Below are 144179 nucleotides of genomic sequence, written 5' to 3'. Positions count from 1 at the left end.
TTTGATAAAAATTCATTCCACTACTATTTTGTGGAGATCAAACTTTTGATCTGATCTTGCTTCACTACTCTTTTTGTTAAGGCTAAATTTACATTGCTTCATTACTCTTTTGTGAAGGCTTGATTTGCATTGCTCCACTACTCTTTTATGAAGGCCTGATTTGCATTGTTCCACTACTCTTTTGTGAAGGCTTGATTAAATTGAGAAGAATATGTTTCACTGCACTTTCTTGAAGATCAGATTCGAAGTTGATTTGATTCCACTACTTCTCCGTGGAGATCGGATTGATTTGGACATAAATCGTTCCCACTACTCTTCCGTGGGTGCTATACTCATGCAATCTTTAGATATCCCTCTTTTAGGGATTTTGAGTTGACTATTCCAATCTCAAGATTTGGACTTTCGGCTTTTTTTGGAAAACCTGAAAATGTGACATGGTTTGCTATCATGCATTTATGAATGTCGTGACCTTATTTATGACTAAAATGTGTGCAATAACAAAATTTTGGGGTATCTTTTTTTTCTTCAAACAATGACCCCTTTTTGATATCCATTCTTGACTTAGTATCGTCATAGATTTTATCTCGACCAATCATCTTGATCTTTTCCTTTAAACCTGAACTTGCTTTTATTCTTCTTGATTTCCACCAGTACAAATGACAACCATTCAATTGATAACAAATATTTCAAACCATTTTCAAGTATTTGAAACCTCCTATATACTTCATTGTTTCATATATCATGTCATCATATGTTAAAACATTGTTAGCCTTAGAATATCAGTAATTTTTCAAAGACTTTTTATACAATAATACACCATGATTTTATGTAAATCAAATTAAACTACATGTTTTTAAACTTTCAAATCAAGATGCTTTGCGACAAAGAAAAATATTTTTATTTATTCAAAGAATTTACATGGTAAACTTTTATTTGTAAAAGACAAAGTAGGTGTCCTCAAACACCAATAGCATAAATTCTTTTGAATTTGCACACCGCAAAGTGTCTTGAGTGTAGCTTCTCTCAAAAGGATCTTGAAATTATGATGAAGGTATAGAGCTCCTCAAATCCTTTTTCTCTTAATGCAAAATATCTTTTAACTACATCTGGATTTACTGGGTAAGGTAATTCAGGTCCATCCATTTCAGTAAAGAATAAAGCTCCTCCAGAAAAAACCTTTTTTACAACATAAGGTCATTCCCAATTTGGCATCCACTTTTCTCGGTGATCCTTTTGAAACGTTAAAATCCTTCTGAGCACAAGATCTCCTTTATAAAATTCTCGTAGGTGAACTTTCTTATCATGTGCTCGTATCATCCTCTTTTGGTACATCTGACCATGACAAATTGCTTTTATTATTTTTTTCTTCAATCAAATTTAATTGGTCATATCTGGTTTGTACCCAGTCTACCTCATCCGGCTTTACTTCTGATAGAACCCGTAATGAAAGAATTTCTACCTCAATTGGTAAGACTGCTTCCAACCTAGAGGTTAATGAAAATTGAGTTGCTCCAGTCGATGTTTGTGCTGAAGTTCGATAGGCTAACAAAGCAAATGGTAGTTTCTCATGCCAATCCTTATAATTTTCAGTCATCTTCTCCATAAGCTTCTTGATATTCTTATTAGCTGCCTCAACCACTCCATTCATCTTTGGGTGATAGGTGGGGGAATTATGATGCTTTATATGAAATTGTTCACAGACTGATTTCATCATTTTGTTGTTCAGATTCAAAGCATTATCTGTAATAATTCTCTCTAGCAAACCATATCGACAAATGATCTATTTTTTCAAGAATTTACATACTGTGGCCTGGGTAATGTTTGCATAAGAAGCTGCTTCTACCCATTTGGTAAAATAGTCTATTGCTACCAATAGAAATGATGGCCATTTGGAGCTTTAGGAAAAATTTGTCCAATAACATCTATGCCCCACATAGAGAATGGCCAAGGAGTTGTCATTACATGCAATGGATAAGGAGGAGTATGCTTTTTGTCTCCATAAATTTGACACTTGTGACACTTTCGGGCATAATTAACACAGTCTGTTTCCATAGTTGACCAGTAGTATCCAAATCTCATAATTTGTCCAACCATTGTATGCCCATTAGCATGAGTACCACATATTCCTTCATGTACTTCTTCAAGAATTGATTTAGCTTCTTTGGTATCCACACATCTCAACGGGACTTGATCTAGGCTCTTTTTGTACAAGACTTCCCCATCAAGTACGTACCCGGATGACATTCTTTGGACAATACTCTTATCATTTTCAGTTGCTTGTTCAGGATAACTTTGATATATGATATATTGAAAAATTTCATAATACCAAGGTTTCTTTCTTCTTCTTTAATGTTAAGATAATGAGTTGAATATTCATAAGCATGCATTTCAATAGACATCATATTTGTATGTCCATTTACCTTAAATGCGGCTGCCAAAGTTGCCAAGGCATCTGCCATTTGATTTTCTTCTCTGGGGATGTAATCAAAAGTCACTTCTTCAAATTATTTGATAAGTTTCAGAACCAGTTTATAATATTTTACAAGCTTGAAATATTTTGTTTCCCATTCTCCTCTGATTTGGTAAATTACTAGAGCTGAATCCCCATAAACCCTAAGCATTTTTACTTTACATTCAATGCTAGCTTTAAGACCCAAAATACACGCCTCATACTCGACCATATTGTTTGTACAGTCAAAATTAAGTCAACTAGTAAACAGAAAATGCTCTCTATCTGGCGAAACTAATATTACCCCAATTCCATGTCCCAAAGCATTTGAAGAACCGTCAAAAGTCAACTTCCAATGTTCATTATTAGACACACTTGATTTTCCTATTGAAATTTTCATCAAATCTTCATCAGGAAAATCAAAATCTATTGGTTCATATTCTTGAGAAGTTCTACTCGTAATAAATTCAGCTATTACACTTCCTTTAAATACTTTTTGATTGACATATTGGATGTCGAATTCTGACGACAAGATTTGCCAATGAGCTAATCTTCTAGATAATGCAAGAACATTCATTAGATATTTCAAATGATCAAATTTAGATATAAGCCATGTGGTGTGATACAACATATACTGCCTAAGCCTTCGAGTGGTTCATACCAAAGCACAACACAATTTCTCAATTAAAGAATATCTAGTCTCACATCCAGTGAACGTTTTACTGAGATAATAAATAGCTCTTTCTTTCTTTTCAGTTTGATCATGTTGTCCTAATACACATCCCATTGAATTATCACAGACCGATAAATAAAGAATTAAAGTTTTGTCTGGAATAGGTGGTACCAATAATGGAACACTCGATAGATATTTCTTAACTGTCTTAAAGGCTTCTTGATACTCTTCATTCTATGTCCCAGAATCATTCTTTCTAAGGAGGTGAAAAATAGGATCACATTTCTCAGTTAGCTGCGAAATGAATCGAGCTATGTAATTGAGCCTTCCTAAAAATCCTCGAACTTCTTTTTGTGTTTGTGAGGGTGGAAAATCTTGAATAGCTTTGACTTTATCTGGGTCTATTTCAATTCCGTTTTGGCTTACCATAAATCCCAAGAGTTTACCAGAGGTTACCCTAAATGTATACTTATTTGGGTTAAGCTTTAACTAAGATTCCCTTAATCTCTGAAAAAGCTTCTTCAAATTCTCAACATGATCTTCTTCAGACTTGGCTTTGACAATCATATCATTGACATAAACTTCTATTTCTTTATGCAACATGTCGTGAAATAAGGTTACCATAGCCCTTTGATAAGTTGCTCCTGCATTCTTAAGTCCAAATGGCATTACTTTATAACAAAATGTTCCCCATAAGGTGATAAACATTGTCTTTTCCATATCCTCAGGGTACATTATGATTAGATTATAGCCAGAGAAACCATCCATAAATGAGAATAAAGAATTCTTAGCAATATTGTCCACTAATATATCTATGTGTGGCAAAGGAAAATTATCCTTTGGATTGGCTCTATTAAGATCTTGGTAATCAACACACATGCGGACTTTGTCATCTTTTTTTGTTACTGGGACAATATTTGCTACCCATTCAGGGTATTTGGCTACCTTAAAAAATCCAGCATCAAATTACTTTTTTACTTCTTCCTTGATCTTAAGCAGAATTTCAGGTTTCATTATTCTCAGCTTTTGTTGTATATGTTTACATTCTGATCTTATTGGTAACTTATGTACTACCAATTCTCTATCCAACCCTAGCATGTCTTCGTATGACCAAGCAAATACATCCATGTACTCTTGTAGTAATTCAATCAAATTCTGTCATCCTTTATTAGATAGAGTGGTACCAATTTTTACCTCCTTCTTATCTGTATTGGATCCTAAATTTAAGATCTCAATAGGTTCCTTATGAGGTAGAATTTTCTTATCCTCTTTTTCCATCATTTTAACAGTTCAGAGGGTAAATCACATTATTCACCATAACCTTCAACCTCCTCAGGATAGATAGGCTACTCAAAATCAATTTCTAGGCCAGCATCATTAGTATCTATGTCATGGATATTTGAGTTCCCTGAAAAATATTTGAAAACTACAGGTAATTCTTTCTTAGTCCAATTATTTAACTCAAAATTTGATGATGTGGGGTAAATGCCCATAGCTTCTTTTGCTACAGATTCATCATCTGATATGATATTGATACTCATTTCTTTCAAAGCATCTTCAACAACCAACCATTTGATTTACTGATCTTCTTTAAAAGTATGTCCTCTAAACAAAAAAGTATCATTTAATGGTGGAAAGGTCGTTGATTCCCATGTGAGATCTTCTCTAGCTAAATTTGCCTTTCTCAATTCCTGATTCTTTCTAATGCCCCTCTGTCTCTCTTTTAGTGTTAGCTAATATCCCAAACCAAATCGATCTTTCTTGGAAATAGGAAAGACTGAATTCACTGGTCCTTGCAAATAGCTTCCTAATCATTTTCCAAATTTTTCCCTTTTCCCTAGGGTCAACCTGAGTCCCATTTTCATGCAATTAGAAATTTTAGGTTAGGCATCCTTTTCCCCTCAGCTAAAAATATTGCGTTAACAAACTCTAATGATCTGAAAGAGAATTCAATAGCTTCTTCATCCAATTTGACATATGGAGCAGTGGTAGAGACTGAAGTGATAATGTCTTCTTCAGCATTAAGACATATCAGCCTACCATCTATTACAAATTTTATCTTTTGGTGTAATGTTGATGGAACTGCCCCTTCCTGATGAATCCAGGGTCTACTCAACAAAAAATTATAAGTGGGTATAATATCCATTACAAGGAACTCTATCTCATATGAAGTTGGACCAATAGTTAAGGGAATATCGATTTTTCCTAATACCTTTTTCTTGGTTCCATCAAAAGCTCGGACAATACTCTGACTACTTCACATGAGTGTGCTATCAATTGGTAATTTCTTCAGAGTCACTAATGGCATCACATTCAATGTTGAGCCATTATCCACTAACACTCGAGATAAAATATGTCATTTGCACTTAACTGTAATATGCAGAGCTTTACGGCTTCCATTCATTTCAGAAGGAATTTCATCTTCAGAAAAATAAAGGAAATTATCAGACTGTATATTTGCAATCAGTCTATCTAATTTGTTAACACGTAATTCCTTTGATACAAAAGTTTGATTTAACACTTTTAGCAAAGCATTACGATGTGCTTCATAGCTTAATAAAAGTGCTAAAAACTGATATACGAGCTGGAAATTTGTGCAACTTTTCAACAATGTTGTATTCACTGTGTTTGAGAAACTTCAAAAATTCTACAACTTCGCTTTCAGTTATAGGTTCATTGATGGCTGTTTCATCCTCTTTTAACTGTAGCTCTACCTTTTTCCCTTTATCAACTGGACCGTGTTTCTCATATTCCTTAGAATTACATATCCCACTACGGGTAAAATGTCCAACTTCATATACCTCTTCATTTCCTCCCATTGTTTCCTTCATTTGGCATTCGTAATTCTATGGAACTTGCTTGTTATCTTTATAAGGAAACGGAGATGGTGAAGTGATAACCACCTTTAGAGTTTTCTTATCTGGTTTCTGAGTCCTTGGTGTGATAATTAGATGATGACTAGAGTTATAAAACTCTTTAGATGATCCCTCAGATGTTCAAATATCCATTTCTTCTTCTGATATTTCATTGAAAAAATTCATCTCCTTTTCATCCATCAGTTTTTGTACCAAGGCCCGAAAATTTGAACATTGATGTATAACATGTCCTTCATATCCATGATAATAATATTGTTTCCACAATTTAATTGTTCTTCTGACAGATCAGATTTTAATAAACCAACTTTAATCATTTGAGTCCATACCCATAACATAGGTGATTTCACTTCACTGACTTTCCTTATCACCTGCTTTCCTTTTTCCTCTATAACTGCATTGATCCCTGCTCCTGTGTGATTTGGAAATGGATTTTGAGCCACATTTGGTTGTTCTTTATCACCAAAATTTATGATATTCTTTGTTCTCAGTCTTTGAACAATTCTTTTGAATGCGATGCAGTTTCTGATGGAATGCCCATGAGCTCCAGCATGATATTCGAACTGCAAGTTATCATTGAACCACTTAGGGTATGGAGGTTGTATGGGTGATACATGATAAACTGATATTATATGTTTTTCATATAAAATCTGGTATAACTCTTTGTAGGTCATCAGAATTGGGTCAAACTGAAATTTCTCCCTTTCCACCCTTGGTTCCCTTATTTCTTGTTTGGCGAAGTTTGGTGTAGAAGATCCAATATCCTGAGGTCAATACATTGTGATATTATTGGACTCATATTTCCTTGCATCATTTACCTTACTTTCTTTGGTTTTCATAAATGGCTTCTTATTAGATTCATCACTTTCAAGTTTCCCGCTCTTAATCGCCATTTCAATCATTTCACCTGCTGTAACTATGTCAGAAAAGCTTTTGAAAGAATTCCCTATGAGTTGAGTAAAGAAAATAGCTTTCAAAGTGTTAACAAAGAGCACATTTGTTTCTTCTTCTTCCATGGGTGGATGTACTTGTATAGTTATGTCCCTCCATCTCTGGGCATATTACCTGAAACTTTCATTGAATTTCTTTTCCATGTTCTGCAGTACCATTCGATTAGGCCTTATATCATTCACATGCTTATATTGTTCCAAAAAGGAATTAGCCAAATCTTTCCAAGATTTAATATGAGCTCTACTAATTGGTTATACCATTGGATGGTCGAACCTGTTAAGCTTTCTTGGAAATAATGGATTAGGAGCTGATCATTCCCTATATAACCCATCATTTTTCTCCAAAACATTGTGATATGGGTATAAGGACATTTTATACCATCAAATTTTTCAAAATCTGGGATTTTGAACTTAGGTGGTAATACCAAATCAGGTACCAAACTCAATTCCTTGGCTTCAATTGCATATAAATTAGAGCCTTCTTTTATTTCCCTAACTTCTTCCATTAGTTGTTCCAGTTGTTTGTTTGACACTTTCTTTTCTTCCTGATCAAAATCTGGAACATTTTTAACTTGTTGTTGGTTTAAGGAAGCACTAGGTAAATTTATGTTTATCCTCTCTGTGTAAGTAAATGCCTCAGACTAGGCTTTATCGTGAGAGGTTGCATGATCGGGGGGTATAAAGGCTCCTCAGTTACTTTAGTTTTTAGACGATCTTCTCTTGGTATAAAGCCTAGAGGATATAAAGGATCTTCAGTGAAAGTACCAACAGCTGGGGCATTTGTTTGATCCATGTTTCTTCTTTGAAACATACTTGCAAATTTTTCCATCATCTCATTCTGGGATTTCATTAATTGTTCATGCATTTCTTCCTGAATTTTCTTGAAATTTTCTTGTATCTCAAACTGATTCCTTTCAATTTGAGTGACCTTATCGTCCATTACCCTTTTTCTAGTTTATATGGATGCTTAGGGGGTCCAGTAATATTCGAAAAAGAAAAAAAAACCTTTTTAATGAATATGGATGAAAAATATAATGTCAAAATGTTCATGCTCAATATGTAAATGCAAGGTGTTTGTATCAAGATGACTTCTTTAGAACAACTTTTATATTAAAACAAAGTCTTATTACAAAGCTTTTAGAACATAGTACAAACTACATATACATCTTAACAGCTTCTCCTAACTGTTGTATATGTTCAAGTAACTCAAAGACCTTATGAGCTTCCTCGGTTTCTGGTTCCAATTCCTCACTCAAAGTGTTAGCTTTGTATGCCAAGTCTACTAAATATTGTGCCACTCCCTGAGCTTGCTCTAGATACTTTGCAATGAGGACATATCTTCGTTTAACTTTCCATTGACCTCGTTCCCAAGGGTAGCGTCATTGTAAAATTCCTTCGTACGGGACAATAGGGAGTTGATTTTCCCTTCTCTGAAGATCTTGGACTTTGATTTCCAGCTTATTCACTTGCTTCCATAGATTCTTAGTTTTTGAGTTACTTTCTTGACTTCGCAGTACAGTTTCCAACCTTTCAATCTTGCTTTTTAGTCTCTGGTTTTGAGCTTGATTTTCCAATAGTCTTTGCTCCAATGCCTCCTTTTCTCTAGCAAGCATCTTGGTCTGGTGTTTGCTTTGTTTGAGCTCATCTTTACCTTCTTCAGCTTTTCTTTTTAGGCCTGTCAACTCTTGTTTGCTTGATCCTTCAGTAATCTGAGTCTTAACCACCCGTTGATAGGTTGGCTGGAGATTGTTAAAGTCTATCCTAAGTTGTTTTTCAATCTTGCAAACTTGATTTGCTTTCCTTTTATGGATATATATCTCAATTTCTTTGTGATAGACTTTTTCTTCCAGCTTTTGCAGAGTCTTTCTCCACTGCTTTCTTTCAATCTCCAAATCTTGTTTTGTCAGCTCTAATGGAGATGGTATAATTCTTAAATGTTCTTTGATGGGTTGAACATTTTCGAAATTAAACACTGGAATGTTGTCGTTGATGCGGTTGATTCTCTATTGCTTATATTCGGGTGAGAGCTTTTGACTGAAAGTAAATAAAATTACTCGATGAATCCACTTCCAAGCCTCAGCAACCTTTCTGATCTTTTCCTTGTGCTGATCGCTTCTGAATGCAAATTCTGATTCTGATAAACCAGATGTCGCGAGAATAAAGTGGCTTGATCCATATTGTCTGGAGACCATCAAAGGTGTATATCCTAAGGAACCCCATATTCTAGGTAAGGGAACCCAATCGTGCTCACCACACTTATACGTTATGTTTGAAGAAGTATTCTATTAAGCTTGCCATAATACGTCATTGTCTTCGAGATTTCGAAAGACGTTCATCCATTTTTCTTCATCATAACTTCCAGGCCATTTGCGAGAAAGGAAATCTTGTAGAGGTGAGAAGCCTTCTATAAATACTCGTCTATGAGCTCTTTATTCATGTTTAAAATGGTTTAAAATCTATACCAATAATAGGGGTGCACAACCTATAAAACGTTCTTCTCCTTCGCGTCTGCAGGAATTCAAAGAACGTAATGTTTAAACTAATATAGTAGGAACTGGATTTGCATTCTTGTTCAATCTCTCAAACAGGTCTACAGTTGATATATCCACATACCCCAGAATCTTCGAGAAAATGATTAATCCATAAATTCCTAAAGCCAGTATATCAATCTGATTCCTTTTGTCTAGATGGTGGTAGATTACTTCTTTCAAGGCAGTCCAAGTAATGCATTCACTATCACCCTTTTTCTTGATATTCCTTGTAGCCCATTCTTCACTCATCCCGATTAATAAAAGCACTTTCTTCTTGAAAGGAGCAGTGTTAGGTGACTTGATATATACCCTGTCTTCGTAGATTCTTGGACAGTGGATAAGAGCTCGATATTCTTCTATAGTAGGTGTCAAATCTACCTTGTCAAAGGTGAAACAACTGTAGGTAGGGTTCCAAAACTGTGGTAGAGATCTGAACAGATGTCGGTCAATAGGAATGTCCAAAACATAAGCAATATCGCCATATAACTGATGAAATAGCTGCTTGTCTGATGTTTCCCATCTTTCCCAGATTTCTTTCAACTCACCCAGGTTATTTTGGTGAACGTTGATATGTATATATTTGACCAGATCTGACACTTATCCAGGTGATAAACTATTTTCTTTGACAAGTTGAGATTGCTCAGACCATCTTAAAACAATTGCATTGTCTTCTACTTCATATTGGACTCTTTGTTCCATATTTCCAGCTCTCTATATGAAATCAGTTGTGAATCAACACCATGATATGAAAATACAGAATGAGAAATGAAAATAAAGCATAAAATTAATCAAAATAATTAAACCCTAATTTCATGCAATCTAGTTTCATGTTTTATTTAAAACAAAAAACCTAACCGCATGATTTTTAGTTCACATGTATTTATTCAGAAAAGAAATAAAAGACTCAATATGCTTTTCCTTATGTGCTAACTTTACAAGACTTATTTGGGATAGGTTTCGCCTGAACTTAAGTTTTAAGTTTTACTATATGCTTGGTTTTGGCTCTAGGGTAAATGGATCAACGAATTGTCCTTTGTTGGTGTCCCCTTGGAATGTTAAGCCCTCAATCCTGGTCCATTACAAACTTTTGGATTAAGTTCAATTCGAAGGAACACGCTTCCTTAAGTCCATACGGAGGTGAAAACCACACGAGGAACATAAGGTGTGAGCTCAAAAAATGGTCCCCTATCCCATACGGAGGTGAAAACCACATGGGGGAGTAGTTTCTCATTCACTTAAATAGGATAAGAGCGGGGTTTTAGCTCGTGTCATGAATGCAGGGGTGAGGAAAAGCATAACAAAAACTAAAATAATATACAACCTATTATTTTATTCTAACGACCCAAAATTAAATCTGTTTACACGTAGAAAGACAAAAGTTAGTAAAATAATAAAAATAATTAAAACAAAAACAAATTATTATTTACTGCAAAGACGAATAATTAATAAATTGGTGGCTGGACTCTCATTTTTTAAAAAATTTCCCATCGGAGTCGCCAAGTTTTCGAGACGTTTCTCTGCCCTGGCGACGGAGAGTGCAAATAGTACACCCCAGACGGTGTAACTAATCTCAAAAAAGTAAGTGTTTATCATCCATGAATCAGATTAAACACCAAATTGTAAAGTCGCCACTAATCTTTTATATGGTGAGATTGGTCACCAAAATGTCATATTATTTTAATAAAAATTCCTAAGAATAATATTAAAATAATACAACTCGGGTCTGCTTATCAGAAAAAATGAGTTCGGGAGTCAGTTACGTATGGGAAAGAATTAGCATTCCCACAACGCCCAAAATTGGTACCGGTATTTATTAACTAAATGTCTTTGCAGTAAATAATAGATTTGTATTTAATTTAATTTACAAATGACCTAAATAAATTATTAATTAATAATATTAATTCTCAATAAAATACGAAATATTAAAATTACATAGGTTAGGTGTAAAATATGTAAATTAATAATCATGATATAAAATATAAATACTAATAATATGATTAATATTATAATAATTAATGGTTTAAAATGTAAAATATTAATTTTATTTACTATAATTTGAAATAATATTAAGTTAATATACTAATAATATAATTTACCCAAAATTATTAGAAAGGTCAAAGTATAAGCTATAAAATATATTAAGGACTAAATATGATATTGATTATAATATATATATATATATATATATATATACGGTAGTGATCAAAATATAAATAAATAAAATTAAAGAACGGAATTAAAATGCAAAAAACATGTTTTTAATGACTAAATTGTAAAGTTACAAAATTATAGGGTCCCTAGGAATCATTTACCCATACTCGTATTTACGCTCAGGTCCCTTCCCAAAACGACACTGATTGGCGAGGTATATAAATAGGCCTTTATTAGGCCTAATGAGATCTTAAACCTCATTTTCCTCTCCTCTCTTCTCTTTCTAACCCGAGAGAACCTCTCAGTTCTCTCTAGCTTCCTCGCCCGAGGAAGACCAGATGCCAGCCGATCGGTCGTGCACTGCCGATCGCCGTCATCGTCGGCCACCACCAATGGTGGCCAAAAAACATCAAAATACCTCAAAACAAAGCCCTATTTCTCCTGAATCTAAATCCGACCTTGTTTTTAACCAAAAACAATCCTATCAAAGTAGATCTACAAAGTTTACCTTCGAAAAATATATTCTCCGGTGACGTTTGTAGCTTATGTCGAGGGTCGAGACTTCAAGGGTAAGGCTCTTCTTCTCCTCTATTTCTCTCTATTTTCTCTGTTGGTTGGTTGTTGTGTCTCTATTGCTTACTTGTTCTCTTTGTTGTTGTAGGATCAAACCTATTTATAGGGTTCTTCGAACCACCCTTCGAACCGATTAAAAGATTATACCCCGGTGAGTCACCGGAGCTACGGTGGTGACTCACCCTAGGGGCACTGAGTTGTGCGGTTGGTAGACTGGGTGCATTAAATGCACCTAGATCTCTTGGATCCGGTGGTGATGTGATAACTACGTGGCTACTGTTGACTGGAGCGTTTGGAGACGATGGTGGCAGATTCATTATCATCCTATGACGGAGGCCGGAATAGCCCTAAGGTTATAATGAAACCTTAGGGCTTCTGCTAGACTGATCTAGGGGCCGTTAGATCTTTTTCTGGATCAGACGGTCAAGGGCTGCTAGCTGGTGGAGTTGTATGTAGGAAACCCTAAATAGATCTTGGACCTACTTTTGGGCCTGTTGGGCTATTTGGGTCAAATCCGGGTCTGCACTGGATTCAAGTCTTCTAGAATTTAATTGTAATCGGGGTTCAGGTTGTAACTTTGTGTTCGGGCCTTCGGGTTGTAACTTGGGCTTCACATTTGGGCCTGTAAATTTATAATAATTAATTATAATAATAATAATAATAATATAATAATAATAATATAACGAATCGGGTCTCGGACGAAAACGACTGTCGACACTCACTTAATTTTCAGAATTGGAGCTTATCGACATAAAATTCAAGCTTCTAATATTTTTTTTTCACAAACACGAGCGATCCATAATACGAACATGACTCTCAAACAATTTCTCTCGACATAAAATGTAACTCATTAAAATATATTTAACAATTGAGGGACCCAATTGAAAAAATTGAAGACTCAAGGGCGAAGGTAATATTTGACTACTAAAATTAAAGGCTAAATCAAAAGAATTAAGTCTACTGGGTCATAATTAAAAGCTTTATTGCAAAGGTTTGGATCAAAATGAATTCCAAAATAAAATAGAAGGCACGAAAAGTTAAATTACACCATTTACAAGCAAAACAATCGGGGTCTCCCAATACGGCCCCGTTTCAATCCTGAATCTTCCCCTCCAAGGCTATACCGTTTTGGAGGGGCTATCTAAACCCATTTCTAGCCATTTTTCATATTCATTAGCTCATTTCTCATCTTCTTCATAAATCCCCTTACTGGAATCCTTAACAAAACTAGGAGGCTGCTTCATCGGTCGTTAACCGATCGTAGGTCATCGCCAGCGGTCGCCACTGTTGTTGGTGGTCGTCGAGAACCAACTACACCGATAGAACCACTTGGACCTCCCAATGGTGAATCCAAGGTTCGATTTCCCTGGATCACAACCATTCACCGTAGATACGTAGATATCTCCTCAACTTACTCGACTTTAAAACCCTTCGATCTCTTTCGTCTGCTGTTGGATAGAGCTACATTCGAGATATGACGATTGCCTTACTGCAGGGAATATCTCAACTGTTGGGATTTCCCAACGGTAGCCTAGATCGTTGGAACCAAGCAAGCCGAGGTTCACCGGGGTTCTCTATTCTCTCCATTCTCTCCCTCTCGTTGCTTCTCCGTTGGTTTCTTTTTATATATTGGTTCTTTTTTCGTTTACTTGCAGGTCGCTCGCGTTGTTAACCAAGTCACCAATCGCTGACTTTGCTTCGTCGGCCACTACTTTGGTTGAAGATAACTATTATCGAGGCTTTCATGGGTAATGTGAGGCATGGCTATTTGTTAAGGGTTTTAGCACTAGAATTGGGCCTTGATAGGTCCGTTGGCTGGGCAGTTTATTTAGGCCGGTTAAGGGGGCTGTTGGTAACGCGCCACTGGGGGCCGAAGGGTGCACTATTGGGGTTGGGGACAAGCCCGGTGGTGATTTATTGCCACTGTTGGAGCTGAACCAAGGGTGGCTGAGGGCTGCTGTTGTTTTTGGGTTCCAACCCTCAAGGGTTCCAACATAATAACACTGCCACAATATTTAATACAAGGAAACCCCTAAATTAATAAGATATTAATTCTAGAATCATCTAAACATATTCGATTGCAGACAACTGAGAGTCTTACCAGGCTCAGATTACACAGCTTTTCTTTCGATGGAACTCAGAGTGACATTTTATCATAATTTATTGAAAATTAGTTGTAGACACTCATTTTCGTCCGAAATAATAAGGATTTAATTTTTTTATTTTATTATTATTATTAATATATAGTATATAATATATACATATAATAATTTCAAACGTTCTTTTGAAAGTATATGTATATGCTTTGAGGTCGTATTTTCGAAAACATATAATATATAGTTTTCTTAAAAAATTTTAAAATATATAATATATAGTTTTTAAAAAGTAGTTTTGAAAATGTATTCTATATAGTTTATAAAATGGTTATGAAAATATATAATATATAGTTTTTAAAATGGTTATGAAAACATATAATATATAGTTTTTAAGATAATTTTGAAAACGTATAATATATAATTTTAAAATGGTTTTGAAAACATATATAATATATTTTTCGAAATGGTTTTGAAGCGTATAATATATGGTTTTTAAAGGATTTTGAAAACGTATCGAAAACATATAATATAATATAGTTATTATTATTACATATTATTATTTATTTATCCTGTTTTTAATTAATTAATTAATTTATTATTATTATTATTATTATTATTTATTTCCCATCAAGGTCCAGGTCCAATAGTCCAACCGGGTCCAACAGTCCAAGAGGCCTAGCAAGGAACCTAACCGGGGTGGGCGAACCTAACTGGGTGGGCAAGCCTGACCCAACAAGATGAGCCGGTGAGCCTAACAGAGCTAAGGTTTTGTAATAAGCTAAGGCGCCACACGTTTCTAGTCGTGAGATCAAGCTAGGATCAGCGGCCCAAATCGAGGTTAGTTAGGGTCACAAAGCCCTAAAATAGACATATACCAAGGCGCACCCGCACGAGGGCCGTTAGATCTGGCATTCTGATCTATCGGTCCATATTACGCCAAGAGGGCGGAGGTTACCATTCAATGGCGCGTAAAGGTCACACTCCTGCAAAATCATCCACCGACCGAGATTCTCAGCACCCGAAGCTGGAAATATCACAAAATCAAGCTAAAAAGTTCCATTAACCTCGAACAAAAATTGAAGAACACATGTTTCACAAACCGAAAGTCGTGCCACGAACGTCGAACAGGACTAACCCATCTTGGGATATTCAACAACGACTACCGTTAGAGAAGGTATAAATACCCCTACCAAGATGCCGAAGGGAGGACACCGAAAATCGACCGAGCAAGAGACAGAAAAACCAAGCCATATCGGGCAGCAAGAGCAAAGCAAACAATAACATCAACAAGAAAATAATTCCAAAGCAAAAAAAAAAAGTTCAAAAACCAAGGGTAAAAGTCAAAGCCAAAGGCTTTGTTTCGTCGAAGATCACCGAAAAGTGAGAAGTTATCGTCGAAAAAGGTAAAAATCAAAACTTTAATCTTAGATCTACGTCGTTTGGGGGCTTTCTAGGGAGTACGAGGATCTGTTTTGGTGTGGGATCGTTGAGAAGAACACTTTGGGTAGGCTTTTAGGTTCTTTCCAGCCGAACTAGCGACAGGTGACTACCGAAGCGGTGTCCGGTATTTGGCCGGATGGTTTTTGGGTTGAGAGCATTTAAGAAAGGAAAGGGAGTGTTTTTGTTGAAATGGTTAAAATGAGATTTTTATGTGAATTTAGGGGTATTTATAGGGAGACCACCTTGTAATTACAAGATAGTTAAATAATTTTCGCAGTCCCTGATATTTTGATGTGTAATTCATTTTGGTCACATGTTATAAATTTGCCTTTGAATTTTGATTTTATTCAATTTAATCCCTGTTTAAATTTTTTATATTTTACAAATTAACCCCTCCTAACTTTTTATTTTTCTTGCAGCTTTCAAATAATATAAGTTTGGTCACTAATTTCAAATTTTTTGTAGTTAAATCCTTTTAATTTAAAGTCTTCCTATTTTATATTTCTTAATTTAATTTTTGTTTTGTTTTGATGGTGAACAGTGATTTGATTCCTTACATTTTGGGGTCAATTTTAAACTATGCTATGGTAAGTAATCTGGATCGAACTTTTAAATTTCAATCTAACTTTTAATTTTTGCAATTAGGATAACCAGAAAATTAAATTAGTACCGAAAGGGCAGTAAAAGGGTGATAATCATTCCTTGACTATAACCGACTCCCGAACCTAACATATTTATGGTAAAATGTAGATCAGGTAAGATGATAAATTGAGGTGTCCGGTCAACCTAATTTTAAAAAATAAATGATCGGTGGCGGCTCTAGCATATTTTATTTAAGTCAAAGCCCAATTTTGGGCCTACCCGAAGAATGGTTACGACAGCTTGGCAACTCTGCTGGGGACAGGTAAGTGAGTCAGGCTAAAATTAATTTCCAGTTGTCTTCTTAAGCGAAAATTGTAAGGTTAAATTTTAATTTATATCTTCGATCATTATTATTTACATTTGATTATTATTTTTCAAATAAATAGTCGTACTGATGTTTTCTAATGACTTCAGCTTTTAAAAAATTCATCTCAGGCTCTATACCTGAGCTCCAAACCCTTTCGTAAGTGAAGGTGAAAGCGACGCCTTCGTGAGAATTTATTCTCCGTATAGGCCTAACAAGTAACCTTCAGGATTCATATACCTTATGTCTTCATGTGAATTTATTCTCCGTACAGACATAAGGGAATGTGTCCTCTCGAGTTTAACTCGATTTATACAAGCTTGTAATGGGCTTAGGACTGAGGGTCTAGCATGCCCAATGGGGCACCAGCAAGAAGAACTCGGGTACCTTTTTAGAACCTAAACCAGGAGACTACAAGGTATTAGAGCCTACCCCGAAACCCCATTTCAAAACCTAGGGTTTAAGTTGTTTCCTATTCTATTTTATGTTCAAAGAATGCGAATTAGAAAAATACGCGCTTAGGACTTGTTTAAAAAAATTAACATGCGGGATAGAAATCATGTCCTGGTAAGAATAATGTGGGGTACATATCATGTGGGGTAGGAATTTTTGCTTTCATTATTATTTTGATTCTTATTTTTATCTTACTAACTTGTTTCCCTTTAATTTTTTTTGTTTTCCATTATTTTATCATTTGCATCATTTAAAAGAGTTGATTGATCCACAAAAAATGTTCGTTAAACACAAATAATTTGCATTAATAGACAAAGGGGTTATAATGCAAGAGGTGAAAAACGCATAGGTCTAGCTATGGTCAGAGAAGATTCAGAAGTATTTGTCAGATCTGGTTGGTTATTCTGTTAACCTTAAGCATAACAATGTTCAAGAAATGCAGAGCATTTGGGACAATTGGAAAAACAACCAGAAACGGAAATTCTGTCAGCGATATGGTGATATCGCACTTCTACTCTATGTCAAGATAGATGAGCCCCTAGTTCGAGCCTTAGTGCAATTATGGAATCCGGGGTACAACTGTTTTACATTTAATCAAGAAGACATGGTGCCCACAATCGAAGGGTATACTACTTTACTACATTATGAAGGAATCATAATGGACCGGGAGAGCCCATTGATTAACCCATAGTGACATCCTTTATAGATGTGAAGACTCAGAAATCATAACGTTACTTGGATTATGGGGAGGAGTAGGATATTTTCCACTTTTGGCACTTCGGTAGTATGGGGCTTGCCAGTTTGTCCCAACTACACATGGAATATATGGATCAAAATTTGCATACCATGAGGACAACTACAAGAAGAAGGTTAAAGATGTAACCGAGTCATGGAATAAGATATTTCGTATGGATGTCATGGCTGTTAAAGACATGCTTACTCCAGATTATTTGGAATGGTGGAAGTTAAGAAAGAATGACACCATTCCCATGCCAGATCTTGAAGATACTCGGACCCTGGAAGAGCATCTTAAACCAATTCCCTCCAAATTGGATATAACAAGGAAATAATTCGAAGCTGAAAAGGAAGAGCTGAAATAAAGGCTAAGAGAACTCGAGGATGAAAGATTCCAATGAAAGTTAGATACAGATACTCAGAAGGATCGGGTAGACATGATAGAGAAAGAACAGAAGAAAGTTTGTTTTGAGTTAGAAGATTTGAGAAAGGGGTATCAAGAGTAAGTTCAGAATAACTTTAGTCTGAAAATATCTTCCAAATACTAGACAGATGAAGCCAACAACCTGAAAAGGAAGTTTGGAGGACAAGATGAAAGAGAGACACCGAAAGAATAGTTAAATACTTCCCAAAGATGTTTGTTAGAAAGCCAGCACTAGAACAAACGATTGAAGACTAATGTAGCTGATCTGGAGCGGTCTCTTCATAGACAAAAAGAACAAGATGATAAAACCATAGCTGAGTTGGAGGCCATTGTAGACGAGTTTACAAAACAAGCAAGTGAGCTTCAGATAGTTCCCTTTAATAGAGGATTTCAATGGCGTTTTTGTTGGGAGAAAGCTCATCAAAGGATGAAAGCCATAGATATGGTCATTTGAGACTTCTTATAGCAAGTACAGAAAGCGGCACGTCACTTGCATGGTTTGGCGAGAGAAGATGGAGTAGTCCAACAAAGTATTCAGTCGGTGATAGATGAAGGAAGAATACTTGTAAACCTATTAGAAGTCGTTCAAGGTTTAGAGGACTTAGTCAGAATATACCTTCGAGATGTTTTTGTCTCTTAAGAAATAACACTTTTGTCCCAATAAAAATTATTTTATATTAACAGACGCATTTTTGGATCAATGCCTCGAAAATTTTCATGCATCATTCATTCTTACATACTTTGCATTTATTTTTTCCTATTCATTTCTTTGCACTCACATTAACTAACAGAAAATGCCTCATAAAAAAGGAACAAACACTGGGCATACCACACCAAGCATTAGACAAACCACATCCTTATAATACCCGTTCAAAGAATAAGAAGATGGAAGCTAAGATTGTTCAACTCAAAGATAACATGCTGAGGTTACAAAGGGAGCTTGAAGAAAAAATAAGTCAGAGTAACCAAAGCACTCTAGAATCGATCACTAAAAGCCAAGAATATTTGGTTGATCATATTGTCGCAAAGCTATCTGGCTTGAATCAAGCAAGTACTCTCGAGGGAGGGGCATTTGAAGGAGTAACTGTGCCACCTACCACGCAGGTGATTATCTCATCAGGAATCCTATCGGAACTTCAAGGGGACTCATCCACTGTAAAATCAGAAGCCCCGTCTGCAGTAAAAGTACAAACTGTTGTATCAAATCCTCAAAATAATTCAGATGACTACCATATACCGGATTTTGATGAAGACAACAAGGCAACGAAAATGGAAGAAAAAATCAAGTAGTTGGGCAATCAGATGGAAACAGTTAAAGGGGACATCGACTATTATGGAGTTGATGCCTTGGAGTTGAGCCTAGTCCCAAATTTGATTAATCCTCTGAAATTTAAAGTCCCAGATTTTGAAATGTTCGATGGAACATTTGCCCTTCAACTCACATTACCATGTTCTATTGAAAGATTACAGGATATGTAGGAAATAATCACTCCTGATTCATTGTTTCCAGGAGAGTTTAGCAGGTTTAGCTACCAGGTGACATAATCAGCTAAACCGCTCGCACATCCGGACATGGAAAGATCTCACCAAGTCATTCTTGGAACAATACAAACATATAAATGATATGAGACCAGATCGGTTTATACTGTAAAGTATGGAGAAGAAGCATAACGAAAGTTTTAGACAATATCACAGAGATTGAGGGATTTAGCTGTGCAAGTTCATCCATCTTTGGATGAGAAGGAAACCAGGAAGCTCTTTGTGAAAACACTGAAGGCTCCTTACTTTTGGCACCTGATTGCAATAACATCTAGAAATTTTTCTGACTTGGTTATGGTCGGGGAGATGATAGAAATGGCCATGAAACAAGACAAGATTGAAGGAGGGGAATCCAGCAATAAACCTCCCTTGAAGAAGAAGGATGGAGATATCAACAACACCAACATCTACAACGCCAACAAAGGTATTACAATCTCTAACCCAAAATCAACTGCAGATATACCATCAGGCACTTATAGATAAGATTCAAGGGAACCATATCGAGAATACATTGTTGTGGAACAACTTAAAAGTTTGTCAGTGTACATTTCGATGTTGGCACTACTACTGAATTTGGAAGCACATAGAGAGTTACTACTAAAGGTCTTGAATCAAACTTTTGTACTACAAGACATACCAGTCAACAAGCTAGATAGACTGGTCAACAACATCCAGACCAACAATCTTATCTCATTTTCTAATTATGAAATTCCATCCAGAGGAAGAGGCTGGGCTAAAGCATTGCACATTACAACTCATTGCAAGGAACATGCCTTGCGGAGTGTGTTAATCGACAATGGGTTTACTTTGAATGTGATACCTCTAGTCACATTGAAAAGACTACCAATGGATACCTCCCAAATGTGTGCATGCTAGAGTGTGGTCCGAGCATTTGACAGGAAAAAGAGGGAGGTAATTGACAAGATCAAAGTACCCCTAACCATTGAACCTGCCACTTACAAAATCGAATTTCTGGTGATGGACATTATACCTTCCTACAGCTGCCTTTTAGGGAGGCCATGGATACACCAAGCTAGGGCAGTGCCATCAACACTTTACAACAAAGTGAATATTGTCATTGATGGAACCCTTATCATCATCAATGCTAAGGAAGATATAGTGGCAAGTGTGATCACTGATGCCCCATACATTGAGGTGGATAAAGACTCTTTAGAATGTTCATTCCATTAATTGGAGTTTGTAAATGCCACATTTATGGCTGAAGATGGAAAGATTTCCAGACCTATATTTTCAGAATGCACCAAGATGGAGCTAAAATAAACCCCGGGAAAAGGTATTGAGATAGGAAAAGGATTTGGAAGTCTTTAGCCGGGAAGAATTGATCTCATTTTTTCTATCATAAAGCTAGATCAATTTGGGCTAGGGTTTCAGCTCAATCACCAGTAAAAATGGAAGGAAATTCGGAAGTGCCAAGAAAGAAGCTTGATAGATTGGATTTGTAGTTATGGCCACTGCATTGCTATTGTCATACCACACCAAAAGAGTTTTTAACTGCTTAATCCCTATATCCAAGAGAAGAGCACTTACCCAAGTTGTTTCTATAGTAACATCAACAACACTTCTGCATTCTACCTCCATGGTTGATCTTGAGACATACATCTTCTTTTTAGAACTCCACATAACCAAATTTATACCAACAAAGACATAATTACCCGGGATAGATCTTCGATCATATGTATTTCCACCCCAATTAGCATCAACAAAGGCAACAACATGCAGACCTGACACATCTGAGACTATAACCAGACCATGATTAGGTGTGCCAACCAAGTATAGTAAAATCCTTTTAACTGCAACAAGATGACCTTGTCTGGGTGTATGCATGTATTATGCTACCTTGTTAACACTGAACGTAATATTTGGATGCCTATGACAGACATAGAGAAGCGCCACAACAATACTTCGATATTCATAAGCATAAGGAAGCAGATTTCCCGCATCCTGTGTAAGCTTTAACGTTGCCAGCATGGGTATAGATGCAAACCGAGCAATTTTCATCTTGGTATTTATTAACAACTCTAAAATAAAATTTTGTTGACTAAGAATTAATGCCTCACCATATCTCTTAACCTCGATGCCATGGATGAAACTAAACTCTCCAAGATCTTTTAAATCAAACTCATCGCCCAATAGTTTTACAACCTTTTCAAAATTTGAGTCTCTTGTTACCACAATAACATCCACATACACCAACATGTATAAATACTTCCCTCTAACATAGCGGACAAATAAAGAAGTATATGCCTTGGACTCCTTAAACCCTATTTAAATCAAGCACTACTTTAGTTTGACATGTCAACTCCTAGGAAATTGTCTCAAGCCATACAAAGCCTTTTTAAGTTTATATACTAGCTGAGTACCGTCAGGAGCTCTTTGTTCAAACCCAAGTGGTTGCTGCTTGAACACATCTTCATGCAAATATCCATGTAAAAATGCATTGCTCACATCGATCTAACGTAACTGGCAACCCTTTGTTACACCTAAGGACAAAACCACACTAAGCATAGAAAAATTCACCACGAGACTAAACATTTCATTGAAGTCATGACCTAGGAATTGTGAGTATCCTTTTGCCACAAATCGGGCCTTGTATCTATTGATAGAACCATCATGATTCTTTTCAACTTATACATCCATTTACTCCCAACCACAATTTGTCTTTCAGGTAGTTGAACAAGTGACCACGTATCATTTTTCTGTAAGGCTTCAAGTTCATCATATACAACATTCTTCCAATGAGAAAATTGAAGAGTTTCATGCGCATTGATTGATTATATAGTATCATAAGAAACCAAATAGATTTTATGATTGAAGACACCACATTTACTTCTTATAAGCATCGGATGTCGATTCGTTATAGTCTGCTCATCAACTCATGCACCAGAAACTCCATCACCATATATATTCAACACCTCAATATAGGGCTACACATCATTATCATCATCAACAACATCATTAGTAGTAGTCTCCAAAGAAGAGCTTTAAGACTCACACTCAGGTACTTCAAACACACGTCCATATACCAACTCATCACTGACATTATTATTAACCTGCTCAAGAGACACATCAATATTGCCCGAATGACTACTGCCAGCTTGCAACTTACTAACATCAACAACAATCTCAATGGAGCCCGATTTTGAAACACAACCCATAGAGGTTATACGAGAGGTAGTACCACCTGTAAACGGGAAGGTGCTTTCATCAAATACCACATGCCTAGATATATAAACTTTCTCATTTGTAACTAAACACATATAACCTTTATGTTATGGATTATATCCAAAGAAAGTACATGGATGAGACTGAAATTCCAGCTTGTGTTTTTTAAACACCCGCAAATGTGGAAAACACTTTCATCAACTCATACTCAGGTTTCTTTCCCAACAACTTCTCTAGAGGAGACATCCCATCCAAGACCTTTTTTGGTTGACGGTTAATGAAATACATAGCAGTAACAGTAGCATAATACCAAAGTCGTAGAGGCATTGCAACCTGAGCTGACAGTACCAAAGCAAGCTCAACGGGAAGGTGCTTTCATCAAATACCACATGCCTAGATATATAAACTTTCTCATCTGTAACTAAACACATATAACCTTTATGTTATGGATTATATCCAAAGAAAGTACATGGATGAGACTGAAATTCTAGCTTGTGTTTTTTAAACACCCGCTAATGTGGAAAACACTTGCACCCAAAAATCCTTACCAACTCATACTCAGGTTTCTTTCCCAACAACTTCTCTAGAGGAGACATCCCATCCAAGACCTTTTTTGGTTGACGATTAATGAAATACACAGCAGTAACAGTAGCATAATACCAAAGCCGTAGAGGCATTGCAGCCTGAGCTGACAGTACCAAAGCAAGCTCAATAATGTGTATGCTTTATCTCAACTACACTATTTTACTCAGACGTATGTTGACAAGCTACTCGGTGAGATATACCTTTCTTGGCTAAAACAGAAGAGAGGCTTCGATATTCGCCACCCAGTCACTCTGCATAGCTTTGATGGCTACACTAAATTGAGTCAATACCATATGCTGAAATAATTTAAACACAATCACTGCTTGAGACATAAATGTCAAGAAATACACCCACGAATACTAAGAATACGCATCAATAAAAGATAAATAATAACGATAGCCGTTGGACATAACATGAGTTGGACTCCAAATATCAGTAAAAATAAGATGAAAATGTGCAATATAAATAGTATGTGAATCAGAAAAGGACAATTCCTTACTTTTTCCAATGTAACAAGCTTCACGCACATTATTTATATCCTTAGTAGTCTTTACATCAATCATTTTACAAATAGCAGCCACAGTGTTATACGTGGCATGACCTAATCTTCGATGCCAAACATCAAACCAACTACAACAAAAACTAAATTAGCAAAACATTTCTATATAAATCTGGCATACTTTCTCTTGAGAATGCCTACAAACCTCTTTCAACACATCCACGCAATAACACTCCTTTGTATTAACATCATGAACACAACACCCTTGAGCATGAAATTAAAATTACAAATCATTGTCCATGGCAAGCTTGGACACCGAGAGAATATTTTGTGTTATTCTAGGCACATGAAGCAAATCATATCACCAATCATATCGATATGATCAAAACCCCGAGAATACACCAGTGGAAAAAAAGATCACCAGGACTTTTGGTGATTGATACCATGGTAAGAAATAAGAGTTTCTGAAAAAAATAGAAGAGAATATTATTGCTTGATTTCCAAAGCATGCATACACTGTTATATAGCTCACAACTAAAGCCTTACTACTAACAACTCAAGCCTTACTACTAACAAACTCAAGCCTAACTGCTACTAACAACTCTGGTAACAGTTACAACAATCTAAAAGCCGGACATAACGACCTGCACACATCAACTTGCATAACATTATCCCCACTTTTTCCTTTTCACCTGAGAAATGACTGGACATTGAGTTTTGAACGAAAAACTTCAAACTAACCTATAGAAAACGGCTTGGTCAATCCATCAGCTACTTGATGACTAACAGGAACATAGTTAACTAACACCTGCTGAGCTACAATTTTTTTCCCGAATAAAATGAAAATCATGCTCCACATGTTTTATCTTAGCATGATAGACTACATTTGCAGTTGTGGCCACCACACTGCAATTTTCACACTACACCACATGAGTCTTTGACTGCTTAATCCCAATATCCAATAAAAGAGCACTCACCCAAGTTGTTTATACAATAACATGATAAAACTTCTGTATTCTACCTCCATGGTAGATCTTGAGAAAGACTTATACTTTTTAGAACTCCACATAACCAAATTATTACCATCAAAGACACAATTACCCGAGATAGATCTTCGATAATCTATATTTCTACCCAAATTAGCATCAACAAAGGCAATAACATGCAGACCTGCCATAGCTGGGATTATAACCAGACCATGATTAAGTGTGCCAACCAAGTATCGTAAAATCATTTTAACTGCAACAAGATGACCTTGCCTGGGTGCATGTATGTACTGTGCTACCTTTTAACGCTGAACATAATATATGGACTCGTATGAAGACATAGAGAAGCTCAACAACAATACTTCGATATTCATAAGCATCAAGAAGTAGATTTCTTGCATCTTGTGTAAGCTTTGACATTTCCAGCATGGGTATAGATGTAAACATGACATTTTCCATCTTGGTCTTAATTAACAACTCCGAGATAAACTTTTGTTAACTAAGAATTAATGTCTCACCACATCTCTTAACCTCGATGCCAAGGAAGAAACTAAGCTCTCCGAGATCTTTTAAAGCAAATTAATCACCAAACAGCTTTACGACCTCTTCAATTTGCACATTTGAGTCTCATGTTACCACAATATTATTCACATACGCCAACATGTACACATATTACCCTCTAACACAATGAACAAATAAGGAAGCGTATGCCTTGCACTTCTTAAACAATATTCAAACCAAACACAATTTTAGCTTGACATGCCAACTCCTAGATGCCTATATCAAGCCATACAAAGCCTTTCTAAGTTTACATACCAGCTGAGTACCGTCAGGAGCTCTTTGTTCAAACCCAAGTGGTTGCTTCATGAACACATCTTCATGCAAATCTCCATGTAAAAATGCATTGTTCACATTGATCTGACGTAATTGCCAGCCCTTTGTTACAGCTAAGGACAAAACCAAATTAAGCATAGCAAACTTCACCACGAGACTAAACGTTTAATTGAAGTCATGACCTGGGACTTGTATCATTTTGCCACAATTCAGGCCTTGTATCTAATGATAAAACCATCAGGATTCTTTTTCAACTAAAACATCTACTTACTCCCAACCACAGTTAATCCTTCAAGCAGTGGAACAAGTGACCATGTATCATTTTTCTGTAAGGCTTTAAGTTCAGCATATACATCATTCTTCTAATGAAAAGATTAAAGAGCTTCATACACATTGATTGGTTTCATAGTATCATAAGAAAATGAATATATTTTAGGCTTGAAGACACCACACTTACTTCTTGTAAGCATCAGATGTTGATTCGTTATAGTCTCCTCGTCAACTCCTGCAACAAAAAACTCCATCACCGTACATATCAACATCTCAGTACAGGGCTCCACATCATTACCAACATCAACATCATCATTAGAAGTAGCCTCCAAAGTCGAGCTTAAAGACTCAAACTCATATACTTCTGACCCACTTCCATATACCAGCTCATTACTGATATTATTATTAACCTGTTCAACAGACACATCAACATTGCCCAAACGACTACTGCCAGCTTGCAACTTGCTAACATAAGCAATAATCTCATTGGGTCCCAATTTTAGAACGTAACCCTTAAACTATGTACGAGAGGTAGTACCACCTATAAACAGGAAGATTGTATCGTCAAATACCACATGCCTAGATATATATAAACTTTCCCATTAGTAACTAAACACATATAACCTTTATGTTGTGGACTATATCCTAAGAAAGTACATGGCTGAGACCGAAATTCCAGCTTGTGTTTTTGAAACACCCGCAAATGTGGAAAGCACTTAAACCTAAAAACCGTCATCAACTCATGCTCAGGTTTATTTCCCCACAGCTTCTCTAGAGGAGACCCATCCAATACCTTTGTTGGCAGACGATTGATGAGATACATAGAAGTAACGGTAACATAATACCAAAATCATAGAGGCATTACAGCCTGAGCTAACCGCACCAAAGCAAGCTCAGTAATGTGTCTGTGCTTTATCTCAACCACACCATTTTGCTGATATGTATGTGGACAAGATACTCGGTGAGATATACCTTCCTTAGTTAAAACATAAGACAGACTTCGATATTCACCACCCCAGTCACTATGTACAGCTTTGATGGCTACACCAAATTATGTTAACACCATCTGATGAACTAATTTAAACACGGTCACTGCTTAAGACCTATCTGTCAAAAAATACAGCCACGAATACCGATAACACACATAAAAAATACAAATAATAATGATAGTCGTTGAACATAACATGAGTTGGTCCCCAAATATCAGTAGAAATAAGATAAAATGGTGAAATATAAAATGTATGTGAATAAGAAAAGGGTAATTCATGACTTTTGCCAATGCAACAAGCTTCACACATATTATTCATATCCTTACAAATCTTTACATCAATCGCTTTTCAAATAGCAGTGACAATGTTATATGTGGCATGACTTAATCTTCGATGCTAAATATCAAACACATCTACAGCAATAACTGAATTAGCAAAACATTTCTACAAACATCTGGCAGACGTTCTCCTGAGAAGACATACAAGCCTATTTCAACATGTCCACGTAACATAACTTCCATTGTAGTAACATCAGCAACATAACACCCTTGAGCATGAAATTCAAAGTACACACTATTTTCCCTAGCAAGCTTGGACAACGAGAGAATATTTTATGTTATTCTAGGCACATGAAGTAGATCATTTAGTAACAAAGACCTAGTTGGTGTCACTAAGGTAACATCACCAATCATATCGACATGATCAAAACATCGAGAATACACCAGTGGAAGAAAGATCACCAGGACTTTTGGTGATTGTTACCATGTTGAGAAATAATAGTTTTTGAAAACATGTTCATAAATAAGAGTTTTTAAGAAAAATAGAAGAGAATATTATTGCTTGATTTCCAAAGAATGTATACATAATTATATAGCTCACAACTAAAGCCTTAGTGCTAAGAAACTCAATCCTAACTGCTACTAACAAATCTGGTAACAATTACAACAAACTAACAGTAGGCCATAACAACCTGCACACATCAACTTACTTAACATCCTTAATTATTTACTCAATTGTGCTCTTTGAATTACACTATTATTTGATTTTCTTTCCTTTTCACTTGTTTCCTCACACATTATATCCTCAAAGTCGGTTATTAGGAGATTACATGTTAATAGTTGGATGGATAGGGAAATAAATTGGTTTTTTTTACAACTGGCATATCTTCATTATCTCTCTTCAATGACATACCTTGGAAACTTTGCCTCATGATTCCTCTTCAGTTCCCTTGGAAACTTGAACAGTCCCTGCACATATTACCACAAAATAGAAACCTCTCCCCCAATGTCATACAAATAATAAAGCAATAAAGCATTGTGAGAAAACTTCGATTATACTTGAACAAAATATGAATATACAAGTAAATATTCTTAAATCCAAACAATAATTAAAGGGTTATATACGTTTGGGGGAATAAAGGGTTATATACATTTTGATATTGAGGATAACATATATGTCTAAGTTTGGGGGAAGTGTTGCCTGTTTATTTTGTTATCCTCTCATTGTTAAAATCATTATTATTTATTAGAGGAATATTGACTGTGGAGTGTGTGGAGTGTGGAGTGTGGAGTGTTGCGTATGTTTAGTTGTTAGTGGTTAGCATGTTGTTGCTGAGCTACTGTCAAGTTGTTGTTGCTGAGTTGTTAGGGTTAACTGCTTGTATGCATGCACTATAAAAGAATACTCACTTTGTATTGTTGAGCTAAGAGATTCAATAATAAAAAATCTCTCCTTTTTAGTATTTCATCATCGTATCTATCGCTGGTGATCTTGGGGTCTCTTCTTAAGCTTTCATTACTTAAAGCCCTTCATTTATGGAGTTTCCCGCTAGTAGTGCCAAAACCTTATCTCATAAGAAAATTAATGTCGTGTTTGATGAGATAAACTTCCTTCTTTGAAAGCAGCAGGTGTTACTTACTATCTACAGCCATTGGTTAGAAATCCTTATCACCGATGCGGTTGAGACGTCGCCTGCAACTGTGGTTGATGATTATGATGGTGTTTTTCGGATTAATAAATCCTATTAAGAGTTTGTTGTGCAAGATAGTGCCCTTTCTTCGTGGCCTCTTTCCACAATTAGTGCTCATCTTTTTCCTTAGTCCGTTGGTGCTAAGATTGCTTCCATCATATGGAGTAATGTTTTACAATTCTTTTCTACTCGATCCACGACTGCTGTGATGAGCCTTCACTATAAATTAAAATCATTGAATAAAGTTGATGACAACATGAGGGTTTACCGCACTCGTGTTAAAGAAGTGTGTTATGCCTTAGCATCATGTAGCAGTCATGTTCCTCATGTTGAGTGCATTGCCAGTATTTTAAAAGGTCTTCTTTGTGAGTATCATTCGTTCATTGTTGTTATCACTACCATTAAGGAGACTGTGTTGCTTGATGACATCTATACAATGTTGCTGGATGCTGAGACTTAGCTTGCTGGTTTTGATGAGCAAAGTAAGGTGCTGCTGATGAGTGCTCATATGGTTCAAGGTGAGGTTCGTGGTACCTCTTCTTCCAACAATCGTTCTACTCTGTGATATACATTGTTTTCCTACTCATGGATCTTGCAATTGTGGTAGAGGTCGTGACAGGTCACGTTTTCAGTGTCAGTTGTGTGGCAAACTAGGACACCATGTTGATCGATGCTGACACAGATATGATGAGGACTTTTCTTATGTTACTTTTGGAAATCGCTCTTAGTATAGAAATGAGTCTTCTGGATCTGGCTATAAGTGATGTGGTAACTAGAGTTTAGGCTCATCTAGACAATATCAGGCAAATGATGCAACTACTTCTGACAGTGCTGATTATTGGGTGGTAGACTCCGGTGCCACTCATCATATTACTTCTAAAGCATCAAATGTTCTAAATAAGTCAGAGTTTCGAGGTCCAGGTAAATTGATATGGTTGCAATGGTATGCCTCTTGATGATAATATGGTTGGTTGATCTTTTGTTTCTTCTTCTTCTCGTGTGCTTTTATTGAATGATTTGTTGCATGTACCACAAATAACCAAGACCTTGCTTTCAGTTTCTAAGCTTGCTATGGACAATGATGTGTTCCTTGAACATAACAGTGTTGGTGAACGAAAACACCATCATATTGTGGAATTAGCTCTTGTGTTGTTAGCTCAAGCAACCATGCTCATTAAGTATTGGTCCTATGTTGTTGTATCTACTGTATAGTTAATCAACCGACTTCCCACCAAGGTTCTTCAAGAGCTATCTCCTTTTGAGAAGCTTATGAGGAAAAAACCAGACTATACTATGATGCGAGTCTTTGGGTGCCAATGTTTTTCCACACTTGAGACCTTTTCAAAGTAACAAGTTAGAGTTTCGGTCTCGACCTTGTATGTATCTTGATGTTAGTCCACATCACAAGGGTTTCAGTGCTTGGGTCCAGATGGTCATGTTTACATCTCATGACATGTTATTTTTAATGAACGCATGTTTCCTTTTTCAGGCGCAACAGATATTGATACTTGTAATTCTAGGAAGGTTGAATCCTCGATGTCACAGTCCTTACCTCTTGTTGCCAATCCAAAACAGTCCTTTTTCCAGTCACCTTCTATTTCACCTAATGGAACAGTTTAGTGTTACAAAGTACGGTTGGTTGCCAAGGGCTTTTTTTCAAGTCCCTGGTTTTTACTTTAAAGATACATACAACCCTGTTATACGTTTTTCAACCTTTAATGCTATCCTTGTGATCGATGTCTTCAATGGATGGGTCCTCAGGCATGTTGACATTAACAATGCCTTTCTCCATGGAGACTTGACCGAGGATGTCTATATGCAGCAACCCCTGGGGTTTGAACAATAAGATGAACATGATATGCTACTCTTTTGTAAACTTCAGAAGGCACTCGATGGTATTCGCCAAGCACCACGAAATTGACAAAATAAATTGAAGGAAAATTTATTACAGTTAGGTTTTCTAGTCTCGCGTGCTAATACATCTCTGTTTCACAAATGTTCTGTACAAGGTTCCATCTAAATTCTGGTTTATGTTGATGATATAGTGATAACAGGTCACTCATCTACTGTCATTGATGAAGTTGTGTTCATGCTGAAAGATAGGTTTTCTTTGAAAGACCTCGGTGAGTTGAGTTATTCTTTAGGCATCGAGGTCAAACATTCTTATGGTGTTGTTACTTTGAGTCAAAAGAAATTTATCCTTGAACTCCTAGAAAAGACAGGTATGAATAATGCTACTAGTAGTGCTACTCCAATGGTTATGTCTTCCAAACTCTCTCACGAGGAGGGTGCTCTTCTCCAAAATGCAACTGAGTATCGCAAGATTGTTAGATTTCTTCTTTATATTTTTCACACGAGACCTGATGTGGTTTATAGTTTTGGTCAAGTTGCTCAATTTATGAATCCCTCTCGAGTTTCTCACTTTGTAGAAGTCAAAAGAATTCTTTGATACTTAGCCTCTACCCTTGATTTTGGTATTATATTTTCTTCTACTGCTACCAGCTTGAATGTTATTGTCTTTGGTAATGCTGACTGGGGATCTAACATCGATGATCGCCGATCTGTTTTTGGGTATGGCGTCTTTTTAGGAAACTATCTTGTTGTTTGGTCTTCGAAAAAGCAGCGTATAGTTTCTAGATCCACAATGGAAGATGAATACAAAAGTGTAGTTGATGCAACAACTGATGTATCGTAGGTCACTTCTTGGTTGAAGGATCTTAGCATTCACCAAGGTCAAAGGCTTGTTGTCCGGTGCGATAATACAAGTACAGTGGCCATGAGTGCTAATCATGTATATCATACTCAATCCAAGCATGTGGAGCTTGATATACACTTTGTTCAGGAAAAGGTTGATACTGGACAACTCTGTGTCAACTATGTGCCTACCATGCATCAGGTAGCTGATGGTTTTACCAAGCCTCTCTCAAAAGAAGCTTTTGAAGACTTTCATGCCAAAGTTTGTGTGCAACAAGTCTAATTACAGAGGAGGAAAAAAATGGGAAAAATATTGGAGGAATATCGGTTGTGGAGTGTGAAGTGTTGTGTACGTTTAGTTGTTAGTCGGTTAGCATGTTGTTGCTGAGTTATTGTCAAGTTGTTGTTGAGCTGTTAGGGTTAACTGCACAAGCTGTTAGTGTTAACTACTTGTATGGATGCAATGTAAAAGAATACTCACTTTGTATTATTGAGCTAAGAGATTCAATAATAAAAAGTCTATCTCTTTTTTAGTATTTCATCTTTATTAATATAAGTATTAATTTCCAAAATTTATCGTTGCATTTTTTAATAACTTTAATAGTGCCATCTTTAATGATATTTGATGATGATAAGTTATTTTGGATTTTAATGAGTTGTGAAGACATGATGAGTGAACTTGACCAAGAGAAGAAGGAATTAAGTTTGATGAGTAAAATCTTGGTTAACAAATACACAATCACTGCATCCAGATACTAGAGAGGATGCAGTTGATTATGACGATTTCACAGGAAATGCCATGCAATAATCAACAAAATGATAGGAAAATGATGAGGCATTCCAATGCTTAGGGAGCCAAGTACGCATGGGGTATGTATTATTTGATGGTGCCATCTTTAATGATATTTGATGATGATGAGTGATTTTGGATTTTAATGAGTTTTGAAGACAAGATGAGTGAACTTGACCTAAAGAAGAATAAGGAAAGAAGTTTGATGAGTAAAATCTTGGTTAACAAATACACGATGATTGCATCCAGATGCCAGAGATGGTGTTGTTGATTCTGAGGATTTCAAAGGAAATGCCACATCAATAAACCAACAAAATGAGAGAAAATGAGGAGGTATTCCAATGCCTGGGGAGCCAAGTACGTATAGGGCATGTATTAATTGATGTCTCAAGTAGGAACGACATGACCAAGTAAGAATGTTTAAAGAAAAGAGGGTTAGCTAAAGGAGGCTAGAGGTGCCCATTTGACTCTATAAGATGGGAAAAAAAAGAAACATGCTGGTAAGGAAAATGGTATCATTTCTTGGAAATTCAAGGAAGAAGGCGAAGAGTCAATGGTAAATGGATGTGGATCATCTTACACACATTCATATCAAGAACTGCTTTGAAAATAGTGTTTTCTTCAACTTCTTGAGGATGAGCAAGCTCAGAATGTTGGAGCAATTTGTTAAGATCTGAAGAGCTATTTAGCATAAGAAGAAAGGACCACTAACTCTATTGACATAGGAAACTACGGAATTGGAAGTACTTAGTGATGTGAAGGATGATTTTGTTTTGAGGACAAACATTCAAGTTTGGGGGTGTGATAACTCCTAGTTATATAATGCAGTGAAAGTACTTTATTATGATATTTGTTTGTTTTGTACAGGGTTTTTACAGTTTTTACATGTTCGTTGATACTTTCTTCCATAATGGAGGAGTTGGAATAAAACCTAATAAAGTGCTTTAAGTAATGCAGAATTGACAGATGTCAGCAGTGTAAGGAAAACAACACTAGAGCATTCGCGTATCATGAGATGCTATATGAGGTTGAAGTAAGAATATTTGAGAAGCATATTGTTATAAAAGGAAGATAACGTGGCAGGAACTGTTATATTAACTGGGAGAAATTGTTAAAATGAGTGGGAAAATCCATTGTTCGTTGAGCTGTGATAGTTGAGTTACCAAGCTATAAATAGACAATTGCAATTGTTATGAAGTTGAGTTGAAGTAGCGTAACAAACTTCAAAAAAACTCCAAAACTCTGCTATTCTTTCTCCATAATCTCCGTTGCTCGCCACCAAACCGTCCTAGCTGCTGTACAGATAGAGGTCCACTCGGGAGAGGGAAGACCTGCCAGTGTCTTATCTCTGATCATCTTCAAGCGTTGGCTTAGTCTGATTTCTTGCTTTTTATCTAGTTTTGATTATTTCCTTGCTTTTGTTGAAATTAACTAGATAGTAGTTAGTGAATATCTTGAATTTCAATTCAATAAAGTTACAACATTTTAACTTCAATCAAGTGCTTCTTCCAAATGAAATAGACATATGTGTAACTAGATTGCACCTTCGAGCCCGATCTATGAATTCGATTGTTGTGTGTTGCTTGAGCCCTCGACAGAGAGGCTGTAGCATTTATCCCTGTTGCGAGGCTACCCATTTACCCATCACAATGTAAAGCCTGATCTTCATCATCCTAAGGCCTTATACATACGATACCTTAGGATAGCGTCCTTATTCATAAAGGGGTAGTGAGACGTTAGTGCTTAATTGAGTTAGAATTATCGTATCTTTATTGATTGAGAAACTGGTTTGGATTCATTACTCACAAATGTTGCATTTGATTGGAATAATTTCTTGTTATTGCTTGTATCATGAGTTGTTTATATTTCCATTCATTTACCTTCTTTTGTATCATATTAGTTGTGGTGAGAGTCATAACATTAGTTAGTTTACTTTTACTTCACCAAACTATTAATTGAAACCATTCATATTAATACATGTGACCATTTGATGCTACTTGAATCTATGGGATCAACTTGTGCATTTTGCACTATTATTACTTGTAGAGACACGTGCACTTGCGTTTAGCTGTTGCATTTTTATCACGTTAAAAGTCATTTTGTGTATGAACATGAGCTACAAGATATTCAACTTATTCCAATGGACATACAATAATAATTGAATGCTTGGGATGTAAATTTACCAGCATATCAAGACGAATTGTATTTATAGGAAAATCAGAAAAATGTGCTCGTAATTTAATCAACTGAGAAAGTAAACTTGCAAACGCCAGGTTACAAGTTGATAACAATGATACATGTTGCCATCTAGTCGATGCATCAATTAAAATCATAAAATATCTAAGTGGTCCAAAAGGAGTGTGCATGGGTCTAAATATATCACGTTGTATATGTTCTAAAAGAATAATAGATTCATAATCTATCTTAATTGATTATGGTCGAATAACTATTTTTTTCTTAAGAGCAAGCATCACATGAAAAAAAAATACTTTTTGAAGAATATGTTTGTTATTTAATGAATGACCACATGAAATATCAATAATTTTTTGCACCACAATTGAATCGGGATGACCTAATTGATCATGCCAAATAATAAAATTATTAGTAAATTTATGATTTATAATAACATGTGTTTCAATTCTAATGTAGTACAATATGAAAGAGAGTACAAACAATTTTTTCAAGATCATTTTATTGCCTTGAGTTATACTTGTAATATAGATGTATTCAACATCCCTTTCATTTATAGTCTCAATATAATATCCAATTGGACTTATATTTTTAAAACTTAATAAATTTCTTTGAGACTTCAGAAAGTGTAACACATTGTGAATTTGAAATTTAGTTCCACTTGAAAATAATATATTTCCTCTTCCAGAGTATGAGTAGTTGCACTATTTGCTAAGCATAAATCTTCTCCATTTATCGTAGATTGTATTTGAGAAGTAAACATATTCTTCAAAGAAAACAAATAAATAAATATAATGAAAATATTCAAAACATATAAATATTTGAGAAAATTTTAAAATATAACAACCATGATGTTAATAAATTCAATTGACATAAAATTTATTCTAATAAAATTATAAATTGAAAGAAAAATCATTCTCTTTGAGGGCGGTAAAGAAATCAACTATATTCAATTGTATTTGACCAACAATGTCATAATCACCAATATTCAATTGTGTTTGACCAGCAATGTCGTATTCATTTTTTCATTTCTCCAAACAAAATGTGTTTCTATTTTCTTTCCTTTATCTTTTAATGATTGTTGATAAAGGTCTGCCATATGTTTTGGCGTATGAAGAGTTTGAGACCAATGATTTGTACCACCGCATCAATATCACAAAGATTATACTATCTCAATATGATATTTATCACTCTTATTATCCTTATAATCTCACTTACGGTGGTTATAATGGTTCTTAAAATGATCACTTCGCCCATTTCATCGACCATGATAATGACCTCAACCGTGTCCATAACCATGACCATAGTAGTTGGTGATGTCTTTGTTTTTCCACTATAATATGTTTCATTCACTTCAGGGAATGGAGTCGCACCATTAGGACTAGACACATGATTTTTCATTAACGATTCATTGTTTTGCTCGGTCATAAGAAGACAAGATATTAACTCAAAATATTTCTTAAAATCTTTTTCACAATATTGTGCGACTGTAAGATAACATTATTTGCGTGAAAATTGGACTATGTTTTTTCTAACATATCTTAATAGGTGATACCCTGACCACATAATTTTAATTGTGAAGTAATCTGAAACATAGATGAGTTATATTCGCTAATCGATTTAAAATCTTATAATTTCAAATGCAACCAATCATATTGAGCTTTAGGAAGTATAATGGTTTTCTAGTATTCATACCTTTGCTTAGACTATCCTAAAGAACAAGGGGATATTGACCATTCAAATATTTAGATTTTAGACCCTCATGGAGGTGACGACGAAGAAATAGCATGATGTTAACCTTATTTTGAGTAGATTATTTATTTCCTTCCTTAATAGTGTCAACTAGTCCATTTTATCTAGGTGTATTTTGACATATAAAGTTCATGTCAAATAGTTTTTTTTTTTTGGAAATGTCTGGAGCCACAAATTATAGTTTTGCAAGATTTGTCTTTGATATAATCATTTGAATGCTATTAAAAATGTAGTGTATTTGAATTGATTTGAGAACTTTCGTCATGATTTAGGCCAACAAAAAAAGATACAAGATTGTTCCACTAATTAGAACGCTTGTACTTATGACATGTTATAAAATTATACTTAAGTATAGAACACAATGTGAGTGGATAATAATCTTTTATTTCTCATATGTTATAAGCTTATACATGTTGTAACACCCTAATCCCAAGGATTCAAATGTCACACAAAATCATCGAAATTACTAACCAATTTCAATTTTTTTAAACCATTCCCTCGACATTTGAAAATATAATAATTTATAAAAGCGGAGCTCCTTTATTTGAAAATAAATAATTTAAAACAAACTCGAATAAAAATCGCAACCTCTGCATGCACACTCAAGTTCTCAACGTTGTACTCAGTACTCCCACTAATACTTCTCCAATGACATCGCTATCGCACCGCGGTCAACAAAACCCATAACCTAAAGTTGTAATAATTTAAATGGGTGAGATATTAAGCTTAGTGAGTACACATCTACTTTACTATATTTTACAAGGTCCAAAAACATAAGCATGCATATCAAATAAGCATAAAGGCATCAAGTGTAACATAAATATTCTCTAATTAGCCATCGAGGCTCAAAGAATTTCTTCTAGCCTAATAAGTATCATATGACTTAAACTTAAAACCATTTTACTAATAATTAATCATCTGATACCACCTAACATCAGATAATAATCGTCTATAGTACATAACTCATTTAACCTCAAGTACTAAAATCAATAATAAAATAATGGATCACACGATCGGAAGTGACATAAATAATGCATATATTCGATATCACACAACGCCAAGTATATATTATATAACGTACATCATACTTTGGAATGGAATAACTCATGAATTGACCTCAGTTCTAGTCTTGTTAATATTATTATCATGATAAATTTAGTGAGAACAAAATTTTAGTCAAACATTTACAAATTATTTCCCAGACTGAAGGAAATATTAAAGACAATAACATATATGTAAAATCACATATCAGATCAGAAATGTGGTCAGCGATAAATATCAGAATTAGTACTTATATATATATATATCATAGATGAGTTGCATATGTATGAAATATTGAGTATACGGATAGTCCTACGCCATTTAAGGTTGTTTGGTCATAAAATTTGATGTTTGTATTGTTTTCTCAATCATTACTAAGGTCGTTCAATATAATAGTGGCCATAAAGTCGCGTATAGTAATATTTATATTACAATCACATTCATCATTTCAGAGTGTACAGAAAGAGCATACAATCAATATTGATGCTATCAACCACTTGGCTAAATTATAAAATTTAGAAGCAAACAAATGTTAAGTTAGATCTAATAAAATATTTGAGGACTAACATAATTAATATATTGTCACATGTCACATAACGAATAATCTATTGTCACCTAGATCACACAACATATGATTGTCCCCTATGTCAACCCTATGTCAACCATGGAGATACAAACTATTTACCCTATTTAGTAATCCATACTTCCTTTTCATTTTATTCACTTAATCATATAGGGGCATTTTTGTAATTTTCTAAACTGATGAGTTATAACCATTTTAACTGCTACGAATATTTAAACCAGTTTTTTTATAAAATAGAATTTAATTATTTCATTATTTGAGGATTTACCAAATCTATAATCCATAAGAGTATTCCACTCATTTTACTTACTTGAAAGTATTTCAGGCTTTCACTAAATTTTAGCTTGCAAACAATAACATTTCACAACATTCCACAAAGTCTTATGCTTTTAGATATATTTTCAGATCACTAAAATGCACTACTCACAACTAGGGGTAATTTATTAATTTTACTCACACTTTACTCGAATAACACGTCATGCATACATATAGAACATGAAAAGTATCACAATTGTGAAAATTATAAAACACTGCGGAGTTCGAGGGGTACTCACCTTAATTTTTAGAATTCGAGCTTATCGACATAAAATTAAAGCTTCTAGTATTTTTTTCACAAACACGAGCGATCCATAATACGAACATGACTCTCGAACAATTTCTCTCGACATAAAATGTAACTCATTAAAATATGTTTAACAATTGAGGGACAAAATTGAAGACTCAAGGGCGAAGCTAATATTTGACTACTAAAATTAAAGGCTAAATCAGAAGAATTAAGTCTATTGGGTCATAATTAAAAGCTTTATTGCAAAAGTTTGGATCAAAATGAATTCTAAAATAAAATAGGAGGTACGAAAAGTTAAATTACACCATTTACAAGCGAAACTATCGGGGTCTCCCAATATGGCCCCGTTTCAATCCTGAATCTTCCCCTCCAAGACTACACCGTTTTGGACTATCTAAACCCATTTCTAGCCATTTCTTAACCTTATGGTTGTGGGATCGAGTCTCACGGTGGGCAATTCATAATTCTGACTGTCGGAGGTCTTCCACGAAAGTTGTTCTCAACTTGGCGTTAGGGACATTCTACTATCCTACCTCCCTCTCACTCCATTACATATGGGAATAAGGTCAACTAATTTATATTAGCTCATTTCACATCTTCTTCATAAATCCCCTTACTGGAATTCTTTACACAACTAGGAGGCTGCTTCATCGGTCGATAACCGATCGTAGGTCATCGCCACCGGTCGCCACTGTTGTTGGTGGTCGTCGAGAACCAACTACACCGATAGAATCGCTTGGACCTCCCAATGACGAATCCAAGGTTCGATTTCCCTGGATCACAACCATTCACCGTAGATATGTAGATATCTCCTCAACTTACTCGACTTTAAAACCCTTGGATCTCTTTCGTCTGCTGTTGGATAGAGCTACATTCGAGATATTGGTTCCTTTTTCGCTTACTTGCAGGTCGCTCGCGTGGTCCTAACCAAGTCACCAATCGCTGACTTTGCTTCGTCGGCCACTACTTAGGTTGAAGATAACTATTATCGAGGCTTTCATGGGCAATGTGAGGCATGGCTATTTGTTAAGGGTTTTAGCACTAGAATTGGGCCTTGATAGGTCCGTTGGTTGGGACAGTTTATTTTGACCGGTTAGGGGCTGTTGGTCACGCCCCACTTGGGGCCGAAGGGTGCACTATTGGGGTTGGGGACAAGCCAGGTGGTGATTTACTATTGCCACTGTTGGAGCTGAACCAAGGGGAGCTGAACCAAGAGTGGCTGAGGGCTGGTGTTGTTTTTTGGGTTCCAACCCTCAAGGGTTCCAACATAATAACACTCCCACAATATTTAATACAAGGAAACCCCTAAATTAATAAGATATTAATTCTAGAATTATCTAAACATATTCGATTGCATTCAAATATAAAATATTTTAAATTCATAAAATTGAACACATGAGAATATGTGTAATCACTTCATATAAAACATTTTATAAACACATTCGATACCATATATGAAAATCAACCCTCGTAGAAATTCAACTGAATCCTCTCAATTATCGAAAACCATTTAATATTATTAAAAATAAAAATTTAGTCGGAAAAAATCTCATTCGATGGGTCGGATTTGAGTATTAAAATTTTGGACATTACAATTCTTCCCCTCTTTAAAAATCGTCATCTAATTTTTTATCGAATTTGAATAAACACGAATTTTACTAATCTTCCACAATGATACAAGTACAACACAACTGAAGGTCTTACCCGGCCCACATTACACAACTTTTTTTCGATGGAACTCACTTATCATAATTTATTGGAAACCAATCTTAGACACCCAATTTCGTCTGGAACATTAACGATTTTACTTTTTTATTTTATTTTTATTAGTATTATTATATAGTATATAATATATACATATAATAATTTCAAACATTTTTTTGAAAGTATATGGTATATGCTTTGAGGCCGTATTTTCGAAAACATATAATATATAGTTTTCTTATTTTTTTTTTGAAAATATATAATATATAGTTTTTTAAAAATAGTTTTGAAAAAAATATAATATATAGTTTTTAAAATAATTTTGAAAACATATAGTATATAGTTTTAAAGATAATTTTGAAAACTTATAATATATAATTTTAAAAATGGTTTTGAAAACATATATAATATATTTTTCGAAATGGTTTTGAAGCGTATGATATATGGATTTTAAAGGATTTTGAAAACGTATCGAAAACATATAATATAATATAGTTATTATTATTACATATTATTATTTATTTATCCCATTTTTAATTTATTATTATTATTATTTTATTTATTTTTGATCAAGGTCCAGGTCCAATAATCCAACCGGGTCCAACAGTCCAAGAGGCCCAGCAAGGAACCCAACCGGGTGGGCAAGCCTGACCCAGCAAGCCGACTCGGTGAGCCTAACAGAGCTAGGTTTTGTAATAAGCTAAGGCGCCGCACGTTTCTAGCCGCGAGATCAAGCTAGGATCAACAATCCAGATTGAGGTTGGTTAGGGTCACAAAACCCTAAAATAGACATATAAAAAAGGTACAACTGCAAGAGGGCTGTTAGATCTGGCCTTGTGATTTAACAGTCCAAATTACTCCAAGAGGGCGGTGGTCATGTGCTGCAAAATCATTCATTGGCCGAGATTTTCGACACCCGAAGCTGGAAATATCGCAAAATCGAGCTAAAACGTTACATAAACCCCGAAGGAAAAATCAGAGAACATATATTTCACAAACCGAAAGTTGTGCCACGAACGCCAAACGGGACTGGCCCATCACGGGATATTCAACAACGATTACCGACAGAGAGGGTATAAATACCCCCGCCAAGATACTGAAGGGAGGACACCGAAAATCGACCGAGCAAGAGACAGAAAAATCAAGCCATATCGGGTAGCAAGAGCAAAGAAAAAAACAACATCAACAAGACAATAATTCCAAAGCAAAAAAAAGTTCAAAAATCGAGGGTAAAAATCAAAGGCAGAGGCTTTGTTTCGTCGAAGATCACCGGAAAGGGAGAAGTCATCGTCGAAAAAGGTAAAAACTGAAACTTTAATCTTACATCTATGCCGTTTGGGGGCTTTTTAGGGAGTACGGGGTTCAGTTTTGGTGTGGGATCATTGAGAAGAACATTTTGGGTAGGCTTTTCCAGTCGGAGCGGCAGCGGGTGACCACCGAAGTGGTGGTCGGTATTTGACCAAATAATTTTTTGGGTTGAGAGCATTTAAGAAAGGGAAGGGAGTATTTTTGTTGAAATGGTTAAAATGAGATTTGTTTTGTGAATTTAGGGGTATTTATAGGGGGTTACCTTGTAATTACAAGATAGTTAAATTATTTCCACAGTCCTTGATATTTTGATGTGTAATTCATTTTGGTCACCTGTTATAAATTTGCCTTTGAATTTTGATTTTATTCTTAATCCATGTTTAAATTTTTTATATTTTACAAATGAACCCCTCATAACTTTTTTATTTTTCTTGCAGCTTTCAAATAATATCAGTTTGGTTAATAGTTTCAATTTTTTTGTAGTTAAATCCTTTTAATTTAAAGTCTTTCTATTTTATATTTCTTAATTTAATTTTTGTTTTGTTTTGATGGTGAACACTGATTTGATTCCTTACTTTTTAGGGTTAATTTTAAACTCTGCTATGGTAAGTAATCCGGATCGAACTTTTAAATTTCAATCTAACTTTTAATTTTTGCAATTCAGATAACCAGAAAATTAAATTAGTACCGAAAGGGCAGTAAAAGGGTGCTAATCCTTCCTTGGCTGTAACGGACTCCCGAACCCAACATATTTATGGTAAAATGCAGATCAAGTAAGATGATAAATTGAGGTGTTCGATCAACTTAAGTTTAAAAAATAAATGATCGTTGGCGGCTTTAGCATATTTTATTTAAGTCGAAGCCCAGTTCCGGGCCCACCCGAAGGATGATTAGGATAGCTTGGCGACTCTGCTGGGGATAGGTAAGTGAGACAGGCTAAAATTAATTTCTGGTTGTCTTCTTAAAAAAAAATTGTAAGGTTAAATTTTAATTTAAATATTCGATCCTTATTATTTACATTTGATTATTATTTTTCAAATAAATAGTCGTACTAATGTTTTCTAATGATTTCAGCTTTTCAAAAATTCATCTCAGGCTCTATACCCGAGCTCCAAACCCTTTCGTAAGTGGAGGTGAAAGTGACGCCTTTGTGGGAATTGATTCTCCGTATTGGCCTAACAAGTAACCTTCGGGATTCATATATTTTATGCCTTCGTTTGAATTTATTCTCCGTACAGACATAAGGGAATGTGTCCTCTCGAGTTTTACTCGGTTTATACAAGCTTGTAATGGTCTTAGGACTGAGGGTCTGGCAAGCCCAAGGGGGCACCTGCAAGAAGAACTCGGGTACGTTTTAAGAACCTAAACTAGGAGACTACAAGGTATTATAACCCACCCTGAAACCCTATTTCAAAACCTAGGGTTTAAGTTATTTTATGTTCTATTTTATGTTCAAAGCATGCGAACTAGAAAAAATATGCGGTTAGGACTTGTTCAAAAAAAAAAATTAACATACGGGATAGAAATCATGTACTGGTAAGAATAAAAGCATGTGGGGTAGGAATTTTTTATTGTTATTTTTATCTTACTAACTTGTTTCCCTTTCATTTTTTGTTTTCCATTATTTTATCATTTGCATCATTTAAAAGAGGTGATTGATCCACAAAAAATGTTCGTTAAACACAAATAATTTGCATTAATGGACAAAGGTGTTGTAATGCAATAGTTAAAAAACGCAGAGGTCTAGCTATGGTTAGAGAAGACTTAAAATGAAAAGGGAGACAGTATGCAAGACAAACTACATGTGAGATCTAGTTGGTTATGCTTCTGTTAGCCTTAAGAAGAATGATGTTCAAGAATTGCAGAGCATTTGGGAGAGCTGGAAAAACGACCAGAAACAGAAATTCTGTCAGCGATATGGTGATATCGCAATTGTACTCTATGCCAAGATAGATGAGCCCCTAGTTCAAGCCTTAGTGCAATTCTGGAATCCGGGGTACAACTGTTTTACATTTAATCAAGAAGACATTATGCCCCAATCGAAGGGTATACTACTTTACTACATTGTGAAGGAATCATAATGGACCGGGAGAGCCCCTTGGTTAACCGATAGTGATATCCTTTATAGATACGGAGACTCAAAAATCATGCCGTTACTTGGATTAAGAGGATGAGTCGAATATTCTCCACTTTTGGCACTTAACAGTATTGGGCTTGTCAGTTTGTCCCAACTACACATGGAATATTTGGATCGAAATTTGCATACCATGAGGACAACAACTAGAAGAAGGTCAAAGATGTAACCGAGTCATGGAAGAAGATATTCCTTGTGGATGTCATGGCTTCTAAAGACATGCTTACCCCAGATTATTTGGAATGGCGAAAGTTAAGAAAGAATGACACCATTCCCATGCCAGATCAAGAAGATACTCGGACCCTAGAAGAGCATCTTAAACAAGTTCCCTCCTAATTGGATATAACAAATAAAGAATTCGAAGCTGAAAAGGAAGAACTGAAACAAAGGCTAAGAGAACTCGAGGCTGAAAGATTCCAATGGAAGTTAGATTTCGATACTTAGAAGGATCGGACATACATGTTATAAAAAAACATAAGAAAGTTTTCTTTGAGTTGGAAGATTTGAAAAAGGGGTATCAGGAGCAAGTTCAGAACAATTTCAGTCTGAAAAGATCTTCCGAATACTGGAAAGGTGAAGCCAACAGCCTAAAAAGAAAGTTCGGAGGACAAGATGAAAGAGACACTGATAGAATAGTCAAAGACTTCCCAAAGATGTTTGTTAGAGGTATCTTCAAAGACAGCAAAAACAAGATGGTAAAACCATAGTTGAGTTGGAGGCCATTGTAGACAAGTTTAAGAAACAAGCAAGTGAGCTTCAGATAGTTCCATTTGATGGAGAATTTCAATGGCGTTTTCGTTGGGAGAAATCTCAGCAAAGGATGAAAGCCATAGATATGGTCATTCGAGACTTCTTAGAGCAAGTACAGAAAGTGGCACATCAATTGCACGGTTTGGCGAGAGAAGCTGGAGTAGTCCGACAAGGTATTCAACTAGTGATAGATGAAGGAATAAGACTTGTCAACTTGTTAGAAGTCATTCAGAGTCTACAGGACTTAGTTAGAATATACCTTTGAGATGTTTTTATCTCTTAAGAAATAACACTTTTGTCTCAATAAAAATTATTTTATAATAACAGATGCATTTTTGGACCAGTGCCTCAAAAATTTCATGCATCATGCATTTTTACATACTTTGCATTTTTTCCTCTTCATTTCTTTGCATTCACATTAACTAATAGAAAATGTCTCATAAAAAATGAACAAACACTGTACATACCATACCAAACATTGGATAAACCTCATCCTCATAATACACGTTCAAAGAAGAAGAAGATGAAAGATAAAATTGCTCAACTTGAAGAGAACATGCTGAGGTTACAAAGGGAGCTTGAAAAAAACTAAGTCAGAATAACCAAAACACTCAAGAATCGATCACTAAAAGCCAAGAATATTTGGTTGATCAAATTGTCGCTAAGTTATTTGACTGAAATCAGGCAAGTACTCTCGAGGAAGGGGCATTTGAAGGAGTAGCCATGCCACCTACCCCGTAGGTGATTATCTCATCGGGAATCCTATTAGGACTTCAAGGGGACTCATCCGTTATAAAAGCACAAGCCTCTTCTGCTGTAAAAGTACAAACTGTTGTATTCAATCCTCAAAATAATTCGGATGACTACCATATACAGGATTTTGATGAAGATGAAGGAAAAGAAAATGGAAGAAAAAATAAGCAGTTGGAAGATCATATGAAAACAGTTAAAAGGGACATTGACTATTATAGAGTTCATGCCTTGGAGTTGATCCTAGTCCCAGATTTGATTATTCCTCTGCAATTTAAAGTCTCAGACTTTGAAAAGTTCGATAGGAACAGTTCCCTTCAACTCATATTACCATGTTTTATCGAAATATGACAGGATATGTAGGAAATGATCAACTCCTGATTAACTACTTCAAGGAGAGTTTAGCAGGTTCAGCTATCAAGTGACACAATCAGCTAAACCGCTCGCACATCCTGACATGGAAAGATCTCACTAAGTTATTATTGGAACAATACAAACATGTAAACGATATCAGACCAGATCAGATTATGCTGCAAAGTATGGAGAAGAAGCATAACGAATGTTTCAGACAATATGCATAGAGATGGAGGGATTTAGCTGTGCAAGTTCATCCACCTTTGGATGAGAAGGAAACTGAGAAGCTCTTTGTGCAAACACTAAAGGCTCCTTACTTCGAGCACCTGGCTGCACTCACATCTGGAAATTTTTCTGACTTGGTTATAGTCGGGGAGATGATAGAAATGGCCATAAAACATGGCAATATTGAAGGAGAGGAGTCCAACAAGAAACCTCTCATGAAAAAGAGGGATGGAGAGATCAAAAACATCAACACCTACAACGCCAACAAAGGTGTTACAATCTCTAACCCAAAATCAACTGCAATTGTACCATCATGTACTTCTAGACAAGATTCAAGGGAAACCAGGAAAGAAAGATAAAAGGAATATTTCGATCCTATTTCCATGACTTACAAAGAACTTTATCAGTAACTCTTTGACACTCATGTAGTGTCACTATATCTGGTGGAACCTGTGAAGCCCCCATACCCAGGTGGTATGATGAGAATGCACATTGCAAATATCATGGCGGTGTTCCAGGGAACACTATTGAGAACTGCCTCACATTCAAATAGATCGTGCAGAGAATACACAACAAGAATTGGATCCACTTCAACAACTCAGGTGTACCAAATGTTGCACAAAATCCTTTCCCTTATCATCAAGCGGTTGGGATTAATCCAATCACTGAAGAGAAATGTAGGAAAGTTAAAACCAGTGTTTCTGAAGTAAAGTCTCCTTTGGCTTGGGTGTGGAGAAAAATAATGAAGGAAGGATTTCACGCACCATATCCTGGAGAAATAAAGGATACATGTAGCAGTTATTGCTGCTATCACAACGAAGAGGAACATGATGTACAGAGATGTCCAGAATTTAAAGCCTTGATCCAGTTAAGGATGGACAAAAAAGAGCTGGAATGTTATGAAGAGAACAAACACACTCCAGAAGTAGACATCTGTACAACCAGAGAAGTATCCGATCAAGGATATGGCGCGAGGAACCCTTTGATAATCACCCCTAAGGTGAAGCCAATAGAAAAGGCACTAGAAAAGGTATTTATTGAAGCACCCAGGCCTTTTCCCTATAATGACAATCGAAAAGTGTCTTGGAAATATGATTGCCATGTAAACACTGTGAATGAAGGTGCTCATGAAATGGGGCACGCTGCTGGAAGGGGGAAGTGTTATTCCCAGGAAGTTCATATATCCTAAAGACCACTGGAGCCATTTAATGGAGACGAACCAGTGGTAAATAAGCCTATTAAAAAAAAGGAAGTAGTGGAGTTTCTGAAATTCCTAAAACATAGTGAATACAGTGTTGTGGAACAACTGCATAATTTGTCAGTACATATTTTGATGTTGGCACTACTATTGAATTTGGAAGCACAAAGAGAGTCACTGTTGAAGGTATTGAATCAAAGTTTTGTACAAAAAGAAATAACAGTCAACAAGCTGGATAGACTGGTCAACAACATCCAGTCCGACAATCTTATCTAATTTTCTAATTATGAAATTCCATCCGGAGGAAGAGGCCGGACTAAAGCATTGCACTTTACAACTCACTGCAAGGAGCATGCATTGCCGAGTGTGTTAATCGACAACATGTATTCTTTGAATGTGATGCCTCTAGTCACTTTGAAAAGACTACCAATGGATACCTCCCATAGGCGTGCATGCTAGTGTGTGGTCTGAGCATTTGACGGGACAAAAAGGGAGGAAATTGACAAGATCGAAGTACCCAAAACCATTGAACCTGCAACTTACAACATCGAATTCCTAGTGATGGACATTATGCCTTTCTACAATTGCCTTTTACAGAGGCAATAGATACACCAAGTTAGGGCAATGCCATCAACACTTCACCAGAAAGTGAAATTTGTCATTGATGTAACCCTTATCATCATCAACGCTGAGGAAAATATAGTGGCAAGTGTTACCACTGGTGCCCCATACATTGAGGTGGATGAAGACTCTTTAGAATGTTTATTCTGTTATTTGGAGTTCATAAATTCCACATTCATGGCTGAAGGTGGAAAGATTTCCAGACCTAGGTTTTCAGAATGCACCAAGATGGAGCTAAAACAAACCCTGGGAAAAGGTACTGATATAGGAAAATAATTTGGATGCTTTTTTCCGAGAAGAATTGATATCATTTTTCCTGTCACAAAGCTAGATCAATTTGGGTTAGGGTTTCAGCCCAATCACCAGTAGAAAAGGAAGGAAATTCAGAAGTGTCGAGAAAGAAGGTTGTTAAGATTGACTGGGGATGAAATTCAGTGGGAACCGATGATATTCCCTTCTCTTCAAGATATATTTAGATATGTTGGCTATATGTTTGAAACCACCCTACCAGACTTGGAGGTTGCTTTGAAAGACTTGAACATCAATGCCATAATAACAAACAACACTAAGAACACTGATAGATCTAGAATCCGTTCGCTACCACCAGGGTTTGTGCTTAACAATTGGACGACTCAAGAACTACCTGTGGTTTTCAAATTCCTTTCAGAGTAATACTCAAACTTTCCCTATTTGCCTATACCTAGGCAAATAGGTGATCTTTTGTAAGGGTTAATAAATTGTTTTTATTTACATTCAATAAAAGATGCAGTTTCTTTTCCGACAAACATTTTTCCTTCTTCAGTTCCTTTTCTTTCGTATTTAATTTTTCTTCATTCTGTGTGGGATACCTTCCTCTCACATATACACATTTCTCTTTTCCTTTCCCTTTCCCTTTCAGGTCCTCAGATATTAATGATACATACAATGATGATTCTGACCTGGAGGTGGATTTTGAGCAACTAATTTGTCTTGGGGAAATTGATGAATGTGATAGTGAAGAAGAGTGCAACTTACCTTCTAAATTATTAAGGATGGTATAAAGATAAGACAAGTAAATATTGCCACATGAAGAGAAAATCAATGTTTTGAATTTGGGCACATAAGAGGAAAAGAAGGAAGTTAAGATTGGCATAACACTTTCTTCTGAAACAAGGCAAAGCCTGATAGACTTACTTAAGGAGTACAAGGACGTGTTTGCGTGGTCTTATCAAGACATGCCTGGGCTAGATACGTATATGGTAGTCCACAAACTACCCATCAAGCCAGAATGCAAACCCATCCAACAAAAACTAAGGTGGATGAGACCTGAAATGCTCTTTAAAATAAAAGAAGAAGTCAAGAAGTAGTTCGATGTTGGCTTTCTTCAAGTGGCCAAGTATCCGGAATGGGTAGCTAACATAGTGCCAGTGCCAAAGAAAGATGGAAATGTGCATATGTGCGCCGATTACTGAAACCTCAATAAGTCAAGTCCTAAAGACAACTTCCCCTTGCCGCACATAGATACTCTAGTGGTCAAGACAATAAGAAATGCTTTCTTTCATTCATGGACGGATTCTTAGGATACAACCAAATTAAAATGCATCCAGATGGCATGGAAAAAAACATATTTGTTATAATGTGGGGAACTTTCTGCTATATGGTGATGCCCTTCGAATTAAATAATGTTAGGGCAATATACCAAAGAGTTATGGTGACCTTGTTTCATGACATGATGCACAAGTAAATTGAAGTTTATGTTGAAGACATGATTTTCAAGGAACAAACTGAAAATGAACATGTCGAGAATCTGAGAAAGCTCTTACAAATATTAATAAAGTTTCAGTTGAGACTGAATCCCAACAAGTGTACCTTCAGAGTAACATATGGAAAATTGTTAGGCTTCGTTGTTAGCTGGAAATGCATTGAAATTGATCCAGATAAAGTCAAAACCATCCAAAATTTACCTCCCCATGAACACAAAAATAAGTTCAAGGTTTTCTGGGTATAATGAATTATATTGCGTGGTTCATATCTCAACTGACCGACAAGTGCGACTCAATTTTTCACCTTCTTCGAAAGAACAACTCTGGAACATAGGATGAGGACTCTTAGACTACATTTGAGAAAATAAAAGTGTATTTATCTCGCACTTCTGTCTTAATGTCTCCCATCCCAGGCAAACATTTATTCCTATCTTTGTCCATCTTTGAGAATTAAATGGGATGTGTCCTGGACCAATATGATGAGTCCGGAAGGAAATAGAGAGTCATCTACTTCCTGAGAAAGAAATTCACTGATTGCGAAGTTAGATATTCACCCATTGAGAAAGTTTATTGTGCTTTAGTCTGGGCTACACGAAGACTCAGACAATACATGTTGTACTACACCACTTGGTTGATTTCCAAGTTAGATTTGATAAAATACATGACGGGTGTGCCCTCTCTCTCTGGAAGGTTGGCTCGATGGCAGATGCTATTATTAGAATTTGACATTGAATATGTGAGCTAAAAGCCTATAAAGGGAAGTGACATATCTGACTTCTTGGAAAGTAGAACTTTTGAAAATTACGAGCCACTAGACTTTAGCTTCACAGACGAAGATTTGATGGCCATATCTCTAGAAGAAGCAAGCACTTCTACATGTGATTCCTGAATAATGTATTTTGATGGTTCATCAAATGTATTAGGACACGACATTGGGCCTATATTGGTTTCAACCGAAGGAAATCTTTACCCATTCACTAGCAGATCGAACTTTGATTGCACTAACAATATGACAGAGTATGAACTTGCGTTTTAGGGATTTGAGCTGCTATTGGATAGAATACAAAGACCTTACGGGTATATAGAGATTTTACCTTAGCAATCTATCAGGTCTGAGGAGAGTGGGAGATAAAAGATGAAAAACTGATAGAATAACAAAAACTCATATTAGATCTACTCAAAGAGTTTGATGAAGTCACTTTCCGTTATGTACCTAGAGAAGAAAATCAAATGGCCGATGCCTTAACTACCTTGGTAGTAGCATTCAAGGTTAGTAGGGAGTCTGACATGATGCCAATTGAGATGTAGTCGTATGAGTACTCGGCTCATTGTTACCAAATCGAAGAGATAAAAAATACTGAACCTTGGTACCACGACATCCCGTAATACATTAAGAATCTAATTTATCCGGAGGAAGCCACTGAAACTGATAAAAGAACAATCAAAAGGATGGTAGCCATATATGTTATTGATAGAGAAATCTTATATAAGAAAAGTCATGATTAAGTCTTGTTAAGATGTGTAGATACAGAAGAAGCAAAGATAATATAGGAGGAGGTATATGACAGGGTTTGTGGAACTCATACAAACAGACAAATGATGGCAAGACAAGTTATGAGATGTGGATACTTCTGGTCCACATTGGAGAGTGATTGCATCAACTATGCTAGAAGATGCCATAAGTGCCAAATATATGGGGATAAAATAAATGTTCTACCTTACCCACTTCACGTGATAACAACACAATGGCCCTTTTCTATGTGGGGGTATGGATGTCATTGGACAAATTCATCCAAAAGCTTCAAATGGTCATCAGTTCATTCTTGTAGCAATTGACTATTTTACCAAATGTGTGGAAGCTGCGTCATATGGCAGTGTCACTCAGTCCACTATTTGTAAGTTCTTGAAAAAGGAGATCATATGTCGGTATAGTTTACCCAAAAGAATCATTATCGATAATGCAACAAACTTGAACAACAAGATGATGAATGCTGCTTGTGAACAATTTAACATAAAGCATCACAACTCTACTATGTATAGACCGAAGATGAATGGAGTGGTAGAAGCAACAAACAAAAATATCAAGAAAATAGTGGAGAAAACGACTGAGACATACAAGGATTGGCATGAGAAACTACCTTTTAATTTGTTTGCATACCGAACTTTGCTATAAACTTTAACTGGGGAAACCCCATTTTCATTAGCATATGGGATGAAGCTAGTATTGCCCATTGAGGTGGAGATCCCATAAATTCGGGTTTTGTTAGAAGTTAAACTAGATGATGCAGAATGGGTACAAACTCGATATGATCAATTGAACTTAATAGAAGAAAAAAGGTTGAAGGCTATTCACCATGGTCAACTCTACCAAAAATGAATGATTAAAGCACATAATAAGAAAGTGCACCCAAGAGTATTATGTGAAGTAGATCTTGTACTAAAAAGGATTTGGCAAATTCAAAAAGACTTCAAAGGAAAATGGATGCCAAATTGGGAAGGGCCTTATGTCGTGAAAAAGGCATTCTCCGGAGGAGAACTGATCCTCCCGTTAATTCAGATGCAATCAAGAAATACTTTGTTTAAGGTGAAAATCCGGAAGGGCACTCTAAATAAAAAAAAACAAAATAAGGTGGATCCAAGATGAAAACCAGCAAAGGGAGTCTTGAAACCAAGGATGAATCGAACTTAAAACTCAAAAGGGCAGCTTGGATAATGATCCAGGATTTACGCATGAGAAGGGTCCCAGATCAAGGTGGTAAAGCATCACGACATCCAAGTATTCTGTAGACTTAACAATTCGGAGGAGCTTTGCACTCTCTCGATCATTGTCACATCTTCGAAGTCCCCTTGACAAAAGTTGTACTCAAAAGCCATCTAACGATGTGTCAGTTCAAAGGCATCAGCATAGTCAAGATCTATGGCATTTACTTTTATTTCTTTTATGTTTTGACTTTTCAGAATATTTTCCATGTATTCTTTATCCTTTTTCCTCATAAATAAATATGGTTATTTCTCTAAAAAAAATCAATTCCTTTTAAGCATCTTAGATTGAATTTAAATAAGAATGATTTATTCACTTTTGAAAAGACAATTGCGTATTACTGTACAAAGGTTTTCCGAAACGTACAGGTGTTTGGAAGCCAATAAATGTTTTTGCACCAATCTCGAGTTAACGGGTCATAGTTCATTGAAGGGCATTGCTTAAATAAAGACTATAAGTAAACCTTCTTTTTACAAGTTCACAGAATGTATATCGGATCAAAGCCTATTGAAGAATCCAAGATTAGGAATCAGAAATTCAAGATTCCATAATCAAGAGTCATCCGAAATGACCACAAGAGATTGATATTTCTTTCTAAACCCTAAAATAACATATTGCATATAAATTTTAGGCATATATAAGAACATTGCATCCATAACATTGCATATATACGTGAGTTTGCAAAGTCAATTTCAAGAATACTGAACTCAAATGAAGCTCAAAATTAAAAACAATGCAGCCTATTCAAGTTAGATTTCAACTTCACAAGGAAGAATATCTGGCCCAAGGCAATTTTTTCAATATAGACTCAACTTTACAATGAAGGAGTCACCCACGATTTCAACTTCACGAAGAAGGATATCATACCCAATAAATCGACTTAATTACAAAAAAATGAGTCATCTACAACAACAAGAAACTATCTCCCAACCTAATTTACATCATAGCTCAAGGCAAGAAGGGTTATCTGTCAACGAAAACTTTTGAGTTCGATTCCATTCAGCTCAAGGGCATAACAATCGCATGGTAGCATTGAGGAACTAATTTCCAATCAAATTTTCAACCCGAAGTCTTTAAGCCAAGAAGAAGACCAAGGGTGACTATGATTGGGCAACAAGAAGCCACTTCCCAGTTCATATTTTGAACTAGATTTCAACTTCACAACGAAAGATATTATTCTCTAAACACCCAAGGTTGACTCAACTTCATGATGAATGAGCCACCCATAATTTAGTTCAAAGCAGAAAGTCATTAGAATTTTCAAATCGAATTTCAACTCCACGACGGAAGATATTCGATAAGAGAGTCGACATACATTGAGTCAGATTTCAATCACAAAGAAAGATATTAGACTCACAGAAAAAATTCACTTTTGGACTCTCTTCTTACCGAACGAAAATTTGTGTCCTTTGGTCTTTGCCCTATTTTTTTCGTTACACAATAAATGGGCAAAGTGGGGCGCTGTAGACACCCATTTTCATCTGGAACATTAAGGGTTTTACTTATTATTATTATTATTTTATAGTATATAATATATACATATAATAATTTCAAACATTTTTTGAAAGTGTATGGTATATGCTTTGAGGTCGTAGTTTCGAAAACATATAATAATATATAGTTTTAAAAAAAGAGTTTTGAAAATGTATAGTATATAGTTTTAAAATAATTTTGAAAAATATAATATATTGTTTTTAAAATATAGTTTTGAAAATGTATAATATAATAGTTTTCAAAACGATTTTTAAAACATATAGTATATAATTTTTAAGATACTTTTGAAAACGTATAATATATAATTTTAAAAATGGTTTTGAAAACATATATAATATATTTTTCTAAATGGTTTTGAAGCTTATAATATATGGTTTTTAAAGGATTTTGAAAACGTATCTAAAACATATAATATAATATAGTTGTTATTATTACATATTACTATTTATTTATCCCGTTTTTATTTATTTATTATTATTATTATTATTATTTATTTTCGATCATGGTCCAGGTCCAATAGTCCAACCGAGTCCAACAGTTTAAGAGGCCCAACAAGGAACCCAACCGGGTGGGCAAGCTTGATCTAGCAAGCCGACCCGGTGAGCCCAACAAAGCTAGGTTTTGTAATAAGCTAAGGCGCCACACGTTTCCAGGTGTGAGATCAAGCGAGGATCAACGGCCTAGATCGGGGTTCGTTAGGGTCACAAAACCCTAAAATAGACATATACCAAGGCACAATCGCACGAGGCCTGTTAGATCTGGCCCTATGATCTAACGGTCCAAATTACGCCAATAGGGCGGTGGTCACCATTCAACGGCGCATGAAGGTCATGCGCCTGTAAAATCATCCACCGACCGATATTCTCGGCACCTGAAGCCAGAAATATCGTAAAATCGAGCTAGAACACATATTGCACAAATCGAAAGTCGTGCCACAAACGCGTAACGGGACTGCCGATCTCGGGATATTCGGCAACGACTATCAACAGAGAGGGTATAAATATCCCCACCAAGATGTCGAAGGGAGGACATCGAAAATTGACCGACCAAGAGACATAAAAACCAAGCCATATTGGGCAGCAAGAGCAATACAATCAACAACATCAACAAGACAATAATTCCAAAGCAAACAAAAAGTTCATAAACCGAGGGTAAAAATTAAAGCTAGAGGCTTTGTTTCGTCGAAGATCAACAAAAAGCGAGGAGTCATCGTCGGAAAAGGTAAAAATCGAAACTTTAATATTAGATCTACGCCGTTTGGGAGCTTTTTAGGGAGTACGAGGTTCGGTTTTGGTGTGGGATCTTTGAGAAGAACATTTTGAGTAAGCTTTTAGGTTCTTGGCCGCTGAAGACGATGGTCGGAATGGCGGCAGGTGGCCACCGGAGAAGTGGTCGGTATTTGGCCGAAAGGTTTTTGGGTTGAGAGCATTTAAGAAAGGGAGGGGAGTGTTTTTGATGAAATGGTTAAAATGAGATTTTTTTGAATTTAGGGGTATTTATAGGGGGCCACCTTGTTATTACAAGATAGTTAAATTATTTCTACATTTCCTGATTTTTTGATGTGTAATTCATTTTGGTCAAATGTTATAAATTTGCCTTTGAATTTCGATTTTATTCAATTTAATCCATGTTTAATTTTTTTTATTTTACAAATTAACCCTCCTAACTTTTTATTTTTCTTGTAGCTTTCAAATAATATCAGTTTGGTCACTAATTTCAAATTTTTTGTAGTTAAATCCTTTTAATTTAAAGTCTTTCTATTTTATATTTCTTAATTTAATTTTTGTTTTGTTTTGATGGTGAACACTGATTTGATTACGTACTTTTTAGAGTCAATTTTAAACTCTGCTATGGTAAGTAATTCAGATCGAACTTTTAAATTTCAATCTAACTTTTAATTTTCGCAATTAAGATAACCGGAAAATTAAATTGGTACCGAAAGGGCAGTACAAGGGTGTTAATCATTCCTTGACTGTAACCAACTCCCAAACCCAACATATTTATGGTAAAACGAAAATCAAGTAAGATGATAAATTGAGATGTCCGATCAACATAATTTTAAAAAATAAATGATCGGTGGTGGCTCTAGCATATTTTATTTAAGTCGAAGCCCAATTTCGGGCCCACCTGAAGGACGGTTACGACACCAACAATTAACTAAGTCATCTAAACATGATGGTTCGTCTGAAAACTTGAGCTGAGAGAAGTTGATGAAACATTTGAAACATTCGTAGAATATAATCTACAACACACGAATTCACAAATCAGAGTTTCAAAATTTTGAATTATCATCAATCAGAGTTTCAAAATGAGTTATCACATGACAGGCTCTTAGGAGAACCTAATACAGAAATTGAAGTCTCATTCGACCATTAATCTCTACCGAAATTTGATTATCATTTTAGAAATTGTGAGAATGAATTCATTGAAATCACAAAAGGTCAACATTCAACTAACTCATTCGAACGTTCAATTCCATAGAAATTCGGATGGAAGTAATCCATCGAAAGGTCAAGAGAACTCATAGGGTACAATCTATAGGACTTAAATTCAGAAATATGAGTTTTCAAAATTTTGAATTAACTAGGTCTGAGACTAACATGTCCCTTTTTAACAAACATTCGACTCTTCATAGAAACGACTCTTATAAATGCCAGACACAAATCCTTCAGGATAAATACCACTTGCCAATATATGATATTCAACTGAGGAACATTATTTTGAAAATCAAGGGCATGCATTTAACAAGACTGAGAAGATATTCGCTTATCAAAGCAATGAAGATATTTATTAGATCAAATACGAACATCATTTAAGAATCATAAGTAGGAATTTGTCAAAATAAGTGAGGCTTTCACTTATAAAATACACATGGATTATCACAATGACTCACCCGAGAACATGACACATTTTAAATTCAAATGATATATTTGGAACATTTAGAGGATACGACTTAACGAACTCAGATTTGCAACATAGGTTTTCATAAATTTCAGGCTATCACAAATATCATATCGAATGATTTCTCTCACAAAATACACACGGGTTATTACAATACAAACCCTTACGAAAATCTGATACAAAATTTGAGGTCTGATTTGACCACTGAATACTATAAAATATCAACTGATAAATAAAATTTCGAATATCATAGGGAGGAGGGAGGAGCTTATTGAAGCTGAGAATACATTCACTTAACGACATGATGGAAAGACCGATTGGATCACATTAGAAAATTTTTATTTAAGAATCACTGTGTAGACACTCGTTTTTGTACGGGTCTTTTTTATTTTATTTATTTTATATTTTATCTATTATTATTATTATTAATATTATTATGTTAACATCTATTACATATTTTTGCAGGCTTAAACCCGAGCCCAATAGATACAAACCCCAAAAGCCTAACCCATTTAAAAGTTCAAGCCCAAACCCGAGAGCCCAATACAAGCAGCCCAACAACCCAAAGCCAGCAGCTGATCTAACCCGGTTTAGGCATTCAACCTGAAGCCCACCTGATTATGACCCGAACTGACACAATAACCCTAAATAGATTAGGGTTTACAAAATATCAGAGCCGGCGTCGCCGATTGGCCTTCCAGCTACCATCCAACGCGTGCACATCACCGCCCTACTCCTCAGCCACGTGAGCCGCCATTATCTACTTTCTGAGTCGCCGTCGAGCATCTCCTAAATCGTTTCCATTATCCACATTAACATGCATCCATCAGGAAACATATTAGTCAGAAGAAATAGAAAGCAAATCCAAACAAAATCCTATATAGTCAATCAACATACATAGGATATTATTATCCTATCTCCTCAGCAGCAGGGATAAGAGGACATGCAATCAAATAAAAGAACCATTTTCAGGGGGCTGAGAAAAATATACAGAAAGGAGGATATGGGGGAGCAATCGAAGGGAGAGGGTTTTTGGAGAGAGTATTCGATACAAAAACCAGAGAGGCCCGAACAAAGAAAAAAAATAAAAATAAAAAGCTTTTGAACTAAAGAAAACATACCTTTGAGGGAGATTTGATCGTCAGTGGCTTCACCGGAACTGTGGAACCCATATCCTTATGTAAAGGTTTTGTTTTTAAATTTTGTTTTGTGAAGGGGGCTCGATTTAAGTTTGGTGTTAGAGAAAGGCAAAGGAGATGAAAGAGGAAAGACTGAGGGTTTATTAGGGGTTCAGTTAGCCATGCCATCGCCGTCGTTGTACGGCGGCTGTGGCTTTCTCTCTACGACAGTGGAACAAAGGAAAGGGGAAGGGAAGTTTGAAGGATTTTATCTCTCTCTCTCTCTTGGGCTGAATCATAACAAAAGAGGGAAATGGAGTTGAATGGCCGGTTGGAGAGAAATTTTAGGTATTTATTTTACCTGCAAGGCGACATCGTTTAATAAGGGGAGGGTATGTGTGTTTTGTAGAAAAGGGTTAATATATGCTTTAGTCCTTTTCCTTTTGTAATATTACCAGTGTTTTTCAATTATTTAGGGATAATAGCACGTTTGATCCCATGCTTTGTATTTTTTATTTCCTTTTGTTGTTAGTTCCCATTTTATTTTAGTTGCAAATTCGTCCCCATTTATTTATTTTTTTATGTGTGTTTATATTCGGATCCAAGCCACTGTATTTTAGTTCATAAATGTTTAAGTAGCATAAGTTATGTTTGTTTCATTTTAGTCATCATCTTCAGTGCTTTAATGTTTTGGGGTAATTGCAGTATAAATCCTTGTTCATGTGTAATTTATTATTTTAGTCAGTAATGAAGTTTTGTGTTGTTTTGTTTCAAGCTTCTATTTTTTCAGTGTTTACATTTAAGTAACCTATTCACATATTATGTTATATTTTCTTTTATTTTAATTTGACCCAAAAGGTTATGTTTTTCTATTTTGATCACTATTTTAATATGAATGTATTGAGATATAATTACTATTTGCCCTTTCATGTCTTTGTTTAATTTATTTTAGTCCTTAATGTTATTATTTTCATTTCCAGTACCTTATTTGTTTAATATATGTGATTATGACTTTGGTTTTGTTGTAATTTTATTTCCATCCTTTAAGTTTCTGTTAATTGTATTTAAGTCCGAATGTACTTATTCTTGTTGATTGTAATTTGATCGGTAATGTTTTCTTGTTTGTGATTTAGTACCTTATTTATGTGCACATTGGTATTATTGGTTCCACCATATTTTTTATATTTCATTTTGTTTTCTTAAATATGTAAATATCAAAATTTCATTGTGAGGGAAATCTATGAAGACATCTCCTAACTACAAGGGAAGGTGTATTTTCAAGGATTTTTCGCATAAATGTTTGTTTTGTATTCGATAATTTTCTTTGTTCCAAGTTTATTTATTTTGATTATTTTCACCTCTTTTCACTTTTTATTTTATTTTATCTTTGCGAAAATTGCGAAATAACGACTTTTGTGAGGGGAATCTATGGGAAAGTTTCCTAACTACACAGGAAGTGCATCCCCGAAGATTGTTCACACAAAAGTGTATTTGTTATCCGAAAATTGATACTTTTTGAATATAGTCAAATGAATAGAAGGATCGTAATTTAAATATATTTTCGAGTTTGCAATTTCCAATATTTAAACACCATATAATCGTTCAGGTACCAAAATTTGGGCATTGTGGGGGTGTTCACCCTTCCCCACACGTAATTGGCTCCCAAACTCTTAAAAAATGAATTTTTTGTAAAATGCATACCATTTTATTCTTTTAAGGTTTCTGACCTACCTAACTTAAAGGTTGGTGGCGACTCCAAAATCAAATTGTTTTCAAAATCATATTTCATCGCTTTCACTGAAACTAATTTTTTTTAGTCTAACTAGTTCCCCAGGGAAACGTTATGATAGCTTGGCGACTCCGTTGGGGACTTCGAGAGTTAGGCCATAAATGATTATACGTTGTTTTTTTGGGAATTACAAATTTAAATTGTATTTAATTTACGATCCTTTTATTTATTTTGAGTTTCAACATACAATGCATTTTTTTAAACTAATGGATTTTTGATTTTATTGGTTTTTCAGAATTGAACAGGTTTTTGAGCTTGTAAAAATTTCTGTCTTCTGTCTTGTTTTTGTAGGTTTGTGATTTTTTGCTCACACACAACACGTGCATTTACAACCATGAGCTCACTTATGAGCTTTGTCCCTTTTAAGTTGAGGTGAAAGCTTAGCCTACGTGAGATAAATTGTTTCTCTGCATGGGTTTTAGCAAGTAACCTTTGGAGTTCATATACCTTATATATACGTGAGATAAACTATTTCTCCTCATGAACATAAGGGAATGTATCCTCTCGAATTGAACTCGATTTGCACGATCTTGTAATGGGCCAGGATTGAGGGTTTGGTAGCCAAAGGATGCATGAACAAGTACAATTCAGGTACCATTTTCCTGTTAGAGCTGAAATCATGCATATTGTGAACTGTAGAACGGTCACCCTAGGTATAGTCATACCGAACCTCTGTCCGTCAGTAGGTACTGAAGTTAAGTGTGCAAAAAGGAGGAGCATTTCTGAACCTTTCCTTTTGCTTTTAATTTTGTTGAACAAAAGCATGCGAACTTGATACCATTTGATTAAGATCATTTCATTGAAAATAATTATTTTGGATAGAAAGAATGTTTGGCTAGGATCACTATCTAATAAAAACATGCTCGGGTAGATATCATGATTGGGTAGGTGTTATATTTATCTATAGATAACATCTTTTAACTCTATTGATTAACTTGCTGATACTATTTCATTTTTATGTTTTGTTTGTGTTACTAACTTTTTTATTTTCTTTTGCTTGTGTTATTTTTCATCCTTGTTTGCATTGCATTTCAGAGGATCATCACTTTTGCATATGCATTTGCATTTTCGCATTCTGCATGATCATCATAAATAAAAGAAAGGTGTTGATTAACCAAGTAATCATCAGAGTAGAAGACCAATAATTAATATGGAAAATAGATATCATAACAAGGAAGAACCCAATCTGGCTATCCGAGCTTGGTCTAAAAACAAAGAGGAGAAAACGAATCTTTTCAATGGCATTGTCTCAAGAAGGTGATACTCGAGCACATAGAGGAAGATAAGAGACTAGACACCTTTTGTCTGACTATACATGGTTTAGTGATATTACCAAAGACTTTGCTCCACGTAGAGGCTGCTGTTGTAGATTTCTTTGACAGATTGTAGAGAGATATAAATCCTACACTGGCTGTCTTGGTAGAGACCTTCCAGTCCTCATATAATTTTCATAGATTGGAACGAAGGCAATTCAGAGATTGCAATCAACTACTCACCATCTAAATTCAGAGTCATTTTTTGGAAAGAAGAGAAAGTTGTTGGGATTATAAATGAAATCATGGAGCTAAATAAAAGGGTCGAATCACATTTGTAGATTGATCTCTCTTGTAAAGATGAAAATTCTTTTGGATGAATGGAACTCTTTCTAAGAATGATTACTTTTGGAAATCGATACCTTTTGCATTTGTATTCTGCTTGGCATTCATTTAAGCATTTTCACATGCATCATTCATAAAAACATGAAATTAATCTGTGGAGGATTCGATGAAGTGGTCCTAATCACGTGACATCACATCGAGAATAGAAGCAAGATACGAACAAATTAAAGGAATAATTTAAAATTAGTACATTGGGAGCTATTTTGCTGGTTGTAAGATTGAGCCTTCCAGGATGATATGAGAAACGAGTCCTCATATCCTGATGGCTACGATGTTGATCTCATGTACAATTACCACATAGGAACCTCCAAACATTCCACTGAAAACTGTAAGGCACTGAAGAGTAAAATCCAGAACCTGATGGATTCAGGGGCATGGATAATCGAAGAATGATGGGGGCATTGCATCTACCATTTGCATCCATAGATATTGTTTTATTTGAACTCGTTTTTTTATATCTTTAATATGTGCTTAAATATTTTTAATCTTAATGATTGAACTTATGTTGCCTTCTAAGGTGAATAACTAAACGAGTTTTAATCTTGAGTTCTTTGAATATCAAATGAATTACGAATTCTCTTAATTCTTTAAGAATGATAGATTTTTGACATATGACAAGATTAGACCTTTCTTATCCCATCTAAAATCCAAAATAAAATATCTCAATTTTTTTACCTGAAATAATTCGTGGTCACTACCAAAGAACCAAATTTTGAGACTCACTCTCTTCGAGGCCTTGAAATATTATTTTCAACTTTGAAACATTGCATTCATCTTTTCGATACACAAAAGTCATACACATACCTTTCTTTGAGCCAATAAAGTCACACTATCGTATTCTTAGACGCAAAACCATTTTTTTACCAATAAAACCTGAAGGTATTGAGTACAAGATGTTCACTGAAACATAAACATTTTTGCAAGAAGACACAATGTGGGGGAATCTTTCATTAATTTTTCTAAAGTTGTGCTTGCACGATTGAGACATGCTGGGAGCAAGAAGAAGAAAAAAAGGAGAATTAATTCACAATAATTCTATCATGCATTAATTACATTGTTTTCATGTGAATAATATTAATCCTGAAAATCTATCCCAAGGACTTCTGTTTATGAAATGATGAACGACATTCTTTCATTATCCCTTCACAACAGGAGACAATAAATATCCCTTGTGTCCTCATTTGATCCTGAACGATATTTTATTCCGATTCAACCCTAACCAAGGATCATCCTCTACACTGGGGGCAAGGTAGAGGAAATATGTTCGCATGAGTGAAGACCATCAATCTAGATGAGATATTGAAAGGTGAACCAAATGTCAAGTGCGAAGATCAAATCAAAGCAAAGAGAAAAATAAAGAGAAAATAATCAAAGAAAAAAAAATTGCAAAGAGAAAAAAATCAAAGAGAAAAAAAGAAAAGGAAAGAAAAAGGAAAAAGAAAAAAACAAAGAAAAAGAAGACAAGAAACACATCAAAGAGTCCATTGACTCAAATGACGTAACGAGCTTCCAACCATAAGATTGATCAAGCACAATCATTTCACTCGAAGATCATAGAACATGAAGAGAAATACACATGCGAACATATTCAAGTCGAGCAAAACAATATTACAGGCATCAAAATAAATTGATCATTAGTTCAATTACCCTTAAAACACTTGTTTGGGCCTTTTATCCCTTTCTTTCATAACTCTGAGGCAATTCCTACATTATGTACCTAAAAATTCCCTTCTAATCATACATGGATTTCTAAATAGAAAAGACTATCTTCAGATTTCATCTTGCCTGTCAGAATTAATTTTTGATTTACAAAAAGGTTTTCTAAAATCTTTAATGCATGATAGAGAAAAATAACAAAGGGGGTTCAAAACATAAATTCTGAATGACGTCTTGAAACCAAAGGAGGATTCGAGTTGAAAACCTGAAAAGATGGCTCGAATATGAAGATGGTGCAACTATTGCATTAGAGGCGATCGCACAAATCCCTTGATGAGGCATCGTACAACCCGAATAAGATCATGAGAGCCGGGAGTCGGAGAACACTTCCAATAAATAAGTACAGAAGCGACTCCATCATATCAGTGAATAGCAAATAAATGAGAATACCAAACCATTAACCAAAAATAACTTGAGACATTTTTATCCCCTCCTTACTTCACTATTTCTCAAAGATAACATTGATCTTGACACTTGTCAAATAGCTATAATTTATTGCAGGATTAACAGATATCCAATGAACTATTGTTTTATGATTTTTTAATTGTAAAACCTCAAAAGGGGTAATATTTTCAAATCTTTAATTAAACATTTTTTCAAAACTCTTTCAATTGATATTTTCATATTTTTGAAAATACAAGAAGAAGAAAAACATTTTTCAAACAAGACAATCTCTCTAGAGTGTAACTTGGTAGTTGACATATGGCTCTCAGACACAAAGCTCATGCTTAGAATCAGTGCTGAAGCAATCAACATCGAATGATTGAGGTATCTTTGGGGATTCAACATCCTGATGTGAACGATCAGATCTTATAAAGGTATTTTCTCCACCAGTACGAACAAGCAAACGATCAATATCGTTTGATGTTGTTTCTCTCGAAATAAAGTGTCGTCTCGCTAGAGACAATTTTCGCTAAAAATAAATTTCGTCTCGTTTGAGACAATTTCTCACAAAACAAATTTTTTCTCACTTGAGACATTTGTTCCTTAAACCAAATTTTGAAATTGTTTCTCTTGAAACAAAAATCATTATTGAAAACATTTTGATGTTTCAATATAACAAATTAAATATAAATGAATTTTAAGATTTTACAAATGATTTTCTAAGTATATTCGATTTAATTAGTCGAATATCAAATTATTACTCCAAGTCTTCAAGATCAATTTCAAACCTTACTAAATGTGTAAAATTGTGTTTTATACTTAAAATATTTTTGAAACAATTTTCACAAAGTATTTTGAACCAAAATTAAGCCTAAAATCATTTTTTCAAAGTAATGCACCGATGCACCAATCTATGCATCGATGCACCATGGAATAAATTGAAAATCGAATGCATTTCATGCATTGATGCACATACTATGCATCAATGCACTCAGAGTTTTATGAAAACATCGAATGTATTTGATGCATCGATGCACCAGCCATGCATCGATGCACTCAGGCTATTTTGAAACATCGAATGCATTTTATGCATCGATGCACTCTTAGTGCACCGAGGCACTAAGGGTCCAAATGGTCAAAATATTTGTATTATACACTTGATACACCGATGCACCTTGGGTATGCATTGATGCACTGACTCTCCCAACTAATTTAATTAATTATTTTCACACTTAAACGACTCTATTGACTCCACTAATCATCCCCAACGTTCAGAATCATTTGAAGGAGTATTTAAGATTATAACCCATTGATCAATAACAAGAAAATACAAGAAACAAGAATCAAGAGAGAATCAAAGAGAAAACATCAAACCTCAAGTTTGAACATTTCAGGCCTATTTTTCATTCAATATTCATTTTGCTTTCAAGAACACTACTTGCACTCAATTGTATTCATTTTTTAGTGTTCTTTTCTTTTTTCTAGAATTGTGCAAACAATCTACTTTGTGAGGATTTCCTTGTAAGTTTGCAAATTTGTAATCTTCTCTTTGAGAAAGAGTGTTATCAAGAATTGGGGTATATTCTTGAGGGAGTTGTAAGATTATATTTTTGGCCTCAAAAGAAAGAACAAATTAGTGAATTTGTTGGAAAATCCTTAGTGTGGATAGCTAAGGTAGTGGACGTACACTTTGGTTGAGAAAGTCGAACCACTCTAAATCACTGTACAAATCTTTTCAATTTTCTACAAAAGCTTCCACCAACTTTTTAATTGCCCAATTCACCCCCCTCTTGGTCAATTCTATCGATCGATTAACTCAACAATTGGTATCAGAGCCTCACTTATTTAAAGGTTTAATCGCCTATTGAGTCGATTCGAGAAGAGTTACATCGATTATCAAGTCATCAATGGCCTCTACTTCAAATGTCGAATCCGGTCTCGATTCGATGCCCGTCAACAAGCCTCCTTTCTTTAATGGAGCTAACTATGCCTATTGGAAGAATAGGATGATGTATTTCATTCAAACAAGTGACATGGGAGCATGGAATGTTGTAGAAGACGGATATATCAAGCCTCTCACTCATCAAAGATTGTGGAGTGAAGGAGAGACAAGAATGTTCCAGCTCAACTCCAAAGCCATCCATATCATATTTTGTGCTCTTGGACCAGATGAATATGGAAGAGTCTCATCTTGTACAACCACCAAAGAAATATGGGATAAACTACAAGTCACTCATGAAGGCACCGACGAGGTAAAAGAATCTAAAATTAGTCTTCTAACACATAACTATAAAAATTTCAGGATGAAACCAAATAAAGATATCAAAGCTATGATGGATAGATTCTCAACGATTGTCAATGGTCTCAAATCATATGGAGAGATCATTCCAAATGAAAAGCTTGTGAGGAAGTTAGTTTACTCACTTCCAAAATCATGATAATCCAAGAAGACGGTAATCATCGAGGCTAATAACCTAAAGTCCTTAACTCTTGAAGATGAGGTGGACCTCGATAAGATTGACGAGACACCAAAAGAGAAGGAGAAAAAGAAAAACATTAGAGTTGTTCTTAAATCGATAAAAGATTAGTGATTCAGATGAAGATGACGAGGAAATGGCATTATTTGCCAAATGGTTCAGAAAAATGATGAGACCTTACCAATGAAGAAAATTCAAACGAAATGAAGGCCTCAAAAATGAACCAAAAGAGAATGACCCACAATTGAAGAGAAAAGGTCAATCAAAGAATAAGCACAAGGCTCATGTGGCTACATGGAGCGATGAAGAAGGTTCCGATGAAGAGGAATAAGAAGTAGCAAACTTGTGCTTGATGGCATTCGGGGAAGATTCTAAGGTAACCTCTAACTCATTTGAATTAGATGATTTATCTTATGATGAGTTATTAGATGAATATAATGGGTTGGCTTCATATTATGAGAAATTGTTTTTAAAATATAAAAATGATGTTTCAAAATTGAAAAATAAAAATAAGCTCATATCCAAAACCAACAATGTTTTTGAAAATAAAATCAAAGATTTGCAAATCAAACTAGAAGAGTTTGAAAAGAAAAATTTGGATTTGCAAATTTACTTTTAAAGGTCAATGATGATCATCAAAAGAAAATTGATGATCTTAAAGATTCTTTGATAAAGTTGGAACAAAACATTTTGAAAATGGAAAAAATTCAAAATCCAACTTTTTTAGAAAAAGTTTTAAAAACTACAATCATAGTGGTCCCCGAAGAACCTCTAATGGAAAAATCGTTAGAAGTATATGGGTTCCTAAAGGACTCATTACTACTAAAGATAAGGATATCCTATACAAATGGATACCTAAGGGGACTAAGATTTTGGAAACTAATGAATATGGACCCAAAAGAATTTGGGTACCAAAAATTATAAATTAATCTATGTTTGTAGGAAAAGGAGCATTGCTACAATGCACGGGAAACAAATTCAAACTCATGGTACCTTGATAGTGGATGCTCAAGACACATGACCGGGGACAAAAGCCGGTTCATAGAGCTTAACGCCAAAAATGGAGGAGAATTGACTTTTGGTGATAATTCAAAAGGTCACATTGAAGGTATAGGTACAATAGGCAATACCTCTTCCATACAAATTAAGAATGTTTTATATGTTAATGGATTAAAGCATAATCTCTTGAGTATTACTCAATTATGTGATAAGGGATTCAATGTCATGTTTGAAACTAATGGTTGTAAAGTTATTGACATTGCATCTAATCGGATTATGCTTGTTGGTCATAGAATAGGAAACATTTACATGGTGCATTTAAATTCTATTGATATGACTAATTTATGCCTTGTTGCTAAGGATGAGCATGATAGTTGGTTATGGCATAGGAGACTAGGACATGCTAGTATAAGCGTTTTGAAACGGCTAATTCAAGGTGATTTAGTTCGAGGGTTGCCTAAACTAAAATTTGATAATGATAAAATCTGTGATGCTTGTCCTAAAGGAAAACAGAAGCGAGTTTATTTTAAATCCATTAACGTTGTATCAACTAGTAGAGTATTACAATTGATCCACTTAGATCTTTTTGGGCCATCTATAACTACTAGCTTGGGTGGAAAACAATATGCATTTGTCTTGGTAGATGACTATTCATCACATTTTCAAAAGTAATCCAAAACGAAAAAGGTTACTCTATAACTAGTGTTAGGAGTGATCATGGAACTGAATTTGAAAATCTTGATTTACTGAATTTTTTAATTCAAATGGTATTAGCCATAATTTTTCAGCACCTAGAACCCCTCAACAAAATGGAATTGTTGAGAGGAAAAATCGAACTTTAGAAGAAATGGCTAGAACCATGCTTTGTGAAAACAATTTGCCACAATATTTTTGGGTGAAAGCCACAAATACTGCTTGTTATGTTATTAATTGAGTAATGATTAGGCCTATTTTAAAGAAATTTCCATATGAACTTTTTAAAAATAAAAAGCCTAACATTAGCTATTTTCATCATTTTGGATGTAAATGTTTTGTTTTAAACAACGGTAAAGACAATCTTGGCAAATTTGATGCTAAAAGTGATGAAGGAATTTTTCTGGGTTATTACTTAAATTCTAAAGCTTATCGAGTATTTAATAAAAGAACTTTGGTTGTAGTAGAGTGTATACTTGTTGTTTACGATGATAATCTCTTTCCGATGAAGGATTCTTGTGTGAATGATGATGTAGGTGTTAAAAATACAAATGACGTTAGACATAACGTTGGAGAACCATCATCAAAGGAAGAAACGAAAGATGAGAAAACTCATGATCCTCTCAAGAATCCAACCATTGAACAAAGGGAAGTATCTTACCCAAGAGAGTACAACTATGTCAAGGATGGTGAAATTATAGGTGATCCATCCAAAGGGGTAACAACTCGATCTTCTCTTAGAAATATTTGTAATTATATTGCATTTATCTCATGCATAGAGCCTAAGAATATTAAAAAAGCATTAAAAGATGAACATTGGATTATGGCTATGCAAGAAGAGTTAAATCAATTTGAGAGAAGTAAAGTTTGGACATTAGTTGAAAGGCCTAGTAATAAATCTACCGTAGGTACTAGATGGGTATTAGAAATAAGCTTGATGAGAGTGGTAATATAGTGAGAAACAATGCTAGACTTGTTGCTCAAGGGTATACTCAAGAAGAAGGCATAGACTATGATGAAACATACGCTCCCGTAGCTAGGATGGAAGCAATTAGAATGTTATTAGCATTTGCATGCTTTCATGAATTTAAATTATATCAAATGGATGTTAAAAGTGCATTTTTAATGGTTTTATAAAAGAAGAAATGTATGTGGAACAACCTCCAGGTTTTGAAGATTCAAAATTTACAGATCATGTTCTTAAATTAACAAAAACGCTTTACGGTTTAAAACAAGCTCGTAGAGCTTGGTATGAAAGATTGTCAAACTTTTTAATTGAAAAAGGTTTTTCAAAAGGGAAGGTTGACACTACATTGTTTTTAAAACATAAAGGTAAAGATTTATTAGTAGTTCAAATTTATGTTGATAATATAATATTTGGTTCTACTAATGATGTTCTTTGCCAAGAATTTTCTAAGCTAATGCAAAGTGAATTCAAGATGAGCATGATAGGGGAGCTCTCATGTTTCTTGGGACTCCAAATCAAGAAAAGAAAAGATGGCATCTTCATCAATCAAGCTAAGTACGTCAAAGAAATGTTCAAGAAATTTGGACTTAAAAATGGGAAACCGCATGACACTCCAATGAGCTCATCAACAAAGCTTGACATAGATGAAGGAGGTAAATGTGTGGATGTTAAATTATATAGGTCAATGATTGGTTCTTTGCTTTATCTAACTGCAAGTAGATCAGACATTATGTTTAGTGTTTGCTTATGTGCTAGATTTCAATCATGCCCTAAGAAATCACATTTACTAGTTGTTAAGAGAATCTTTAGATACCTTAAGGACACTCCTAATTTAGGACTTTGGTATCCTAGAGACTCTAGTTTTAGCTTGCATCCTTTCTCTGATGCGGATTATGGAGGATGCAAATTAGATAGGAAAAACACATCTGACACTTGCCAATTCCTTGGAAATATGCTGATTTCTAGGTTTTCAAATAAACAAAATTGTGTTGCATTATCTACCACTGAAGCATAATATATTTCAGCCGGTAGTTGTTGTGCACAAGTTTTATGGATGAAACAACAACTTTTTGATTATGGAATTGAAGTAGGTACCATTCTTATCAAGTGTAACAATACTAGTGCTATTTTTCTCACTAAAAATCCCATCCAACACTCTAAAACTAAGCATATTGAAATAAGACATCATTTCATTAGAGACCATGTCGCTAAGGAAGATGTAGTTCAAGAATTTGTTGATACTTTGCATCAATTAGCGGATATCGTTACAAAACCTTAAGACAAAGAGAGATTTTGTACACTTAGGAGAGAATTAGGTTTAACTGACCTATCTTCACTTTGTGTTTAAAATAATTTTAACTTTTTTAAGAATAAATGAAAAATGCTTATAATAGTATTTTTTTTTTGCACTCATTGCTATTAGTTAGGGGGAGTTTATGTTCTTTGGTGAAAATTAATTTTATGTTCAAATGTTGCTTAAGGATTAATTTGATTGATTGAACATGATTAATTTTCAACATATGAGTTGCCAATACCACTAGAGCTAATTAATTTAGCATTTTTGAGTGTTTAAAATGGATGTTTGTCATTTTTATGCTCCATGCATCGATACTTAACAGTGCATCGATGCATCCCTTTGAATGTGCATCGATACACTATTAAGGTGCACCGATGCACGCCTTGAATGTGCATCGATGCACAAGGCCATGCATCAATGCATCCGTCGGGTTTTGGGTTTAAAAGGCTTATTTTCTTATTTGTTTCTGTCGCAACTGTCTTTCGGTTTGGGCCCCGGAATTGGGCTTCGACTTGATTAATTGATTAGGGAGTCGCCACCGATCATTTATTTAAAAATAAATGGGTTGATCGGATACCTTATTTCTTACCTGATCTGCGTCTTTCCAAAAATATGTCGGGCTCGGGAGTCGGTTACGGTCAAGGAAGGATTAGCACCCTTGAACCGCCCTTTCGGTACTACGTAATTTCCAGTTGTCTTAATTATGAACATTGTAATTTTAAATTAAAAGGTAAAAATAACGATCCAAAACTTACCTACGTTCGATTGAAAATGTACCCTTAAAGAGTTGAGAAACATGTTAGATATAAAAAATAAAGAAAATAAATAAATAAATTTAACCAAAAAAAAAGAAATAAAATAAAATAAAATAATAAATAAATAAATAAATGATAAATAAGAATGATAATAATAATAAAAAATGATATTAAAAATAATAAGTAATAGGAAGTAAATGAAAAAAACGATAATAAGAATGAAATATATATATAATACCATAATAATAATAATAACAGAATATATAATATAACGTAATTAAATAATAAAAAGTAAATAAATAAATAGAATTAAAGTAATTGATTTCAACAGGGGGGTTAATTGAAAATGGAAATAAATCAAGTGGCCAAATTAAAAGGAAATTAGGGGTTTAAATGCTCCTTGAAATCGACGAGGGACCAAAAAGGAAGTTTACCCTATTTTAAAGCAAAACACATGGATTCTGGCGTATGTATGGGTATTATTTAACTCAAAAAATTTTTTTAAAAGCTTTCATTTCCCTTCTCTTCATCAAACGCCCCTCCTTCTTCTCTCCCTTTTCTCTGGTTCGTTCTTGAGATTCAAGAACAGGCCCCTGTGGTTCTTCAAGAACCCAGTATCCGGCCACCGCGTTCCGCCTCGCAGGCCACCGTGAACGGCGCCGGCCGCCTTCATCGGTGGCGAAAATGAGAAAAAAAAACCTTTATTTTTTTTGAAAGATCCTTGAGCCCTTGTTTCGAAAATCATAATAGTTTCCCAAGAAAAATCGGCCTTGGAGGCTAGATCTATGAAAACAGATCTCAAAAGCGCCTTGGTTCATCGGCCAAAAAAACGTTTTCTTTTGTTTTTGAACAAATCATAGAGGAATACTAACATGCAAAGGCGAAAGATCAACAAAAAAGGTAAAAAAAAATGATACCTTTATTTCTTTTTGAACTGGTTACAAAGTAAAACTTCGAATCTGTTGTATCTCCCCTGATCTCTCGTAGTATATCGTGTGTATTTATGTGTGTCTGTGTGTAAAGAAAAAAAATCCCCCTTTCTGTGTTGATTACATGCGTTATTTATAGCCTAGGATTTGCTAAGCATTTGAGTCCTATTCTAACTTGGTTGCCTTCGTGGGTTGTTGGTGTTGTCGGACGTTTCGGGATCATTGCGTGTGACCGTGAAACTCGGACATTGGTTATGGTTATTGACCGAGGGATTCGGTCGTGGGATTCCTGGACGTGGACTGCTGACCATGCGATGCTAGGGTGAGATGGAAAGCTGCTGAGACATCAGGAACCCTAATCGGCCTTAGGGTTTGTTACTGGATTGAACACAAGTGGGCCGTTGTATACTTATTTGGTTCTGTAAAATAAAAAGAAAAGTATAAATATATATATTATTATATAATATATTCATTATATGATATGGTCAAAATCAAACGTCTACAGCTGCCCCTCTTTGTTCATTGTTGTGTAACGAAAATAGAGCAAAGATTAAGAGACGCAAATTTCGGCCGTATCGAATACTCTCTGTCGTAGAGTTAAAATTCAATATTGAAACTGGTTTAAATCACAAAATGACTCCCTCGTCGTGAGGTTTAGTTGAACTGGAAACTTCTGAGCACGATATCCCTCGTCGTGAAGTTGAAATCGAACTCAAAGCTTTTAGCAAGTGGCTCCTGAATCGTCTTCTGGCTCAAGATACTTCGTCATGAAGGTGAAACTTGACCTGAAGACTTTGGTGTTGATGTGTTACAGATGACTCATTCGTCGTGAAGTTGGGTCAATCTGTTTGTGAAATTGGAATCGTACAGGGCCCCTTCGTCTGGAAGTTGAGCCTGAGAATTGGATATCCTTCGCCATGAAATTGAAATCCAAATATTGTTCCGAGTCCAATATCCTCCGCTGTGAAGTTGAAATTGGTTCTGGAACTGGGAAATCGTCGGTTGACAGTCAGCGGCCCCTTCGTCGTGAAGTTGAACTTATACTGTCTTGAGTCCAATATCCTTCGTTGTGAAGTTGAAATTGGCTCTGAAATTGAGAAATGTTTGTTGACAACCAGCGGTCCCTTCGTCGTGAAGTTGAACTTGCGTTGTCTGGAGTCCAATATCCTTCGTTGTGAAGTTGAAATTGGCTCTGAAATTGAGAAACGTTTGTTGACAACCAGCGGTCCCTTCGTCGTGAAGTTGAACTTGCGTCGTCTGGAGTCCAATATCCTTCGTTATGAAGTTGAAATTGGCTCTGAAATTGAGAAATGTTTGTTGACAACCAGCGGTCCCTTCGTCGTGAAGTTGAACTTGCGTTGTCTGGAGTCCAATATCCTTCGTTGTGAAGTTGAAATTGACTCTGGTATTGAGAAATGTTTGTTGACAACCAGCGGTCCCTTCGTCGTGAAGTTGAACTTGCGTTGTCTGGAGTCCAATATCCTTCGTTGTGAAGTTGAAATTGACTCTGGAATTGAGAAATGTTTGTTGACAACCAGCGGTCCCTTCGTCGTGAAGTTGAACTTGCGTTGTCTGGAGTCCAATATCCTTCGTTGTGAAGTTGAAATTGACTCTGGAATTGAGAAATGTTTGTTGACAACCAGCGGTCCCTTCGTCGTGAAGTTGAACTTGCGTTGTCTGGAGTCCAATATCCTTCGTTGTGAAGTTGAAATTGGCTCTGGGTAAAACCTGCAAAGATGTGCATATATGCGATGGTATGGATGTCATGCTCTTAGGTATGCCTAAAAATGTATGGGCAACATATGTTATTCTGGGCTCTAGAGAGAAATCTTGATTTCCGATGGCCTGTCGTTGTTGACTCTTGATTTTGAAAGCTTGAAGTTCCGATCTCTGATCTTGAATTCTTCAAATGTCTTAATCTGATGTGCACATTCTGGGTTTTTTTTTTTTTTTTTTTTGGAGATGCTCCTCAACCATCTCAAGCATGTGCATGAGCCTTGATTGGCTTCTGGGTACCTGTACTTTTCAATGAATCTTTGTATAGTAATATGCGATTATCTTTCATAAAAAATAAATAAACCATTAGGTTTAAATCTAATTCAAGATGCTCGAAAGGAATTGGAGGAAATATGGTCTTTATTCATAAGGGAGGAGAAGAACAAATAATACATGGCAAACATTCTAGAGGACGAATACACAATGATGTGTAAATGAATGTCTTAGATCTCGATAACGTGGGCACTTCTGAGCTGAAAAGCCGTTTGGTGACTTTGAATGCAGCCTTTGCCAAAGGATCTTTGAAAATGCGACAACGTTTGGGAGGGTACAACATTTCTCCGATTTGTTGAGTTCGTAGAAGATTCATGTGCCGGGATGTTTCCACCGTTAATATCCAAATCGCCCTTTCCGGGTTTTCAACTTGGACCCATCCTTGGTTGCAAGACGCCCTTTTGCGGGGTTTCATCTTGAACCCACCTTATTTTCTCTTCTTTTTTCCTCTTTTTCTTTTTTCAATTTAGGGCGCCCTTTCGGGTTTTCACCCTAAACGTTCTTCTCTTTTTGTTTTTTTTGTTTTTTTTGTTTTTTTGTTTTTTTGTTTTTGTTTTTTTGTTTTTTTTTCCAACTTAGGACGCCCTCTCGGGTTTTCATCCTAAGCGAAGTATTTCTTGACTGCGTCCGAGTTAATGGGATGTGGCAGCTCAGGTCCGTCCATTTCAGCCAGGATAAGGGCTCCTCCGGAGAAAGCCTTCTTCACGACATAAGGTCCTTCCCAATTTGGCGTCCATTTTCCTCGGAAATCTTTCTGGACTGGCCAAATTCTTTTTAGCACTAGATCCCCTTCACGGAATATTCTCGGGCGCACCTTTTTGTCATGTGATCGGATCATTCGTTTCTGATAGATTTGACCATGATGAATGTCTTTCAGTCTTTTTTCATCTATCAGATTAAGCTGATCATATCTGGATTGTACCCACTCTGCATCATCCAGTTTGACTTCTGACAAGACCCTGAGAGACGGAATCTCGACTTCAATGGGTAGCACTGCTTCCATTCCATAGGCTAGTGAAAATGGAGTTGCCCCATTCGAAGTTCGTACCGAGGTTCGATAAGCGAACAAAGCAAAAGGCAACTTCTCATGCCAGTCTTTGTAAGTTTCAGTTGTTTTTTCCACTATCTTCTTAATATTTTTGTTTGCTGCTTCTACTGCTCCATTCATCTTTGGTCTGTAAGCAGTGGAATTGTGATGTTTTATGTTGAACTGTTCGCAGGCAGCACTCATCATCTTGTTGTTCAAGTTTGTTGCGTTATCGGTGATAATCCTTTCAGGTAGACCATACCGACATATAATTTCTTTCTTCAGAAACTTGCAAATAGTGGATTGAGTGACACTGGCGTATGACGCAGCCTCTACCCATTTCGTGAAATAGTTAATTGCTACGAGAATGAAACGGTGACCATTCGAAGCCCTCGGATGGATTTGCCCGATAACGTCCATGCCCCACACAGAGAAAGGCCATGGTGACGTCATTACATGAAGCGGATGGGGTGGAACATTTATCTTGTCTCCATAAATCTGACATTTATGACATCTCCTAGCATAGTTGATGCAATCACTTTCCAATGTGGACCAAAAATATCCGCATCTCATTATTTGTCTTGACATCATATGCCCATTTGCATGTGCTCCACAAACCCCATCATGTACTTCTTCCACTATCATTTTTGCCTCTTCAGCATCGACGCACCTTAATAGAACTTGGTTATGGCTTTTCTTGTATAAAACCTCTCTGTCAAGGACATATCCAGCTGCCAACCTTCTAAGGGTTCTCTTCTCGATTTCAGTGGTTTTTTCTGGATAACTCCGATGCTTGATATACTGCAGAATGTCGTAGTACCAAGGTTTAGTGTCTTTCACTTCTTCAATTTGGTAACAATGAGCTAGGTACTCATACGACTGCATGTTAATTGGCATCATTTCAGACTCCCCGTCAACCTTGAATGTGGCTGCCAAGGTAGCTAGAACGTCAGCCATTTGATTTTCTTCTCTAGGCACGTAGTGGAAGGTGACTTCGTCGAACTCTTCGAGCAGATCCAACACTAGTTTTCGGTACTCTAACAGCTTTATATCCTTGGTTTCCCACTCTCCTCGGAGCTGATAGATTACTAAGGCTGAGTCTCCATACACCCGTAAAGTCTTTATATTTTGCCCCAGTGCAGCCCGAATTCCCAAGACACAGGCTTCATATTCTGCCATGTTATTGGTACAATCAAAGTTCAGTCTGCTGGTAAATGGGTAGTGACTCCCTTCTGGGGATACTAGAATTGCCCCGATGCCATGTCCTAGTGCATTTGATGCCCCATCGAAGTGCATTCTCCAGGAACCGTCCGTTGAAATGCTTGCTTCCTCTAAAGATATGGCCATTAAGTCCTCGTCTGGGAAATCAAAGTCCAGCGGCTCATAGCTCTCATCAGTTCTGCTTGCCAAAAAATCGGATATGGCGCTGCCTTTTACCGCTTTTTGGCTCACGTATTCGATGTCAAATTCAGACAAAAGCATCTGCCATCGGGCTAACCTTCCGGATAGAGCAGGTACACCCATCATGTATTTTAGTGGGTCTAACTTGGAAATCAGCCAAGTGGTGTGATACAACATGTATTGTCGAAGTCTTTTTGTAGCCCATACCAGGGCACAATAAACCTTCTCAATAGGAGGATATCGGACCTCGCAATCGGTGAACTTCTTGCTTAAGTAGTAGATGGCTCTTTCCTTCTTCCCAGACTCGTCGTGTTGACCCAGAACACACCCCATGGAGTTCTCGAATATGGAGAGATACAAAAACAGAGGTTTTCCTGGGATAGGGGACATCAGGACAGGAGTGTGAGACAAGTACTCTTTTACCTTCTCAAATGCAATCTGACAGTTTTTATCCCATGCTCCAGGGCTATTCTTTCGGAGGAGACGAAAGATGGGGTCACATTTGTCGGTTAACTGAGAGATGAACCGAGCTATGTAGTTTAGTCTGCCCAGAAAACCTCGGACTTCTTTTTGGGTTCGTGGTGGAGGTAGATTCTGGATAGTCTTAACCTTATCAGGATCGACCTGTATGCCTCTCCTGCTGACTATAAAGCCTAGTAGTTTTCCAGATGTTACCCCGAAGGTACACTTGCTAGGGTTTAGTCTCAGTTGGAACTTTCTCAATCTCTGGAAGAGCTTCCTCAGATTCTTGACATATTCACTCTCGGTCTGTGCCTTGACAATCATGTCGTCGACATAAACCTCGATTTCTTTGTGCATCATGTCGTGGAACAGGGTCACCATAGCTCTCTGATATGTTGCCCCAGCATTCTTTAATCCGAAAGGCATCACTTTGTAACAGAAAGTTCCCCACATTGTGATGAAAGTGGTCTTCTCCATGTCTTCGGGATGCATCTTGATCTGATTGTACCCCGAAAATCCATCCATGAATGAAAAGTAGGCGTTCCCGGCCGTATTGTCCACCAGAGTGTCTATGTGTGGCAGAGGAAAGTTGTCCTTGGGACTGGCCTTATTAAGGTCCCGGTAATCGACACACATGCGTACTTTCCCGTCCTTCTTCGGCACAGGCACTATGTTGGCCACTTGGAGAAAACCGGCATCAAATTGCTTCTTGACTTCTTCCTTGATCTTAAGGAGCATTTCTGGCCACATTCTTCTCAGTTTTTGCTGCACAGGTTTGAATTCTGGTTTGATTGGCAGTTTGTGAACTACCATATCTGTGTCTAGTCCCGGCATGTCTTGATACGACCAAGCAAACACATCTTCGTACTCCTAAAGTAAGGCTATCAGGTTTTTTCTTGCTTCAGTCGAAAGAGTTGTGCCGATTTTAACCTCCTTTCGATCTTCCTCAGTGCCCAAATTTAAGATTTCGATCGCCTCCTCATGTGGCAGTATTTGTTTTTCTTCTTTTTCTATCATTCTCAACAATTCGGTAGGTAAGTTGTACTCTTCTTCATTATCGCATTCTTCAAATTCCCCAAGACAAATGGTTGATTCAAAATCCACCTCCGGATCAGGGTCATTAGTGCCCACATTATCGTTATCTGGGAACCTGAAAGGAGGAAGATGTGTATGTGTGAGAGGATAATATCCCACACGGAATGGTCAAGAACTAACTTTGAGAGTAACTGGAAATGAAGTACTGGAATGAAGGAGATAGATAATGAATAAAAGAAAAATTTGTTTGCCATGGAAAAGAAAAATGCATCCTTTATTAAACTTAAACAAAACATTTATTCACCCTTACAAAAGATCACCTATTGCCCTGGGTATAGGCAAATAGGGATAGTTCGAATATTACTCTGAAAGATTCTTGTAAACCACAGGTAGTTCTTCCACCGACCAACTGCTAGGCACGAACCCATGTGACAGAAGGCATATCCCGGATCTATCTCCGTTGTCAACATCTTCTGTGGTCACGGCATTAACGTTCAGATCTTCCAGAGCCGTTTCTAACTCGGATATGGTGGTCTCAAACACATAACCACCTGACTTGAATGTTCTGAAAAGCGGCGGGAATGTCATGGGCTTCCATTGAAATTCGTTCCCAGTCAATCTGGCCAATCTTCTCTCCCGGTTCTTTTGGATTTCCTTTCTCTTTTCATGATAACCAGGCTGAAAACCGAGCCCAAATTGGTCTAATTTTGGGATAGGACGGACAGGATTGATCATTCCTTGCAAATATTTCCCAAAACCTCTCCCGGTTCTTGCGCCTCGGCCTAGGGTTTGCTTGATCTCCATTCTTGTGCATTTGAAGAGTCGAGGTCTTGGGATTCTCTTTCCTTCTGCCACGAATGTGGCATTCACAAATTCCAAGGAGCGGAACGAACATTCTACCGCTTCCTCGTCTATTTCGATGTATGGAGCCTCCGTGGTCACGCTTGCCACAATATCTTCCTCAGCGTTGACAATTACTAAGGCCCCATCAATGACAAATTTAACTTTCTGGTGTAACGTGGAGGGTACTGCACCTGCTTGATGAATCCACGGCCTTCCCAAAAGACAGCTATAGGACGGCATGATATCCATCACAAGGAACTCGACATCATAGGTGGCTGGTCCAATGGTCAATGGTACCTCGATCTTTCCGATTACCTCTCTTTTGGTCCCATCAAATGCTCGGACCACATTCTGACAAGCTCTCATATGAGAGGTATCTATTGGTAGCCTCTTCAATGTAATCAAAGGCATCACGTTCAAGGCTGAACCATTATCGATTAAGACACTTGGTAAAGCGTGCCCCTTACAGTAGGTAGTAATGTGTAACGCCTTCGTTCGGCCTCTTCCTCCTGATGGAATCTCATCATCTGAAAACGAGATGAGATTATCAGCTTGAATATTGTTCACCAGTCGATCCATTTTGCTGACTGGTATGTCTTGTGGCACGAACGTTTGATTAAGGACATTCAACAACGCTTCTCGGTGTGCTTCCGAGCTTAAAAATAGTGCTAGCATTGAAGTACGTGTAGGTAAGTTATGGAGCTGTTCTATAATGTTGTACTCGCTGTGCTTCAAGATCTTGAGGAACTCTTTAGCTTCTTCTTCCTTTATAGGTTCATTGACAACTAGCACATCTTCTTTGAATGGCTCCAATGGTCTTTGCCCCACCTTACTATTACCTCCTCCGGAAGTACTCACCTGACACTCGTACTTCCACGGCACTTGTCGATTGTCCTTATATTGAAAAGGCCGAGGTGCGGAGATTACCACCTTGGCTGGTGTTGTTACTGTCATGCTTGCCTTAGGGGTAATTATCAAAGGACTACCCCTACCAAATTTTCTATCTGATGATTCTCCGGTGGCACAAACATCTGCTTCCAAAGAATCTAGAATTTATTCGTAAAACTCCAGCTCTTTCTGGTTTATCATGAGTTGGACTAACGATCTGAACTCTGGGCAATCTTGTACTTTATGTCCTTCTTCGTTGTGGTAACAACAATGGTTACAACCTTCATTTTCTGTCGTATCTGGATATGGTGCAAGAAGCCCTGCCTTCACCATTTGGCTCCATACCCATGTCAAAGGAGATTTGATCTCTGAAACACTCGATTTAACTTTCCTTCCCCCTTCGGTAGTAACGGCATTGATTCCTGTCTCCTGATGATTGGGCAAGGGATTCTGGGTGACGTTTGGTGCTCCGGAGTTGAAAGTGATCCAATTTTTGTTTCGCATTCGTTGCACAAGTCTTTTGAATGCGAGACAACTTTCAATCGAATGCCCCTGCACACCGCCATGGTATTCACAGTGAGCACTCTCGTCATACCATTTCGGGTAAGGGGGATTTATTGGATTCATAGGATAAGGCGACACTGCATGAGTGTCGAAGAGCTGTTGGTATAATTCTTTATACGTCATGGGAATGGGGTCGAACTGTTCCCTTTCCCTTTCTCTTCTTGGTTCTCTCTGGTTCTGTCTAGAAGTACCGGATGGTACAGCTGCTGTGGAATTTGAGCTTGAGATCGTAACCCCTTTGCTGACACTGTAGGTGTTTACATTGTTGATCTCTCGCTCTTTGTTCTTCATGGGAGGTTTTTTACTGGAATCTCCTCCCTCAATCTTTCCTTGTTTAATGGCCAACTCGATCATTTCACCGGCCATGACTAAATCTGAGAAACTTCCCGACGTGATTGCTACCAAATGCCCGAAGTAAGGTGCCTTCAAGGTCTGTACAAATAGCTTTCTTGTTTCCTTTTTATCCAAGGGTGGATGAACTTGCACAGATAAATCCCTCCATCTCTGTGCGTACTGTCGGAAACTCTCATTGTGTTTCTTCTCTAGGCTTTGTAACATGACCCGGTCTGGTCTCATATCGTTGATATGCTTATACTGCTCCAAAAAAGACTTGGCTAAATCCTTCCACGTCTTGATATGAGTTCGGCTAAGCTGATTATACCACCGAATAGCTGAACCGGACAGGCTCTCTTGAAAACAATGGATCAGGAGTTGGTCATTCCCGCCATATCCTGTCATCTTTCGACAGAACATAGTAATATGGGCTGAAGGGCAACTGTTCCCGTCAAACTTCTCAAACTCAGGAACTTTAAACTTTGGTGGAAGCACCAAGTTTGGAACTAGGCTCAGCTCCATTGCGTCCACTCCATAATAATCATGGTCTCCCTGGACCATCTTTATTTGATCTTCTAATATTTTTATCTTTTCTTCCATCTTTTTAGCTTTATCTTCCTCGTCAAAGTCTGGGACATGATAATCATCCGGATGATCATCAGGGATGATTGTAGAAGTTTGTATCTTCACAGCAGGTGCAACTTTCGCTTTGGTAACGAATGAGTCCCCGGGTAGTGCTGCTTTCCCTTTAGTTGCCGATGCGTCCCCGGGTAATATTCCGGGTGAGATAACCATTTGCGGGGTTGGTGGTATGGCCACCCCCTCGGAAGAGATGCCCCCTGATGCACTTGCTTGCTATAGACCCGACAACTTGGCTACGATTTGGTCGACCAAGGACTCCTGATTTTTCTTGATGGACTCAAGAGTACTTTCACTGTTCTGAGCCATCTTATCTTCTAGTTCCTTTTGAAGTCTTGCCATGTTCTCTTTGATCTTCTCCATTCTGGCTTCCATTTGTCTCTTTTTTGCTCGAGTATTATGCGGGTGATGTGTATCTGATGCTTGTGGTGGTAAGCTCGGTGTCTGAGACATGTTCTGTTAGTTAATACGAATGTAAAAACATGGAAAAAATATAAAATAAACAGACATGAAATATAAAATGCATGATGTATGCAATTGGAGGCATTGATCCAGAAAAGTGCTCATTATTATAAATAACCCTTGTTCAGACAAAAATGTCTTATCTTTTAAGAGACATAAAAACAAATTAAAGGTACATTCGGACTAAATCCTCTAAACCCCGAACAGCTTCCAGTAGGTTGACAAGTCTTCTGCCTTCATCCGATACTGGTTGAATGCCTTGTCGAACCACACCAGCTTCCCTTGCTAGGCCGTGAAGATGACGGGCTGCCTTTTGCATTTGATCCAGGAAATCTCGGATGGTTGCGTCTCGGGCCCTCACCCTTCGCTGTGCTTGCTCCCAACGGAAACACCATTGTAATCCTCCGTCGAAAGGCACTATCTGAAGCTCGTTTGCTTGCCTCTTGAACCCATCTACAATAGCTTCTAACTCAGCTATTGTCCTGCCATCTTTCTCATGTTGTTTTTCTAAGTCAGCTATCCAAACTCTCAAGCGCTGGTTCTGATATTGACTATCTGCCAAGCGTCTTTGGGCAGTCTTCATCTGTTCCTTCCAAGCTTTCTCATCAGGCCCCTCAAACTTCCTTTTCAGGCTATGAGCTTCGTCTTTCCAGTATTCGGAGGTTACCTTCAATTTGGAGTTATCCTTGACCTTATCTTGATACCCCTTTCTCAAGTCTTCGAGCTCAAAACGGACTCTTTTTTGTTCTTTTTCCAATTTTTCTGCCCGATCTTTCTGAGAGTCAGCATCAAGCTTCCACTGATAACGTTCAGCTTCAAGTTCCTTTATCCTTTGCTTCAGCTCATTATTCACTGCTTCAAACTCGGTCTTGGCTATCTCGAGTTCAGAAGGGACATCCTGAGATGTTCTTCCATGGTCCGGGTGTCATCACAGTCTGGCACAGGGATGTTGTCATTCTTTCTTAATCTTCGCCACTCCACATAATCCGGAGTGAGCATGCCTCTGGCAGCTACAACATCCATCCGGAATACTTTCCTCCACGAATCGGCCGCTTCTTTGATCATCTTTTTATAGCTGTCACCGTGATACTCAAACTCTGACCTAGCCAACCCTCACGTTGCTGGGACAAACTGACGTGCTCCATATTGTCTAAGTGCTAATAGTGGAGCATACCCGACTGCTCCCCAAAGTCCAAGTAAAGTCACAGTGTCGGAGTCACCACATCGAAAAAGAACATCACTGAGGAATAACCAAGGGGCTCTCCAGACAATATCTCGGTCTTGAAGATGCATGAAGACCTTCATCCATTTTTCTTTCGAAGCGCCTTCATGCCATTTTAAGGTAATAAATTCACCTAGAGGTGAATAGGTGGTGCTGAAACGGCGGTAGGCAACCCCGTCAGTCTTCCAGAAGTGGCTGTGAATCCAGACCTGAAGGAGCTGAATGCACCCGGTGAATCTTCCTCCGCCAGTTCTTCAGCAATGGTTGAGCGATCGAAAGGTCTCGGCCAAGATGGTTGGTGCTGGGTTAACTCGTTTAGAAAGTTGCTCAAATAATTCCACCACGACAGCGTCAATGCACCCCAAAGTCTTCGGAAATATGATTAAACCGTACAGACCCAGTGCAAAAAGGTCTATAGTCTTCCACTCATCAGGGTGGTTTTTCATTAGTTGCTTTATATGGATCCACTCGATTCCTTCCCCGCTACCTTTGTGCCGGAGTCGATCAGTCACCCACTTTTCATCAACCCCTGCAATCTTGGCCAGTCCGTTCTTGAAGGGCTGACTCTTGATATGTTTAATATATGCCCTCTCTAGTTTGATGCTTTCGCAGTGCAATAGAGTAGTATACTCTTCGATAGTAGGCACCATGTCTTCCTGGTTAAAGGTGAAACAACTATATCCCGGGTTCCAGAATTGAATTAATGCTCGGAGTAAGGGCTCATCAGTCTTGACATGGAGCAAGAGGGCGATATCACCATATCGTTGGCTGAACTTCTGCTTTCTGTCATTCTTCCAACTGTCCCAAATGTTTCGCAGCTCTTGGACATTATTCTGTTTCAGGCTGACAGCGGCATAACTAACCAGTTCTGACACATAGTTTCCCTGAAGACTGTCTCCCTTCTCCTTCTGAGCCTTCTCGGACCATAGTCGTGCCTCAGCGTTTTCAATCTCTTGTATTACAACACCTTTGTCCATTAATTCGAATTATTTTGTGTATAACAAACGCTTTTTAGGGATCAATAGCCTCTTGTAATGATGCAAATGCTAGAAAACAAACACAAAGGCAAAAACGTTAGTAAAATAAAAATACAAATAAAAATGACGGAAGGAAAAAAAAACGCAAAAAAAACATGGTTAGGGTAAAAATATCCTAAGTTTTGGAACGTGGTTTCGAGGTAGGCTCTAATTCCCTATAATCTCCCGATTTAGGTTCTAAAAAACGGTACCCGAGTTCTCCTTGCCGGTGCCCCCTTGGGCTTGCCAGACCCTTAGTCCTAAACCCATCACAGGCTTGTATGGACTAAGTTAAACTCGAGAGGACACATTCCCTTGTGCCCGCACGGTGAATAAATTCACACGAAGACATAAGGTATATGAATCCCGAAGGCTACTTGCTAGGCCCGCACGGTGAATAAATTCACACGAAGGCGTCGCTTTCACCCCCACTTAAAATAGGGTTTGGAGCTCGGGTATAGAGCCTTAGAGAAAAAAAACTTTAAAGGCTGAAATCATGAGAAAACAATTAGTCCAACTATTTACTCGAAAATATAATCAAAAGTGAGTAAAAAGGATCGAAATATTACCTTAAAATTTAAACTTACCATTTTCGTTAAAAAGACAACTGGAAATTACCTTAGCCTGACTCACTTACCTGTCCCCAGCGGAGTCGCCAAGCTGTCGCAACTGTCTTTCGGTTTGGGCCCCGGAATTGGGCTTCGACTTGATTAATTGTTTAGGGAGTCGCCACCGATCATTTATTTAAAAATAAATGGGTTGATCGGATACCTTATTTCTTACCTGATCTGCGTCTTTCCAAAAATATGTCGAGCTCGGGAGTCGGTTACGGTCAAGGAAGGATTAGCACCCTTGAACCGCCCTTTCGGTACTACATAATTTCCAGTTGTCTTAATTAAGAACATTGTAATTTTAAATTAAAAGGTAAAAATAACGATCCAAAACTTACCTACGTTCGATTGAAAATGTACCCTTAAAGAGTTGAGAAACATGTTAGATATAAAAAATAAAGAAAATAAATAAATAAATTTAACCAAAAAAAAAGAAATAAAATAAAATAAAATAATAAATAAATAAATAAATGATAAATAAGAATGATAATAATAATAAAAAATGATATTAAAAATAATAAGTAATAGGAAGTAAATGAAAAAAACGATAATAAGAATGAAATATATATATAATACCATAATAATAATAATAACAGAATATATAATATAACGTAATTAAATAATAAAAAGTAAATAAATAAATAGAATTAAAGTAATTGATTTCAACAGGGGGGTTAATTGAAAATGGAAATAAATCAAGTGGCCAAATTAAAAGGAAATTAGGGGTTTAAATGCTCCTTGAAATCGACGAGGGACCAAAAAGGAAGTTTACCCTATTTTAAAGCAAAACACATGGATTCTGGCGTATGTATGGGTATTATTTAACTCAAAAAAATTTTTAAAAGCTTTCATTTCCCTTCTCTTCATCAAACGCCCCTCCTTCTTCTCTCCCTTTTCTCTGATTCGTTCTTGAGATTCAAGAACAGGCCCCTGTGGTTCTTCAAGAACCCAGTATCCGGCCACCGCGTTCCGCCTCGCAGGCCACCGTGAACGGTGCCGGCCGCCTTCATCGGTGGCGAAAATGAGAAAAAAAAACCTTTATTTTTTTTGAAAGATCCTTGAGCCCTTGTTTCAAAAATCATAATAGTTTCCCAAGAAAAATCAGCCTTGGAGGCTATATCTATGAAAACAGATCTCAAAAGCGCCTTGGTTCATCGGCCAAAAAAACGTTTTCTTTTGTTTTTGAACAAATCATAGAGGAATACTAACATGCAAAGGCGAAAGATCAACAAAAAAGGTAAAAAAAATGCTACCTTTATTTCTTTTTGAACTGGTTACAAAGTAAAACTTCGAATCTGTTGTATCTCCCCTGATCTCTCGTAGTATATCATGTGTATTTATGTGTGTCTGTGTGTAAAGAAAAAAAAATCCCCCTTTCTGTGTTGATTACATGCGTTATTTATAGTCTAGGATTTGCTAAGCATTTGAGTCCTATTCTAACTTGGTTGCCTTCGTGGGTTGTTGGTGTTGTCGGACGTTTCGGGATCATTGCGTGTGACCGTGAAACTCGGACATTGGTGATGGTTATTGACCGAGGGATTCGGTCGTGGGATTCCTGGACGTGGACTGCTGACCATGCGATGCTAGGGTGAGATGGAAAGCTGCTGAGACATCAGGAACCCTAATCGGCCTTAGGGTTTGTTACTGGATTGAACACAAGTGGGCCGTTGTATACTTATTTGGTTCTGTAAAATAAAAAGAAAAGTATAAATATATATATTATTATATAATATATTCATTATATGATATGGTCGAAATCAAACGTCTATAGTTTCAAACCCTAAAACTAAACCCTCTCTAGCCATACACCTCTCTTTCTCTCTAAATCCTCCATATGCTCAAAATCAACAAAAAATTGTCAGAATCTTCGAGCTTTTCATCTCTATATCCTGCTACTATCATTAAATCGTGCAACACAACATCTCATTCTCTTCAATCCAAAATTTTCAAGGTATTTTTCTAAAAACTTCTAGTTTATCATGTTTTGATCTTAGGATTAGTTCTAGGATGAACATTATATCGGGCATTAATATTTTGATGATTTCAAACTAGATTTTACAACAAATTTCATCAAAACTCACAAATTTTCAAAGAATTTTTGAATTTTTGAAATAAAAAAAATCGAAAATCTAAATTTAATTTCTAAATTTGATGTTTTTGATTTAATTATGAGTTTTCATGAAAAACTATACATATTATAATTGCGGACTCAATTGAGTTTTGGGATTGATTAAATTGCATGCATGTGTTTCAATTTGCAGGTTATATTCCTTTTTCCGATTTCTAAACCATGCCTAATCCCAAACGCCCTAGAACTTCATCGAGTCGTTCTCGTTCAAACCAACCTCCTAATCACGTTCCTCCTCCACCTACATCTCTTATAGGATCCTGTTTCAATATGCCTGAACGTCGTGGAAATGACTTGTACCATAGTTATATAATTTTTTTCCAATCTTATAGAATCCGGGAAGAGCGTATTCTTTCTCTTCAAGCCATGATTGATATTGACTTCAAATACCTTTCGATTCTCAAAACATGGAAGTTTGATAAAATGTTTCACCTCAAACCTATTGTATATCATCAGTTAGTCCGCATTTTCTACTCTAATGCGGTATGCATTCAAAACCAGACTCAGTGTGGAACTATAGCAATCAGATCCTACCTTTTAGGGCAATATATTAATATTGACCCCGAGACTAGAGCTTTACATTTTGGGTTAGATGACGATGGTATTTTTAATGAGAATGAAACTGTGGATTATCCCTATGTTCCAAACGCTAGTGTTAGTACTCTACGTTCTCATCACGATCGTTTTCTTCATTTGATGATCTCTTGGTGGTTTAGACCATCCGGAGGTAGATACTTCACTCTTCGTTCTAGGGATTTATGGTGGACGCACTGTCTCAAGAATAAAAACAAAATAAATCTGCCCTACATTATTTTTAGTCAACTAGTGGATATCATAAACATTGTTCCTTCAAAACATGTCGAAACATTAGTTTATGGATGTCTTCTTAGTAACCTTTTTATCAAAATCGGTCTAAATGTCTCTCTTGACAATCCTATTCCTCTCCAAAACCCAATCAATCTCATCTCGTTGAAGAAAGTCGATTGGAAACAAGACGTGGTAACCGGTCTTTTGGTCTTTCGACATGGTAAGCAAACTCAGGGAGCGAGTTCTTCACGAGCTGCTCCTAGCTCTTCTCGTGCTCCTCCTCATCCTCCGGCACCGGCTGCTAACGATGATCCAGAATTTCAGCAACTCATACAAGATATCGACGATCATGTACCAGACGATGAGCCTGCACTGGAACCAGCACGACAAGAAAATCAAACGCCACCATATTTTGGATATTTCTTAGAGTCATTTGATTTGAGGTTTGCCTCCATGGAGTCTCAGATTACTAAGTTTTAGCGAGAGATGTATGAACGAATGGACACTCGTTTCCTTGTTATGCTTTCTTGGTTTTCTAAAACTTGGATTGATTTTGATGTTTCTGGATTGTTTATTTTGGATCCTTAAATGTTTGAATTTGTTAAGAGTTGGATGATTGGATGTTTGACCTTAATATATATATATATATATATATTTGGTTTGGTTAAATTTTCTTATTTTTGCATCATTACACATATATGACCAATTATGCCATTTCACATTTGATTATGAATATTGTTTTATGAAAACTAATGGCTAATCTCTCTTTTGATCTTTGATCTTAGCAGCTTAAGCTATATATATATATATATTTAATCAATTGGCTATGTTTTTCAAAACCTTGTTTAGAACGTTTTAAAGTCTTTTTGATTTAACAAAAAAGGGGGAGAAGTGTAAAAGTGTTAAAGGGGAGAAGTGTTGTTAAAGGGGAGAAGTGTTAGATTAAGGGGGAGTAATTTTTCAAAATCTTAAAATTACACACATGTTTTGTTATATCAAAAAGGGGGAGATTGTTGAAAACATTTTGATTTTTCAATATAACAAATTAAGTATAAATGAAATTAAAGATTTTACAAATGATTTTCTAAGTATATTCGATTTAATTACTCGAATATCAAATTATTACTCCAAGTCTTCAAGATCAATTTCAAACCTTCCTAAATGTGTAAAATTGTGTTTTATAGTTAACATATTTTTGAAACAATTTTCACAAAGTATTTTGAACCAAAATCAAGCCTAAAATCAATTTTCAAAGTAATGCACCGATGCACCAATCCATGCATCGATGCACCATGGAATAAATTGAACATCGAATGCATTTCATGTATCAATGCATATACTATGCATCGATGCACTCAGGCTATTTTGAAATATCGAATGCATTTTATGCATCGATGCACTCTTAGTGCACCAATGCACTAAGGGTCCAACGGTCAAAATATTTGAATTTTACACTTGATGCACCGATGCACCTTGGGTATGCATCGATGCACTGGCGCTCACAATTGATTTAATTAATTGTTTTCACACTTACATGGATCTATTGACTCCACTAATCATCCCCAACGTTCAGAATCATTTGAAGGAGTATTTAAACAAGATAAGAAGCTATTGATCAATAACAAGAAATTACAAGAAACAAGAATCAAGAAAGAATCAAAGAGAAAGCATCAAACCTCAAGTTTGAGCATTTCAAGCCTATTTTTCATTCAAAATTCATTTTACTTTCAAGAACAGTACTTGTACTCAATTGTATTCATTTTTTAGTGTTCTTTTCTTTGTTCTAGAATTGTGCAAACAATCTACCTTGTAAGGATTTCCTTGTAAGTTTGCAAATTTGTAATCTTCTCTTTGAGAAATAGTGTTATCAAGAATTGGGGTATATTCTTGAGGGAGTTGTAAGGTTATCTCTTTGGCCTCAAAAGAAATAAAAAAATTAGTGAATTTGTTGGAAAATCCTTAGTGTGGATAGTTAAGGTAGTGGACGTAAACTTTGGTTAAGAAAATCGAACCACTCTAAATCCATGTGTAAATCTTTTCAATTTTCTGCAAAAGCTTCCACTAACTTTTTAATTGCCAATTCACCACCCTCTTGGCCAATTCCATCGATCGATTAACTTAACAATCATCTTTGAGTCTGTTTTCTTGGAAACAAAATTTTGTCTCTTTTGAGACATTTTCTTTTGAAAAAAAAATCTTTGAGTATGTTTCACTTGAAACGAAACAAAAAAAATCTTTGAGTATGTTTCACTTGAAACAAAATGAAAAAAAACTTTGAGTCTGTTTCTTTGGTAACAAAATTTTGTCTCTTTTGAGACAGTTTCTTCTGAAAAATCTTTGAGTCTGTTTCTTTTGAAACAAAATTTTGTCTCCCTTGAGACAATATATTTGATTTTGTTTTTCTTGAAACAAAAGTCTTTGAGTATATTTCTATTAAAACAAAATAATCTTTGAGTCGTTTCCTTTGAAACAAAATTTTGTCTCTCTTGAGACAATTTCTCTTAACAAAATCATATTTGAGTATATTTCCCTTGAAAAATTATAACTAAAGATGGTATGTCGTCCTCATCACGTAGGAATCGTGTCATCCCCTACCAGACCTCCTCATCACATAGGAGCTGAACCACCCTTAGATAATCAGTCGTCCTCATCACATAGAAACTGTGTTATCATCCCTATAGATGGTCTTCCATCCTCATCAGGTAGGAATCGTGCCATCCCCCGACCAGACCTCCTCATCAAGTAGGAGCCGCGTCAACCTTAGATAACCTGTCGTCCTCATCACGTAGGAACGGTGTTATCATTCTTAAGGATAGCCTGCCGTCCTCATCACATAGCAACCGTGTCATCCCCGACCAGACCTCCTCATCACGTTGGAGTCGTGTCACCCTTAGATAACCAGCTGTCCTAATAACGTAGGAACCGGGTTATCACCCTTCCTAAAGATGGCCATAACTCTTCATCACGTATGAGCCGTGTCATCCACTGACCTGATCTCCTCATCACGTAGGAGCCGTGTCACCCTTAGACATCCAGACCTCTTCGTCACATATGAGCAATGTCGTCCCCACAAATAAACCTATCCATTTTCTAAATCAAAAAAAAGAGAACCAGACAAAAACGTGTTGTCTTGTCATCTTTTCCCTATTATTGTTAACACAAGATTGAGCAAAGAGGGGCACTTGTAGACACCCATTTTTGTCCGTGTCTTTTTATTTTATTTATTTTATATTTTATCTATAATTATTATTATTATTATTATTATTATTATTATTATTATTATTATTATTATTATTATTATTATTATTATTATTATTATGTTAACATCTATTACATATTTTTGTAGGCTTAAACCCGAGCCCAACAGATACAAACCCAAAAAGCCTAACCCATTTACAAGTTCAAGCCCAAACCCGAGAGCCCAGTACAAATAGCCCAATAACCCAAAGCCAGCAGCTGATCCAACCTAGTTTTGGCATTCAACCCGCAGCCCACCCGATTCTGACCCTAACAGGTATAATACCCCTATATAGATTATGGTTTCCAAATATATTAGAGTCACCTCCGCTTGGCCTTCCAACTACAAGCTGGCGTGTGCACATTACCACCCTACTCTTGAGCTGTGTGAGCCGCCACTGTCTACTTCCTGAGCCACCTCCGAGCATCTTCTGAATCATTTCTATCATCCATACTAACATGCATCCATCAGGAAACATATCAGTCAGAAGAAACATAAAGCAAATCTAAACAAAATCCTATCTAGTTAATCAACAGAGATAGGATATTATTATCCTATCTCCTCGACTGCAGGGATAAGAGGACATGTAATAAAAAAAAGAACCAATTTTAGAGGGATGAGAAAAATATACAGAAAGGGGGATCTAGGGGAGCAATAGAATGAAGAGGGTTTTTGGAGATAGTATTCGGTGAAAAAAACAAGAGAGGTTCGAACAAAGAAAAAATAAATAAAAAGAAAAATCTTTCAAACTAAAAAAACATACATTTGAGGGAGATTTGACCATTAGTGGCTTCACCGGAACTGTGGAACCCATATCCTAAGGTAAGGGTTTCATTTTTAGATTTTGTTTTGTGGAGGGGGCTCTGTTTTTGTTTGGTGTTAGAGAAAGGCAGAGGAGATGAGAGAGCAAATGTTGAGGGTTTATTAGGGGTTCAGTTAGCCATGTCATCACCGTCGCTTCACGGCGACCGTGGCTTTCTCCCTATGGCAGTGGAACGAAGGAAATGGGAGGGAAATTTTGAGAGATTTTATCTCTCTCTCGGGCTGAAACATAACAAAAGAGGGAAATGGAGTTGAATGGTCTATTGGAGTGAAATTTTAGGTATTTATTTTGCCTACAAGGCGATGTCGTTTAAAATCTGCTTTAATCCTTTTCCTTTTGTAATATCACCCGTGTTTTTCAATTATTTAAGAATAATAGCACGTTTGATCCCTATTCTTTGTAATCTTATTGTTTAATCATCAATGATTTTTTTTATTTCATTTTGTTTTTAGTTCCTATTTTATTTTTGTTGCAACTTTGTCCCCATTTATTTATTTATTTGTGTGTGAATATATTTGGATCCAAGCTATTGTATTTTAGTTCATACATGTTTAAGCAACATAAGTTGTGTTTGTTTCATTTTAGTCATCATATTTAGTGTGTTTGGGGTAATTGCAATATAAATCCTTGTTCATGTGATTTATTATTTTAGTTAGTAATGAAGTTTTGTGTTGTTCTGTTTCAAACTTCTATTTTTCAGTGTTTACATTTAAGTAACCTATTCACGTATTATGTTATATTTTCTATTATTTTAATTTGACCCAAAAGGTTATGTTATTTCTATTTTGATCACTATTTTAATATGAATATATTTAGGTATAATTACTATTTGCCCTTTCATGATTTTGTTTAATTTATTTTAGTCCTTAATGTTATTATTTTCATTTCCAGTACCTTATTTGTTTAATATATGCAATTATGACTTTGGTTTGTTTGTAATTTTATTTTGATCCTTTAATTTTCTGTTAATTCTATTTAAGTCCGAATGTACTTATTCTTGTTGATCATTATTTGGTCAGTAATGTTTTCTTGTTTGTGATTTAGTACCTTATTTCTGTGCACATTGGTATTATTGATTCCACCTTATTTTTTATATTTCATTTTGCTTTCTAAAATATGTAAATATGAAAATTTCATTGTGAGGGAAATCTACGAAGACATCTCCTAACTACAAGGCAAGGTGTCTTTTCGAGGATTTTTCGCATAAATGTTTGTTTTGTATTCGATAATTTTCTTTGTTCCAAGTTTATTTATTTTGATTATTTTTCACCTCTTTTCACTTTTATTTTTTTTATTTTATTTTATCTCTGTGAAAATTGCGAAATAACGTCTTTTGTGAGGAGAATATATGGGAAAGTCTCCTAACTACACATGAAGTGCATTCCCGAAGATTGTTCACACAAAAGTGTATTCGTTATCCGAAAATTGACACTTTTTGAATAAAGTCAAATGAATAGAAGGATCGTAATTTAAATATATTTTCAAGTTCGTAATTTCTAATATTTAAACACCGTATAATCGTTTAGGTACCAAAATTTAGGCGTTGTGGTGGTGCTCACCCTTCCCTACATATAATCTACTCCCAAACTCTTAAAAATGAATTTTTGGTAAAGCTTAGACAATTTTTCTTCTTTTAAGGTTTTTGACCTACCTAACTTAAAGGTTGGTGGCGACTCCAAAATCAAATTGTTTTCAAAATCATATTTCATCGCTTTCGCCGAAACTAATTTTTTTTAAGTCTAACGGGACCCCGGAGAAACGTTATGACACACTGGAAGGAAATTATCAAGACTGAACAAACTTTCAGATTTGCATAATTTGAAGAAATGCTGATAAATTATCAGAATGACAAGAAGACATCAAAGTTTCATATTTGCATAATTCGAAGAAATGCTCGTCACAATCACTGACCCTAAAGGTATGATCTATAAATTTTTATTGATAGAATCGAGATAGGGGATTAATTCTTAATAGTAAGGAGGTCTAATCGAACTTACTTTCATGATTCAACGATTTTTGGAAGTGAATGATCACTTTTCTTCTACTAAGGTTCAATTGGATGATCGCGATTCAGATCCAAAATCTTAGAAATCAACTTCTTATTATCAGAGTGATATGAGTATTTCATCTTTGTTGCGCACTCTGATATCCAAAACATGGAATCCTATTCTCAAGAACCACTTGTCGCTTGTCGAAATTGCAAGTTTGTAATTCGACACACATCATATCCTTTGCATACTAATCTCTCATTTTAACATTACTACATCACTCTTAACAAGTTTATCTTAACATTTTATTCGCTAACTCAGAAAAACTTCCTTAGCTTATTCTACGAAAAGAAAATAGGTTCATCACATGAATCATTCATTACACATTTGAAAAATTGATTTATCGCACTCATCAAAGTTGACATGCTCGATTTTTTTACCCCAAAAATTCTCTTACAAGATTAATATTTGTTACACTTATTAATCAAGGCTAACACGTTAACTTACAACGATGGACGAACAAAATCAGAATCTTAGTCTGCAAATATACTTTGCAAATTTTAAGGGCATGAAGGACTTGACCAAGTTAATCTAGAACCGGTTAAACTCTGGCACAAATACCCATAAATTTAACACCCTAATCCCAACGATTTGAATATCAAAGAATCACCGAAGTGACTAACTAATTTTCATTTTTTAAACCACTTGTTTGATATTTGAAAATATAACAAGTTATAAAAGCGGAACTCTTTTATTTGAAATCAAAATATATAAATAAATAATTTACAACTGACTCGAACAAAATTCACAACCTCTACATGGTCACTCAAGTCCTTATCGTTGTACTAGCCACTAAGACTCTTCCATTGACATCGTTATCGTATCGCGACCTACGAAACTTATAACCCGAAGTTGTAATAATTTAGAAGGCTGAGCTATTTAGCTCAGTGAGTACACATCTACTCTACTTTATTTCATAAGGTTCATAAACATAAACATGTAGATCGAATATAAACATAAAGGTATCGAGTGTAACATAAGTCTTCCCTAACTAGTCATTGAGGCTCAAAGTATTTCTTCTAGCCTAAGAAGTATCATATGACTTAAGCTTATAACCATTTTTCTAATAGTAGTCTATAGTACATAAACCCATTTAGCCTCAAGTGCTAAAATCAATAATAACATAATGGATCACACGATCGAAAGTGACGTAAATAATACATATATTCGGTATCACACAACGTCAAATATATAGTATATAATGTACATCTTACTTTGGAGCGGAATAACTCTTGAACTCACGTCACTTCTGGGCTTGTTAATATTATTAACAAGATGAATTTAGTGAGCACAAAATTTTAGTTAGATGTTTACAAATTATTTCGCAGACCGAAGGAAATATTACAAACAATAACATATATGTAAAATCACGTATCATATCAGAAATGTGGTCATAAATAAATATCATATTATATATATATATATATAAAAGATAGGTTGCATATACATCAAATATTGGGTATACGGATAGTCCCACGCCAGTAAGGTCATTTGGTCATAAAATCAAGTGTCCGTATTATTTTTTTCGATCTTCACTAAGGTTATTCAATATAATAGTGTTCATAAAGCTGTGTATAGTAATACATTCTATTACAATCACATACATAATTTCAGAGTTTACAGAAAAAGCATACAATTAATATTGATGTTGTCAACTACTTGACTAAATTATAAAATTTAAAAGCAAACAAATGTTAACTTAGTCCTACAAAATATTTGAGGACTAACATGATTAATATCTTGTCACCTGTCACATAAGGAATAATCTATTGCCACCTAGACCACAGAACATATTATTATCTCCTATGTCAACCATGGAGATCCAAACTATTTACCCTTTTGTGTTATCCATGTTTCCTTTTCATTTTATTCAGTTAACCATATAGGGGCATTTTCTTAATTTTCTCAAATCGAGTTATTATAACCATTTTCACTACTGTAAATATTTTAACTATTTTTCTATACAAGAGAATTCAATTATTTCATTCTTCCAGGATTTACAAAACCTATAGCCTATAAAGGTATTTTAGTCATTTTACCTACTCGAGGGTATTCCAGACTTTCACTAAAGTTTAGCAGGTAATTACTAATGTTTCACAACATTCCTTATAGTCTTATGCCTTCAAAGGTATCTTTCGGATCATTGAAAGGCACTGTTCACAATTTGGTAATTTTACTCGCTCTCTATAGCACATCATGCATACATAAAGAACATGAAAAGTATCGAAAATAATGAAACACTGCAGAGTTCGAGTGGAACACACCTTAATTTATAAAATTGGAGCTTACCGATATTATATATGAGCTTCTAGTCTTTTTCCCACGACATTAGTGATTCATGATAGGAACACGACTCTCGAATAAGTTCTCTCAACATAAAATATAACTCATTAAAATATATTTAACAATTGAGGGACTCAATTGAAAAAATTGAAGACTTAAGGGCCAAGCTAATATTTGACTAATGAAATTAAGGACTACAACAGAATAATTAAGAATATTAGGCCACAATTAAAAGCTCAATTGCAAAATTATTGGTCAAAATGAATTGTGAAATAAATAGGAGGGACAGAAGTGCAAATACCCGTTTACAAGGAAAACAGGCGGGTCTCCCAATATTGCGCAGTTTCAATCCTTAATTTTCCCTTCCAAAACTACACCATTTTGGAGGGTATTTAAACCCATTTCTAAACACTACAGTAAAATAGGTTATAGCGGCATTTATAACGGCGTTTTTAGAATAAATGTCGGTAAAGAGACTTACTATAGCGGCGTTTTAATACAAACGCCGCTATAGAACGAGTCTATAGCGGCGTTTGTATAAAAATGCCAGTAAAGACTGTAATTTAGTGGCCTTTTTGTACAAACACCATTATAGTACTAGTCTTTACCCGCATTTTTATACAAACGCCACTATAGACTCGTTCTATAGCGGCGTTTGTATAAAAACGCCGCTAAATAATTTACTTTAGTGGCATTTTTATACAAGCGCCGCGAAAGACTATAATTTAGTGGCGTTTTTATACAAACACCGCTATAGTACGAGTCTTTAGCGGCGTTTTTTATACAAACGCCGCTAAAGACTCGTACTATACATGGGTTTTTATATAAATGCCGCAAAATAATATATTTTAGTTGTTTTTTAAGCACAAACACCGCCAAATACTCGTACTTTAGTGGCATTTTAAGCACAAACGCCACTAAATACTCGTACTTTTTAATCCGTACAAATGAAACTTTTTAATAAGAATTTTTTAATCATCTCCTCAACAATGCAACATTTGCATACTCCATCCCAAAACCCTAACGCTCCGAGACTAGCAGACCCACTCACTGATTTACTGGCGAAAAGAAATACCCGACGTCTCATCAGATTCTGGCAGAGGTGCTTTAGTTCCGATTTGTACAGATTCCTAGGGTTCGACGGTGTATCCCCTCCGCCATTGCCTCAAGTCTCCAATCTCTAGGATCTTCGTCTCATGGTCACGCGACCACTACCTTCGGGTCTCGGTTTTCACCACTCCTTCCTCCGTTGAAGACGATGTAGGAGGAAAAATAGTGGAAGTGAAGCTCAGCGGCAGAGACGGCGAAGTCAGTGATGCTCATTGGTGGAGGGTCGCCTACGGTTCGGTCTCTCCTTTTTCTCTACTCCAAATCAGAAAAAACGTCGTCTCTAGCTTGTCAAAAATATCAATGAATTCCTCACCTTACGATGTTGACTGGTAATTAGTTTTCAAATTTTCATTTTTATTAAAATATATTTGGAGTTTATTTTCTTTTGTTATGAAAAATATTGAATTTGTTGTGTTCAGGTGGGATTACATAATGGAGTACGGAAAAGACATAAATACCCTTCTTGGTGGTCAGAAATCAGATTCAGTTATGGTTATCGACTACCCAAAGTCAGTTATATTGGTAATTTCCTCTTCTTTTCTTCGTTTATTTTGTACCAGACATTTTGGCTCTGTTTGGTATGAAGAATGGAAAGGAGGGAGAAGGGAGAATGTGTTAATCTAATGGTTAAGCTTGAAGGTTTTAATCTAATGGTAATTTCATTTAATTTCAAGTTTCCCTTTTTTCCCCTCAAAAAGGAGAGGAGCAAACTAGTTTAAAGTCTGCGTGGGAGCTATTGGAAATGTTTTATGCTGAAAAGCCATCTCATTCATGGTTACCTGAACGCCTTATTGATCGGTTAGCTGTAAATCCCTTTCCTTTTTTAACTATATCCATTAAGTGTTACATTGTGTTGGTTTTAAAGATTTTTGTTTACTAATAACCAATTTGTGTCTTGGCAGAACTACAACAACCTTTTCTCAGGAACATACCCAACAGTGCACGCAAAGATTGTTGATTTTCAAAAAGAACTTGTAAACTTGCAGGTCCTGAAATAATTAACCTTCTATTTTCCTTATGAAGTTAACTTCTTTGTATGGTACTAACACAGTTCTAGAGTTTATGCTTGTGAGTTGTTTGACTGATTTGTAATCTTCTGTATTCATCTAAGATGGTGTTATTTAATCAGTTTATTGAATGAAGGTTGTGGAGAATAATTCCAAATACTGGGAAGTTATGTCATTAGCACTTGCTGTGGGTTGGCTAGATATCGTGGTATGTGTCTGATATACTAATGTGGTTTTATAGCTTAATAAAATTATGAAAGCATGTTAGGTTATTTTTTTAGTGGAATTTTATGATTGGATGCAGTTTTATATTTTTCACATGCAGGTTAAAATATTGCGCTTGCATGGATCTTATCAATTAGATCAACTCAGCAATCGCGAGGTTGGTAAGAGATTAATTATTATGCATTGCATCCAAAAGATGTAGCTCTATTTACCTTTAGTTTCATTGAATTATTTTTATAGTTAAGAGGTTCGTGCAAGTCTTTGTTCAGTTATTTGACCAAAATGTGTTTTAACTTGGAAACGATTGATGTTATTATGCTAGTTCTGTTTTTGGTTGTTTCAACTAAGTAGTTCCATATCTTCTTTGCATTGCCATCCGTCAAGCTTTTCACCTATTCACTTTTTTGAAGGTGTTCTAGTTTCGGTGTGCTCACCAGCAGACTCATGAGGGTTTGAGAAGTATGTTAAAAATAATGTTGGGTAATGCTAATAGTCTCTGCTCTGCAACATGCCATTGGATAGAATTGTATATTTCTCACTTGTTATACATCAGACCATTCACAGTGGTATGTATTTTCCTTGTATTACATATCTCGTTTATTTATTTTCTTCTGCTAGGGGTTAGAAAGCATGTACAATTTGGCACAGAAAAACATTCAATTGAACCCAATGGCCTATGCACATAAGTTGATGGGGCTTATAATTGAAATTCTTGGGGAAAATACTGAGGTGACAAATGGGAATAAAATATTAATTTACAATCTCCGTTAAATTCTCTTTTTGCTTCCTTATCTTTAAGTTAGATTGTGCTTTTGTCTGTTCTCAAGTTGTTTTAGCAAAATGCTTGAAAGGATTTTGTCCTTGGTAAGCTGTCATATTTCCATTTTTATATCTTTCTGTTTGTTAGGAATGTAGTTTTGGAGCCTTTTTCTGGGTGCTATTGATTTAAAATATGTTTGGTCCGATAAGCTGTTAGAAGTTATCATGAAATTCAAGCTTGGATGTTTTTACACAATTATTAAGATCTATCTCTATATTTTGCTTATCATCATGATGGTTGCGCATGCCATAGAGTTGTTGACTGCTGGGACTGACCATGCAGAAATGTGTTGTTAACTTTTTTAACGTAAGATATAATGGATTTTAGTTGTTGAAGAAATGTGTTGTTAACTTTTTTAACGTAAGATATAATGGATTTTCATATAAACTGATGATTTATTTGGATATGAAGCTAGAGATCGGGTTTGCATTGCCATGGATGGGGCCTTTTCAAGTGGCATGCCAATTGAGTAAGACCTCATGAAGAAAAATATCTATGCAAGAAATGACAGGACAATACTAGCTCTGCATCATTGTTTTCCCATATAAACTGGATTTATCTCTTTGAATTTAAGCGCCTCATTGTGACGAAGAGTAGTGAAGAATGTGTAAGATTAGAAGCAAAATATCTTAGATATTATTGCTTATTATAGTTAATAATGTTGAACTACATTATATTTTACGTTAATGTAAACTTTGATCTATTATTATGGATTTCAATTTTCTTGTTATGGATTTTAAGTTTGTTGGTATATATGTCAAGTTTATTGGAAAATTCTACAGGTTAAATTTGGGTAATAAAATAGTAGAAAACAACATTTGACAAATTAGTTTTAATTTGCAAAATCAATTTCTCTTAGCTATAAAGAGGTAATTAGCAGCGTTTGTATCTTAAAACGCCGATGTAGATATAACATTTTACGGCGTTTGTTCTAAAAAACACATCTATATACCAGATCTTTTGCGGCGTTTGTGGGAAAAACGCCGTAAAATCTCAAGACATATTTCGGTGTTTGTGTCAAAACGCCGCTAAATCTCAATACCTATTGCGGCGTTTGTGGGAAAACTCCACTAAATCTCAACACCTATTGCGGCGTTTTTGGGAAAAACGCCGCTAAATCTCCACACCTATTACGGCGTTTGTTGGTAAAACGCCGCTAAATATCAACACCTATTGCAGTGTTAGTTGGACAAACGTCGCTATATATCGTTACCTATTGCAGTGTTTTTTGTTGCCAAACGCCGCAAACTTTAGCGGCGCTATTTTCAGCGGCACTTTTTGCGGCGTTCGTCATAGTGCCGCATGTGTTTTTTGCGGCGCTTAAAAACGCCGCTATAGCTAAAAAAACGCCGTAAATGTAAAGTTTTGTTGTAGTGAAACCTTTTTTCCTTCTATTTATTAGCTCATTTCTCCTCTTTTACATAAATCCTTCCCTCTAGAATCCTCTACAAAGCTAGGAGGTTGCTTCATCAACTGATTACCAATCGTCAGTCACCGCCATTGACTGCCACATTCGCTGGTGGTCGTCGAGAACCAACTACATCGATAGAACCGCTTGGACCTCCTGATGATGAATCCAAGGTTCGATTCCCCTAAATCACAACCATTCATAGTAGATCTATAGAAATATCCTCAACTTCCTCGGTTTTAATTTCCTCTGATCTCTACCATTCGACATTAGATAGAGTTGTATCTGACAGTTTTTGGTGGTCGGTTAATGGGTTGCTGGTTGCACCCACTAGGGGCCAAAGGGTGCACTATTGGGGTTGGGGACAAGCACGGTGGTGATTGACTATTGTCACTGTTAGAGCTTAACTAATGGTAGGTGAAAGCTAGTGTTGTTTTTGGGTTCCAACCCTTATGGCATTTGGTTCGCGGAAAAAATTGTTATCCAAAGAAATAGTCTTTTTCGAAATAAAATTTTCATGTTTGATTTAAGAACATTCCTCCAAGGGATAAGGGATAATGAAATATTACCAACAGTAGATTTTTTAGAGTGTTTATCCAAAAATAACATTTCCCTCTATTTCTTAGGTATCTAACAATTCATGTTTACTTGGATGAAAATACACATGAAATAAATTATTTATTGTAAATATATGATGGAATTGGGAAAAAAATCCAAATGGGTGGATTATTTAGCCGAATAGAGCAATAGGAAATTTATTTTGGGATATACGACAAAGGATACAGTTCCCATGGAACTCGTCATGCTGGCGTGATGAGTTCAATGAGATATTTTTTTTATATATCGTGTCACGTGGGATCTATAGCCTGAATTATTTTAATATATTTTATGGGATTCGTCATGCCTGTAACACCCACTTCCCGTATACGTTTCCATACACGAGGCACATATGTCATATCACAACATTTCATACTTTAAAAACCTGTAAATTTTCTTTTCATAAAATATTTTAATTTAATAATAATAAAACATTCATTAAACTTATATAAACAAAAAGAAATGTTCAAACATTTCATCTTTTTACATCATTATAATTTAAATACTTTTTAGAGTGTTATTCCTAGACATATTACATGCCAACTAAATACATCAAAAGTAGACATAGTTGTCGTACAATTGTTGATGAGGTGATCCTTGATTTGTAATGTCAGATGAACTCCTTACTCCACTCGTATTAAAACCTAAGCGTGAAATTAGCACACGTTAAGTAAAAACTTAGTGAGACATAATAATCATAAATAAATTCTAAATAAATTCTAAACAAGAGTATATTATAATATTTTGAATATCCATTGACTATTTCATTTCGTTATAAATTCTATGGATTGCACCCGTAGTGCCAATACAGTGATTCACAAACTCATTATGAATTACGTGGGGTTCAACACTTAGTGACAATACATAAATTCATAAACTCATTATGAATTTCTTAAGTTGCACACACCATGCTAATACGGAAATTTATAAACTCATTATGAATTTCTTATGTTGCACACATAATGCTAATACGGAAATTAATAATGAGAAATTCATAAACTCATTATTAATTTCTTAAGTTGCACACTTAGTTCCAATACGAAAATTCATAAACTCATTATGAATTTCTTAAGTTGCACACATAAACTCATATGTACCTTCTAAGCATCGACATGTGAAAAACATTGTGGATCTTGTCCATATCCGGAGGCAAAACTAATTGATATTCTATTCGTCTAACCCTTTTCAAAATCTCATAAGGTCCAATGAATCTCGGACTCAACTTTCCTTTGCACCCAAATCTCAATACTTTATTCCAAGGCGATACCTTCAGAAATACCTTATCACCCACATGAAATTCAATTCTTTTCTGTTCAAGTCAGCATAAGACTTTTGTCGATAGGAGGCTATTTTTAGATTGTCCTATATAGCTTTCACTTTCTCCTCCATTTCTTTCATCAACTTCGGGACAACTTGATCCTTATCTTTGAGTTCAAACCAATTTAATGGTGTCCGAAACTTCCTCCCATACAAAGCTTCATACTGGGCCATTTTAATACTCAATTGATAACTATTGTTATAAGGAAATTCTGTTAAAGGCAAATACCTTTCCCATGATCCTTTAAACTCAATCACACATGCCCTTAGCATATCCTCTAATATCTGAATAGTTCTCTCTGATTGCCCATCTGTATGAGGATGAAAAGATGTGCTGTAGTTCAATCGAGTACATAATGCCTCATGTAAAGACTTCTAAAATCTTGAAGTAAAAATTGGGTCTCGATCGGACACTATCAATATAGGCACTCCATGCAATCTAACTATCTCTTTTATATACAACTCTGCATACTTATCCATTAAGTAATTTACTTGAACTGGGATAACATGAGCTGTCTAGGTCAATATATCCATAATTACCCATATCGAGTCCTTTTTACTTGGTGACAAAGGTAGCCCTGAAACAAAATCCATTGTAACTCGCTCCCACTTCCACTCAGGAATGCATATCGGTTGTAGCAATCTGGAAGGCACCTGATGTTCAGCTTTAATTTACTGACATGTCAAACATTTTGCAACAAACTCTGATATAACTCTTTTCATACCATGCCACCAATAACGACTCTTTAAATATTGATACATCTTATTCCCGCCTAGATGCATCGTCAAAGGACTATAGTGTGCCTCGTAAAGAATATCTTTCTTCAATTCATCAATATCGAGAATGCAAAGTTTTCCACGATATTATAAACATCCATCATCCCTCATTTCGAAATCTTTGGCCTCTTTTTTTTGACTTGTGCCATTATCACCAAGCATTTCTCATCTCGACCTTGCAGCTCTTTTACCCGATCCAAAAGCATCGGCTTTAACTTAAGTTCAGCAAACAAGGAACCATCTTTTTTTAAAGTCATACGCACATCCAAAGCCCATAGAGCTGCAAAAGTCTTTTGACTGAGTGAATCAGCTACCACATTAGCTTTTCCTGGATGATAATCAATGATCAAATCATAATCTTTTAAAAGCTCAATCCATCTTCTTTGTCTCAAATTCAGCTCTTTTTGAGTCAGCAAGTACTTTAGACTCTTGTGATCCGTATAAACATTGCAACGTTCACCGTATAGATAGCCAAATTTTCAAAGCAAACACAACCGCTACCAATTCTAAGTCATGTGTCGGGTAATTCTTCTCGTGATTGTTTAGTTGTCTTGAGGCATAAGCACAATTTTCCCTTCTTGTATCAATACATATCCTAATCCATTATGGGATGCATCATTAAAAACGACATAATCTTTACCTAACTCAGGTTGTACAAGCATTAAGGCCTCTATTACTATTCTCTTTAGCATTTCAAAACTTTCTTAGAATTTCTCCATCCAAAGAAAAGACACATCCTTCTGTAACAACTTAGTTAGCGGCAAAGCTAACATTGAGAAGTTCTTTACGAACCATCTATAATAACCAGCAAGCCCCAAGAAACTCCAAACTTCAGAAACATTCTTTGGGGATTGCCAATCCACTATAGATTGAATCTTTTTTGGGATCTACTCTTTTGCCTTCTGTAGAGACTATATGACCAAGAAAAACAATCTCAGCTAACCAAAATTAACATTTGGACAATTTAACATATAATTTCTTTTCACGAAGTGTTTGAAGAACCACTCGAAGATGAGCATCATGTTCCTCTCTTGACTTGGAATACACCAAAATATCATCTATAAATACCACTACAAATTGATCCAAATAAGTTTGGAATATTGATTTCATCAAATCCATAAGTTGCAAGAGCATTAGTCAATCCAAATGGCATTAACACGAATTTGTAGTGTCCGTACCGAGTATGAAATGTTGTCTTGGAAGTATCATCCTTTTCGATCTTTAATTGGTGGTACCCGACTTCATGTCTATCTTAGAGAACACCACTGCGCCTTTCAATTGATCAAACAAATCATCAATCCTTGGAAGAGGATACTTGTTCTTTATCGTTACTTTATTTAACTGACGATAGTCAATACATAACCGCATAGAACCGTCCTTCTTTTTCACAAATAGCATAGGTGCTCCCCAAGGAGAAACACTGGGTCTGATAAATCGCTTATCGAGTAGCTTTTGTAATTGGACTTTTAATTCTCTTGACTCCATTGGATCCATTTGACACAGAGCCATAGAAACAAGTTCGGTACCCAGGTAAACCTCAATCCTGAATTCCACATCATAATATGGAGGTAAACTCGATATTTCCTCCAGAAAAACCTCTGGAAACTCCTTAACTATTGGGACATCCTTTAATCTCACTTCCGACACTCGAATGTTTATCTCATTAGCTAGAAAAGCTATGCATCCATTTGACATCATTTTCTTTACAGTTATGGCTGATATCACATTGAATGGTGATTTTGCTTTTTTGCCGACCACTACTATTTCGGAGCCTTCCGCATCCTTTAAGAATAATCGCTTCTTGTTACAATCAACCCATCCATGATCTGGAGACAACCAATCCATGCCTAAAATGATTTCAAACTCATCGAATGGAAACTCCATCAAGTTTGTTGGGAACACAACCCCTTGAATCTTTATGGGACATTTCCTACATACCCGAGTTACTCTCGCATTATGGCCCATGGGTTTTACTGCTATCATCTCACTAAAGATTGGTTCTAAAGGAATTCCTCTAGCTCTAATCAACTTTATACTAATATAAGAGTGTATAGAACCAGGGTCGACTAAAATGAATACAAGCTCATAAAAAAGATAGAATGTACCTATTACTATCTCTAGATCATCCCAATCCTCATTGGTCTTTATGTTATAAATTTGGCCACTTCATGAGCCTCTTGACGCTGGTCGAATCTTCCTCTTCATCTGTTTTTACTATATGCTGCTACTGACCTCTCAGTTTGCACTGATCTATCTCCAGATCTCTTTGGGCAATTCTGAGCATAGTGACCAGATTCACCAAATGAAAACAAGTGCTAGAGAGCAATCAACATATTCCCCAGTGTGACTTATCGTATGTCTGACATAGAGTTCTCTCTCCAAAAGATCTACCCGAGCTAGCAGCAAAAAAATGGGATTGCTTGGTTTTCTACGAAGCTGCAGCATAATCAACTCTATTAGTATATCCGGAACTCGAGCCCATACCTCACTTAGCATGATAAGAAGTTGAAGGCATTCCAATTCTTTTTCCCATTTGCATAATCTGCTCCGCTGCTAGAAGTCTCCTCTTGAGCTCTTTCAATAACCTTAGCTTGATTTATAACTTCTTGCAGGCTAGGCAAGTTTAAAGCCAACATTATCTCTTTCAACTTAGGCCTTAGACCCTTAATGAACCAATCACGTCGGGCTTTATCATTAGGAACTACCTCGGTAGCATAACGACTAAGCTTGTTACACTCAACTTCATACTCATGCACTGCTCGATCACCTTGCTTCAAATTAAGAAACTTCAGCAATATTAACCTCATAAATTACTCCCCGATGTACTTGTTCTTAAACACATCTTGGAATAATTGTCAAGTCACTTGTTCAAGTGATGCATATATTGTAGTGTTTGACCACCACACTCGAGCTGATCCTTTAAGTAACGATATAGCTCCACCTAATTTTTTCAGAATCTGTGCAATGTAGACTTTCCAACATCACCATAACATTGTTTAACCATAAATCAACGTCCATCAGACCTTTACATTCTTCTCCCTTGAACTCAAGAGCTCCCAAACTTCTTAACTCTTTTGGGATTAACATCAGCGGTGCTAGAGGAGCAAGAGGAGGTAGAGGAGGTTGGAACCGTGTCAATATGGTATCGAGAGCTTGCATAAACGCTCCAAACTCTAGCACGGGCATACCATAATGTGCCCGTGTACTAGCGTTCTCAGATGGAATCGGATGCTCACTATTTTCTTCATAGCTTTCACTACCCGATCCATCTATATTCTATCATTCAGACACTCTTCTCGAATTTGTAGAATCTGAGATCTAATATAACATACATAAGGATAATACTTAAGTTAGTAAGGAGATACATCGATCATATTCTAACTATACCCTATTAGAAATCTTGACATCTTAGTGGCATGTAAACCTTTTTTACATTAAAATATACTCGATTTCGGTAGAGAATTGGCTAAACTTGCAGCTCTGATACCAATAAATGTAACACTCATTTCCCGTATACGTTTCCATAAATGAGACACAAATGTCACATCACCTTTAAAACATTTTCTACTTTGAAAACCCATAAATAAAACATTTTAATTTAATAATAATAAAACATTCATTAAACTTACGTATGTAAACAAAAAGAAATGTTCAAACATTTTATCTTTTTACATCATTATAATTCAAATACTTTTCAGAGCGTTATTCCTAGGTCTATTACACGCCAACTAAATACATCAAAAGTAGACATGGTTGTCGTACAGTAACTGATGAGGCGACCATTGATTTGTGATATCAAATGAACTCCTTACTCCGCTCGTATTAAAACCTACTCATGAAATTAACACAAGCTAAGTAATCACTTAGTGAGGCATAATAATCATAAATAAATTCTAAACACGAGTATATTATAACAATTTGAATATCCCTTGACTATTTCAATTCATTATAAATTCTATGGATTGCACCCGTAGTACCAATACAGTAATTCACAAACTCGTTTTGAATTATGTGGGGTTGCACACTTATTGCCAATACGAAAATTCATAAACTCATTATGAATTTCTTAAGCTGCACACACTGTGCCAATATGAAAATTCATAAACTCATTATGAATTTCTTAAGTTGCACACATAGTGCCAATACAAAAATTCACAAACTCATTATGAATTTCTTAAGTTGCATACATAGTGCCAATACAGAAATTCTTAAACTCATTATGAATTTCTTAAGTTGCACACATAGTGCCAATATAAAAATTCTTAAAATCATTATGAATTTCTTAAGTTGCACACACAGTGCCAATACAGTAATTACTATACATATATTAAGCAAAATGCATCTATGACTATCATAACATATAAGTACAAAATATATTCACTCACCTAGTTTGCCTCGCTATTATATCCAAAATGTAAATCTGACTAATCGACAACCTTATCTTTGCCTTTCGGTTTGCTTAACTCGGGAGCTTGATTACGATATAGACAAGCATCCACTAAATACACATACCATACCAAATGTTACTATATTCCCTAACATTTAAACTTTAATAATACTCAAAAGTACTACTATGTAAATTTCTATAAAAATTTCAGCATATCTTATAATTACAGGCTCAATAGTATCGGTGCCCCTACCATAGTATCGATACTTCTATACTATGGTACCAATACTTCCTTTCAGTATCGATACCATTTCTATATTATGAAATATATGGTATCGATACTAATTGCATCAGTACCAATAATGTTTATCTGATTTCCCAATTTTAATCCTATAACATTGGTACTGTTATTCCAATATCGATACCCTTACCCATATTTTTTAATTTTCAGCCCGATTTTCTCTCAAATTTGGTCAATTTCCCTTATTTTTACCCCCAACAATACTATTAAACTATTCTTTACTTATCCCAACTAACTTTCCTTTATTTAATTTCTTATAACATCTAAAATCTCCAAATAACATCTCAAACTAAGAATACGAAAAATTTCTACTATTGTGAAAAATTTAATTTTCTCAAAATTAATTTTGTCACTATTAGTAGCTTTTTGGTGACAAAATAAATAATCGTTTTATTAGATTCAAAAAAATATATACAATTATGAAAAAACCTAAAAGCGTCATAATATTTTCTCACAATCAACAAACATGTGTAAAATATGGTGACAAAATAAATTTTATTACTAATTTTTGTCACAAATATTTCCTTCTATTTTTTTGGCGCCAAATTGAAGACATATAGTGACAACTTTTGTAACTAAAAGTTTTAATAACTATGATAGAAAATTTGTCACAATAAGTAATGAGATTTAGATTTGTTGTGACAAATTTTGTTTGTAATTATATATTTTAATTATAGTGACAAAATGTATAGACACAAATGATTATCTCCAATTTTTGGTAAAAAAAATCATATAGTAACATGTTTTGTAACTATAAGCTATAATTATTGTTACAAATACAAATTGTCACAACAAATAATGAGATTCAAGTTTTAGTAAAAAACAATGTTTGTCGTTATATGTTTTAATTATAATGACAAAATATATTGTCACAAAGAATTCCCTTCATATTTTTTTTGCGGCAAAAAAGTTATATGGAGACAAATTTTGTAACTATAAATGTTAATAATTATTACAAAAAACATTATAAAAAAATAATGATATTCACGTTTTTGTGACAAATTATATTTGTAGTTATAAATTTTAACTATAGTGATAGCAAATATTAATTAGCATAATTATTTTTCTCCACTTTTTTATTTGAAAAATTATATTGAAATTTTTTATAATTATAATTTATAATTATTGTTATAAAAAAATTATCACATCAAATAATAAAATTCAAGTTTTGGTTCCTATATTTTTTTTTCTCTTTTTACCTATCATTTCTAGCTTTAATAAATTGGGGTTCCTCTTATATTTTCAATATTATTACTTTTGCAAGTATTTTTTTTTTAATTTGTAAAGATTTCTAGAAAGAAATAGAGGAAATGGGGAAATGTCGAAGAAGAAATCTTTCAATGGATGCACGATGACTTTAAAAGATTTTCATGGCGGTTCTATCCCATCTGATCTTCCTCTCCCTTCTGCCCCTGGCGTGTAAGTTCCCAAATTTCAAATTCCATTTGAATCAAATTCTCGTTCCTCTTATGTCTTTTTGTTTATGATGTATTCTTTTTTGGGTGTAATCCAAAATTTTGAACCTTCGGATCATAAAGTCAAATAAATCCTCAAATTTATTACTATTCCAAATAATTTTTTATCTTTTATCATTTATTCAAATAAATCCTCAAATTTAAATATTTTCAATAAAGTCACAGACCTGATATTTGGGGTATTATAAAGCATGCGTGACGAGTCCCAATAATTGTTTTTTTGAATTTTTTAAAAGCATTGAAAAAAATATTATTTTATTACTGATGGAACTCGTCACGCCGACGTGACGAGTTCCAACAAGTATAATTTTGAATTTGTTAACCGTTGTTGAATGGGTAATTTAAAAAAAAAATCGATGGAACTCATTACACCTGCGTGACAAGTTCCAACAGCTAAAAATTTAACATACATAACACACTCTTTTCAACTCTTACCCACAAAACACTCATTTCATTTTTAGTCTCTTACACAACAAACTGCTTTCTTCTAACCAAATACATTTCAAACAATGAGCAACAAATTCTTCATAGTTGTCCATTATAATGGTAAAATTCTACAACTGATGTTTGTGTTGTGTTTGAGTCACACAAGCCCATCAATATGATGTTACCTGTAGATGTATCTCATTGCCAAATGAAGCAAAAAATTGAGAGAAAACTTGGGGCTTATGTTTCATGTTTAAGTTATCAACACCTTATCTCCTCAAATCCAATGACATATGGAAAAGTTCGGCTTGATGATAATGATTATGTTGCTATTATGGTTGGACTTCATCAATCATCAAATAATAATATGGTGGAGATGTACGTCGAAACCACGAATATAACTGATAATATGACATCATCAGTACCAGCTCAAAGAACAGAAAAAGTAAGCCCCTCTGAACCACAAGCAAGTGATGGTGATGATAACCTTGTTGGACGGTTCGGTGAAAGTCTTGTTGAATTTAGCGAAGATTATGGAGATATTGTTCCTTTGGTAGACGATGACAACACACCATTAGCTGACGAGCCTGATGTTTTTGAGGCTGCTTTAGACGGACAAGGTCTAGATGTTGAGGCTGATGTATATGAGGCAACTCTTTCAAGATTTTAATGACTACAAAATACTCTAAATGTTTGGGCAAAAATATGCCCTCAACCTGAAATACCTCACCATGATTTTCCTCGGTATCATCGTTCAGTTGCAATGGATGACATTAACTACGACGCTATGCAGAATCCTGAAAAATATGATATGTTAGAGTTATGTGCTTCCTAATGGGGTTCTTCAGACAAGCGGTCATTTGAGTTGGCCATTGGGTCTCAGTTTGAAACAAAAAAAAGAGGCACAACTAGCAATCAAGGAGTACTGCATAAAAGCTTATCTTCAATTCTATGTGGCATAGTCAGATCAAAAGACTTATTTCATACGGTGTATACACCATGTTGTTGGTTGTAAATAGAGGATACGAGTATCATACCTACAACGGAAGATGTTGTGGGAAGTCACAAGATTCAGTGCACAACACGCATGTACAATGACATCATTAAGACAATACAACATTCATTTAGATTCAGATGTCATATGCTCTTATGTGAAGCTATTTATGGAAAAAAATCCAAGAGTGATCGTTTCTGTGTTAGTTCCATCCATTCAGAATACATTTGGTTATATTCCAACTTATTACAAGTCATGGATGACTAAACAAAAAGCAATGAAATTTTTCATCCCTGGAACCATTGTTAGGTACTATACTTATCCTGCAGTCATGCTTGAGGGAGACATTATCCTCGGGAAGAGAATTGTTCGTGGCTTGTTCTGGGCGTTTAAGTCAGCTATCAAAGGGTTTAGATTATTCAAACAAATGATTCAAGTCGATGGCACTTTTATGTATAGGCTCTACAGACACATATTGATGATAGTCGTTGCACAAGATGAAGACAAAAATATTTTCCTCATTCACTTCGCCATTATTAAAAATGAATCAAAGGAAACTTGGAATTTCTTTATCTCCAACTTGCGCTCCTATGTTGTCACTCAAGATGAGGTTTGCATGATCTCAAATCGGTTGCTTGTGCTGTTAAGCACAATTTCTAGACTAAAAAAAGATGGACACCTCCGTACGCATATCCTACCTATTGTATATGTCATATCGCGCTGAATGCAAGGAAGAGGTTTAAGCAGAAAAATATCAGAAAGGAGATTATCAACATGGGTAAATATTATATCATTTATGATCAATTTTTATGCTTTATTTATGTTTTTATTATTTCTCAATAATATTTAATTTATTGTTTTTTAGGGTATGCTTTACTCCAACCTAATTTCCATGCACAACTTGAAAATTTGAAAAGATATTGAGATTATGTGTATAAATTCGCAGCTGAAATCACTATAAGAGAACGTAACAAGCATATAATGTTCCGTTCATATGACTACCAACCTTGTTGAATGTATCAACTCAGTGCTGAAAGTGACTCGACATCTCCCGATAGCAAGTATTGTTAGGGAGACTTACTTTAGGTTGGGTAAAGTATAGGCAGACAAAAGTGCACAAATTGATGCCATGATCAACGATGGGAAAAATTGGGCTCCAGATTTCGAGAAAGCAATGCAAAAGAATCAAACACAAGCGACATCAATGTTTGTCCATAATTTTGCCAGACTTTATTCTGATTTCGTTGTCCAAGCACTAGTTCGACCACATGAGGGAGGTAATTCTACAACATACACTTGTAATCTGAATAGAAGATAGTGTGACTGGTCAATTTCAAGCTTTTAGGTTCCCATGCACTCACTCTGTTGCTGCATGTATGCACATCAATGTTGACCCATACTTTTGGAGGTAGGGAGAAACATTGAAATCAAAATCTTCGGGTTGTATCTCAGAACGATTACGCAATCGTAAATGCTTATTTTTCCATTAATGTATGAATGTAGCATGCTTCCTCTGCCAATATTCGCTATGCTTCCTACACGCATCCATTTTTTGCAAATCGTCAATGTTAAATATCGACATTTCTATCGATTGGTGAAACCCAAATTGTTGCAAAACTCTATCAGCGGCTTGGATCTCAACAATTACAAAATGGAGCAATGGTGTTATGGCACACCATGTCTTCGCTCTTTCAAAGAACATTGACGATAGACACCGTTGGATGTCCGATTCATAATAAGGCATCCAATTTGTAATCACCAATTTCACCCATACTTATATTTCTATTATTATATTACATTATTAATCACCATATACCCTAATCAAGTCAGCACTAGAATAGCCCACCAACTCAACTCCAATCACGTCATCCTTGCTTCAGTCAAACCACAATAACAATCCAAAAGCAAGATTTCAACAACATTTTTTATTTTCAAATATGTAAAAAAATTGGTGATATAAGAACCCATCGAAAGAAATTTGTAACAGAGGGGGATTTTTTTCTTTGGAATAAAAAAACACAACATTCAAGCATCACAAAATAGCATATTCGAAAATCCAACAAAAGTAAAAAATTGTCAAGGTAGTTTTGTTACTTTTGTTCTTCCTTTTCGTTTCCATGCATGAATATGGGAGTGAACTAAAGTACAGGGAGTAAAGAGAGTTAGGTTTTCTTTTACCTTTGGATTTTTCCCTCGTCGAAGTGGGAACAGACGCGTCGGAGTGGAACGTCGGAGGCCATCTCAGCCGTGCATGTGAGGTCAGGATAAGGTTGGTATGGTTTCCTTTTTTCAGACAAGGTTGTTAACGGTTTGTTTCGTTTAGTTTTGGGTTTGTTCGGTTTAGGTTAGCCATCGTTGGTGGCGGCCAGTGAGGTACCTACGGCTACCGTGGGATAGCTTCTTCCTTATGTTTTTCCAGGTTGCGGGAGAGAGAGAAGAGAAAATAAATGTTTTAATTTTAAAGAGAAAAGGCAAAATGCTAAAATGGAAAATGGGGTTTTGTTTTTGTTTTAGCTTGGGCCGTATTTACCTATTATAGGGTCCACGTGCTCTTCATTCATGTTGGGTAAACCGCATGTATGGTCACTTTAATTTGAAATGCATTTCCTTTTAGTCCTATTATAGGATGCATTCATACCATTTTCGGCCACTAATTTTACAATTTGTTCATTTTAACCCATTATGTTAGTTTCTATCCTTATTTTATGCATTAGGAATTAAGCACTAACTTTTATTTTCTTGTACTTTAACTACTTATATTTACTTACTTATGGTTATTATTCGGTACGACCTTAGGGTGACTCGATCCGGGGTTCGACTCAGATTATTATGGTTCAGACTCTGCTAACATTTCTAAGACTAACATCTAATTACTAACATCTAACCACTAACCGCTAATTTTTATTTATTTATTTATGTATTTTATTTTATGTTCGAACCATAGTACGACCTTGCGACGACCCGCCCCAGGGTACGACACATTATTTACGGTCCGTGTTAAATTTTAAATATTAATGCTAACATTTTATTTTTATCGCTCCTTTATTTTTATTATTTAATTTTATGCATTTTTAGATTTCTGCCATTTATTTATTTTATTTACTTAATTTCATTCCTTTGATTTTCTGACTTTTATTTTTCCCTTCATTTTTCAGTACTTTAATTTTAGTCCTTTGATTACTGAACTTTATTTTATTTTAGTCCCATGCAGACATATATATTCATGCTTCATATTTTCGTCACATTGAATGTCTTATTTTGATATCTTGTATTTTGATCTTTAAGATTATTTATGATATTATTTTATTTAAGCACTTATATTTGGGTGATACTAATTTTTGGTACTTTGCTTTTATTATGTTTATATTTTTACCATTCTAGTTTAAAATTTCATCATCTAGCAAGATTAATATAATTTGGATTAATTGACTTATTTTTTTTATTTGGTCTAATCAAATTATTTTAATCTCGAATTATTGAGAGAAATTATTATATTCTTTTATTTCAGTTGAAAAGTGAAGTATTCGCCCTAAAGTATTTTAGGGATTATTTTCTCTTCGATTGGAAATATTGGAATATTTTATATTTCTTCTTAGAATTTTCAGTTAAATAAAAATTGTATGGTTGAATTTGGAATAATAGGATCATAACTTAAATTTATATTTGAATTCTTAGATTTTCACTATTAAAGATAATTTATAATCGACGAGGGACCAATTTTGGGCATTGTGGGGTGCTTATCTTTCCCCATGCGTAATCGACCGTCTAAACCCTTTTTTGTTACTAAAAAGAATGAATTTCTGGGTACACGTAGATCGGTGCATCTTTTAAAATCATGTTTTCTTAAAAACTCTTTTAAAAGGTAATTTTTTGGTATTAGACCTACCAAACTTAAAAGGTCGATGGCGACTCCTCACACTCCAAAACATTTCTTCACAAAATAGAACTTTTTGCAAATAAGTCGAGAGATGTCTGTACAAGGTTTTCCCTGCCTGGGAGAAAAACATTGTCAACAACTTGGCGACTCAGCTGGGGTTTTAATGGTTCAAGCCCTAAATCGATTATATATTATATCTATAGTTGGAAATTGAGATTTCAATTTTATTTAATTCAAGATTCTTTTATTATTTTTTATTGTTTTATTTTATTTTATATCCTTATATACTAATGTTTGTATTTGACTGATTTTCAAATATTAAAAATTTTGGATTCGCTTTAGTTCGATTTTTTTGTGGTTGTTTGTCAAAGGTTTGAGAATTTCTCCTCACACACAACACTTGAATTACATTACATAAGCTCTATACTCGATCTCTTTCTCCTTTAAGTGGGAGTGAAAGCGACGTTTTTGTGAAAATTTATTCTTCGTGTCAAACCTAGCAAGTAGCTTCCGGGGTTCATATGCCCTATTTTTTTTTTTTAGGATTTATTTTCCGTGTTAGGCATAAGAAAATATGCCCTTTTGAATTAAACTTGATCTGCTTAATCTTGTAATGGGTGAGGATTGAGTGTCTGGCTCACCCAAGGGGTCATCGACAAGGACAATTCAAGTATCTTTACTCCTAGAATCGAAACTCTGCATAAAATAAACTGTAGAAACCCACCCAATCTAAGACCATGCCAAAACTCTATCCGTACCCGAATAAGTATACCAAAATAAGAAATGAACTCTAACCTTTGTCTTTTAGTTTATTCAATAGATTATTTTTGAATACTTGCATGTGACTGGAAATTACGCGGTTAGGGTTTTAATTTTCTCTGTATTTTATTCACTGTATTTTCTTATTCATTTTCTAATTGAATTTAATATTTTCATATTTCATTAACATACATTTCCTCTCTTTGATTATTATTTTTGCTAACATCTTTTCCTTGTCCTGTTACTTTATTTTGTGCATAAACCTGGTGTTAATTCCTGGGTAATTGTTAAATTATAAGGCTATTAAAACGACAATGTCATACGAAGGGGTAGATATTTTTGATATATTTTGACATATTGGGACTTTATGAGTTCTTTTGAAGTTGTTCTAAGGTAATTACATTTATATTAACAAATGTTTCATACATATCATGTCATAGAAGATATTGATTCCCGAGTTAATAGTCGCATCAGAAGGCTTTCAATACGACAATGTCACTCGAATAGGTAGAATACTAATGAAAAACACATCAATGGTCGAGAAGGGTTACAGGAAACAACTGGAGAGGTACATCAAGATGGAATACATGAAGCTCAAATGATGCAGTAAAACAAGCTTTTCAAGGGTACTACGACGATGTAGATACAACTAGCCGAAAAGAAATAATATGTTTGAAGTCATCAAGTAACAACGATAACCAACACGTGACAGTGGCTGATGTCAGTTGTATATGGTCACTCAACAAATGCATTTTTGGAAAGGAAGTCGATGCGTTGGAATTTTCCATCAAGCTAGGAAATAGAAGAAGGATGTTTCCTTGCACATTTGATCAAAATATATGAAATTGAGCAATATGACATGATTTGTAGTTTACATCTGCCTCAGTGTATTTAGACATTATATGTTCTTTGAAAGTTACTTTGGGAGTAATTCCTTTGTTGCATTTACATTTTGGATTTTGCATTCCCATTTTTTCATCTTTGCATTTGTATGTGCATCTTTGCATTAGCATCTATACATCATACATTGCATGATATACATTGCATCTCAACGTGTATTAATCACGGATACTCGAAGTGACCTGCAGAATCTTTTGAGGAAAATTGAAGTCACCCCTTTGCACTTAGAAAATAATTGATAGCTAAAAAAATGATGTTAGCGTAGTCTAAAGTTCAAGGCACATCATTGAGATCTGTGGGGCACCGAAGAACAAGGTCAAGAATTTGTTTGACATAGGGGTATAGACCTTTAACGTGTCATGAGACATTCTGGTACCGACCAGGAAAAAGTTCTTCCTTTCACTGTGAAACCATATTGCATTGGCATTGTCCTGTTTCAACGTGTTTTTGTTATTTCTTTGTATACTCAATAAATATTTTGTTGATTGAACTTATTTTGTTTTCCAAGGTTATGAACAATAAATCAAGTTTTAATCTCGTAATTATTTGAATATGGAATGAATTAAAGATTTTTACTACTCCATTAATTATATACTTTTTAAAAGTGGCAAGATTGGACATTCCATACCACATCCAAAGCAAAAAGAATCATTATTTGGTTTCTTACCAGAAATAATAGAGACCGAAACTTGACAGTAATTCCCTCTAAAACAATAAAGTCATGCCCTTATCCACCCCGAGGCACCGAAATATGTACTTTTACCTTCCCAAATAGAGTTGATCCCTCCTTAACACTACATTTTGCAAGATAGATGGCTTCCGTTTCACGTATTTCCCTTCGTAAAAAAACCAACATTCAATTCCCAACCTACGTCAAAACCACAAATACAACTGCTATTCTGACCTCATCAGTACCAGCTCGAAGAATAAAAGAAGCGACCCCTCTGAACAATATACAAGTGATGGTGATGATAACCTTGTTGGACGGTTCAGTGAAAGTCTTGATGAATTTAGCGGAGATGATGTAGATATTGTTCAGTTGGAAGATGATGACGATACACCATTAGTTGATGAGTCTAATGTATTTTAGGTTGCTTCAGAGGGACAAAGTGTAGATGTTGAGGCTGATGTATAGGAGAGAGCCCTTGTAAGATGTCAAGGATTTCATAACTCTACAAATATTTGAGAAATAACATACCCTCAACCTGAAATGCCTCACAATGATTTACCTCAGTATCATCATGTAGTTGCAATGTATGACATTAACTACGATGCTACACAGAATCCTGAAATATATGATATGTCAGAGTTATGTTCTGCCCACTGGGGTTCTTCAGACGAGCGATCATCTGAGTAGGCCATTCGGTCTTAGTTTGAAACAAAAAAAGGCACAAATTGCAATCAATGAGTATTTCATAAAAGCTCATCTTGAATTCTATGTGGTGGAGTCGGATCAAAAGACTTATTTCGTATGGTGTACACACCATGATGTTGGCTGTAAATGGAGGATACGAGTATCATACCTACAATAGAAGATGTTGTAGGAAGTCACAAGGTTAAATGCACAACACGTATGTATAATAACCTCATTGACACAAGACCATAAACATTTAGATTTGGATGTCATATACTCTTATGTGAAGCAGTTGGTGGTAAAAAAAAATCGAAGAGTGCCCGTTTATGTGTTAGTTTCATCCATTCGAAATACATTTTGTTATATTCAGACTTATTACAAGGCATGGATGGCTAAACAGAAAGCAATGTCCTTGTTGTATGGTGATTGGGATCAGTCATATAATAAGCTACCACGTCTGCTGCAAGCAATGGATTTTTCATCCCTAGAATTATTTTTAGGTATTATACTTATCCTGTAGTCACGCTTAAGGGAGACGTTATCCCCAGAAAGAGAATTTTTGGTGGCTTGTCTAGGCGTTTAAGTTAGCTATGAAAGGGTTTATATTTTTCAAAAAAATGATTCAAGTTGATGGCACTTTTTCTGTATGGGCTCTATAGACAAGTCTTGATGATAACCGTTGCACAAGATGGAGACATAAATATTTTCCCTATTGCCTTCGCCATTATTAAAAATGAATCAGAGGAAACTTGTAATTTCTTTCTCTCTAACTTGAGTTCCTATGTTTTCACTCAAGATGGGGTTTGCATGATTTAATATCAGTTACATGGGTTGTTAAGCATAATTTCTAGACCTGAAAATAGATGGACTCCTCCGCACGCATATCCTGCCTATTGAATATGTCATATCGCGTTGAATACAATGAAGAGATTTAAGCAGAAAAAGATCAAAAAGGAGATTATCAACGTTGGTAAGTATTATATCATTTCTTATCAATTATTTATGCTTCATTTATGCTTTTTTATTTCTCAATTATATTTAATTTACTATTTTTAGGGTATGCTTTACTCTAACCAAACTTTTTTGCGCGACTTTAAAATTTGAGAAGATACGAAGATGATGTGTATGAATTCCCAACTGAAATCCCTAGGGAGAGATAGTTACAAGCATGTGATTTTCAGGGTTAACGTTACAACCATATGACTACCAACCTTGTTGAATGTATCAACTCAGTGTTGAAAGTGACTCGACACCTCTCGATATCAAGTATTGTTAGGGAGACTTATTTTACGTTGGGTAAAGTATGGGTAGACAAAATTGTACAAATTGGTGCCATGATCAACGATGGGAGAAATTGGGCTCCAGATTTAGATAAGGCAATGCAAAAGAATCAAACACATGCGACGTCGATGTTTGTCCATAACTTTGCCAGACATGATTTTGATTTTGTTGTCCAAGCACTAGTTTGACCATATGAGGGAGGTAATTGTACAACATACACTGGTAATCTGAATAGAAGATGGTGTGACTGTGGTCGATTTCATGCTTTTAGGTTCCCATGCACTCACGTTGTTGCTGCATGAATGCATATCAATGTTGACCATACTTTTGGAGGTAGGGAGAAACATTAAAATCATAATCTTCGGGTTATACCTCGGAACAATTAGGTAATCGTAAATGTCTATTTTTTCATTAATGTATGAATATAACATGCTTCCTCGACCAATCTTCGTTATAGTTTCCACACACATACAATTTATGCAAATAATCAATGTTAAATAAGAACATTTTTAACGGTTGGTGAACCCTAAAGTGTCATAAAACTCAATCAATGACATGTATCTCAACAATTGCGAAATCGAGCAATGGTGTTACCGCACATCATGTCTCCAATCCTTCAAATAACATTGGTAGTAAACACTGTTGGATATCCGACTCAAAATAAGGCTTCCAATTTGTAATTACCAATTTCACCCATGTATATATTTATATTATTTTATTACGTTATTAATTACAAAAAAATAACAAAAAAGAGGGAAATCCCTTAATACCAGGGGCATTGAATGCTCCGGTTGCTGCTGCACCAAATCCCTCCCTGCCATCAGCTACTCTCCCTTCTACATGAAACAACAACCCTTAGCCATGCCCTGCATCTACCCTGATCAAGTTAGCACCAGAATAGCCCACCAACTCAACGCACGCCATCCTTGCTTCAGTCAGACTACAACAGCAAGCCAAAAAGCAAGATTTAAGCAACATTTTTTTATTTTCAAATATGTAAAAAATGGGTTATATAAGAACACATCGAAATTTGTAACAAAGGTGGAATTTTTCTTTGGAATAAAAAACACAACATTCAAGCATCATAAAATTGTAGATACGAAAATCCAACAAAAATAAAAATATTGTCAAGGTATTTTGGTGAGTTTTGGTTCTTCATTCTCGTTTCCATTCATGAATATGAGAGTGAACTAAACTAGAGGGAGTGAAGAGAGTTAACTTTTTTTTTTTTAACTTTGGCTTTTGCCCTCGTCGGAGATGGGAGCAGACGTGTCGGACTAGAACACCGAAGACCATCTTGGCCGTGCGTGTGAGGTTGGGTTTAAGGTCGGTTTGGTTTCCCTTTTTTAGAAAGGGTTGTTAAGGTTTTGTTTCATTTAGTTTCGAGTTTGTTCGGTTGAGGTTGCCAATTGTTGGTGGCGGCTAGTGAGGTTCTTGTGGTTGCCATGGGATAGTTTCTTCCTTATATTTTTTCCAAGAGAGAGAGAGGAGAAAGTACATGTTTTAAATTTTTAAGAGAAAAGGCAAAATGCATAAAATGAAAAATTGGGTTTTGTTTTTGTTTTAGATTGGGTCGTATTTACCTATTGTAGGGTCTACGTGCTCTTCATGCTTACTGGGAAAACCGTGTGTATGGTCATTTTAATTTGAAATGCGTTTCATTTTGGTCCTATTCTAGGATACATTCATACCATTTTCGGCCTCTATTTTTGCAATTTGTTAATTTTAACCCATTATATTAGTTGATATCCTTATTTTATGCATTAGGAATTAACCACTAACTTTTATTTTCTTGCATTTTAACTACTTATATTTATTTACGTATGGTTATTATTTGATACAACATTACGATGACCCGATTTGGGTATGAACCGTATTATTATAGTACGGACTCTGCTAACATTTCTAACACTACCCGCTAATTACTAACATCTAACCACTAACCGCTAATTTTTATTTATTTATGTATTTTATTTTATGTTCAACCTTGTGACGACCCGTCCCGGGGTATGACTTACATTAGTTATGGTCCAGGTTAAATGTTAAAAATTAATGCTAACATTTTATTTTTATTGCTCTTTTATTTTTATTATTTAATTTATGCATATATAAATTTATGTCCTTTATTTTATTTAATTATTTAATTTCATTACTTTAATTTCCTGACTTTAATTTTTTCCCTTCATTTTTTAGTACTTTAATTTTAGTCCTTCGATTATTGCACTTTATGTTATGTTTATTTTATTTTAGTCCCATGTAGACATATATATGCATGCTTCATATTTTCGTCACATTGAATGTCTTATTTTGCTATTTGTATTTTGATCCTTATGATTATTTATGATATTATTTTATTTAAGCACTTATATTTGTGTGATGCTTATTTTTTGGTCTTTGGGTTTTATTATGTTTATATCTTTGTCATTCTAGTTTAAACTTTCCTAATCTAGAATGATTAATATAATTTTGATTAATTAACTTAATATTTATTTGGTCAAATCAAATTCTTTTAATCTTGAATTCTGGGAAAGAGAATTATTATATTCTTTTATTTCAGTTGGAAAGAGAAGTATTCGTCCTAAAGTATTTTAGGGATTATTTTCTCTTCAATTGGAAATATTGAAATATTTTTTAATTATCCTTTGAATTTTTCGTTAAATAAAAATTGTATGGTTGAATTTGAAATAATAAGATCGTAACTTAAATTTATATTTGAATTCCTAACTTTTAACTGTTAGAGACAATTTTTAATCGATTCGGTACTAATTTTGGGAGTTGTGGGGATGCTTATCCTTCTCCATGCGTAATCGACTGCCAAACCCCTTTTTAATTACTTAAAAATGATGAATTTCTAGTTACACGTAGATCTGTGCATCTTTTAAAATGATGTTTTCTTAAAAACTCTTTTAAAATGTAATTTTTAGGTATTCGATCTACCAAACCTAAAAGGTCGATGGTGACTCCTCACGCTCCAAAATATTTCTTCACAAAATAAAATTTTTCACAAATAATTCGAGACACATTTGTACAAGTTTTTCCCAGCCTGGGAGAAAAATAGTGTCGATTACTTTGCTGGGGATTTAATGGATCAAGCCCTAAATCGATTATATATTATCATTATATTTGGAAATTGAGATTTATTTTTTATTTAATTCACGATTCTTTTGATTTCTTTCAATTCTTTTATTATTTTTATTATTTTATTTTATTTTATATCCTTATATAATAATGTTTGTATTGATTGATTTTCATATATTAAAAATTTTGGATTCACTTTAGTTTGATTTCTGTGTGGTTGTTTGTCAAAGGTTTGAGAATTTCTCCTCACAGAAGACACTTGCATTACATAACATAAGCTTTATACTTGAGCTCTTTCCCCTTTAAGTGGGAGTGAAAGCGACGTCTTTGTGAGAATTTATTCTCCGTGTCAGGCCTAGCAAGTAGCTTTCGAGATTCATATGTCCTATGTCTTCGTGAGCATTTATTCTCCGTTTCATGCATAGGGAAATGAGCCATCTCAAATTGGAATTGATCTTCTTAAGCATATAATGGGTGAGGATTGAGGGTCTAGCTCACCCAACGAGGCACCAACAATGACAGTTCGAGTACCTTTACTCCTAGAATCGAAACTCTGCATAAAATGAACTCTAACCTTCGTCTTTTAATTTATTCAATAGATTATTTTTGAATAAATACACGTGAACTAGAAACAATGTGATTAGGGTTTAATTTCCTCTGTGTGTTCTATTCATTGTATTTTATGATTCATTTACTAGTTGAATTTAATCTTTTCATATTTCACTAACATACATTTCCTCTCTTTGTTATTATTTTTGCTAACAACTTTTCCTTGCCATGTTACTTTATTTTGTGCATAAACCTAGTGTTAATTCCCAGTTAATTGTCAAATTAGAAGGATTTTAAAATAATAACACCATACGAAGGGATAGAATTTTTTATCTGCTTTTATATATTGAGACGTTGTGAATTCTTTGAAATTTGTTCTAAGATAATTACCTTGAAATTAACACATGTTTCATACATATTATGCCATGGAAGATATTAATTCCCGAGTTAATAGTCGCATTAAAAGGCTTTCAATACGAGAATGCCACTCGAAGAGGTAGAATATAAATGCAAGAACACATCAATGGTCCAGAAGGGTGCTCTAGGAAACAACTGAAGAGGTACATCAAGCTTTTCAAGCTCAAATGATGCAGTAAAACAAGCTTTTCAAGGGTGCTATGATGATGTTGATACAATTAACCGAAATGAAATAATATGTTTGAAGTTATCAGGAAACAACAATAACCAACACGAGACAGTGGATGATGTCAGTTCCATATGGTCGCTAAACAAATGCATTTCTGGAAAAAAAGTCAAAGCGTTGAAATTTTCCATCAAACCAGGAAATAGAAGAAGGATGTTTCCTTGCACATTCGATCAAAATGTATGAAATCGAGCAATATGACATGATTTGTTGTTTCCATCTGCCTCAGTATATTAAGACATTGTTTGCTATTTGGAAGTTGTTTATGGCAATTGCATTGGGATCCATTCCTTTGATACAATTACATTTTACATTCCCATTTTTTTTATCTTTGCATTTGTATATGCATCTTTGGTTTAGCATATGTGCATCGTACATTGTATGATATACATTGCATCTCAACGTGTATAAATCACGAATCCTCAAAGTGACCTGCTAAATCTTTTGAGGTAAATTTAAGTCACCCATTCGTACTTAGAAAAGAATTGAGAGATAAAGACGCAATGTTAACGCCGTCTGAAGTTTGAGGCACATCATTGAGATCTGTGGGGCACCGAAGAGCAATGTCCATAATTTGTTTGACTTAGGGGTATTGACCTTTAACATGTCATGAGAAATTATGGTGTCGATCAAGAAAAAGTTATTCCATTCACCGTGAAAGCATATTGCACTAGCATTGTCCTGTTTGAACGTGTTTTTGTTCTTTCTTTTTATACTCAATAAATATTTTATTGACTAAACTTATGTCGTTTTCCAAGGTTATGAGCAATAAATCAAGTTTTAATCTCATAATTATTTGAATATCGAATGAATTAAAGATTTTTTTATTACTCCTTTAATTATATACGTTTTACAAGTGGCAAGATTAGACTTTCCATACCACATCCAAAGCCGAAAGAATCATTACATGGTTTCTTACATGAATACAAGATATCGAAACTTGACGTTACTTCCCTCTGAAATAATAAAGTCATTCCCTTATCCTTCCCGAGGCACCGAAATCTGTACTTTTACCTTCCCAAACATAGTTGATCCCTCCTTAACATTATATTTTCCAAGATATATGGCTTCAGATTCACTTATTTCTCTTTTTAAAAGAACCAACATTCATTTCCCAACCTCAGTTAAGCCTGAAGGCATAAAGTATCATATGGTCGTGTGTACGAGAACCATTAATGCAAGAAAGATAAGATAGAATGTTATGAATTAAGTTTTTTCAAGAGAATTCAAATAATTGGGGCATACTAGGAGCAAATTGAAGTATAAAAAAGGTAATAATTGAAATAAGTCTACCATGCATTAAGTATATTATTTTCATGTAAATAAGGTTAATCCTAAATACTCATCCTCCTGAGGATACCTCTTTTACGAGGACTTCCGTGTATGAGATGTTGAATGACATTGTTTCATTTATCATTTCAAAAAAAAAACATCTCTTGTTATCCCTATTTGAGCCTATAGTATTTTTTTATTCAACCCTAACCAGGGATCACCCCCCACACCGGGGGGCAAGGTGAAGGAAATCTGCTTACAGGAGCAAATCATGGTGAAATAAAGTAATAAATAACTAGATACTAAAAGGAGGACCAAATATGAAGCGCTCAAAGATTAAATCGAGTTAAAAACACAGAGAGAAAAAAAGAGATATAACAAAAAGAATAAGAAAAAACATAAAAGAAAATAGATAAAAGAATGAAATAAATAAGATAAAAAAAGAAAAAAAGAGAGAAAAAAGGGAAAAAAACATCAAGACAATTAACTCAATAATCCTCAAACCACAAGGTTGATCGAGTACGACTAGTTTGAAGATCCAGATTCAATAAAAAGATCAAGAATGTGATGGCATAGCGAGATGGAGATGGACTCTAGGGTGAAAACCCAAAAAATGGGTAGTCTAAAGGGACCCAGGAAAATGAAGAAAATGAAACGATTGTAAGAAGATTCAAATTTGGAAGAGCAAGATAGAAGATGTCAGCACAAGTTGATCCTTGGTTTGATAACCCTTAAACACTTTTTTGGGCCTATTTATCCCTTTTTTCCATAACCGTGAGCTCTAGCCTACGTTACGCGCCAGAAAAGTCCCTTCTAATGATACATGGATTTCTAAATGGAGAGTTTACCTTCAAATTTCATTTCGCCCCTCAGGGTTAATTTTTTTTGCAAAAAAAAATAGTTTTCTAAAATCTTTAATGCATGATATGGAAAAATAATAAAAAGACGGTTCAAGACATAAAATTTTAGATTATGTCTTGAAACCAAAGAAGAATTCGAGTTGAAAACCTGAAAAGGCAGCTCGAATACGGAGATTGCCAAACACTGCACATAAGACGATCTTATACATCTTGATAAAGCACTACACAACCCAAAGGCGCTTACCAGGGCTGGGAACTGGTGAACATTTCAAAAAGATAAGAATAACGGCTACTGCATCAAATCAACGAACACTAGAACCAAGGATGCAAGATTTCAACCAAATAAGCAAACCTGAAACATATTACCTCCCCAAATTAATCTGAAATGCTCTACTTTCCCAAGGAATCATAAGTATTATACCATCATTAATCCTCACACTTGTTAAACGTATATAATTTTGAAGGATTAAAAGAGTATATGATTTATTTGATATTAAATGAACTCTTTTTTGCAATTTGTTTTGATTGTGAGCCTGAAGAAAATGACAACATTTCTGAAATTTATTCATCAAATGTTTTTCATATTTCTAAAATTGAAAGAAGAAGAGAAATAAATTGAAATAGGATAATCTCAAGTGAAAAGTTCTTTGAAGCTGGTGATGCTCATTCTGCTTCAATCAGAGAAAAAACAAACGATTTCAGTGTTAGAGTATGCCCAAAGACCAATCATATGATGATTTTAAATATACATTTTATTTACCCATTTTATTGAATAAAGGCATTGTCGCTATTATTTTCAGTTATAAATATGTGTTGAACATAAATTGGAAGACAATAAAGTCCATATAATAACATAATTATATTTATTAAAAGATCCCTAGTCAAGTATTATTATGGCCATGGAAAATATTAATACGCTTAAGACTAACATGTTATTGATTGATGACAATGAGTTGTCATTGACATTGAAATTTCAGAATTTATACATGATTATATTGTTAGAGAACAATGTATTAGATTAACCACCATGAGCCTTAGATTATTATGTGATAGTCATAACATTGCTCATGGTGATGACTATATATATGATCCTCAAACTTGAGATCAATACTACCGCAACATATATTGTTGTATGTTTTGATGCAATTAAACAAGCTCCGTAACTGTTTGCTCTATAAAGACTATTATTGAATATATCTCAATATATGTAGTGGGTGTGTATGATTAATATATGTTTTGTCCTTCCTACATAATAGGAAATATATCACCGGCCACTTGATTGAGTGAGACTAGAAATGCATGGCCATGCTCGAATAAGTTGATATGAGATATCACAAATTATTCATTAATTAAATTTTACTCTAGATATCAAGAAACAATATATGTGCTATACAAGTGTAACTATTCCAAGACTTGTGGCTATTCTATATATAAAGGACAAAAGGATGTAATACATAAAAGAGTTAATCACAAAGATGATATGTCGAATCATATTTTCTTGTAACTTAGGTGACAATGATATATTGCTAAATGTCACTCATTGTATGTAATATTAGAATTGTTCTAATAATTATTTATTACGTTACAAGAACCTACAGGGTCACACCCTAGGATTGAAATGAGAAAAGATGTACAATTTATTGTATGTTACTAAAATATATCTAGAGTTAAAGTATGTTTGATATACATACGATTTAATAATCCAGAATATTTAATTTAAATTAATTAAATAAAGATTTAATTAATTTGGAATAATAAAATCCCTAATATGTTAGGGTAACTTGGATATAAAAGGAGGTGTAAGGTCTAGCGGCCATTTTTTACACATTATCTTTAGTCATTTTTCTTAAAACAGTTTTCGGAAAAGAAAATATTTCTCTCAGTAGGGTGAACTAAGTAGAGTCCGAGACATGGTTTTGTGTACGATTCAAATCGATCGACACCACCATTAGCTGTTGCTATCCTTGTTATTTTTCAAGGAACCCGCTGTAAGTATTCGCATCCTTTCCTCCTTATTTTGGTTTATCGTACTTGGATCGCTGGTGAGACCGTCAAATTTTTGTTTTCGTTGTGCCATGGGGTGAGCCGACGATTCCAACAACCAGAACAATGAAGCATTTCATAATCTTGAAAGCAATTAGTCTGAAACATTAGAAGGATTGGAGGATAAAACTTCTTACATTTCCTTGTGACGTCATCCATAACTCGTCAGGAAACGGATGATCGCCTTAGTAAAAAAGAGGCACATATCTCAGTTCATAGCAAAGATTCAAGACATTTATGTTAGAAGAATTAACTACTTATTAAATGTCCATCTGATTGTGGAACCATCCCTTAAGTTTTTGATAACATTGATGTTTGGTGACACCAGACTAAAATCATTCGAGATTAACATCTTGGCACGAAGAGAGCCACGAGTACCCACATGGGGGCATTTTCAAAACTAGATCTCATTGAGATAACTAGATTTGAATCAATCAAACATGGTGAAAGAGCCTCACCATTTGGAATACCAATGGCAGAATATGAGGACAAGAACTGTTTACCTCGAAACTATTTCTGATAGAATCGTTAAATTATAGCCAGAAAGAGGCATCAAGACCATATGCCTGACCGTAGGAGATCCCTTTTTCTAAGTGATTTATTGTAAATGCATATGCTAAGGCAAAAAAATATGTGCAAGTGTACACAATCGATGCAAGTAATATAGTAGTAAGTGAATATCTTCTCCATAGGGATTGGAGCACTTTTAAAATATTTCTATAGTTAGGAACATATGTCACTAACTAATCCTAAGTATATAAGTCTAACGATATAAACAAGAAAATATCCAATGGAAAATGGTATGAACAGATCGAAAAAGTATAGCCGAGGTAAGAAAAATTGTAAAGTGAAGTGAGCAGAAAAGTTTTGTCGAGGCAAGAAAAATATGCAAAGGTAAACAAATAAAAGTTGTCAAGGCTAAAGTTATCAAAACTCTATAAACAAACTGGAAACCTCACACAATCAAACTTCTAACGGGGCACTTAGGTTGGTTTTGCTATGTCGAGAAGTTATTTTATGCTAAGAATGATTTGGTATGCTATGCTTAGGCTGCCCGACATGATTACTAAGAATTTTAGACGGTTGCTATGGCAATACTACTCGGCGTGAGCTATAACCCTTGGTTTATCAGACTATTATTGTGGCAATACCCCTCAACGTGAACTATAGTCGTTGTTTATCCTACTCAAGCGTTTATCTCTTTTACTCGATTAAAACCCTTTCTTTATCTCTAAGGTAGGCAGGTTAGAACATCACCATCCTGGATCTATTCCATTGCTCACTTTGATCTATCTTAAATCTCTTGAATCTAAGAATCTATTTATAGAAAAAGACAATCTCTCGAAAGCTCTTACAAGGTCTAGAAATACTTCGCCTAGGCACCAGACAATCTCTTGAAGCTCTTACAGTGTCAAGGTAAAAGGTTAAAACAGTGAACAAGACAACACTTAACGAAAAATACTTAATCATTTATTAACGGTAAAAATAAAATATCATCCAAGCATTCCTAACACCAAATAAAATAGTTTATTGTGTGGTTAACATCATCCCAAAAAATATTCATTACGTACAAGCCCTTAGAAAAATAAAATATGAAGAATAAGAGGAAGAAAAACTCCCATAACAGAGCTCTTTCGTGACATCAGACCACCATCATGACTGCTCCAGCGTACCAGCCTCTCTCGAAGGTCTGCACGCCGCCTCGACGAAGCCTTGATTTGGAGGGAACCAAGGACAAACGAGTGGGGACGGTGGAAAAAAGGACGCCATGTCCCCTCTTTTTGGCAGCTGTAACTGGGTATTTATTGAGGGAATTTTCCTAGGGTTTCATATCATTAAATGTTACCTAAATACTCGTGTTTTCTTTTCCAAGCTATAAATGGAAAGGCGGATGGATATTGTCAGAATCTTAGGCTTGCTTGCACATAAGGTCAATCAGACAGCTGGCAGGTCACGTCAGCAGTTCGTCAGATCCACGTCAGACTTACAAGATAAATCTTTCCTTGGCAAGGAAAATATGTTCAAATCTGTCTTCGTCTTCTGTGTTCCACTGGCCCTAGCAATTTAATTTGTTTCAGCAAATAAATTCTTCTTCAGTCATTTCCTGCATCGTCATAATAAACAAACAACCTTTCTCATCAACATCATCAGTTTAATCAAATAAACTTTTCCTCGGAAAAACATAATCACCACATGAAAATATGTCCTAAATGCAACTATATGCAGCTAAAATGTTATGTCAATGGTTTTTAGACAATCAATAACTTAAGTAAAAATACCTCAGCCCTTAGCAAAACGTTTAGCCTCAACATGGTAGACTGTACGAGAAGTCAAGTACCTTTCCTAGGTCAGGATTCTTTGTCGGTGTGTGTACGTGATTGTATAGCAATCTATGCTTTAACGTAGTTAGAAAACTCATAAGTAAGCGCTTCTGTTTTGCCAAGGCATCAAATTATTCATCAAGCATAGTTTCACTCCTATTTTTTTCAACATGTAACTTCAACTCATTTTTTTAAGTATACTTTAAGGGGAGTCATCTCATCACACTACTATCCCACACTCTAAGTGAAAGAGAGCATACCTTCCGCCCCCGAGCTAGTCAGGTAGAGTTTTTTTTAAACATACTTTAAGGGGAGTCATCTCATCACACTACTATCCCACACTCTAAGTGAAAGGGAGCTTACATTCCACCCACGAGCTAGTCAAGTAGAGTCATCCCGTGAATGCTTTCATTCACTCATATGCCGACGCAACCATTTATTTAAGGGATTTTTCTAGGTCATACCATCGCACAGAGGAGTGTTCCACTACAGTTATGTCGAGGCATTATTTGTAATTCAACACAATTCAAAACATTAAGGAGTTTAATTTAGCCTTTCAAACATTTAATGCCACGACGCGCAAAAAGTTCTTTCCTAAAAAATTTAAGCACCTCAAGTAGAGAAAACATACAATCGTGTTCAAAGAGTCACAAAGAATCAAGTCATAAGGTCGGTTCTAGCCTTCAACATTCATGTAAAATAATTCTGGCATAGGCAATAAAATTTTCTTTCATCATTGGGCGTCATCAACTTTTTCCAACAACTATCCTAATGAAACTCATGCCATGACAACAAATCTTTCAACCAATTATTATCAAAAATAAAAAAAAACTAAGTATGGAGTATAACACCTCCCCCAAACTTTAGAGATGTATTGTCCTCAATTCATGAAGACTAAACTAAAGATGAAATGTATTGCAAGGTACCTTGACTATCATCTACTTGAATGGTGGTGGGGTTGTTTTGCGCATATTCCTCAGGTGGAGAGGTTCAAACGTTATTTTTTTTCCTCTTCAGATGATGCTTGATCAGAGGTGTTGCAATTCATCGTGGCATTTGTGCAGATAGGTGGACATCATCAGTAATGTCATCATTTTTGCCAACTCCAATTGAGTATTCTTTCTAAGTGGGTGCAGTATCCATCGGGCTTTTACTCCTTTCCATATGCTTGGGAGCCTATTGTTCTAAAAAATAATATTAAAAGTAAATAAAGAAATAAAGCAAAGAAAAACAAAAACACAAAAAATATTAATTTTGCCATGATAAAAAAAATAAAGAGGGTTGAAGGGATGCAAACTCCAAACATCCTGAACTGATATGGTAGTTTTTTCGCGTTCGATCAGAGCACCAGTATAGAATAATATGCCCCACACTTATAAGAGTTCCACCTTTAAAATATTTTACCCTGCCAGTTAATGTCTTTCACATCTGAATTATAGGACCTTTGCAATAGTCCTCTCTCCTTTAAAGTGCTCTCCGCATGAAGCTAAATTGTTGTGGAATATGATCTCTTCATTAGGCTTCTTCAATCATTGGGGGAAGGGTGAAGGGGGTATGACTTCATCTGCTACAGGTGGGGGTGAAACTTTTGTCGTGGCAATAAATTTTCCACCATCAGTAGGATGTCTTGTTAAACCCTCGTCCTTTTCCTTCTCCATAGGCAATTGTTAACAAGTTCAACTTGACCTTCAGATTCTTCTGGTACAGTTCCGCGGAAAAACATTTCTTGATTCTTCCCCCCAAACTTGTCTTCTTGATTTTGCTGGGTACCACTCCTCATTGTAAGCGCACTGCATTGCTCATTTTTGTGAGGCTTAGTGACCCCAGTATCACTAGGGAGGCTTCTTTGTGGGCGAGCATGTAACACCATGGCAATTTGGCTCACTTGGTTCTCCAATGATCTCAAAGATGAGCTATGAATTCGTAATAAAGTTGTCTAAGTTTGTAACAGTATGCCTTGACTTTTAATTGATGAAGAGTGTTCGTACAGCAAGACCTTAATTAAAGTCATGAAATCTTTTATCGAGGCCATAAAATCTTATAGTGAAGCTTCAAGGGAATTAAAATTTGAGAAAGATGCTGAACCCTTATTAATATTTTGCTAGAGCATCTGTTGATGCTGAAAATTTATAGGTCCATAAATACTTTGTTGTGACATGTTAAGGTTGCATGTATGGTTGTTGTTGGTCCCTTGATTACCCATGAAACATTTGGATGTTGTTGCCATCCAAGATTGTATGTATTAGAGTTCGGGTTGTTGTTGCTTCTATTAAAAATTCCCATCAGATTGATGGGCTCCTGGTTTTCTGGTAATTCACTTTCATGATGGTTTTCGTGGAAAAATTTGCATGCTGAGCTGGTTTCCTTGACTTCTTTCACCTCGCTGGAATGCTACAAAATTTTTAACTTATTTGTTATGGCAGAAAGTTGGGAAGACACTGAATCCTTGACATCAAGTTCAAATACCCCAGACACTTTCCTTCCGGTTCCAAGCCTTGTAAACAAGAATTGATAATCGTTATTGGCTATGCTATCAAGGATATAAAAGGCTTCCTCAGGTGATTTATCAAGCAGAGTACCATTCGTCAAGGCATCCAACATCATGTGAATGGGTGCGTTAACTCCATTATAGAACATCACAACTTGAGTCCATTCATAGAATCCATGATTGGTGCACTTGCGAGGAAAACTTTTGTGTCAGTCCCAACACTCATACATAGACTCTTTATCACCTTGCCAAAAAGATGCTATGGCATTCCTGAGATGGTTGTTCATTTTGGGTGGATTATACAGTTGTAAAAATTGTTTGCACAAGTCTACCCAGGACCTTATCGAGCCGGAAGATAGTCCATTAAGCCATGCCCTGGCTTGAACCTTCAAAGAATATGAAAATAACTTCAATTTCAGCACATCTTCATGCACACCTTATTGTCGAAAGGAGTCAAAGACCTCAAAAAATGCTCGAACATGTTGCCTTGCATCCTCATGAGGAGCACCACCAAACTGTCCAATCAAGTCCAACATATCGAACATAATTGGTTTGAGCTCAAAGTGGTCTGCCTGAATCTTGGTAGCTACAATAGCAGGCTTAAGGTCATCCAAGGTGGGAGCAAAGTGATCTCTAATAGTTTGTGGTCTTGCAGCATTATTTGCATTTTTATTTGCCGTGACATTTAATTCTTCAGGTTTCTCCGCTTTATTTTGAACTTCGTATATAGCCTTTTGAGCTCCTTTAACAAATGTTCTTTTATAGAAATTTTTTCGATCTTAGGTTCAAAATGAGATAATGGTTCATTGGGACTTCTACAAGTTATGCAACCAGACAACACCTGAAATGGGTAAATAAAAATAGCGAATAAATCCAAAAATATAAAATAAAAAATAAAAAAAATAAAGAAACAAGATAATGCCATACCCAGCAATGGCACCAAAAACTTGATCGCTTGTGTAGTGTAAAAGTCTAATGATAGAAACAATCGATGCAAGTAATATAGTAGTGAGTGAGTATCGTCTCCACAGGGATAAGAGGGATTTTAAAAGATTTCTATAGTTAGGAAAATGTGTCACTAACTAATCCTAAGTATATAAGTCTAATGATAGAAACAAGGAAAATATGCAATGGCAGATGGTATGAATAGATCGAAAAAGTATGGCCGAGGCAAGAAAAATTGTAAAGTGAGTAGAAAAGTTTTGTCAAGGCAAGAAAATTATGCAAAGGTAAACAAATAAAAGTTGTCAAGGCTAAAGTTATCAAAACTCTTTAAATAAACTGGAAACCTCACACAATTAGACTTCTAACGGAGCACTTAGGTTGGTTTTGCTATGGCGAGAAGTTATTTTATACTAAGAATGATTTGGTATGCTATGCTTAGGCTGCCCAACAGCATTACTGAGTATTCCTAGACGGTTTCTGTGGCAATACTACTCGGCATGAGCTACAACCCTTGGTTTGTTAGACTGTTGTTGTGGCAATGCCCCTCAGCGTGAACTATAGTCGTTGTCTATCCTACTCAAGCATTTATCGCTTTTAGTCGATTGAAACCCTCTCCTTATCTCTAAGGAAGGCAGATTAGAACATCACCATCCTGGATCTATTCAATTGCTCAGGTAGATCTATCTTAATTCTCTCGAATCTATGAATCTATTTCTAGAAAAGCGACAATCTCTCGAAAGCTCTTACAAGGTCTAGAAATATTTCGCCTAAGCACCAAACAATCTCTCAAAGCTCTTACAGTTTCAAGGAAAAAGGTTAAAACAGTGAACAAAACAACACTTGACAAAACATACTTAATTATTCATTAACGGTAAAATAAAATATTATCCAAGCATTCCCAACACCAAATAAAATAGTTTATGGTGTAGTTTACATCATCCTAAGTTGTAATTGGGTATTTATTGAGGGAATTTTCCTAAAGTTTCACATCATTAAATATTCCCTAAATACCCATGTTTTGTAATCCAAGCTATAAATGGACAGGCGGCTGGATATTGTCAGAATCTTGGGCTTGCTTGCACGTGAGGTCAATCAGACAGCCGGCAGGTGACGTCAGCAGTTCATCAGATCCGTATCAGACTTGCAAGATAAATCTTACCTTGGCAAGGAAAATATGTTCCTCACTATCTTCGTCTTATATGTTCCACTGGCCCTAGCAATTTAATTTGTTTCGGTAAATAAATTCTTTCTCAGTCATTTCCTGGATCATCATAATCAACAAACAACCTTTCTCATCAGCAGCATCAGTTTAATCAAATAAACTTTGCCTCGGCAAAACTTAATCACCACATTAAAATATGTCCTAAATGTAACTATATGTAGCTAAAATACTATGTCAATGGCTTTTAGACAATCAATAACTTAAGTAAAAATACCTAAAATATAGTCTTCTTACGGAGTTTTCACTAAGACTGTAACGAAAAAACCAAAGATAGAAGATAGAAAAGACATGATTGCACAAAATAACCATATTACTCTTCGGAAGATGCAAGCTTTAGCTGACAAGTTTCCATTGAGGCAAACTCCATACAAGAGGGATCAAGTGAAAGAGAACCGAGATCTCTGCCAAAAGAGGATTAATGATAAACATTTTTGCATATAAGAAAGTCATGCATTACATTTAGATACATTTAAGTGCATTAATCTTGTCATACATATATATATAATTCTTATAGATTTTTCAAAAAAAGGAAGAGAAAGAAAAGTTAGAATTCAAGCCTCAAATGGAGGGAATTACATTAAGAGTGGGGCATGTTACCCAGCTAATTTGTTTTTAGAAATTAAGTCTGTTTTTCAGAGGTTTCTTGCCATGATATTTTTAATGAGTTTTCAAAGAAAATATGATTTCAGAAGTTTCTAGATGATTTTCAAACTACCTTTAAAAGAAACTAAGTCTGGTTTTCAGAACTTTCTTGATGATTTTTAAATGAGTTTTCAAATAAACTAAGTCTGATTTTCATAAGTTTCTTAACGATTTTCAAATGATTTTTTTAAAGAAACTAAGTCTGATTTTTTGGAAGTTTCTTGATTATTTTTAAATGAGCTTTTAAAGAAACTAGGTCCGATTTTCGAAAGTTTCTTGATTATTTTTAAATGAGCTTTCAAAAAAACTAAGTCTGATTTTCATAAGTTTCCTGATGATTTTAAATGAGTTTTTAAAGAAACTAAGTCTGATTTTCAGAAGTTTCTTGACAATTTTCACATGAGTTTAAAAAATAAGTCTGATTTTCGGAGGTTTATTGATTATTTTTAAATGAGCTTTCAAATAAACTAAGTGTGATTTTTAGAAGTTTCCTGATGATTTGAAATGAGTTTTTAAATAAACTAAGTCTAATTTTCAGAAGTTTCTTGATTATTTTTAAATGAGCTTTTAAAGAACTAAATATGATTTTTGGAAGTTCCTTGATTATTTTTCAATGAGCTTTCAAAGAAACTAAGTCTTATTTTCAAAAGTTTCATGATGATTTCAAATTAGTTTTTAAAGAAACTAAGTCTGCTTTTCAAAAGTTTCTTGATGATTTTTTAATGAGCTTTCAAAGAAACTAAGTCTAATTTCCAAAGGTTTCTTGACATGATGAATTTTTAAAAGATGCTAAGCCTGATTTTTAGGGGTGTCTTAAAGTTTTCAAATGATTTTTAAAGAAGTTAAGCCTAATTTTAGGGGTTTCTTGATGATAACTATAAACGAAAGTTTTAAAGAAGCTAAGCTTGATTTTCATGGGTTTCTTGATGAGTAAGTCCTTTGGGCCATCAGTAAGTCTTTCGAGCATGGAGATTAAATCCTTTGAGTCATCTAGAAGTATTCCAAGCAAGATGATAAGTCATTCGGGCCATCTATAAGACCTTTGGGCATGATATTTTCACAAGATTTTCGAAAAATGAGAAAGTGATTTCCAAAGTTTCTCATTTAAATCTTTTCTGAAAATTGATTTTTGTAAAGTAAGAAAGCAATTTCCAAAGTTTTTTACTTAAGAAATTATTTCCAAAGAATCTGTAAGACCTTTTGGCATTATATTTTCATTTGATATTTTTGGAAAATGAGAAATCAATTTTCAAAGTTTCTCATTTGATACGACAAAATTTATCTCACTTGAGATTATTTTTCTTAAAATAAATTTCATCTCGCTTGAGATAATTTCCTTTGGGTTAATACCTCCGGGTATTTCAAATACAATTGTTACTAACATATGGTAATCTTTTTACATATTCAAATCCATCACAGACGGAGGTGGATCAACATTTCCAATGGAGGGGTTCATAATGAGAAGAACACATCCAAAGAGGGAGAAGAAGTTCACAATGAGAATAACTTGCTCACCCTTTTGCTCGATTCTATCACAGAAGGAGATAGATCAACATCAACGTTTTACTCAAATCCATCATAGAATGAGCTAGATCATCATCTCCAATAGAAGGGTTCATAATGAGAATAACTCATCCAAAGAAGGAAAAAAAGTTCATAATGAGAAGAACCTGTTCCACCTTATCTCGATTCATCATATAAGGAGTTGAATAAACAACACCTCACTCGAATGATCAACATCTCCAGTGGAGAGTTCATAACGAGAAGAACTCATCCGACGAGGGAGAAGAAGTTCATAATGAGAAGAACTTGTTCAGCCTTAGCTCGATTCATCACATATGGAATTTAATCAACAACACCTCACTCAAGGATCAAAATTTCTTGTGGAGAGTTCATAATAAGAAGAACTCATCCGATGAGGGAGAATAAGTTCATAATGAGAAGAACTTGTTCAACCTTAGCTTGTTTGCATTCCATAAGGAGTTAGAAAAACACCAATACTTGGCTCATTCATCGCATATGGAGTTGGATCAGCATCATCTCTCTGTTTGATTCCATCATGGAAAAGAGTGGATTGACATCGAGAATAACTAGCCCGAGGAAAATAGTTTATAGCGCCAGAATTACATCAGCACATGCCGAATAAAATTGGTGATTTATATTTTTCCTCTATTCATATTTCACAACAATGAGTGAAGAGGGGCAGCTGTAATCACCAATTTCACCCATATATATTTCTATTATTATATTACATTATTAATTACAACAAAATAACAAAAAAAAGGGGAAATCCCTTAATATCCTGGGCATTGAGTGCCCCGATTGCTGCTGCACCGAAGCTCTCCCTACGATCCGATCCTCTGCCTTCTACGTGAAGCAACAGCCGTTACACATGCCATGCCATCTACCCCGATCAATTCAGCACCAGAACACCCATCAACTCAACTCCACACACGCCATCCTTGCTCCAGTCAGACCATAACAACATGCCAAAAAACAAGATTTAAGCATTATATTTTATTTTCAAATATTTAAAAAAATGGTTGATATAAGAACATATAGAAATTTGTAACAGGGGGATTTTTTCTTTGGAATAAAAAAATACTACATACAAGCATCCCAAAATAACATATTCGAAAATCCAACAAAAAAATTGTCAAGGTATTTTGGTGACTTTTAGTTCTTCCTTTTCGTTTCCATGAATGAATATGGGAGTGAACTAAAGTAGAGGGAGTGAAGAGAGTTAGCGTTTTTTACCTTTGGCTTTTGTCCTCGTCGGAGAGGGGAGCAGACACGTCGGAGTGAAACGCCAGAGTCCATCTCGGCCGTGCGTGTGAGGTCGGGTATAAGGTCGGTTTGGTTTCCTTTTTTTTAGAAAGGGTTGTTAAGGATTTGTTTAGTTTAGTTTTGGGTTTGTTCGATTTAGGTTGGCCATCGTTGGTGGAAAAAATGTCTAAAAATGGAAAATGGGGTTTTGTTTTTGTTTTATCTTGGGTCGTATTTACCTATTGCAGGGTCCACGTGCTCTTCATGAATGTTGGGCAAACTGCACGTATGGTCATTTTAATTTGAAATGCAGTTCATTTTCGTCCTATTCTAGGATACATTCATACCATTTTCGACCTCTAATTTTGCAATTTGTTCATTTTAACCCATTATGTTAGTTGCTATCGTTATTTATGCATTAGGAATTAACCACTAACTTTTATTTTTCTTGCATTTTAACTACTTATATTTATTTACTTATGGTTCTTATTTAATACGACCTTGCGGTGACCCGATCCGGGGTATGACCCACATTATTATAGTCCGGACTCTGCTAACATTTCTAACACTAACCGCTAATTACTAACATCTAACCACTAACCACTAATTTTTATTTATTTATTTATTTTATTTTATGTCCAAACCATGGTACGACCTTGCGACGAACGCCCCAGGGTACGACTCCATTATTTACGGTCCGAATTAAATGCTAAAAATTAATGCTAACATTGTATTTTTATCGATCTTTTATTTTTATTATTTAATTTTATGCATACTTAAATTTCTTCCATTTATTGTTTTATTTATTTAACTTCAGTCCTTTAATTTCATTCCTTTAATTTTATGAGTTTTATTTTTCCCTTCTTTTTCAGTACTTTAATTGTAGTCCTTTGATTATTGCACATTTATTTTGTTTATTTTATTTTAGTCCCATGTAAACATATATATTCATGCTTCATATTTTAGTCACATTGAATACCTTATTTTGCTATCTTGTATTTTGATCCTTATGATGATTTTATGATTTTATTTTATTTAAGCACTTATATTTGTGTGATACTTATTTTTGGGTCTTTGCTTTTTATTATGTTTATATTTTTTCCATTCTAATTTAAACTTTCATCATCTAGCATGATTAATATAATTTAGATTAATTGACTTAATTTTTTATTTGGTCGAATCAAATTATTTTAATCTCAAATTCATGGGAGAAATTATTATATTCTTTTATTTCTGTTGGAAAGAGAAGTATTTGTCTTGAAGTATTTTAGAGATTATTTTCTCTTCGATTGGAAATATTGGAATATTTTCTATTTCTCTATAGAATTTATCGTTAAATAAAAATTGTATGGTTGAATTTGGAATAATAGGATCGTAACTTAAATTTATATTTGAATTCTTAGATTTTCACTATTAGAGACAATTTATAACCGACGGGGTACCAATTTTGACCACCAAACCCTTTTTTATTCTTAAAAAAATGAGTTTTTGGTTACACGTAGATTAGTGCATCTTTTAAAATGATGTTTTCTTAAAAACTAGTATTCGACCTACCAAACCCAAAAGGTCGATGGTAAATCCTAACACTCCAAAACATTTCTTCACAAAATAGAATTTTTGGCAAATAAGTCGAGACATGTCGATACAAGTTTTTCCCCGCCCAGGCGAAAACAGTGCCGACACAATTAAACTGTTAAAAGTATTATGTTAGTATAATTAAACAATTAATATTACAATTTCAAAGTTAATTCAAAAAATATTAAAATTTATCTTATGTCTACCGGCGATATCAATCCTCATCCGAATATCTACTTTGGTTGAACCCGATAACTTTGCATAGGTTATTCAATGTCCCCATCTAAAAAATTATATTATTTATTGTCATTTTTAAAATATTTAAATAAATATTTTAAAATATAAAATCTTTAAATATATGAATTTGCCTTCCGGAAAGAGGAAACTCTATAGGAGCGGATGTAATAGGCATCATAAACGAGAGAATGTACCACGCCCATGATAGGAGCAAAACTAAACAATCCATTTCATCTGCTTTTTTTCCTCTAACGAACTACGGTCCCCTTACAGAGATCACGATACAAAAAAGCCAAAATTGCATAACACCAACTATATTGGCGCCATGTAGCGAAATCCTCCATTACTGGAAGATATTGGGTGTGCACCAAATTGTCCGATTTATTCGGTAGCAAGATCCATCCAATCAACATCATAAGATATGCTTGAGCTGCATATATCACCTCTTGCTCCGTTGATTGTTAATTTACTCTAAATTCTCTTTCCAATCACGTCATTCGTATCCGCAACCCATCAATGACATTGGTTGGAGCCTCCTTTCCCAATAAATTTGAAATACAACATTTAGCAAAAGTTTTGTGAAACATCAATGGCATACCATTAATCGGAATGCCAAGTTGATACACGGCATCTTCCAATGTTATCGTCACTTCACCACAAGGAAAATGAAATGTATATGTTTCAGACCTCCAACTCTCAATCAACATCGATATCAGCGCCGGCATCACCTTAAATTCACGAAGAAACGTCGCTCCATATAATCTGGATCATGAAAAATATGTATCATCCGCTCATGTGGCTCTTCATTCGTTATTCCTCGATGACGAATGGCTCGTTCTTCACGCTACAATTTGAAGATAAATTATTTAATACAATTACATAAATAATTATTATTAATACTATAATTTTGTCAAAACTAAAATGAAATAAAACAAATTAAATTTACCGTAATCAACTCGGTTGACGAAATATAAACATCATCAAGACGTAACATTTATTCTCTTGAGGCCATTTCAACACAAATTTTTGCTCTCAATAGAATGTTTGATTCCAAGTGAAAAATCAATCCAACCCAAAACTCTATTTATACTACTCTACCCAACGACTATAAACGACTAGTTTTTTCAAATTGAAAATAGTCGTTGGAACTCGTCAAACCGGTGTGACGAGTTCCATTGATTTTTTATTAAAAAAATGCCCGTTCAACAACTGTCAATCCAACAGTCAACAAATTCAAAATTATACCCGTCACGCCGGCGTGCGAGTTCCATCAACAATAAAATTAATATTTTTTTAATACTTTTAAAAAACTTAAAAAATATTTTTTATTGGGACTCGCCACACATTAAAGTAATTTGGGATGTGGGACCCATATGAAACCGCCCATTAAAAATATATATCCCATAGAACTAGTTACGCCGACATGACGAGTTCCATGGGCACTGTAACGTTTGCCATAGATCCAAAAATAAATTTCTTGTTGCCCTATTGGGCCAAATAATCCACCCGCCCGGATTATTGGGCTAAAAATTCCCAAATATATCATTTCCTTTGTGAATTATAACTTTGAAAATTTTGTGATACAGGGAGTGTGAAGTTTTCTACTTTTATGATTTCAAAAGCATTGAAAATGAGACGCTTCTATTTTCTCTCGTTCTATTAGTAAAAAAATTTGATTATATAAGGACTAGAGTAACGGAACCACAGTACTTAGGTGGGATCTTAGTAAGTAGGTGGAAATTTTGTTGTGTTTTTTTTTTCTCCTGATTTTGTTGTTGAACCCTGCAAAGTACTTATGGGTTGCTCATATTGTGGGTCTGCTAGTTTTACAATGTGTTTAGGTGGTTTGCTTTCATGTTTTTGTTTTAAATTCATTCTATTGTATAGGATTTGGTAGAGTGGATTCTTTTTCTTTGCTAGCCTTGTAGGATTTGTAAAATGGTAGCCGTTTTGCTTTGGCAATGCAAGATAGCATTCATCTACAAAATAATAATGGAACAAGAAATGATGATGGATAGAAGACCAAATGAAATGCATGGTTTTTTTCATTTTGTTTTCTCAATTAAAAAAGAAAAACATATAGTTCTAAAATTTTCACTCATTTGGCTCGTCTTCAAATGTATTACTTTATCTTGAGCTTCGTTTTGTTGTTTCCACTATAAGATTGATTTAGATCCATGCATTATTGGTAGGTTGAAGATCTTAATGACATGAAACCATTTTCAGATTTTTGGTTTTGGATTGTTTTGAATAGTATTAAATTACAACCGCAACACAGCGTACACCCGCATCGTAATGTTTTTGAAAGTGTCGTAACCGTGTTTCGGCGAGGACGATCGTTTGTTGTTTTTTAAAAACAGTTAAGACTTTTATTTTTGGAAAAATCCTGTGATTTGGAATTAAATTGGATAGAATTGAAAAGAGTCGACATCGACCTTTGGGTTAGGTAGGTCGAATACCTAAAAATGTCTTTTAAAAACAATTTTAAAAAAAAAAATCATTTTTTAAGACAAAAGTTGGTCTGCGTTTACCAAAGATTTTATTAAAACGGATTCGGGAGTCGGTTACGCGTGGAGAAGGATTAACACCCCCACAGCGCCCTAAATCGGTACCTAGTCGATTAATTAATATCTTTGCAATGAAATTTACAAATTCAAATTTAATTTGGTTTATGATCCCCAATAAAATAACAACACATGAATTTCACCATGTTCAAAAGTACACAAATAGATTAAGTTAAAATTACCCAGCCTTTAGAAAGATAAAGAATATTCGATTATTTAAAAATATCAATACCATATCTTAAATAGTTATAACAACCTTTTCTCGATAAATTTAAATAGCCGAACATTTCTTTTTCTTCCATTATCAAATTTTAAAGTGACAAGTCAATTTATTAGGTGTCACTGATGGGATACACTTTTATTTTAAAATCGTTAAAAACGAACCTCGAATAAGTTAAGACAACCCACTTAAAACAATTTTAAATTAAAAGGGTATTACCCTTAATTCAATTATGTAATTATGAATCGAGTTATGCACATGAGGGTATCATACAAATTATAAAAATGATATCCTATAATCATAAAAATACATTGATAAATACATTAAAGCTATCTTGTAGAATAATATATACATACGAAGATTATACATATTTAGAAATATTATATATAATTTATACATATGTTGTGACATATATATATAAAAATAATACGATATATAATTAAAACATATTTAATATAAATATATACCTAATATTTACAAATTAGATTTAATATAAAAAGCAAGATGGATATATTGTTCAGTGCATATATATATATATATAGGAAACATTAATTATGTACTGAATATAACGTAATATAAAATAATAATGTATATTATGACCAGAATAGACAAACAGCAGAAACATTCGACACAATCAAGTTTTAATTACCGATTAAAATAAATTAAAAGTAAAATAGTATGTCAAATCTAGAGAGTACAAATAAATTTTCCTTAATATTATAGGACTAAAGTGATTCTCATTCAAACTAGAAGGGGACTACATGTTTTTACCCATTAATTGTGAAGAGCACGTGGACATCACTTAAACACAACAGATTCACAAAGATACATAACCTTTTTATTTTGTCTTCTCTCTCTAAAATCACCCAAATCATTTAATATATATGTATTACTTATACTAAAAAACAAAGACCCGAACATGAATTTACCCATAAACTAGTGAGCAAACATGAAATCACGCTAAAGGTATAAGGACTTTAGCGTTATTTCCCCAAAAATTATAACAGTTTAATACTTCCCCCCATTTGTTTCGTTTCTGCCTGAGAAAACTAAAACCAAAGCCTAAAAAAAAATTTCATCTCCACTCACCCTCCTCTCAACTGAAACGGCGACAACCTATAGGACCCTAAGCCGACAACGCTCCGGCCATCGGGCCTAAAGTCCGGTGCTCCGGTTCACAACCCATACCGGTCAAAGGAAAACCGGCGACGACCTCCCTGCCTGGCGCTAGATCTCCTATAAAGGGTAAACTACTTTCCTCTCTTCTCTTATGATTTCAAAATAGTAAATAAATAAGCAAATTAATTACTGGAAAATGAAAGACAAAGATGAAAAAAACCTTCTATTTGCTTGGTATTTTGTTTGAATCTGGAAAATCCCCGTGTACCTTGCCCCCCCGTTGAAAGTTCCCCTATTTATAATTGTTTCGAATCCACCTTTTCCTTTGATTAGTGCTGAAGCAGGTATCCCTAATCCCGTAATTTTCGGGATTTTTTCTTTATTTCAAAGGTTTAGGTAAACTTTTAATCTTTTGTTGACCTTGATTTTGATCCACTCACATTTGCTGAGATGGCCAGATGATGACAGCTTCTAGAGGCATTTGCTGGTGGCTCTATGTTGGCTTGGCAGTTCGGCGAAAATGATTCTGAATGGTTATGTAATTGGACTGGCCTACAAAATATGTAAATTATTAAATTATTAGCATTAATAATAATAATATAATAAATATATATATTTTTAATCCCGATCTAAAATGGGTGTCTACAGCTGCCCCTCTTTGCGCATTCTTGTGTTAACAAGAATAGGGAAAAGATGAAAAAGACAACCAGTTTTTGTCCAGTCTTCCTTCGTTATTAGATTGAACAAGTTCTTCGCATTATGAACTTCTTCTCTCTTTTGGATGAGTTTTTCTCATTATGAACTCTTCACTGAAAATGTTGATCCCTCAAGCGAGGCGTCCCTGACTCGAAATGCTGTGAATCGAGTGATAGGTCGAACAAGCTCTTCTCATTATGAACTTTTTCTCCCTCGTTGGATGAGTTCTTCTCATTATGAACTCTCCATTGAAAATGTTGATCCCTCAAGCGAGGTGTCACTGATTCGAAATGTCATGAATCGAGTGATAGGTCGAACAAGCTCTTCTCATTATGAACTTCTTCTCCCTTTTTCGGATGAGTTATTCTCATTATGAACTCTCCATTGGAAATGTCAATTCCTCAAGCGAGGTGTCACTGATTCGAAATGTCATGAATCGAGTGATAGGTCGAACAAGCTCTTCTCATTATGAACTTCTTCTCCCTCTGTCGGATGAGTTCTTCTCATTATGAGCTCTCCATTGAAAATGTTGATCCACCTCTTTTTGTGATGGAACCA

The 144179-nt window shown here is 35.3% G+C and overlaps 1 pseudogene; it reads left to right on the top strand.

Moving 5' to 3' along the window:
- The first annotated feature begins 52189 nt into the window (after nucleotides 1–52189).
- On the top strand, nucleotides 52190–98059 carry LOC120196557 (annotated as a pseudogene).
- The last annotated feature ends 46120 nt before the right edge of the window (nucleotides 98060–144179 follow it).

The sequence above is a fragment of the Hibiscus syriacus genome, unplaced genomic scaffold, assembly GCF_006381635.1.
Source record: "Hibiscus syriacus cultivar Baekdansim isolate YM2019G1 unplaced genomic scaffold, ASM638163v2 tig00117034_pilon, whole genome shotgun sequence".
Classification (NCBI taxonomy): Eukaryota; Viridiplantae; Streptophyta; class Magnoliopsida; order Malvales; family Malvaceae; genus Hibiscus; species Hibiscus syriacus.
This window is presented reverse-complemented; position numbering and strand designations above follow the sequence as displayed.